This window comes from Eubalaena glacialis, chromosome X, assembly GCF_028564815.1.
Source record: "Eubalaena glacialis isolate mEubGla1 chromosome X, mEubGla1.1.hap2.+ XY, whole genome shotgun sequence".
NCBI lineage: Eukaryota > Metazoa > Chordata > Mammalia > Artiodactyla > Balaenidae > Eubalaena > Eubalaena glacialis.
Window position 1 is genome coordinate 129,715,125 of NC_083736.1, and position 144,179 is coordinate 129,859,303.

Sequence of the window (144,179 nt, forward strand, 5' to 3'; positions counted from 1 at the left end):
AGATAAAACTTAAATAGTACATCTTTCTTCCAAATCATTACAAGCATGTGAACTACTTCTGAAGACAAATTCAGCTCTATTAAAAAGCTATACACAAGGAAACGAATGTTTGCTTTAGATGCTAAGGAAAGGTTCCCATGTTTCCCTGGAAAATTCTGGAATATATCTTGATTATTAGTATTGGAGTCATGGAACACCTAGCAGTAAAGCATTACATCCTAGCTGACAATTTCATCCCCTTGTGGCTTGCCTCTCATACAGGAGGTTTTCATTTAGGTGTTATTGTTCAGCCACCAGGGGTTGAAACTGTACCTCATTCAACTCAACTCTATATCTCCAGTGTCCAACACGGAAGCTGACAGCAAAGAGGCACCTGATAAATGTTTAATGCAGTGCTTCTTAAACTTTAATGAGCATTAAGAATTCCCTTGGAGAGACGGTTAAAACAGTTTCTTGGATCCCATCACAAGAAATTTGGATTCAGTGGTTCAGGTTGGGGAGCGTGAATTTGTATTTCTAATATGCTCCCAAGTGAAGCCTATGCTGCTGGTCTGAGGACCACACTATGAGTAATACTGGTTTAATGAATGAAAAATGTATGTGAAGATATGTTGCTTGGGGAAAACATTGAAATTTACTCATGGTATTATCTGATTCTTTTTTTGAGTGATTTATATAACGAGTATTTTGCTTTTCCTTCTTATGGAGAGGCCCTTAAGGTGATGAAGCCCTCACAATCTTGCTCATAACTGACTTTTCAAGCCACACCAACCTACTCTACTTTCACCTAACTCACATGCACCTCCACACCCAAGTGCCATCATCTATGCTTTTTATCCTCTGTCTTGAAAGTCCTACTTTCAATCAAACCTTCATCCTTCAAGGCTTAGCTCAAACATTTCAAGTCTTTCATAATCCTCCCTCCTCCATCCCAAATTTGAATCACAATTTTTCACCTCTGCTATACCCCCAGAGAACTCATATCTTTCCTACCATCCAAATTATAGTAGGAGTGCTCACTGATGTCCCTGTCCGTCTAGTTTTGTGCTTATCCTCCAGTACTGAACCCATCCTCCAATACTGTACACAACATACATCACAGAACCTAGCACATGGTAGATGGTTAATAAATGCTGGTTGAATTAGAACAAAGAGAAATGGCAATTTCTAGTACATGTTAATTTAGCATTAAAATTCTGACATAGCAAACAGTATTTTCATGGTGATGTCCATGAGACAGTGTGATCCTACGTTCAGGTTCATGCCTGCTATCCCAGCATCATTATTAAGACATACCGCTTTCACTCTCAAAAGGATCTAGGAGGGTAAATTATATGGTTACTTTATCATTAGCCCAGGTATACTTCTTAAGGTTCATTTATAGCAGGATCTGGCAAAATGTTGCCTCTGGTTTTCATTTTACCCCACTGGTCTCATCATATAGCCAGTCAGATGTCATTTGATACACATCAGATTCAAATGGACAAATTACAAAGTTCATTTTCCTATTTTAAAAACCATTTCTCACTTACCTTCTTAATATGAAAAAGATGGAGCTTATGAGGAAGAGGTTTCACAAGATCAAGCCAAGCAACTATGTGCCACACATCCTTGAACAACTTAGCAGACTTGCAAAATAAAAAGTGCTATTCATGAGAGGGAAAAAATGGTACCTGACATCCAGAAAGGGATTAAGCCAACCATTCATTTTTAATACAGATTTCTAAAAGCAGACATGAGAATTACTATTTATTTTATCAGCTAAAAAGAGCACCATATGGAAAAATATTAACAAAATATGTGACAAGTGATGGTGTTTGACAACGTTGAAATAATCTATAGTTACGTAATTTTAAATGATAAGCATATTAGCTTGGCTACTAATTGAGACTTTTTTTGCACAACATAATAATGAATAAAGTGGCATAATATAATGTGGCATAATAAAAATAATACATCCTTAGAGTCAAGCAGATTTAGGTTTAAATTTCAGTTTTGCCACTTACTAGCTGTGTGGCCTCTGAGCCCCACTTTCCTCATCTATAAATATAGAATAACAGTACCTAACAAACAGGGTGGCTGAAAAGAATAAATGAGATTATATTTACTTAGAATATAGCACGTAGGAAGTATTCAGTGAATACCTATTATTTTATTGATTTTCAAAAACACAGAGTATTGTACAGATGCACAGAATTAAAACAAAGTTTTAAAATTCATACCAATTTTTTTTAATATGGTAACTTATGGTGTTTTCAATGGTCTCCTAGGTGTTCTTGGTGGGAGACAATGATAATGGAATAATTAAGCTTATTATAATTTCTAGTTTTATTTCACAACAGCCACAACCACCCAGTAAAAATGCAACTTGAAATGTTGATGAATTGTGTTGACCTGAAACAAACAGACTGCCAGACATTTCTCTAACAAAGATAAGTTTATTCGGGATCAGCAGAGAATGACAATTTGGGGTCTGCAATCATGATAAGCCACATGCAAGACCCCACATAGCAAGGGAAGGAGAATACGTTTTTTACTATTATTGAAGTGCAGTTGATTTTCAATGTTGTGTTAATTTCTGCTGTGCAGCAAAGTGATTCAGTTGTAAATATATATACATTCTTTTTTATATTCTTTTCCGTCATGGTTTATCACAGGATATTGAATATAGTTCCCTGTGCTATACAGTAGAACCTTGTTGTTTATCCATTCTATATATAAGTTTGCATCTGCTAACCCCCAAACTCCCAATCCATCCCCCCCCCCCTTGGCAACCACAAGTCTACTCTCTATGTCAGTGAGTCTGTTTCTGTTTCGTAGATACGTTCATTTGTGCCATATTTTAGATTCCGCATGTAAGTGATATCATATGGTATTTGTCTTTCTCTTTCTGACTTACTTCACCTAGTATGATAATCTCTACGTCCAGCCATGTTTCTGCAAATGGCATTGTTTCATTCTTTTTCTTGCTGAGTGAGAATACTTTGGTAGAGAGGAAAAGGAAGTTAGCAAGGCTATAGTAAACAAGGAATCTATGGCTTTTCCTTGGCTGGGTCATTGCCAGGAAAGAAGAGGAGTCTTTCTTCTTCTTGTCGGGCTTTGCTGTCATTGCAGGGCAAGAGACCTCCCTCTTCTGGTCTCCCAGTTCTATTTAATTGAGGTTTCTGTTTATTAAATTTTTACATTTTCCCCTTTTGATCAAGATCTTTCTTTGAAACCATCACTGATCTAGTCAGGTTTTCTAGTTGCAGAGTCTTTTTATCCCTCAATGTCAGAGGTCTTTCCTTTCCTGGGTGCAGTATCTCACGTCATAGGGAAAGTGCACAGATTGGAAACCTATCAAGGTCACATTTGAGTAACAAGGAGGGGTAGGATGGAGAATTTTTAGGCACTTTTTATCTAAAGTCCATATGTTGTCAAGATCATAGACATTGGAAATCATGTGAAGAGTTATGTCATCATCAAAGGTTTGGCAACAAACTTCCACAGGTCTGGTCCAAATATCTTAGGAAAGCTGTCTCATCAGATGACATCAGCTTCAATTCCAGGAAATCTTTACTTTCAAGTCACCAGGTGATGTGCAGGCCCAGTCAGAGTTTAGCACTTTCTTTAGGTGTGTCACATGAATCCAAGATCTATTTCTTGGAGTTTGACAGCTCAAAGGTTGATTAGCAGTACTTGTTGGGGGCCTTTCCAGCTGAGGTGAAGAGAGTTCTTCTGGAGGTGTCTTTTCCAATAGATGAAATCACCAGGTTGTAAGGTGTGATGCTTAAGGTCTTTGTCTCCCAAGGGCACACTGTGAAGACTGCTCTACCAAAACATGATTATTATTATTATTTTTTTTAAATTTATTTATTTATTTATTTATTTATTTATGGCTGTGTTGGGTCTTCGTTTCTGTGCGAGGGCTTTCTCCAGTTGCGGCAAGCGGGGGCCACTCTTCATCGCGGTGCGCGGGCCTCTCACTATCGTGGCCTCTCTTGCTGCGGAGCACAGGCTCCAGACGCGCAGGCTCAGTAGTTGTGGCTCACGGGCCTAGTTGCTCCGTGGCATGTGGGATCCTCCCAGACCAGGGCTCGAACCCGTGTCCCCTGCATTGGCAGGCAGACTCTCAACCACTGCGCCACCAGGGAAACCCCCATGATTATTTTTAATGGAAGCAATTAGGCCTTTGCAATATTGTAGTATATCTCCTTTTATCAGTTGTAGGTCAAAAGAAGCAGAACCCAAGTGCATTGGGCATCCTGTCACTACCTCAAAGGGTGAGAGTCTATAAGTTCCAGAAGGGGTGGATCTGAGATTTAGAAAGACCAATGGCAATGGTTTTCACCAAGGTATTTGGAGAGCGTCTACAAATTTTGCCAATTGAGTCTTAATATTGCTGTTAGTACATTCGACTAAACAGAGGACTGGGGATGGTAAGCACAGTGAAAGTGTTGTAAAACCAGTCAAACAGCACAGACTTGTCGAAGAACCTAACCAGTAAAATGGGTTGCCCAATAACTATGACGTTCAAGAGGAGTTCCCCAGGTAGGGATAATCTTTTCCAAAAGAACTTTAACCAGCATTGGTAGTATAGTGGTGAGCATAGCTGCCTTCCAAAAGAACTTTAACCACAGAAGAGGCAGTAGCCTGTCTGTAAGGGAGGGCTTCAGTCCAGTGTGAAAACATAAAGACCATGACTAAAAAATATTTATATCAGTTAGACAGAGGAAGTTGTATGGAATGCATTTGCCAGACCTCAGATGGTCCATTAGGCAGTTTAAAATGTCCAGGAGCAGTACAAACAGGCTTCCCTGGACTGTACTCGGGACAAGTAGGACAAGTGAGATTGGCACTTTTTTAAGTCTTATTAATGTTTCCCCACCAATATTGATCCACGAAGGCTATCATTTTGTCAGGAGCCCAATGTTTTGATGCATATACAGTGGTGAGGAGTGGGAATTTTGGAGTCTCTGGTAGGACAGAGTTGTTATTTGGTCCAAACCAGAGCTTTCTCTTTTTATAAAACCAACAATTGCTGAATTTCCAATCTTGGTTTTCCTTTTCTAAGGCCAATTGTTGGGCCTCTCTAGACAGTTTTTCTATATTATCATTTGGAGAAATATTCCTTTGGACCATAACAGAGGTTTGGCTACTGTTGGTCCCTTTAAGGGCGGCATTCCTTGCAGTAATATCAGTTAGGTGATTTCCCCTCGCTTCCAGAGAATCAAGTTTAGAATGCCCCAGAATCTTAATAATAGTTAAAGTGGCCGATAAAAGTATTGTATTCAATAATTCCTGTACATAGGAGCCAATTTTAATTTCATTTCCACTGGAAGTACAGAAGCCACGTGGCTTTCACAATATTCCAAAATCATGAGCTACTCCAAAAGCATATCTACTATCAGTACAAATATTGGCAGTTTTGTCTTTAGCTAAACCACAAGCCCATGTAAGAGCATATAATTCAGCCTGTTGGGCCAAAGTACCCATAGGTAAACATGCTGCCTCAACATCAAAAGGAGTTGATGAGAATTCAGGAGAGCTTCTACTGCATGAGGTACCAAAGTGGTTAAAAGGAGATCCCACAAAAACTTTCCCAGGGGTTCTAATGGAAGGGCAGTGACCATGATGGCTCTAAGGCAAGGCGCATTTCCCCACACCACAGGGTCAAGTTGCTGGCTATAATACCTTATGCATTGATATTGGTCCCTGTGTTTCTGGGTGAGTACCCCAAGAACATGCCCTTCCTTTTCATATACAAAAGGAAAAAAGGGAATCTGATAACTGGGATGTCCAAGGGCAGGTAGGTTCATCAAACTCTCCCTCAGTTCTTGAAAGCTAGGTTGTCCAGATCTTTCCATAAAACTGGGTCCAAGTTGTTATTGTTTAGTAAAACATACAGAGATTTGGCCGTAAGAGACAAATTTGGAATCCTATTTCAGCAATAACAAATTAGCCTGAGAAAACCTCACAGTTAGCACTTAGTTTTGGGTTTTGGGAAACTTAGGACACCATGAAGTATATCTGGATCTATGTTCTGATATCAGATGCCCTAAATATCGAACCTGAATTTGGGCAAACTGCAATTTTTCTTTGGTGACCTTTTGTCCCTTTAAGGCTAAAAGCTTTAGCAAGTGGATGCTGTCTTCCTGTGAGGAGGCTTGAGGAGAGCAAAGAAGCAAATCATCCACATAGTGCAACAAAGTCATACCTCTAGGGAACTTTATGTCATCCAGATCAGCCTTCAGGGTTTGAGAGAAATAAGAAGGACTCTTAGAAAACCCTGAGGTATTGCTGTCCAGGTGAATCGTTTTTCTTCCCAAGTGAAGGCAAAAAAGTATTGGCTAGCTTCATCAACTGGAATGCACTACATATGTCAATTACAGTAAAGAATTTGCTTCCAGTAGAAATGGATGTTAGTAAAGTATGAGGATTAGGAACAACGGGATGTTGAGGGATAACAATGTTGTTTATTGATTGGAGGCCCTCGACAAACCTCCACCCTTGGCCCTTAGCTTTTTCACCAGTAAAGGGGGAGTGTTACAGGGGCTACTACACGGGATAATGAGGCCTTGAGCCTTGTAATCTACTATGGGCTTTATGCCTTGAAGGGCTTCTTTACTTACAGGATATTGATTAATTCTGGGAAGAGGTTTCGAGGGAGCTACTGGGTTGGGCAAAAAGTTCATTTGGGTTTTTCTGTAACCGCTGGAAAAACCCAAAGGAACTTTTTGGCCAACCCAATATTTGAATCCTGATGGGAGGTGCACTGTGAATTTTGCCAGTATCAGTTGAAGATCTTGGCCATAAGGAAAGTGGTGGCTGATTCAATAGGAACAAATGACCAGTGTTTCCAGAATTAGCTCTAGTGCCGTCAGAGATGGAACAAATAAGAGATGTCAAAGGGTCACTTAATTTACCTGCTTGGTTACTTTGATGACTACTGTCAAATTCTAGGATTATCTCCCCCTTTTGGGAGAAAAAAATTCTGGCATGATATTTCTCTGAGAAGTCTCAGCCTACGAGATGGATAGGGTCAGAGGAATAAGAAGAAAAGAGTGTGTATCCCTCAAAGGGTCTAAAAAAAAGGAAACAGGTTCAGAGACATGAACCTCTTGAGACACATTAGAGATGCCCACTATTTCAACTGTTTTAGTACTGTGAGGTGGCTGCTGCTTCACAGTAGTAAGGTTGAGTACCAAGGGTATGGTTCTGGTGTGAATTAGGACTGGGAGAGATTCACCCCCAATTTGGGGAAATGTTTCACCAAGCCAATTAAGAGGGAGGATTGGGAAAGAGCCCTTGTATTTCCTCAGAACCTTGTCATTGAGAATTGAGAGGACATCAGAGAGGCAATTAGAAGGCTGAAGATGCCTAAAATGCTTAAATTTGTAACAATCTATTTCCCAATGTCTTAGCTCTTTGCAATAATAGCAGAAACTAGGAGGGGTTTGGTTTCATTTAGGAGCCTTCAATTGCTGGAGTTGAATGTTGAGAATTTTGATGGTCTTCCATGGAAGAGACTCATCTAAAGTGTAAGACAACCTAAATGTAAGACCGGATACTATAAAACTCTTAGAGGAAAACATAGGCAGAACACTCTTTGACGTAAATCACAGCAAGATCTTTTTTGACCCACCTCCTAGAGTAATAAAAATAAAAAGAAAAATAAACAAATGGGACCTAATTAAACTTAAAAGCTTTTGCACAGCAAAGGATACCATAGACAAGATGAAAAGACAACCCTCAGAATGGGAGAAAGTATTTGCAAACGAAGCAATGGACAAAGGATTAATCTCCAAAATATACAAACATCTCATGCAGCTCAATATCAAAAAAACAAACAACCCAATCAAAAAATGGGCAGAAGACCTAAATAGACATTTCTCCAAAGAAGATATACAGATGGCCAACAAACACATGAAAAGATGCTCAACATTACTAATTATGAGAGAAATGCAAATCAAGACTACAATGAGGTATCACCTCACACGGGTCAGAATGGCCATCATCAGAAAATCTACAAACAGTAAGTGCTGCAGAGGGTGTGGAGAAAAGGGAACCCTCCTGCACTGTTGGTGGGAATGTAAATTGATACAGCCACTATGGAGAACAGTATGGAGGTTCCTTAAAAATCTAAAAATACCATGTGACTGGGCATATACCACTACTAGGCAATTTACCAAGAGAAAACCATACTGGGCATATACCAAGCAATCCCACTACTGGGCATATACCTAGAGAAAACCATAATTCAAAAAGACACATGCACCCCAATGTTCATTGCAGCACTATTTACAATAGCCAGGACATGGAAACAACCTAAATGTCCATCAACAGAGGAATGGATAAAGAAGATGTGGTACATATATACAATGGAATAATACTCAGCCATAAAAGGGAATGAAATTGGGTCATTTGTAGAGATGTGGGTGGACCTAGAGACTGTCATCCAGAGTGAAGTAAGTCAGAAAGAGAAAAACATATCGTATATTAACACATATATGTGGAATCTGAAAAAACTGGTATAGATGATCTTATTTACAAAGCAGAAATAGAGACACAGATGTAGAGAACAAACGTATGGATACCAAGGGGGGAAGGGAAGGGTGGGATGAATTGGGAGATTGGGATTGACATATATACACTACTATATATAAAATAGATATCTAATGAGAACCTACTGTATAGCACAGGGAAGTCTACTCAATGCTCTATGGTGACCTAAATGGGAAGGAAATCCAAAATAGAGTGGATATATTTATACGTATAGCTGATTCACTTTGCTGTACAGTAAAAACTAACACAACATTGTAAAGCAACTATACTCAATAAAAAATCTTTTAAAAAAAGTGTAAGAGCGCTGGTTTGCCAGATTAATTAAATCTGGAGTGGACATAGTTTCCCATTCCATCCTGGGCCTTTTTATTAGAAGGGAAAGGTCCTGGCTCATCCCATTAATAAACACCGTTAAAAGCTACCTGGGTGAAATCAACATCTGAAGGAAGACCAGAACTTTCCTTTCCTTAAAAACAACCTGAAGTCAACTGCAATAGTCAGGAACAGGTTCACCAGATTTTTTTTTTTTTTTTTGAGCAGAGAAAGGTTTATTGCAAGGGCCAAGCATGGAGAATGGGTGGCTCATGCTCAAAAGACCCAAACTCTGGTTCATCAGATTTTCTCTTCGTGTGCAAAGATAAATTTTCTTCAAATCAACAGGCTTTGGAAAAGTCCTAAGAATTGCTCAATGAAGTCACCCAGCAACTGCCTAAGCCAGTTGATATAGTAAGTTAGCGGGCTGGTCTTTCAGTTGTAATTCTAAAAACCCTTTAGGATTTTACCAGTCAGTGGTTTTCATCCAATGCTGGGCCTGGCCTTCACCAACAAGTATATGAATTAGCTGATATAAGTCAGACAAACCAGGTTGATAAGTTTGAATGACTATATTAAATTCCTCAGTAAATCTGTGAGGCTCTTTAGTTACTTTGGGAAAATCTTCAACTATGGTTCACAGTTCAGCTTTAGTCCAGGGAATGTAAGAAGTTAAGGGTTTAGCCTCTGGATCCTCAGAAGGCTTAATTTTAAAGGGACAGGTTCTGACAATTTCAGAGGAAAAGGCAGTGGGTAAATTTCAGAGAAAAGAGGAAGTTCGGTGAGAGAATTAGTATGCGGAGATTGAGAGTATAGAGGAGGTACAGGCAGTGGAGAAGGGAAAGAGGAAGATGGCGCTGGGGGTGGAGTCTGACCACGTGGAGCTGAGGGAGGGAGACAAGATGGCACTGGAGGCAGAGCCCAAGACAAAGAAGGAAGCAGAGCCTGAGACTTCAGGAGCCATTTGATCTTTCTTTCTTTGCTTGCCTCAGTTAATCTTAAATTCTTATTTTGAAAAGAGGCAATTACAGGGTCCTGACAGTGTTTGGAAGCCTCAAAATACCAATCTACCAATCAAAACAGGCATTCCACTCAGTTTTGGAAACTTTTGAGCTATTATAACCCAATTTTGTTTTAAGGAAATTAAGTTAATGACCATTGATACTCTAAATTTCCTTTGGTAAGGTCAGTCCATTCAGTTAGAAATGGGAGTGAGGAAGAACCATGGTTTTTAAACATAAAATCGGCCGGAGTCCCTGTGTGGGAGGAGCACCCTCAAAATATTTAGGTAACTGGGATCCCGGTTCTCAGATATTTTTCTCTAGAGTAAAGGAACAATTTTCAAACAGCTCAAAGCAAACAGCTTGCAAACTGATATCAGCCAATTCTACGGAAACAGCTTGGTCCCAGAGGAACTAAGCCAGAGACTTGTTCAGCCAGTTTCCAGAGAACAGCCCCTATTCCAAAGGAATGGGCCTATGGCTTCTCAGCCAGCTTTGGTCGAAATGGTCTGATCTCAAAATCAGATAAAAGAGCCAAATGAGTACTCACATACAGAACAAGACCTTAACCAGAAAGAACAAAACCTTAAAATAGGTCCTGAATAAAGCCTGGAGAGCTTTCAATGCAAAGAGACTGTGAGCTTGGATTCAGGAGAAAGACATAACTTCAAACTCCAGGATTGGTGAGAAAAGCCGCGAGCATAGTGGGCTCAGTTTGTGGGTAACACACCTGTTTGCTCACCAGCCCTGGAGCCACAGGGAGTCTTCTCTGTTCTCCATACGGGCCAGCAAAATGTTGACCTGAAATAAGTAGACTGCCAGATATTTCTCCAGCAAAGATGGGTTTATTAGGGGTCAGCAGAGAATTGCAATTCAGGTCTGCAACCCTGGAGAGCAACATGGAAGTCCCTGCAGGGCAAGGGAAGAACGGGTTTACAGAGGAAAAGGATGCTGGGGGGGCTACAGTAAACAGAGAGTCCATAGCTTTTCACTGGCTCAGTAATTGCCAGGAAAGAAAAGGATTCTTTCTTCTACTTGTTGGGCTCTGCTATGGTCACAGGGCATGAGAGCGCCCCCTTCTGGTCTCCCAACTCTATTTAATTGAGGTTTCTCTTTATTAATTCTTTACAATTGACCTAAAGGTTAACCTTTAGGATACTAAGGACCTAGGTATGCTTCCTCTTTGAATCTCCATTGAATCACTGAATCAATTAGTTTTTTGGGAAAGTTGTACCACAGCCTATATTTATTATGTGAAATATCCAGATTTGGCAATATTTCCAAATTCCAATGAATTGCCACAAATGTACTGATTTTTTGGCTAAAGTGAACAGATTTCCTGAACTTGTGTTAATTCCATCAGCATCAAAGTATGCTTGAACTAAGGTACTGTATTGATTATAGGCTTATATTCATAACATACCTATCATGAAATTTACCCAAAGAATAAAAGAGGATTAGAATATACATGTTGATGATTTGAGCATGAATATTAGTGACACCTTTGGGTACCAAAATGTTCTGTATTAATTCAAACACTGGAATACCTGTTACATACAAGACATGATGTTCAGAACTATGAAGCAGTCTCTTTTCTTGACTGCAAACACAGTTATCTTACTCACTTCTGAATCCTCAACATCTAACTCAGTGCCTGGTACTTCATCCTGACAAGTAAGAATGGATTAACTACATAAGTATGTAAGAGAAGTGAAAACAAAATGCTGTGAGAGTTCAGAGCGGGGACTATTCCCTTGAATACTCAAGAGTGTCTGTGTAGGCCCACAGAGAATGTTGTAATGGTTAGTGTGATGTGCCCAGTTACCTAATCTAACACTAATCTAAGTGTTGCTATGGAGGTATTTTGTAGCTGTGGTTAACATCTACAATGAGTAGACTTAAATAAAGGAGTCTATTCTCAATAATATAGGTGGGCCTCACCTAATAAGTTGAAAGGTCTTAAGAGTAAAACTGAGGCTTCCATTAAGAAGAAATTCTGCCTCAAGATTCCAGCCTGAGTTTCAGATTTCAGGTTTGCCAGCCCCCACAATTGTATAAGCTAATTCCTTGAAATACACCAAAGTGAATCAGCCATATGCATAACTATGTCCCCATATCTCCTCCCTCTTGAGCCTCCCTCCCACCCTCCCTATCCCACCCCTCTAGGTGGTCACAAAGCACCAAGCTCCGTGTGCTATGCGGCTGCTTCCCACTAGCTCTCTATTTTACATTTGGTAGTGTATATATGTCCGTGCCACTCTCTCACTTCGTCCCAGCTTACCCTTCCCTCTCCCCATGTCCTCAAGTCCATTCTCTACGTCTGCGTCTTTATTCCTGTCCTGCCCCTAGGTTCTTCAGAACCTTTTTTTTTTTTTTTTTTAGATTCCATATATATGTGTTAGCATACGGTATTTGTTTTTCTCTTTCTGACTTACTTCACTCTGTATGACAGACTCTAGGTCCATCCACCTCACTACAAATAACTCAATTTTGTTTCTTTTTATGGCTGAGTAATATTCCATTGTATACATGTGCCACATATGATGTCTTCTATCATGGTATGTCCCCTCTTCTCAAAGGCACTGCACTCTTCAGAAGGCCTCCTTGGTACCTCCTGATGGAATTTGTTCTCAACTTATAGGAAGTGACAAGGGCTCAATACTCTTTATTAACTAGGAGCTCGGTGAACACAATGTTTATAATGTAAAACCAACAATGATATTGACACAGTTGTCCTCCTTCTCTGGCTTTCCTGAAGCCAATGTTAAGGTAACTTTCCATCTCAGAAGTCGGTCCATCAAGTGTATGGGGAAGAGACTAAGTGGGGAGGTCAGGCAGCCCCAAAACACAAGCAGGCCATTGTGAGTCACAATGACAATAATCCACGTCACGCTGAATCCCATGTAATTCAGTAGAGTTGACCTGAATGCTGAAAACAACAATTCTTCTCCTTTAGGTCTTGACCTACCCTTAAGAACGACAGTAAAACTATGGTACCATAACTGTGATACACAAAGAAATATTTCTTTTCTAAAACTCACAAATACCATAAGATTCAGTGATAAGTTGTGATTCCAACCATAGTTTCATGGAAATTGTGTTGAGTTTATGAAGGGTGAGAAACAGATCTCTTCCTCCTTAAATCAACAGAATATGTCTTCTATGTTTTTACATAGAAGTCAATGTATGAAACATCAGCAGCAACACAGAACATTCCAGCCCTTGTTAAGCAACGTACAATGAGAAGACTTAAAACCGCAAATGGCAACTTGGACCTGAGAAGGACTGTAGTTTTTCTGTAAATTGAGAGACACAGACACCAGTGGGCTATGAAGCCCTTTTGAAGAAATACACAGAAGATGTGACTACAAGTAGTAAACTCTCTTGTAGTACACAGATGAGTAGGGCACAGTGTTTATACAAGTTTACAGACACAATATTTGCTCATAAGTGGTCATTGTTATTAAAGTGGTGAGACTGTGATATGGTAATACAACCTCTTCCTTACTACCAAAGTTAAGTGTTTAAATATTTTATAAGTGCTAATTCCCAAACTAGTCACCAGACACAAACTGCAGGTGTGAAAATATGTGATGAAGTTCATAACCCACAAGATGTAGAAGCATTAATATTAAAATGTTGAATAAACTTACAAATATTTATCATTAAGTTTTGAATCTGTCCTTTTTCAAACATACACACTGATGCTGCAAACTAAGCATGAAATATTGAAACTGCATAAATGACTGTGGAGACCAGGAAAGTCTCTCCAAAGAATGACTGTTAGCCCACTTCCCTGATACTAACCCGAGGCTCGGCTGTGCTGGGGAAGCCCCAGCGGCCAGATCCCACTGCGGAGTGAAGCCCACTTACACTCACACTCAGCTCTGGGTACATTCGAGGCAGTTTAACAGTTCCTGGCACTTTTCAAGAACCTTCCTTTTATCTTCTTGACTGAAATGGAGTCTCCCAGTAGGATTTCCAACCATCCGCACGCCACTGAAGGCGCAGAATTCTGCGGTGCTTCTGGCTGCTTCCCGATCTTTACTGACTTCACCTTCTACTCCATCATTGTCTGCTTCTTTTACAGTCTGGTCAATATCATCTTTACTGAAACAGCCTTCGTCATTAGTAATGTGGATTTTGTTCTTCCTGCCAGCATTTTTGTCTGCAGCAGGTACCCTGAGGATGGTATTGGTGACCCTGTCAAAGGTCACCTGGATGTCAGGAACACCACAGTAAGCTAGAGGATCCCAGAAAGTACGAACTTGCCAAGCAGTTTCTTTTCATTAAAGCCCTTTCTCCCTCATACACTTTTGCTAAGACAGTGGTCTTGTTGTCAAAGCTGGGAACATCTGGGTCTGCTTTGGAGGCACTGAGGTGTTTCTCTTGATAAGGGATGTCACATCCTCCCTGCTGTCTCAGTGCCTGTTGGGAAAGGGGTAACATCAACGGGCTTCTCTGCACATGCTCTGATTTGTCGCCTGTGAGAAGAGCTGCCTGTGCAGCTGCGCCACACGCCGTGGCCTCATCATGGTGGGTGGTCTTGTTGAGCTCCTCTCCATTCAAGACATCTTTCAGCAATTTCTGGAACTTTGGGATACAAGTGGAATCACCCACTAGCACAATTCCATTAACCTGGCTCTTGTCAAGTTGGGCATCCTTCAGAGATTTCTGTACGTGCTTCAAGGTACCACGGGGGAGATAAGCACTGAGCTGCTCAAAGTGGGCTCAGGAAATGGAAGGGTAGAAATCCACACCCTTATAGAACCAGTCAATTTCAAGCCCGGGGTGAGCAAAGAAGTTCAAAATACATTTTGCCCTCTTACATGCAGCCTCGGTGCGGCACATTGCCTGCTTGTTGGAGGCCGTATGCTTCTTGCGCTTGCATTTGAAGTCGTCAACCAGGTGATTCACCATACAGTTATCAAAAATTTCCCCAGCCAGATGTGTGTCACCAGCTGTGGATTTTCCTTCAAAGATGCCATCCTGGATGTTTAAGATAGATACATCAAAGGTGCCACTACCTAAGTCAAATATCAGCATGTTTCTCTTTTTTAAAGCTTCAGATGTTTTGGGATTTATTTTTTTAAATCCAAGCTATGGAGTATGGTGCTGCAATAAGCTCATTAATGATTCCCAGGATATTAAGATCAGTGATGATCCCTGCAGCCTTGGTGGCCCGACACTGTGAATCATTTAAGTAGGTTGGAACAGTAATTACTGCATTTCTACTTTTTTTCCCCTAAATAGGCTTCAGCAAACTCTTTCATCTTGCTTAGAACCATGAAAGAGATTTCCTCTAGGGGAAAAAATATTATTTCCTTTATAATCTACAATTACTTTGGGCTTTCCCTTTCCACAAATCACTTGGAAAGGCCAGTGCTTCCTTCTGACTGAACTGTGGCATCATCAAACTTGCACCCAATCAGCTTCTTGGCATCAAAGATGGTACTGGTGAGGTTCATTGCCTCTTGGTTCTTAGCAACCCCATCGATGAGGTGTTCACTTTGTGAGAGCGACTTGGACTGGTACAGTTGCCGTGGTGATTGGCAATGATCTCTACTTTTCCATGCTGGAAGACCCCTAATCGCGAATAAGCGGTACCCAGTTCAATACCAAAGGGAGACGTCTTGAGTAAAGAAAGAGAAGGGGGTAAGTGAGGCTGAAATAGTTTAAAAGAAATCAGTGTCAACTACAGCCTCTTGCAATGAACCTCTACATGAGACCTATATCCTCTATTTTCTCCAGCACCTCCTGTTTGCTGTATTGCGGTCCTTATGTGGGTCAAACTCAAATATAAATGCATTCAGTTTTACAATTCATTCAGATGGTAATGTGTTCCACTTGTCTTCTATTGTTTGCAGCCTTCCCCTGCATTTGTGAATAGATGCCTGATTACAAGATGACCACCAGAATTCTGAGGATGATATCAAGCCATCAGTGGCAACCAACAAGGCTTCAAAAGCCCTTGGAGCCATTTTGGTGTCTCTCGTGCCCACATTTAATTTGTTTCTAGGTCCAGTCAATTTTTCCTCTTTGCATGTGTCCTGTCCCACTGCCACCACTCTGGTTCAAATTTTTATTACTTCATATCTAGATTATCACAGTAGCACTACCACTAGTATTTCTCCTTTCTCTGATTTCATGACTTATGCATCACCATCATTCATCCATCCATCTCTCCATTCAATAAACATCAATTATGTAACTGCCATTTGCTAAACACTGTGTTAGATACTGAAAGTAAAGGGAGAAATTAAATACGGCTGCTATCCTCTAGGAACACCATCACGCTGACCTTTTAAAATTATGCCTTTAATCACACTAACCCTTGCTTAAAAACTTGTTCCCTATCATCTACCAAATACAATAAATAAAATAAAACACATCCAACTAACCTTTCCAGCCAGTATGGCTTATGGAATCAGACAGACACAGATTCAAGTCCTGACTCTGCCATCTGCAGCTTGGTTAGTTTATTAATGATTAGGCATGCTTTTTAACCACTCTGCTCCTCACTTTCCTTACCTTTAAAGTATACCTACCATCTTGGCATACAGTATGTGCTCATTAAAAGTTCTCCTGACTTTTCTTGTCTTTAAATAACTGGCAACCCTAAAACACAGATTCATAAAGAATCAGAATATAATGGATTCTAGATATAATCAAATAAAGGTCCCTAATTAGACATCTGGGGAAACTGAGGTGCAAGTTGGGAAGCGACTGGCCCTTGGTGACACAGGGATTTGGTGGCAGATGGAGATCTGGTAGCTGGTCCTCATGACTCCCCATCAAAGCACTAAATGGAAGTAGCCAGGAAACTTGAGGGCAGGAAGGCAAGGGCCACTCCCAACCAGAAGAATATTTCACTTGATGATCCAGATCGCAAATATGTAGCAACATTCTCAGTTTACAGGGAAAAGCTATTTTTATTTTTCTCCAAATGGCAATGTAGAAGTTGGTGATAAATCTGAAAAATGGCAAGCACAGCAAATACTTAACTCTAGGACACTAAGGTAAGTCATAGAGCAGTGTCTTCAGTGGAGGGAAAGATGGATCTGAGATAGTAGGCAGGATGAGAGGGGAGGGACATGGAACTAGAGAAGGTTAATCCTGGGCTGGTCTTCAGAAACCACTGGGTCTAAGCCATTTGGATGACGGGTAAGAAAACTGAGACCCAGAGAGGTCAAGGGATGGCCCTAGATTGCACAGATACTTATAGACAGAACTGGGATACCTGACTTTTTAAAATCTTGCAATTACTTCATTTGATTACACTGGCTGCTCAAACAGAAAAAGTTGCATCACTTAGCATTTGCTGACTACCTCCTATGTGCAGATCACTGATCAGTTGATGAGAAAAGTTGCTAAGTTATACCGGGGCTGAACACAGGTAGAGAGTAGAGGGAAGGAAAGCCATTGAGTTGTCCATGTATGCAGCCCCTCTAGCTGCACAGGCAGAATATGTGAATGTCTGCAGACACAGCCAGCCTAAGCAGGATGACTCCCAAAGAGGTTATTACAGCGTCATTTAAAATTAAAATTTAATAAGTTATATTGAACACGAGTTGAAAACATTCATAAATTTAATGAATCATCTAATTAAATACTGTATATGCAACAGTATGGAGCAGGCTGAAAGAAAACCATAAGAGTTATTTTTATGCTTAAATGCAATTAGTAAGTAATGTTTTAAAAACAAAACCCTCTTGAATTTCATAAAGCTTTTTTTCTAAAGCAGAAAATGTTTATTTCATAAACCATCCCTTGTTTTCAGGAATTACATGTTTATTTTTTACTTTCAGTGCTAAGTAGTCAGCTAAACTACAGTTTATACCAGCCACCATGTTGTCAGTCCAGACTCAGCCAAGCCCGATTTCCTGCAGAATGATTACATGGCAATGTTGTCAAGTATTCTGTTGGGTTATGGCGCCAAAATAATCCCATGTTACTGGGCCGGGGGTGGGTGGGGGGAGGGACTACATTTTCTTAATCAGGACATGACACCTAGTTTCATTTATAATCTTTCCTTAATTTGCTTTCCTTATCCTATATTGTGTGGTAAATATATTAGTCTATATTTATTAGTTTATATTTATATTATAAAAATATAAGTGTGGTAAATATTTAGTCTCTTTGGGCAGCTGTTAGTGAAATATCTTCTAAGTTAATATGTCAGCTAGCTTTTAGCCCAATATTCAACCTAAAGTGGAAAGCTCAATTTGAAATCTGACAAGTAAGTTGCTAGACAAGTTTGGAAGTCTCTAGGCCACAGCAGCCTGGGTTGGGAATACTGCTCCCCAGTCCTCTTTCTTGAGAGCCTTCTACTTCCTCTGGAACTTGGGAGATCCCTAGAGGATTAAACCCCACCTTCCCAAGCGGCATGCTAACTGTGGAACAAATCATCTCCTTCATAGCCCCCACTGCCTGAGAGCGTTTAGTTCAAATGGAAGATTTTCAGACTTCCGAAGGGCAGAAATGGTGAGTGAAAGCCATGAACTATAAGGAATGTTTTATTTCTTCAGCTGGCTGACATGCACACAGGTAGTCACTGTATTATTCCTTTCGCCAGTTGGGTATTTCTTAACTAACAGATCCATCTCTTTGAGGTTCATGGGTATATCCGGTTCTCTAAAAAATCATAATTACCATAAGTATTGCATTTGGTAATGTAAGAAATCCATGCAACAAAAACAGATTATTTGTATGCCTTCATCCGGGACCTGTCATTACTCCCTACACTGCCAAGAGTGAATTCTCTCGTGAGACCCACAGGAATTTGCTAATAAATAAGGTTGGATCTCCCCCCTCCAGGGGCTAGTCTGGGGCTACAACCCTATAGCATTCATTTTCTGACATTACTTAGTATATACCAGCTGGTCAAGGGTTAACTTTGCTTTTCTTCCAGTTTGACTATTCCTCAGTCCTTTATGCAATCCCCCAGCAGCTGTGTTATCCCTAATATAAAAATGATGATTTAGCCTTAGGGATAAAAATCAGGTTAAAGGTAATAAATTGCTTCGGAAGATGAGAATAACAGCCTGAAATATATTATAGAAAATTACTACACCCATTCTGAGTCTGAGGAAGAAAATCAGTTGACTCTTCTCTCCCCTTCCCAGAGCAAAATGTGGCTCTGGAAAACTAAGGAATGAAACAGAGGGAGATAATTCATCCAGCTTGATCTAACCAGAAATAGGAAAGGAACCATAGGAGAAAATCTGATTTGTGAGAACTGTCAGTAAAGAATGTCGAGAGGTTCCAAGAAACCTGCAGGTGTTGCTCCTAAGTCAAATATATGTCAACTTTTTATGTCTATAATAACGTCATGAATTAACATGTATTTATGCATATAGATGGTGCATTTGATTACAACTCAAAAGTGGAATACTACCCCATCGCTTCACATTAATGACTACTCAGAACTGAGAATTCTGAAGCATTATTCTCTAGCATTTGCATAAGGGTTAGGATATGGGAATATCTAAAGCGGTTATGTTGCACTACCCAGCCTCACACATGTATATCTATCCGACTTTCAGAGACTTTGCAGGTTCCAAAGACTAAGGCACACATGTCAATTAATAAAAGTAAAATGCGATGAAATATTTCAAAGTACTTTGGAAATGTAAATTGCTATGGAAATGCAATATATTATTATTGATCTTAATTATAATTTCAGAAGCATCAAGCATACATTTATATACATATATGCACTTATATACATATATGCACATACATACATATATATGAATATACATATACGTGCGATTAGTCTTAGACACAAACTAAACTGTTAATATATAAAAGAGTGGTCATTTAAAAATTATACGAAAAGTGCAGTATAGCCTATAAGGGCAGAGAAGAAAATGGGATCAGGCAGGGCACATCAAAGGCTTTAACTGTAATGTTTTATTTCTTCAGCTGGGTGGTATGTACACAGGTCAGCACTGTATTATTCCTTTCCCTTAAGTTTGGTATTCGTAAGTAATAGATAATATTATTTTAAAGACAAAGAATGCTCTATTCTAAACTTGCATGGGTATTTGCAAGAGAGAAAAACATTAAAAGGAAAATATCTGTAACTGCTGTTCAGCTACAGAAGAGGATATAAACACACACTTTCACACAAGCACACCTACACGTGCGTGTGTGCACGCACACACACACACACACAGCCACACACACACACACACCACCACCCCCGCCACGTGGTGTAATGGGATCAGAAAAATTGAAATTCTGGCTTTGGCTCCACCACATCTGAGAGGCCTGAGCTTATACAAGTCACTTAACTTTGCTGAGGTCCAGCTGACTTGCCCGAAGATGGGATTTTTACTCTGTAGACAGGGCCACTGTGAAAATTATTAATATCATAATGAATATAATTATTAATATACAGACAAGAGCACTCTGCCAAGTGAAACACCATTACATCAGAGCACGTGCTGAAGTGGGGATGCAGGCCCTTTGTGCCCATCCAGTCACTGCACGGAACGCTCACCTGGAGCCTGAAATCAAAGGAGAAGCTGCCTATGTACACACAGAAGGGAAAGGAAAGTCATATCTGATGTGGACTTGAGGCAGGAGATAGATGGGCCCCAGGCTGAGCGGCTGGAGTCTGTCCCCTGTGGACAGATCCTCCCAGACGAAGATAATAGCGGGGGCAGAGAGGAGCTGAGCCCTGCCCAGATAATAGCGGGGGCAGAGAGGGAAGCCTGACGTGGGGCTCAGAACCTTCACTCCAGTGGGTGGACTTCTTCCGTGGTATAAGTGTTCTCCAGTCTGCGAGTCACCCACCCAGCAGTTATGGGATTTGATTTTACTGTGATTGCACCCCTCCTACCGTCTCATTGTGGCTTCTCCTTTGTCTTTGGCTGTGAGGTATCTTTTTTGGTGAGTTCCAGTGTCTTCCTGTCGATGATTGTTCAGCAGTTAGTTGTGATTCTGGTGTTCTTGCAAGAGGGGGTGAAAGCACGTCCTTCTACTCTGCCATCTTGAACCCATCTCCTCTACTGGATTTAAATGAACATTGAAGAACACTCATACTGGAAAGATTGGAAGGAAATATAACAAAATGTTAACCATGGTTAACTCTGAATTACAATATTATATATTATACGGAAGAAAAACTAATTTTCCTTCTACCATTCTAGGTTCTTGGCTGAGACAACCCCTGTAATAAAAGACAGATTAACAAGAGAAAAAGAAACAGAAGTTAAATAACATGTATCCCTCCTTACACATGGGAGAGACCCAGGAAAAGTTCAAGCCTTCTCCATTGATAAGACTTTCTAGAATTTCAGAGTCACCCTCTTCTTCCTAGTAGAGAGGGACACACCCTTACAAATGGAGATTTCCCTTATAAATGGAAGAGTCCCTTACCAAAGGGTAACTGCTACTACTGATTTTCAGACCTTTTCCTAAATCTGCTGGTTCTTAAAAAATAATCTGCTCAAAATAATCCTTATGCCAAAGAGGCATATTTGGGATTGGGGGTGACATATTCTGCTCCCCTTCAAGGTAATTTTTTGATTTTGCTTCCTTCATATGTTTCTGTCCTCCAAATTTTCTACTGTGAAAATATATTACTATCAAAATCATAAAAATTAAGTATCATTTAAAATACCAATGAAAAATGCTACCAATTACAAAAGCCTTTAAAATTACAAATTACATATCATTAATATGAAGACATCTTAAAATTTGTCACATAAAACTTACAAAATAAGAAAGAAACACTTTTGGTATGCCAACATTGGCTTTTATCCTGAAACAACCACTGTTTGTGTGTGTGTGTGTGTGTGTGTGTTTAACTAAAAAAAGAGCCTAAAAAATATTAACTAAAAAGTTAATTTTAAAAACTTTGAAAACTGAGAAAATTGAGGATGTTAACATCATAGATTTCCAAGGTAAGTCCAACATGCAAGCAGTATCAGAAAGGGCATCTTAAAATCTGTCTTCTTAAAACTTAAAAAAATAAACACTGACTTGATGTATCAACTTTAGCTTTTATCCTGAACCAATCAGTATTGTCAAAATCCTAAAGTTAGATGAAGAATTGCTGAAATTGACCAGTATGGATTTTGTAGGTTGTGATACACTTAAAAATTGTTAAAACTCTGGAAGCTGGGAGAAATGTGGGCACGTTAATAACTTCATAGTTTGCAAGGTTAGCCCAATTTGCAATTTCATGACCAAGTTTTCTCACAACTAGACATGAACTCACTGAAGGAACACATTAGAGAACTCTCTAATTACTGATCACTAATAAACAAACTTTTAGGTCAACAAGTCTTCTTCTAAAGGCATTACAAAGTACTCTTCTCTATTACCTATATTCTCTCTCATGCTCTTGATGTTGATATCTTTAAGAATCTCCAAAAGATCTCAACATTTATGAGGAAGCTAAGGTTTTCAGGATAATAAGAAATTCTTATCATTTCACATAAATGTCAAGTTGGATAAGGACCCAACTTGTTGGTTTACACCGTTTATCATAATAAATTTAATATCACTTCCAGCAGTGAGGCACAGCACTGCATCCACAATACGATAGGTAACTGGAATTCCTCTGCTCCTTAAATTAGTAAGCAAGTTACAGTGCATATCAATCACGCATAATGAGTCTGAAGCATGGCTTGATTATATTTCATTTGCATAAGAATTTTCTGTAATTTTTTTAAACTGATCATTTTTAATTCAGAATAGATTTAAATGCCACACAACTGCCGCTCTCCTCCTGAAATGCTAAGCCATCTTCTTACATAATACAAAAATGCTAATCAATTATTTTTAATGCAGATCCTAGCTTGTTAATGAGTTTTCACCTTTCTACATGCTGTCAAATCTCATTACACTGTCACCTTTCTAGGGTTCACAATTGGAGTACACATTTATATGGTTCATTTCTAATTGCTACATTATTCCATTGCATTTACAAGGGAAACATCTTTTAAATAATCCTTGGATTGTCCAATTTTAAGGATAATTTGCTCTCTTTGCATTCTGTAGTTTGTAAAACTCCTACCATTAACTTATGGAAATACTGATTCAAACATTCTCTGATAAGCCAAAAAAGTCTGAAGACTAAAAATGAAACAAACGGGAACCAACAGATAAATGTAGATCCAAAAGTTAATTACAATGAGATAAATTGTACAAATAAAAATAGCTTATTAAATATAATAATTTAGAAACATGAAATTCATTTGGGAATTATTATTTTAAAATAACTATTCATAAGATATTCAGAGGCTAAGCATTTTCTTGAATTTCATATATATTTCTTACAGTAGTCAAAGATCTTGAAAGATTTTGCTGGGGAGGAAGAAACTTCCCTCTACTCTTCTAGGTTCTTTTGGCTGGTCTAAGAATTAAATTGACATGAGACAGATTAATAAGAAAATCAAAGTTTAACAACATGTATACTTGGGAGAGACCCAGGAGAACTGAGTAACTCGCCAAAATGGCCCAAGCCACCACCTTAAATACCATCTCCAGCTAAAGACAAAAGAAGAAGTTGGGGGTGAGGGAGCCAGTTATGAGAGGTGACCAGGAAAAGCACAGTAAACAAGGGTAAGGTTGTTATGCAGATTTAAGTCCATGCCTTCTCCACTGATAAATTTCCAGAGATTTAGTCATTTTCTTCTTGGTATAGAGAGGAAAACACCCTTATGAACAGAGATTTCCCTTGTAAATGTAAATGTTTCTTTCAAAAGGGTGACCCCCTACTTGGTTTTCAGAGTTTTTCCCTTGTCTGCTGTTTCTTAGAAGTTAACCAGGTTAAAATAATTAATATCCCAAAGAGACATATTTTGGGGTGGCAAATTCTGCTCCCCTACAATCTCCATGTGAATTGCACTGAAATCTTTTAATAGAACACTTTGAAGAGTGCATCTTAGAAACCAAGACAAGGGGTGAGACAAGTGACTCGTTTTTAAAACACACTACATACTGGCAATAAGTTTTTAAAAATGTTTAAGAGGAAAGAAAAAAAGAATAGGTTATATGGGAGAAGCAAGCACTTGGTAGGAAAAAAATGAATTTAACTTGCTAAGTCAACTCTTATATGCAAGTCCCTAAGCAATGCCAAGCATCAACCCACTGGCTAGAGGTAACGGTTCCTGATAGATCTCATTACTACACCTTGAATGTTCTATTCTTTGCAAGGAATATATATATATATTCTCCACCAAGGTAAATTTCTTTCCCTCTAAAGAAACTGTGAAATTTCCATGGAGAAAAATCTGCATGGTAAAAGGATTTACGGAATCATCCTGAGGCATTTTTCCCATCCGTAAATTCCTAGTTTAGTTGGCACCAAGAATACACATTTGTTTAGGGAAAAAAAAAAATTCTCTTTTGTTCACTTCAAGTGCACAACTAATTCCTAAAACCTATTGATTCACTTTTATTCATTCATCATATACAGCTTCTAAAAACAGAATATGTAATATTCTTTGAAAAGGAGCTTATATAAAATTTTAATAAGCTGTTCCACATTTCAAAAATCACAAGATTACTGTCATTTCCTAGACAAGACATTTATCCTTAGTTCAAGATTCAAAATCACTTGTTTAATTTAGCACATGCAGCAAAGACAAACCAGCTCTCTTGCCTTCCCTATAAAGCAATATTGCTTGCCATTAAAATAGAATTTAAATAAATGACCATTGAGGCATTCGTTTGATAGTGGGGTTATAGGTGATTTTCAACAATAAGCCTGTTGAAAATCTGGAAAACAAACTAAACAGGAAATTTTTAAAAGCAATGACAAATAAAGACTTCACCAAACAGTAAACTAGCGCAAAGCACGGGGAAGGCAACAGACCAGACAACGAATATGGAGTTTCCGGAGCCCTTAGGTGCTCAAGGGAAGGGCCCTCCCCTAATGACAGTAGACCTGTGGCGTCCAAAGTAACCCTGTCTATGTCAGAAGAGTGCTTCCCATTTCAGGACAGCAAGTGATGAGGCCATACGGACCGTTACAAAGTAAAAGCCTCTTCTCCTCCAGATTAGCCAAAATAGCACAAACAAAATCCAACCTCGAGGTAAAGGTAAAGAAAAGACAAGGGGCTCTGAAAGCCCAAATTGTGAGATCTAGAGGTTAGCCAAATAAATTATAACAAATTCAATTTCAGAGTAGAGGAAACAAATGGTTAAACAGTCCCCTGTATCGCAAAGGTAAAATCACTAAACTCCAGGGCAGTGGTCAATTTCACCCCCTCTGCCTTGCCTCTCCCATTCCATTCTGAATGTTCTAGAGCCTCTGCAGCGTCCTGCCCCACTGCCTCTCTGACCTGACTCTGGGAGGTTTGACATCTGGCCCCGCTCTTGGCTCCAGGCTCTGGGGGTCCTGGCTCCGGGGTCCCAGCTCTCGGCCTTGGACCCCTACTCATGTCACCACGTGGCAGGTGCACACCAGCCGCTTGTAGATTCCTGTGTTCTGCCAGTGCCAGTATCTGTGCCTGCGCTGTTTCCCAAATCTGCCTCAGTCCTGCCTTCCATTCTCCCACGTGGCTCATACGCTCACAATTCAGCCAACTCTAAAAAATGTTATGATTTGTGTATTTTCTCATTCTCATTTTTCATGTTTCATTTCCTCGAACTTCTCATTCTTTTATGTTTGTCCCATTTTTCTTCCATTGTAGTTTCTCATTCTTGCTCCTATTCTTTTATTATCTGGCACTATTTTCTCATTGCCAGGCTTCTTACTTTACTTCATGTTCTACTCATTTCCTCATTTTTACCCCCATAAATGTCCTTGTACTTTATTTCACTTTCCTCTCATGTTTAATCTCATATTTTCAGCATATTCTCTACATTTGTATTATTCTCTCACATTTTTTTCATTCTCAAATTTCATTTTAGTGTCTCATCTTTTCCATATTAAACTTCTCCTATTCTTTCATTTTCACATATTTTTTGCCCTTTCTCATGTTTATAAATTTCTATTTTCTCAAAGTCTTGTCTTTTCACTCCCTCTTACTTTCTACAGTATCACAGGTTATACTTTATTCCTTTATTTATTTTCTATTTTCTCCTTCCCTGTTTTATGTTCCTTTACTAACTTTCATTCTCTCCCTATTTTTACTCACATTCTCTCCCATATTCTTTTCCATCACTTTTCCCTCACATACATTTTCACAGTTTCTCTGCCACACTTCTCCCTCTCATTTTTAAAAATCATTATTAAGTCTAACAGAGTTAAGTAAGGAAAGGTTTCCTCTAGTGCTCAGATGCCTGCTGGTAGGTGAACTTACCAGTTAGTGATCCATGCAGGTGAATGGTGAAACCGAGGCTGTGCAAGTCCAGATGAAATGAGGGTGAAGACCAGCCCATCTAGGGACAGTAACTATGTTTTATAATAGGCTGTGGCCTAGCAAGAGCCGCTCATTAGTTGTCCACAATCACACCACTCAGTTACAGAAATTTCTGGAAACACCGAGGGGCCAAGGAAGTCTCACTTCAAAGTTCTCAACCAATCCTTCTTTAGGCACATTGTTTCCTCACAGGACAGACTAATCTCACTGAGGCTTGTCATTGTCCGATTATAGGACAATTATTAGCCCCAACTAGCCCCAACTCTTTCCCTGTACATCCAGTTGAAAAATCCAGACAGATGGGAAAACAGAAATATACTGTTTGGGGATGGGAAATAATTTCAAACATCCTTTAAGCCACGGGAGTAACTAAATGTAGAAAGAAAAGTTTAAAACAGAGCCCTTAGATACATATAATTCAAATTACAAGAACCAGGTGAGGGGAAAAGAATGAGCAAACAGATCCTGAAAAAATAAGCTGAAGGATCTCATGAGAAGAATGTTTCAGAAGTATCACCGTTTTAGATATAATAAAGAGAACATAGGGTTTAGACTCAATTCTATGTTTGACCACAAGGAAGACAAAATATTCAAAGCAGGGTTTGAGTGAGGTCAAAGAATAGAGGCCACAAAAAGCGAAATTCAAATAGAGGGATAGACCCGGCACAGCTTCATCTTTATGCTTAATTGTATGAATCGGCAAAGTGCAACTGGGAAGATCAGTCTGCCTGCCCAGTGTCAAATGGGAACAAACCTGGACTTAGCTAAGGAGAAACTCTATTCAAAAAGACTGTTACAATACGGAGAAGACTCCAACCTCAGGATCTGCAAGTGCCTCAAACTCAAACAGAGCAAGGCTTTTCTTATATATGAAGGGGGAAGCAGGGCTAGCAGGAACTCTGTGGGAGAGAGGGGCAAGTGGTGGGAGTGAGCAGCTTGGGAAAATCAGAGCTCTTCAACAGGAAGTGTTTCTCTGTGTGGTCAACCGGTTCTCCATTCTTGGAATGAACTGTTAAGCTTCAGGTGACCCAAATGTCAGGGGCCTGTGGGGAGGACAGAAGCCTGACTAAAGTTCTGTCAAGCCAAGTCAGAGGGTAAATAATAGACAGTGGGGGGGGACTTGGTCACCAGTAAGTTAACAGTCCTACCTGGAAGTCTCTACTGGCAAACCAGTTGTGAGCAGAGTACTTAGGCGAACCACTCCATTTTCAACATTTACTTCTGTTTCAGTCAACAAATATTTTTGGAACCTATTCTCTATCAAAGCTGTGTCTTATTTGTTTTTCTGTTCTAGTCACCTATGGAAATTGAGATTAAGGTACCAAATAAAATACACAAATGGAAACAGCATTAATGATTAGAAAGGCCAAATTTGTTACATTGCAGATGACAAAAAGGAGGCCTAGAACTGAACTGTAGGTAATCGTAATCCTCAAACACACACACACACATACACTCACACTCCCATACACATTTGATTATACCTCTGAAAAACTATCTTGGTAACTGAGAATGGATCTCCATTTGATGAAGAAAAGCATTTTGGCTTGGCTGTATAGTTATATTTAATTTAACTTTGCTTATACATTTTATTTGAATTATTTCCGAAAATGTAAAGTCAATCTTTCTATCTTGGGACATATATACCCACAAGAAAAAATATATTACTCTTTTTTCCCAGTACAGAAAATTACATTAGAGAAAGTCCAGGGAAATAGCAGGAGAACAGTAAATCATGCTGAGGTCAGAGTTATGTTTTGGGTTTTAATTAGTCATAATATAACACAATCAAAGAATAATTTGCTGTTACTATCATTTTAACAAGATAGTTTTTCATGATGAATAGTGCTCAATAATAACCTAAGGTGAATCTGCTCAGATGAATTTGTTTTGCTATTAATATTTATCCAAGGATACTGCAGAATTCACACTTTCCACATCTGCAATCTGAAGTGAAGAGAAAGCAGTAGCAGGCAAGATAAGATGATGAATTAGGTAGAAAACAATCAAATCTAAAAGGAGACATTAGCTGTGATTAAACATATTATTTGCTATGCCTATTTCAGTGAAAAACAAGAATTCAAGAAACTGTAACATCTATTTATAACATGAAATATGGGAAAAGGTATGATAAAAGCAATATGTCATTGAAACCTGCCACTAGTATGGTCTCTTGCCTGTTTATCTTTTATTTGGTTTACATTTTCATACTCTTAGAAACCATTTATTTCTAGAGCTTCTAATGATATTATACTACATTATACATATGGTGATCTAGATGTCAAGATTGAATGAATATAAAATAGCTATTCCAAAGGGGTATGAATATGGCAAAAAGCAAACTCATCTCCTTATAGCAAAGAGCAATTGCCTAGAGATAAGATAACATTGCTAACTACGGACAATAAATAATAAGATAGAAATCACAATGGAATAATAAAATGCACCATTTTAACCATCAAACATGTATTACCCTTAATGGGTGTCATATGTTGTGGATTTAAAACTATTCTTTTCATAACTACATTTTAAAAATAAGGAATGTGTTTCAGACTGGTAAGGGAGATGTCGTGTTGTATTTTCACTCTAATGCCCCCTCCTACCACCACTACTATAACTTAACAAGGTTAAACCAGAAAAGTATACACTTTCCCTTTGATTAAAGACCTTTTGGCAAATAGATATATACATACATATATTTGTACACACACGCACACATATATATACATACACACACATAGATTTAGTTTAAAAAGGCAAACAGCAATTTTATGTACACAAATCAATTTAATATTTTCAAGTGATTTAACCATTTAAATAATTCAGAATAAGGTTAAAAATCTTTTTTTTTTTTAAATATAGCTACCACCGTGTGTATATTAAAGGCGAAGGAAGAAGTGAGCACCAGACAGTAAGAACACATGTCTTTTAGAGCCAGAAGATTTGAGTTTGAGTCCTGGCTTCTAAATGACTCTCCGCAAAGCAGTGAATCCCTCTTGAGCCTCATTTCATCCAACTGGAAAATGGAACTTATACCTGCCAGTATAATAAGAATCCAATGAGATAACATGTGAAAAAATGCTTCTGAAACTAAAGATCAATATAAATGGGAAATCATTTAGCTTCTCTAGCTACCTTCTCCACATGCCCCTCAGTGGACTGATTGGATGGTCAGGCCTACAAGGAAGAATGTGGGGTTCTAGGTGTGAAACTGTGATTCTATAATTTTTTTTTACAGTTCCAAATGTTCTCAGTTTCCTTAGGTCTCAATGTAGCCTACAACATGATGTAGATCAAAGTGCCTAGTTTTTGGATCCAGACCCCTGGGTTGGAATCCCAGCTACACCTCTTTTCACGTGAATGTGATCATGTGTCACTTCAGCTTTCTGAGCTTCAAGTTACTTATTAATATGGTGATACAAATGGTACCTACTTCCCAGACTTGTTTGATGATTGCATGAGATAAGGCTGCTTAATTCCTAGCACCATATTTGGCATATAGTGGGCACTCAGCAAAAAGTAGCAATGTTATCAATATTGATATTTATTGCCCTCATTTGACAATTATGCTTCCTGCTCTAAATGGCAAGATTCAAGCCCCAGGCATTTTTGCCTGAGATGTTTTTACAACGAATACTGCTCAATACAAGCTAAGGTGCATGTGCTCAGGAGAATCTGTTTTGATATTAATATTTATCAGAGGATACTGCAGGATTCACACTTTCTACATCTGGTGGGGATTTCTCTGCTTCAGATCCTTTTTTCTTCGACTGCCACTTATAATAAGGAATTTTTTCATATCTCAGTGACCAGTATTACAGATAGGTGTCACACCAGTGGACAAACAAAACACTATGTTTAAGGGGGAAGTTTCCAAGCAACACCTAAATGAAACCGATATTTGAATAACAACGTAGTAGCATCCTCAACTAATGTTAACTTGTCCTTTACTAGATGACCCAGCATTCTAACCCTAGTGATGAAAGTCCTCACCAGGGATTAGTGATTACCTATGGCCTTGAATCAGCCAACTTGCAGTAGTGGAAATTTGCATTTTCAGACTCCCTGTTCTCTAAGCAACTGCTTGCTTCCCCAAAATGGACTAGAGAAGAAAGAAGAACTTGTCACATTCATTTTTGGGGGAGCAGTGATTTGGAAGCCACTTGATTTGAGGACTGTATTTATTCACTCCACTGTCTCCACTTACTGCTAGCAAAGGCTTTATCCCACAAATCATCTCAGATAATTTCTAGGGCTTTTAGTATCTATTTCACAAACTTAATAATTATGGGGGAACAACATAAATTTTGAATAGATGTTGATGAGTAAAAATACCATGAAAACAAAATTAAAAGAAGAAAGTGAGATAGCAGATGCTGAGATGGGACTAATTGAAATTGGGTGGTCAGGGAAGGCCACACTAATACAGCAACACATGATCAGAAACCTGAAAGAGGTGAGGATGTGGTCCATGCAGTTATCTACAGGAAGGGCACTCCAGGAAGAGGAGCCAGCAAGGGCCAACGTCCGGGGGTAGGGGTGTGCTTGAGGAGCAGCAAGGAGAGCGGTATAGTGATGATAGTGTAGACAAGGGGATGAGGGAAGTGGCTAATAGGGCTTGTAGACAGCTTTTTACATGAACAATGTATGTGCAAGACTTTCATGGAAAAAAATGGTAAAGCACACTTAAACACACACACAAAAGAAGAACAAAGTAAATGAAAGAGGTACCATGTTTTCTACCTCAAGAAACTATCAGAAAGATAAAACAATAACACATTTTCCCAAAGTGATATATAGTTTCGATGTAATGTCAATCAAATTTCTACAGGCTTTTCTAGGAATTTGGTAAGTTAATTTAAAAATTTTTTAGAGAAACAGTGATACAAGGATAATTAAGTTGCCAAGATACTCCTATAGGAAAATAGGTAGATTTGATCTACAAAATACCAAGACTTTTCATAAAACTTTAGTAATTAAAAGTGTGGTATAATAATTGTTCTTGCCTACTGTAATCTTTCTGACTTTGTCTCCCCTTTGTTCATTCCACTCCTGGCTACACTGGTCTCCTTGCATGATTGTCCCCTTTGGACTTTTGTACTTGCTGTTCCATCTGCCTGGTATGTGCTACCTTCAGATATCTGTGTGACTCACCCCGTGATGTCCATCAGGCCTCTGCTAAGATCAGTGAGGCCTTCCCTGTCTATCTTATTTAAACAGCAATCCTCAACCCATCTGGTATGCCCTATCCTCCATCTCTGCTTTATTTTTCTTCATAGAACTTCTCAACATTTGATATTTTACATATTTTAATTATTTATAACTTTATTGCTGCTTCCTCCCACTAGACTATAAACTCTAGAAGGGCAGGTGTTTTTCTCTTTTGTTCATTGATGGATTCTAATAAGCTAGAAAAGTGCTTGGCACATAGCAGATGCTCAATGTTCGTTGAAGGGATGATAAGTGAATGAATGATATTGGTACAATGATAATATTTAACTGAAACATAAAAGACAAGTCCAGACATAGACCCAAAGATATATAAAAATTTGGTAGATGACAAAGGTGACATTGCAGTTCAATGGGAAAAGAACAAAAATAAATATAATAAAAATCCATGTAAGATATATGAAATGCCTAAATATGAAATGCAAAACTCTAAATATCTTTGAATTAAATCCAATTAATTTTATAACATGGGTAGGGAAATTTTTCTAAAACCAGACCCCCCCAAAAAAAACCCCACAATATTCATAAAGAAAGTTTGCTAAATTAAATTACATTAAAATTAAGAATCTATGTTTTCCAAATAAAACCATAAAATAACTGAAAGGAGAAATCACAAACTGGAATAATATATTTGCTACACATACAACAGGCAAAAAGTTAGTTTCCAGAATATTTTTTTAAAAATCTTAAAAATAAAAATAGCAACCAAGTTAAAAATGAGCAAAAATATGAATAGACACTTTATATAAGACAACATTCAAATTGCTTGTGACATATTCATCTATACTAAACATAATTAAGAATTATGGACATGCAAATATAAATTCACAACAAGACACCATTTTATATTCACTAGATTGAGAAAAAGTTAAGAAATCTGACAGTTCCAAGTTCTAGGGAGGACTGTGAATCTACTTTCCTACACTGCTGGTGCAAGAAATTGGTATAAGCACACTGAAAAGCAACCTGGCGTTATCTTTAAAATTATATTGGTTAATACCTAACAATCCAGTAATTTTGCTCATAGGATATAGCCTAGAGAAAGTCTTGCACATGTAAAACGGAAGATAAAGTTGTCCCTTGGTATTCAAACATATTGCTCAAGGCCATTATACAAAATGGCATGGTATTTGCATATAACGAATGCACATCCTCCCATATACTTTAAATCATCTCTAGATTACTTATAATACCTAATACAATGTAAATACCATGTAAATAGTTATCAATACAATGTAAATGCTATGTAAGTACTGGCTGGCGAGGCAAATTCAAGTTTTGCTTCTGGGGACTTTCCGGAATTTTTTCCCGAATACTTTCTATTTGCAGTTAGTTGAATTTGCAGATGCAGGACACACAGATATGGAGCAAAGACTGTATGTTCATAGGAGCATCATACATTATTCCTTACCTTCCTCCCACAATAACAATAAAAACTAGAAGTAACCAAATACCCATTGACAGGAGAATACAGAAATAAATTGTGGTAAATTTTCAGAATGAAATACCACACAACAGGGACTTCCCTGGTGGCACAGTGGTTAAGAATCCGCCGGCCAATGCAGGGGACATGGGTTTGATCCCTGGTCCGGGAAGATCCCACATGCCACGGAGCAACTAAGCCCATGTGCCACAACTACTGAGCCTGCGCTCTAGAGCCCGCAAGCCACAACTACTGAGCCCACGTGCTACAACTACAGAAGCCTTCACGCCTAGAGCCCATGCTCTGCAACAAGAGAAGCCATCGCAATGAGAAGCTTGCGCGCCGCAATGAAGAGTAGCCCCCACTCGCCACAACTAGAGAAAGCCCACGTGCAGCAATGAAGACCTAATGCAGCCAAAATAAAAAAAAAAATACCACACAACAGTGAAAATGAATGAGCTGCAGCTTCACACACTGACATGGATGAATCTTAGAAACATGAGGTCAAATGAAAAAACAAAGTCAGAAGAATATATACAGACTGATACCATTTCATTAAGTTTTAAAACAGGAAAAAATTAACAATACATTGTTTAGGGATGCATACAAAAACTGGTTAAAATTGAGCATGCAAGAGAATACAAAAAAAATTTTAAATGATGGTTACCTCTCGTAGGTATGGGGCAGAGGTAACTATGGGGCAGAATTGGTGTGGAGGACAAAGATATATTAAACACTATTGGTAATTTCTTGTTCTTAAATTGTGTGGTGGATTCACGTGTGGTACATTTTTCATCATGTTTCATGGTTTACATAAGCATAACAAATTATTCTGTGTGTTTCGAATAGTTCCTAGTGATGCATTTGTTTGACAAAAATGGCTCAAAACAAAGATTTCTGTTCAGCAAAAGACACACAAAGTTAACAAAAGGGTGACAGATTGGAAGATGAAATGTTCAATGTTAAAATCTGATAAGGGATTAATATCTAGACTCCACAAGTTAGATTACCAGCAACAGAAAATCAGAGATATTGATAGGAAAAATGGACAAAAATATGAATAGTCAAGTCACAGAAATGGAAAACTGAATATGTAACACTAGTAATCAAAGAAATGCAAATTAAACCATGAACTAACACTTGTCCTCCATACTATTGTCAAAAATGTGAAAATCTGATAGCAAATGTTGGTGAGAACCATGTATTCTCATGTACACCAAAGTGTAATATAGTAGAGCCATTTTGGAGAGCAGTCTGGCAGGACTTAGTGAAATTAATTAAGTATATAGATACTGTATGATCCAGCAAACCCTACTCCTGGAATATTATTCTAAAGAAACTCATTTCAGGACTGTAATAGGGTATGTACAAAAATATTCACCACAGAGTTGTTTGTGGTAGCTGAAGTTGGATGCAACCAAGGTGTTCATCACCAAAAGAGTGGATAAAGAAAATGTGGATACATACTATGGACTAGTCTGCAGCAGTAGAAGCAATAAACTAGATTTCCTTATAGTCATCTGGGTAGATCTTGGAAACAGCACTGGGTGAAAACATCAGAAACCATGATACCTATGGCACAATACAATTTATATAAATTTTTAAAAATACAAAAATACTACATTCTTGACAAAGACACAGGGTCTTGAAAAGTAAAACAATGAAATCTTGCCTCTTCTTTCTCTTTCTCAGCAATAGTTACTCTTATGAGTTTTGGTTTCAGAATCATGTTTGTTTCTGCTTTAAGCCCAAGGATATTCTACCTATGAAATCCACCTCTTTGCAAGAAATGGACTGATCTCTGACATTGGCTTAGTCAATAAAGGACAATGTGTAAATCACTCTACGGTTGGCACTTGGCCAAGGGAGAAGGCAGAAAAGAGGTTGATGTAAGTTTGTGTTCGAAGGTTACTGGTCTCAGAAGAGTGAAGAAATACTTAGTTTCTGACATTTTCCATAAATAGATTTTTGTACCAATTTGGTTAAAAGAAAAAAAGAGTAAAACAACTTCTTTGAAGTTGCAAAGAAACAGTTCATAAAATACCATTGATGTGGCTGATGTTGGATTTAGTAAGCTTAAAAAAATAAGATGCTGCATATGAAAGTGATCTGTGAACTTTACTAATTGGCCAATATATTAATAATAACAATCATATCGTAAATTCAAAGCTCTATTGCACTTTATCTAACAGTTTTACAAGTACTGTCACCTGCATGGATTGTGAGGCCCCTAAAAATTCACTCTAAGTTAGGCAGCTATTATCAGTCCCAACTTAACAGAATTAAAAACTGTGTCCCAGAGAAGTTGCCATTTCATTAGTAAATTACAGAAGAGGTACTGAAAACGTCTATCTTCTGACTGGACCATGAAATAATTCAAGAAAGTACTGAATCAGAGAGCAGGTTTTTGTTTCTTTGCATAATGTATTTTCAAGACAAAAGAAGTAGCAGAAACTGAACATATGTGTTACACTAAGCGCAGAATTCCCCTAATGTTAAATTCTAAATTCACTGCTACATATTAGGGAATTAAAGTGACTGAATTAAGTACTTGAAAACTCAGTAAAGTTACCAACTAGTAAAGGTAATTAGCAAAAATGATCTGCTATTTTAATATTACCATCATATATCCTGAGTAGGTTCTGAAATATTAAATTAAGAATGATGATATTCTTCAAGAAGATATTGAAAACAGAAAAAAAGTTCTATTTTGTGTGGTAAAATTTCCACTTAGTTCATGTTTTATTAATGAAAATTAGCTAACTATGGCACTCAAATACTTCTAAAAATATCATTCTAGAAAGACTTGACAAAGCAATGCCGCACATACTCAGTAAGTGACTATTTACCATAGATGAAAAGATAGCACTTACATTTCCTTTAGTAAGTTTAGGATAATTAGCTATTGAAATGGGTTATATATTTTTTCAGAACCATTCCAACATGTAATTCAGATGCTCTCGTTTTTAAATTCTTCCTCACAAATAAACCCAGATGGCTTTTTAAAATATTTATTTAAAGTTCTAAATTTACATGTAAATTCATTTTTAACAATTTTTTGTCAAGTTTGGTTACATGCAAGTTTTGGCAGGTACCTATTTTCTCAAAGGCTGCCACAACAAAAGATGTTTCTTTTAAGCTGGAACACAATTCCAAGTTGCGTTATCATCAGTACATTATTCAACAAGAATCAGTATGCAATAGATAGTTGTTTTTATTTTAATTTTTCATTTTAGTTGGCAGAAAGTGGCCTGCCTTATCACTTCACAATATTGCTATGATAGTCCACTACATGTAGGCTGCTTAATTTCTGTGTAAGACTGACTTGCTTCTTGAAATATATGCTAGATTCATTTGAATTTTATCAACCTGCAATCCCAAGTGTTTTGTCATACCATTTATTTGGTTATAGTATGAATTAGAAGGAAGACCACATGGTGTTCACAGCTAGGGAATTGCATTCAATGATATTACCAACTCTAGCTGATAATGGTGTCTTTAATATGGATAAATCAAGATATTAGAAAAGAAGTGATTGCATCATGTTCACTTGATTTCCTCGTGCAGAGGGTGAGCACTCTACATAGGCCCTAAAATATCACCCTGAACTGCCTTCTCAATCTGCCTTCATGATAAAGCTCTGAAGAGTAAGGGGCTAGGTAGCCTAATTGTCTTTTATTGACCCTAAACCTTGGAAAGTTTGTATTTCATTCAAGCCATGAATGTGACTATGTCGGGCTGCATGTTTATTGCATAATTTTAAATACACTTCTCCCAAGATATTCCTTTTTGGTGGAGATGCTTGAATTTTACATAAAATATCCATGATTACAGTTCCTATCCAAAACAAGCTAAAGTCTGGTGGCAACAAGGGAGTAGAGCAAAATCCAATTACCTAAGGCGAATAGACTACCTCCAGGACTGCATAATTCAAAGGGGTGTCATTCCCATAGTTTATGATGTGAATGATGCTCCCTGTGTTTGTGCAAGTAAATGAAAATATATCTGCAGAAATATAAATGGACTGATTGATAATAAAATAGTAGCTTACAGCTGTAACTCAATTTTCTCCAGACCTCAACAGATTGTCAAGACCAGCTGAGTTGGATTAATAATACTAACCCATATTTCTTGTTTTCTCACCCTACTCACATACTTCAGAAGACCCTCAGCCTCTGGTCCAGATGCCCATACTTTCAAGTATTTCTGGGAATTCCTAAAAAGGCTCTCACATTTTCTCATGAACAAGTCCAGGCAGCTATGGATCCAACCAGCATTTGCTCTTAGCTGTTGCCATGTTCACTGCATTGCTGCCTCATACAGGCCCTGCCGCTCTACCCTGCTGGACTTGCTCATGAGAAAATGCGAGATCTCACTAAGACTAAGAGCTCTTGTGCCAGGCACTAGTCTCTCACAAACACTCTCTCTATCTTCTGCTGGGCTCTGCCATGGGTGCACTAAGCCCTTAAATGATCAAAACTGTCTGAGGTGAATGGGAGAGAATGTTTGACTTCTCTTTGTATTACACTCTGTTAGAGAGGACACGCATCTGAAGAGTGAAACAGCCCTTTCCATTTATATCTACTGTCCTCTCTCTACTTAGGACTCTGACATCAACCCCAAAGGAACTGGACCAGTGAAATGGTGACTAACAGCTTCCAAAGTGTCCTTAAAACAACTCCTCTGCTCTGGACAGACAGCAGAAGCAAGAAGAACTACAATCCTGCAGCCTGTGGAACAAAAACCACATTCACAGAAAGATAGGCAAAATGAAAAGGCAGAGGACTGTGTACCAGATGAAGGAACAAGATAAAAGCCCAGAAAAACAACTAACTTAAGTGGAGATAGGCAACCTCCCAGAAAAAGAATTCAGAATAATGATAGTGAAGATGATCCAGTACCTCAGAAAAAGAATGGAGGCAAAGATCGAGAAGATGCAAGAAATGTTTAACAAAGACATAGAAGAATTAAAGAACAAACACCTAGAAGAATTAAAGAACAAACAAACAGAGATGAACAATACAATAACTGAAATGAAAAATACACTAGAAAGAATCAATAGCAGAATAACTGAGGCAGAAGAACGGATAAGTGACCTGGAAGACAGAATGGTGGAATTCACGGCCGCAGAACACAATAAAGAAAAAAGAATGAAAAGAAATGAAGACAGACTAAGAGACCTCTGGGACAACATTAAACACAACAACATTTGTGTTATAGGGGTCCCAGAAGGAGAAGAGAGAGAGAAAGGACCCGAGAAAATATTTGAAGAGATTATAGTCGAAAACTTCCCTAACATGGGAAAGGAAACAGCCACCCAAGTCCAGGAGCACAGAGAGTCCCAGGCAGGATAAACCCAAGGAGAAACATGCTGAGACACATAGTAATCAAATTGACAAAAATTAAAGACAAAGAAAAATTATTGAAAGCAACAAGGGAAAAATGACAAATAACATATAAGGGAACTCCCATAAGGTTAACAGCTGATTTCTCACCAGAAACTCTGCAAGTCAGAAGGGAGTGGCATGGTATATTTAAAGTGATGAAAGGGAAGAACCTACAACCAAGATTACTCTACCCGGCAAGGATCTCATTCAGATTCAACAGAGAAATCAAAAGCTTTACACACAAACAAAAGCTGAGAGAATTCAGCATCACCAAACCAGCTCTACAACAAATGTTAAAGGAACTTCTCTAAGTGGGAAACACAAGAGAAGGACCTACAAAAACAAACCCAAAACAATTAAGAAAATGGTAATAGGAACATACATATCGATAATTGTCTTAAACGTGAATGGATTAAATGCTCCAACCAAAAGACACAGGCTCGCTGAATGGATACAAAAACAAGACCCATATATATGCTGTCTACAAGAGACCCACTTCAGACCTAGGGACACATACAGACTGAAAGTGAGGGGATGGAAAAAGATATTCCATGTAAATGGAAATCAAAAGAAAGCTGGAGTAGCAATACTCATATCAGATAAAATAGACCTTAAAATAAAGAATGTTACAAGAGACAAAGAAGGACACTACATAATGATCAAGGGATCAATCCAAGAAGAAGATATAACAATTAGAAATATATATGCACCCAGCATAGGAACACCTCAATACATAAGGCAACTGCTAACAGCTATAAAGGAGGAAATTGACAGTACCTCAGTAATAGTGGGGGACTTTAACACCTCACTTACACCAATGGACAGATCATCCAAACAGAAAATTAATAAGGAAACACAAGCTTTAAATGACACAATAGACCAGATAGATTTAATTGATATTTATAGGACATTCCATCCAAAAACAGCAGATTACACTTTCTTCTCAAGTGCACATGGAATATTCTCCAGGAGAGATCACATCTTGGGTCACAAATCAAACCTCAGTAAATTTAAGAAAATTGAAATCATATCAAGCATCTTTTCTGACCACAACGCTATGAGATTAGAAATCAATGACAGGGAACAAAATGTAAAAAACACAGACACATGTAGGCTAAACAATACGTTATTAAGTAACCAAGAGATCACTGAAGAAGCCAAAGAGGAAATCAAAAAATATATAGAGACAAATGATAATGAAAACACGATGATCCAAAACCTATGGGATGCAGCAAAAGCAGTTCTAAGAGGGAAGTTTATAGCAATAGAAGCCTACCTCAAGAAACAAGAAAAATCTCAAAAGAACAATCTAACATTACACTTAAAGGAACACGAGAAAGAAGAACAAACAAAACCCAAAGTTAGTAGAAGGAAAGAAATCATAAAGATTAGAACAGAAATAAATGAAATAGAAACAAAGAAAACAGTAGCAAAGATCAATAAAACTAAAAGCTGGTTCTTTGAGAAGATAAACAAAATTGATAAACCATTAGCCAGACTGATCAACAAAAAGGGGGAGAGGACTCTAATCAATAAACTAGACATGAAAAAGGAGAAGTTACAACAGACACCACAGAAATACAAAGCATCCTAAGAGACTACTACAAGCAACTCTATGCCAATAAAATGGACACCCTGGAAGAAATGGACAAATTCTTAGAAACGTATAACATTCCAAGACTGAACTGGGAAGGAATCGAAAATATGAACAGACCAATCACAAGTAATGAAATTGAAACTGTGATTAAAAATCTTCCAACAAACAAAAGTCCAGGACCAGATGGCTTCACAGGGGAATTCTATCAAACACTTAGAGAAGAGCTAACACCCATCCTTCTCAAACTCTTCCAAAAAATTGCAGAGGAAGGAACACTCCCAAACTCATTCTATGAGGCCACCATCACCCTGATACTAAAACCAGACAAAGATACTACAAAACAAGAAAATTACAGACCAATATCACTGATGAATATAGATGCAAAAATCCTCAACAAAATACTAGCAAACAGAATCCAACAGCACATTAAAAGGATCATACACCATGATCAAGTGGGATTATCCCAGGGATACAAGGATTCTTCACTATACGCAAATCAATCAATGTGATACACCATATTAACATATTGAAGGATAAAAACCATATAATCAACTCAATAGATGCAGAAAAAGCTTTTGACAAAATTCAAAACCTATTTATGATAAAAACTCTCCAGAAAGTGGGCATAGAGGGAATCTACCTTAACATAATAAAGGCCATATACAACAAACCCACAGCAAATATCATTCTCAATGGTGAAAAACTGAAAGCATTTCCTCTAAGATCAGGAACAAGACACGGATGTCCACTCTCACCACTCTTATTCAACATAGTTTTGGAAGTCCTAGCCATGGCAATCAGAGAAGAAAAAGAAATAAAAGGAATACAAATTGGAAAAGAAGAAGTAAAACTGTCACTGTTTTCAGATGACATGATACTATACATAGAGAATCCTAAAGATGCCACCAGAAAACTACTAGAGCTAATCAATGAATTTGGTAAAGTTGCAGGATACAAAATTAATGCACAGAAATCTCTTGCATTCCTATACACTAACAATGAAAGATCAGAAAGAGAAATTCAGGAAACAATCCCATTCAACATTGCAACAAAAAGAATAAAATACCTAGGAGTAAACCTACCTAAGGAGGTAAAAGACCTGTACTCAGAAAACTATAAGGCACTGATGAAAGACATTAAAGATGATACCAACAGATGGAGAGATATACCATGTTCTTGGATTGGAAGAATCAATATTGTGAAAATGACTATACTACCCAAAGCAATCTACAGATTCAATGCAATCCCTATCAAATTTCCAATGGCATTTTTTACAAAACTAGAACAAAAAGTCTTAAAATTTGTATGGAGACACAAAAGACCCCCCAATAGCCAAAGCAGTCTTGAGGGAAAAAACGGAGCTGGAGGAATCAGACTCCCTGGCTTCAGACTATACTACAAAGCTACAGTAATCAAGACAGTATGGTACTGGCACAAAAACAGAAATATAGATCAGTGGAACAGGATAGAAAGCCCAGAGATAAACCCACACACCTATGGTCAACTAATCTATGACAAAAGAGGCAAGGATATACAATGGAGAAAAGACAGTCTCTTCAATAAGTGGTGCTGGGAAAACTGGACAGGTACGTGTAAAAGAATGAAATTAGAATACTCCCTACACCATACACAAAAATAAACTCAAAATGTATTAGAGACTTAAATGTAAGACCGGACACTATAAAACTCTTAGAGGAAAACATAGGAAGAACACCCTTTGACATAAATCACAGCAAGATCTTTTTTGATCCACCTCCTAGAATAATGGAAATAAAAACAAAAATAAACAAATGGGACCTAATGTAACTTAAAAGCTTTTGCAAAGCAAAGGAAACTACAAAAAGATGAAAAGTCAACCCTCAGAATGGGAGAAAATATTTGTAAACGAATCAACGGACAAAGGATTAATCTCCAAAATATATAAACAGCTCATGCAGCTTAATATCAACAAAACGAATAACCCAATCAAAAAATGGGCAGAAGACCTAAATAGACATTTCTCCAAAGAAGACATACAGATGGCCAAGAAGCACATGAAATGCTGCCCAACATCTTTAATTATTAGAGAAAGGCTCATCAAAACTACAATGAGGTGTCACCTCACACCAGTTAGAATGGGCTTCATCAGAAAATCTACAAACAACAAATGCTGGAGAGGGTGTGGAAAAAAGGGAACCCTCTTGCACTGTTGGTGGGAATGTAAATTGATACAGCCACTATGGAGAACAGTATGGAGGTTCCTTAAAAAACTAAAAATAGAATTTCCATATGACCCAGCAATCCCACTACTGGGCATATACCCTGAGAAAACCATAATTCAAAAAGACACATGCACCCCAATGTTCATTGCAGCACTATTTACAGTAGTCGGGTCATGGAAGCAACCTAAACGTCCATGGACAGACAAATGGATAAGGAAGATGTGGTACATATATACAATGGAATATTAGTCAGCCATAAAAAGGAACGAAATTGGGTCATTTGTAGAGATGTGGATGGATCTAGAGACTGTCATACAGAGTGAAGTAAGTCAGAAAGAGAAAAACAAATATCGTATATTAACACCTATATGTGGAACCTAGAAAAATGATACAGATGAACTGGTTTGTAGGGCAGAAATAGATACACAGATGTAGAGAACAAACGTATGGAGAGCAAGGGGGGAAAGTGGCGGGGGGGTGGGGGGGGTGGTGTGATGAATTGGGCGATTGGGACTGACATGTATACACTGATGTGGATAAAACGGATGACTAATAACAACCTGCCGTATAAAAAAATAAATAAAATAAAATTCAAAAAAAAACCCAAAACAACTCCTTTCCTCTAACAACTAAGGCTAAGCCACTGGGTCAAGCTTGTTTATACCTGTGTCTTTCTTCCATTTCCATGTGTTTTTGCTCAGGAATCTCCTCAGTTTAACCATGCAAAGAGTCATTATGACAGTGCATCATACAAGTGTAGCTAACTACTCAAACCATGGGTGGGCACTGCTTCAGACTACACGGACCGGGAGTCCAAGCACAAGTATATGCCACACCTTAGAGGTTACAGTATGTTTTCACACACATTCTGTCATTCAATCTTCACAGCAACCCCGTGAATTAGACTACATTTCCCTGTGAAGGACATCAAAATTCAGAGAGGAAATGTTATTTGCTCAAGGTCACTTAAAACAGCTTGATAACATTATTTTCTTGATTCTGCCTAGTCAGAGTGCTTATTTCATTTCATTTAGAAAAGTTCCTGCTTTTTCAGGGCACCAAAATAAGAGACACTAAAATAATGCAATGTGTAGACCCTATCAACCAACTCACTGTATCATCTACATGGACAAGTCATAAGAGCAGTAATGATCACATAGCCTGATGCAATAGACCATACTTAACGCAGGTAAAGAGACTAACCTCACAGAGAGTGGTTTCAGTAGATTGGTGGGGAAAGAAACCAGTTTGCAAAGATTTGAGGAGAAAAGAGGGACAAAAGCTGAGAAAACAGGACTAGATTATTTTGATAAACTTGAGCTATTTATTTCAAGTAGCTTAGACTATTTGAAGAATAAAGGACATATACGAGGATGCATATAGGGCAAGAAATCTTTCCTGCTTGGGAAAGGAAATGTCTGACCATACTTGATGGCAGAGAAGAAGTAGTTAATGGAGAAAAATTGAAAGTACAATAGAGAAAGAAGACATTCTTAATGGAATGAGGGCCCAAAGAAGGCAGAAGGGAATGGATCAAATATATATTGTCCTGGGGTTAGCCTAGGAGTAAAGATATCATAGAACAGAAGGAAAGGAGAAATGAAAAGGCAAAAGAAAATTTTGACTTTAATAGTTGATGAAGTTTTCAATAGTCTGCTAAACCTGTTTTCACTTTAATTAATTTAATGACTATTCATAAGGAAAAATGTGAAGTGGGCTTTTTTTTCCCCATCTTGGGCGTCATTAATGGAAAAGTAGAAATCGCCACAAGAGTGGATTTAAAGTTCAAGTCCAAATTTTGATGCATGTTTTAACCGCAACAACATGATGCTATATTGAGGTCCAAATGAGATAAGGGACATGTATATGCTTTGTAAATTACAGTGGTAAATATTAGTTATTTTTATTAACCACACTTTTTTTCCTGAAGCTTTTTAAAACTGCATAAATGCCTTTAAGCAGGAAGAAGTCTTATAAAGATAAGGAAAGAAGGAATAAAAGACAGAAACTGACATAGGATGAGACAGAGAGAGAGCGAGGGGCTGAGAGAGACTGAGAGAAACAGCCAAGAGAACCAATATCAATGCCAAGCAGACAGGATTCCAACTGCCATAAATTATCAGAGGAATGGACACTTCTCCGAACTGACATACAAAATACTAGACAGGGTTTCTCCCAAAATGCAGTAATGCCGCAATGGAACACATTTGATTAAACACTCAGTACACAAGATATATGCAAGTTTCTTCAATTAGTTAAGAATATGATGCCAAAATCACCAAAGTGTGATTCTTGAACGAGATATTTCATATCTGTTTCTGGTAGAATGTTCGGTTGTTCATCATTAAATCTACCCCAGGGACTAGCACAGAATAGGTACTCATAGAATATTTGTTTAGAGAAAGAATTTGTTGCCTACAGCAAGCAGCCTTACCACCACTCGCAGCCAAGCAGTGTTTGGAGAAGATCACAGGAACAGCAAAAGAAAGAAGAGCCATAAATATTTATAATCAGAGTCTACTTTGCATTACGTTCATCACCCGGTGTATCTGTCAGTGTCCCTGGACTAAGACAAAGATCCAGACTACGGCTGTTTCCTGTTACTTACTTGCTCCGCACCCCACCCCACCCCGGACTCCAGTCCCTAGCACTGTACTGAGGCCGTAGTAGGTGTACCATAAGAGCACATCATGTTGAATTAAGGGGAACTTCCCTTTTATTGGGCTCAAATATTTTATTTGCTGTTTTGATAACTGTTTAAAACACATAATAAATGTAACAAAGCAGGCCAGTCTACTGCTGGCACTTTTCTGGGTATTACAGAATAATCTCTGCTAACAAGAGCAGCAACAGAAATAATATCACCCCCCATTCCTTGATGGCCAAACACTGTATAAGCATTATCCCTGATCCTCCTAATTCAACAAAATAGGTCTCATTAGCCCTATATTACAGATGAAACAATGAGATGCAGAAAGGTTAAGTGCCTTTCCCCTGGCCACACCTGTATAAATGGCAGAGCTGTGCTCTAACCTAGGTGTGTGTATACGGTTCTGAAGTCCATTCTCTTTCCACTCTGCCATGCTTTCTACCCAAAACAGTTGAACCTTAAAAGAACTGATGGCAGCTTCATATTTACATTTTTATTTAAATTAGTCGACAAGCTGTGTCTGCACTGAGGCATTGATTTGAGTGTCCCCCAAGTGGCATGGTAGCAGAGGCAACTAGGGCAACACAATTGAAAGAGAACATACTGGCAAGACTCAGGTCCCAAATTCCTCAGAGACTCCCCACATCCCTGTTAGTGGAATCTCAAATGAAAAGAGTAGCATTAATCGTATTTTTCAATTCATGAAACATTGTAATTATTAGTCTTTGTAAATCCTTTCTCGATTTTACATATATTCATTCCTTCTTATCCCCAGTTTGCCCTCCTGTTCTCCTCCCACCATAGATAACCATTGTAATGGGGTTAACATACATCCCTTTATTCATATGCCTGTAAACTGTGTATCTTTCTGTGTACGTCATGTATTTTTAAATTTATGTAAGTGGTATTGGTTTAATAGATCTCATCCTCTTTCTTACATTTTTCACTCAACATTTTGCTCTATGTAGACTTAGTCCATTCTGTCTCTCTGGCACACCCACCATAATGAACAAGATTGCAGCCAAATCCCTCCCACAGCAAAAAAATAAAATGAAAATTGCAACAAATAACTTTGTATACATCCATGCATGGACCTGTGTGTATCTCTATTGTACTTTGACTAAATGCCAACAGTTTGCCTTCCAGAATGACTGCACCAGTCTAGACACCCACCAGCAGGACATGGGGGTTCCCATCTCCCCACATTCCCACAAACACTTGGTATGATCATGCTTTATACCTTTCATCAGTCTAATAGAAGAAAAATATGTCATTGTTTTTAGTTTTCATTTCTCTGATTCATAGTCTTGGTAGCCGTTGTGTTTCCACTTCTGTAGAAAGGCAGTTCATATCCTTTGCCAATCTTTCAATCAAGGTTACTGTTTTATACTCTTGTTGGTTTGGAATAGTTCTTTGAATAATCTATATATTCATCTTTGTTTTAGACATTGCAAGTATTGACTCATTCTGTCACCTTTTTGTTAATATTGTCCATTGTGTCTTTTGTTAAAGAGAAATCCTTCATTTTAATATAATTATATTCATCAGGTTTTTGCCTTGTACTTGGTGCTTTTGAAGTTTTGTTTAAAAACTCTGTCTTAGTCAGTTTGGACTGCTATAACAAAATACCATAGGCCTCGTGGTTTATAAACAACAGAAATGTATTTCTTACAGTTCTGGAGGCTGCAAGTCTGAGATCAGGTTCTGCTTAGGGCCCTCTTCCACAGTCAGACTGCTGACTTCCTTTTGTAGCCTCGCACAGTGGAAACAGAGCTAGAGCTCTCTGGGTTTTCTTATATAAGGGCAATAATTCCATTCATGAGGGTTTCATTCTCATGACCTAATCACCTCCCAAAGAACCCACATCCAAATATCATCACTTTGGGGATTAGACTTCAACACATGGAATTTTGAGGGGACACAGACATGCAGCCCATAGCAAATTCCTCCTCCACCCCTAGATAATAAGAATAATCTATAAATTCTTCTATTAACTTTGTAGTATTACCTTTCATGTTTAGGTCATTAATTCATCCAGAGTCCCACATTATATATGGCAGTGGATAAGAAATCAGCTCTATTTTTCTCCATATAAAAAGCTTATTTCCCTAATATTTACTAAACCATCCTCCTTTACCCATGATTAATGGTTTCCCCTTTATAACATATTGAGCTCACATTTAGATTCCATTTCATTCCATTTAGAAGCATGATAACAGTTTTCTTGTAAGTATTTACAATACTTACAATATATTAAGAATTAAACGTTTTACAACTGTGTAAACTCATAAAGATAAATTTAAAATATCAACTTATAATACATGAGAGGGTATATCATAATTCAAAATTCAGTTAGCAGACATTTGGTCCTGTCCAAAACGTCCATGAGGTTTTGGATAGGACCAGATATCAAGGACCTTTTGGGGCTTCCCTGGTGGTGCAGTGATTGAGAATCTGCCTGCTAATGCGGCGGACACGGGTTCGAGCCCTGGTCTGGGAGGATCCCACATGCCGCGGAGCGGCTGAGCCCGTGGGCCACAACTACTGAGCCTGCATGTCTGGAGCCTGTGCTCCGCAACAGGAGAGGCCGCGATAGTGAGAGGCCCGCGCACGGCGATGAAGAGTGGCCCCCGCTCGCCGCAACTAGAGAAAGCCCTCGCACAGAAACGAAGACCCAACACAGCCAAATATAAATAAATAAATAAATAAATAAATAAATAAATAAAATAAAAAAAAAAAGGACCTTTTGGTGTGCACCAAATGTCTCCATGGACATTTTGTACAGGACCAAATATGACCACATATCAAAGATCTTTTGGCTTGGACCAAATCAAATGTCTTACGGACCAAATGTCTTGTGGACCAAATGTAACATGGTCATTTTAGATAGGACCAAAAGTCTTGCAAGGAAAAATTGTATCAGTGGGTTTGAGAAAAAAAAGTTCATATTGATCATGGTTGAAACACCTGCTTCCCCTCCCTTCCATGGATTCTCTGAGGTACAGTTTGTGGGAGTGAGCCAGAAGCCTTTGCTAGTTATCTCATCTTGTCAAGTTTCCTGGCTTTTATAACTGCATTTTCATCCTCCTGACTACTAAGTTCCTAGAGAAGTGAGCAGTAGGTGGTTAATAATATGCCCAAGGAGGCCTCACCAACAAACTAACCAAATGATGGGGTGTTAAAAGAAAAAAAATAGAAAGAACCTCACTTCACATGCTCTGCACCCTCAGTGCCTGGAAGAAAGATGTTGGCTGCGTGCATCTATTGTGTTCTAATTCACACGTCAAGTATGTTCACAGGGGAACCATCCAAAAGCACTTTACTGCCTTTGTTTACATCTCTCTATCATGGTTTCAACGACGCAAAGCCTTTTAAAAGTGTCCATGAAGGGGAATTTCACGTGATGATATTAATGATTTCATGTATATTTAGGCTACATCTATACAAGCCACCATTAATCACTTCCTTCATCTACTGTGGCTTCAATTGTCAATATAATAGGGGTTTGAAGGATATGTCCTAATTAAAAATCAAGTTTCAACTCGAAGAGATTTTCCTATCAGTTTGGAGGAGGCATGACCAAGTTTTCGTTTTGCGTTCTATTTTGGATACTCCCTGTAGGTTATACGGGTGCTAGCAGAAGTGTGCTCCTGTTACTCTCTGCTATTCCTATACTTTCAGGCCATAAAATTGCACGGTGCCTGATATGAGAAGCATTTATGTATAGCTCCTCGCTAGCATAAACCAAGACTCAGGGGTCTTCCATAAACCAAGACTCAGGGGTTGAATTTCCCTATTAGGGAGTGTTGCTTATTCCATAAGGATGTAACTCCTTAAGAGTCATGTACACTATTATATACCAGTGCTTCAAATTCTGAGTAAGTAGTATTGAATGAATTATTTTTCATTCAGCCTAACTAATGGAAAATCCTCCATAAACAATAGGCACCCTTCCAAAGGCATGGGGGTTTTGCACAATGAAGTCTTAAGCAAGACAAATTCAGGCTAGAAGATAGCAGATTCTGGACTGATAGTCTGATCTGATTCCAGCCCCTTCACCCATATCTCAGTGCTCCCCAGTAGAACAAATAGAAATGGAATAAGATTACAGTTCCAAAAATCTGGTGTTTTTGACTCAAATGTCTTTATATGTTCCCCAAAGCCTAACTAAAAAACTTCTGTTCTGCTTTATCTTACTCCTTTCTCCCCTTTGCAATACCTATATTTTGTTCTAAAACTCAAATAATCCTAATTATTAGGAGAAATAATTATATGTGAAAGAAGAAATGAAAAAAATTTACTGAAGAAGACATGAAAAGGGATTTAAAAGAGCAGGGGGAAAAAAGCTTAGAGAAATCTTGTCCATTTAAATCATTGTACATAGTACTTGGCCCAATACCACATGATGACACTTCTTATTTTTAGCAGAAAAGAAGATTGCATCGGGTAGATGAGTATAAACAAATACACACACACACACACACACACACATATATGTATTTACATCCACATACTTTTTTTAATCAAATAAAGCCACATGCCACACCCAAGTATATCTAAGTGTATCTAAGGAGAAGAAGAATGGGTTGTGGGACTTCCCTGGTGGTCCAGTGGGTAAGACTCTGCACTCCCAATGCAGGGGGCCCGGGTTCGACCTCTGGTCAGGCAACTAGATCCCACATGCATGCTGCAACTAAGAGTCCACATGCTGCAACTAAAAAGTCTGCAGGCCACAATTAAGAAACCCTCGTGCTGCAACTAAGAAGTCCTCATGCTGAAACTAAAAGATCCCATATGCCGCAACTAAGACCTGGTGCAGCCAAGATAAATAAATATTAAAAAAAAGAATGTGTTGGGCTTCCCTGGTGGCGCAGTGGTTGAGAATCTGCTTGCTAATGCAGGGGACACGGGTTCGAGCCCTGGTCTGGGAAGATCCCACATGCCGCGGAGCAACTAGGCCCGTGAGCCACAACTACTGAGCCTGCGCGTCTGGAGCCTGTGCTCCGCAACAAGAGAGGCCGCGATAGTGAGAGGCCTGCGCACCGCGATGAAGAGTGGCCCCCGCTTGCCGCAACTAGAGAAAGCCCTCGCACAGAAATGAAGACCCAACACAGTCAAAAATAAATAAATTAATAAATTAATTAAAAGAAACAATACCTTGTGCCTATGTATTAAAAAAAAAAAAAAGAATGTGTTGTAATAACAGTATTACTTTTGTGATCTCAGTTTCCCCATCTGTGAAATTAAAACATTTTGTAATTTCCAAGGATACTTACAATTTCTGGTTCTCAGTCTTTTTGCTGACATTAATGCTGTATATAAAAATATAAATTTCGGGCTTCCCTGGTGGCGCAGTGGTTAAGAATCTGCCTGCCAATGCAGGGGACACGGGTTCGAGCCCTGGTCTGGGAAGAGCCCACATGCCGCGGAGCAGCTGGGCCCGTGAGCCACAACTACTGAGCCTGCGCGTCTGGAGCCTGTGCTCCGCAACAAGAGAGGCCGAGATAGTGAGAGGCCCGCGCACCGCGATGAAGAGTGGCCCCCGCTTGCCGCAACTAGAGAAAGCCCTCGCACAGAAACGAAGACCCAACACAGCCATAAATAAATAAATAAACCCAAAGTTAAAAAAAAAAAAAATTAAAAAAAAAAAAAATATAAATTTCTGGTTATGCTTAAAGTTCCAGAAAAGCAAACTACAATCTGTATCTGATTCAAATAAAAAAGTACTTGAAGATTAAACATTAGCTGCTATGACATTTCCCAGCATTATTAGAGTTAGGTTATAAGCTGTGTAAGAAAAATCACAGGACGCTGATGATTAATAAGCTGGAGTGGAAAGCTCTGTGGGAGCTTGTACTGTGTGAACTATTATTATATTTCAAAGGCACTGGGGAAATTCACCTGAGAATTTAGACCGATGCCCTTGAATTCATGTGCTTAATATTAATTTTCATTCCTAAGTAGCTAGATACTGTGCTGTAGAGCAGAGGTCATTGAAAAGGTCCACCATCATGTGCCACAGTCTTTAGAGATTAAAAATGTGCCTTACCTAATACCACTGAATGCATGTGAATCAAGAAAACAAAAAGTAGGGATGGGTAATAAATTCCTTATAAGGAATTAATCTTTTAAGCAAAATACATGTCTTACAGACGACTATACCAAAAGTAGAAATTATTTTACTTCCTTATAGTCAGTCCCCTTCCTCCTCAGGAATTACAAAGTTCTCACAAATATAACCATCCCTTAGCTCCCACTATCTGCTGAAACACACTCTGGATTTCACAAATGAAGCAGTCTACCAATTTGAACTGTTTGGGTATCTCAGTAAAGTTAATATGGCAACCAGAGACCCATGATGAGACATAGTTCATCAAGAGATACTCATGAGTAAAAGTATACATTGAATACACTGATCTTGAGAAACCGTGCAGAGATGTTATCAGGCCTGAGTGTGACTTAGTCACCTGGTTTTGAAGGTCCAGGGGTGAGGCAGACAAAAGAGTGTAAGCCTTAGTATGTCTATGCTATAAACCAAGAAAGGCCAGGGTTAGTGTAAGGTGAGGGAGGCACTCCCCTTAAATGCAAAATTAAGGGAGGATGCCTCAAAACTCAGTAAGCAAGATAAACAATATTTTAATGTAATATTTTAAAAAATCAAAATTAATCATAAACATGATTTTTTTAAAATGCTAAGCTTTTAAATATAGGTACAACTCCTGCACCATTTAAAATTCTGCATCTTAGGTAAATGCCTCCCTTGCCTCACCCAGCTTCCAGCCCCAAAATCATGCCTGACGTGAGTGTCTAATGCAAACTGAAGTCTGAGACTCAAGTCCTTCCCCTCATCTGACACTAATCTATATAGATATGGCACTTGCATAAAATATTCATCAAAAATGCCTCTTGATAAAATGAGTCTACATACTCTATGGGAATTAATTTAATCCTAATTTCACTGAAATTGTTACAGAGTTAGTATGCGACATTCAGGAGCATCGATGAGGAAAGAAGGATGATCAATTCCAGCATTGCTTGATCCTAGGTGTGATAGCTTCTACATGACCAATCAGAAGAAAGAGATGTGGAATAACCATCAAACGGACAAGGCTTAATGTGCCTGCATATTGGCATCACTCATGGATTTGATTACACTTTCACAAAAGACATCAATTGTGGTATCTTTGCATGTCTGGAAAGAGCCCATGCTTTCAGATTCCATACTGTTGTTCTTTATTGTCAGAATTTGACTTGAAGTAAAAAAAAAAAAAATAAGGAGTAACACGCATGAACTGAACTCTGCAATTTAATTAACACTTACATTTTAGGAGTAATGGAATGAACAAAATGCTATAGCGGCACCAGGGCGGGTGAAAATTTTTCTATGGTGGGAAAAAGGAAATCAGGAAAGACGATGGAGACATAATAAATGAAATAGGCTTTAAAAGGTGTACAGGGCTTCTCCAGATGAAAGAGAAGGATTCCAGGCAGAGGCAACCACATAAAAAATAGAGTTTACGATGATAAGATCCCCTTTCCTCTCTGTCAATGAGCTTAGATGAGGGATCACGACACACAACACAAGGTAGAAAATTTAAGGAATATAAGACAGGCATAGACAAAATAGCATGAAGAGGGTGGAGGAAGGAGAGAAGACATCCAGCTTGAATTTTACCCGGTGGATCAAGAAAAGCATCACGGGGGAGCAAACACCCGAGCTGGGCCCTGAGAGATGACAGAAGGTGAATGTGCGCACATGACAAGGACATTCCTGACAACCGTGGTCAGCAGCACACAGGATGTTAAAGCAGCAAAGAATTGTTTAGTTTGGATGTAACATGTATGAAAAGGAATAATGAGAGATAATGTGAGAACCTTAGCTGGGAATCAGACAGGTGAGGACGGGAAAATCCAGATTTGTATTTTTAGGCGGTGGTTAAATGGTGATGTGAGTCAACGGTGGTTTTGTAACAAGGGCATGATCACAGTTGTGCTTTGATAGATAAATCAGATCACAGAGTGTAAATGGAATTAAGGGAAGAAAGACCAAAGGCAAGGAGATAAGGAAAGAGACTTTAAAAAGTCCTACTAGGGAACTTCACCTTAATTCAGGACATGATCCTTTAAGACAAATAGAATCTGTCTTCAGGCAACTCTGAATTGCAAGAAGTGCTGGCACAAAAACCTTAACCAGAAGAAATCCCGGCCCTTAAATCTACCCTCAACTCCCTGCCTTAAGTCACAGCCATTGCTCTAGCCCTTAGTTTATACAATTGCTTGATGTGTACTTTTATTATTTCCCTTATCAATTATACTGATACTTTAGTAAGCTTTGTAAGACGCCTAGCACTATCTACACGTGGAATTCAAAATGGTTTCCTACTCCGTGGGCATCCCTCCAGCTATTGGTCCATCTGACTCAAATGTCAGCATTACTTTCGAAGGTTCTCCGTTGGCTTACAGGTTGAAATCCAAGCTTCTTGGCTAGAAACACAAAAGGCTCTGTGACCTGGTGGACTCTCCAGCTTCAACTTTCACCAGTCTCTGCCCCACAGTTTATGTTCCAGCAACAGGAAAACAGGTGTAGTTCTCTCCTCACAAGCTGCTCCTCACCTGGCCTGTCTTATCATCGTCTTTGCCTGATAGCTCACATTGTGCAACACCCAATTCTCCCTTCCCCTGACGAAGTGAGGTGCTGCTTGGAGTATTTCCTCGGGGAAGTCTTCCCCTACAGGTGACTTCAGATTCATGTGCCGATATGTGCACTGGATGCAATGTCATCGATGGTCTGATAGAAGAAGACTGGTCATAATGCCAATGAAGAAAACAGACTGTGAGCTTGCTTCCTCCTGAGATTAGTAGAGAAGAGAAATTGGATATATCCTCTGAATTTCCTTCTGCCTGCCTGCTCCTTTGAGACACTGAGTCAATCCTGCCAATGATCTGTAGTGCTATCATGAGCAAAGGTTGCTTCATCTCACCTGCTACCCTAGGGGACAGTCTTAGCCTTCTTATTAAGGCTTCAGCAAAGAATCACAGCAAGTTTTTTTTTAGGAAGCTGGGTTGATTAAACCATTCCAGCCTCTGCACCTTACACTCCATCACTGTGACATGAAGAGCAAAAAACATTTTTCACCCAGTGCTAACCTTTTTTGCTCTCATTTATCTTCCCTCCCCTGGATCCCAATTCAGTGTCTATAGTTCTAGTATTTAAATGTGGACCAGGAGTCTATTTGAATTTAACATAAACATTTTAATCCTAGAAAATTTGGCCAACACAATACTATGCAATGAATGCCTATGTCTTCTGAGCGTCTGAGTGTTGCATAAATGTGCAAATGCTTACATGGAGTTACAGTCACATAAATCCATTCTCAGAGCAATACACTCTGTACTTTATTTTAAATTTGTAATTTGAATTTTTATGAACACTTATCTCAGTCTTATAAATACTTGAAATTTACTAGTCCATATATACTAGTTCTCAATTTTCACTTCTACAGTGTTGTCAAAACATAGACTTAAGGAAATTTAGAATGGCAAGAGATCCTTAGACATCTAGTCCAAACTTTGCATTTTATATATATGGAAATTGAGGCACAGATCAAAGACGCGACTAGCCCAAAGTCACAGTTAGTTGTTTAGCAACGACAAAACACATTATCTCCTGCTATGTAGCCTCCTCATTGTGTCCAAACCACTACTGCCACCAATTAAGCACCGTGCTACCCAAATGGGACTGAAACCGCAAATCATCTCCCTCAAAGGGCTGGTTCTCCTATCCCATAAAATTGGTTTGCAAATCCTGTTACTTTTATGTACTAATTTTCCAAGACATAGCTCCAATATCACCTCTCCTCTAGGATGACTTTCTCAGACCTCACAGGGCCAGTTAGTCACCTTTAGCAACATACTATAATTTTCTCTGTTTATACCTTACCCTAACCTCCTAGCCTATGAAATCTTTATAGCCAGGGGCCATGTTTCATGCATGTCACTAAGACCATGTATTCAATTCCTCTGGATGTTGTAACAAATTATCACAAACTAGTAGCTTAAAACAACAGAATTTTATTCTCTCACAGTTCTGGAGGTCAGAAGTCTGAACTCAGTCTCATTGGACCAAAATCAAAGTGTTGGCCAGGCCCTACTCCTTCCAGAGGCTCTTCCGCTCCTTGCTGCTGCCAGCATCACTTGGCTTGTGTTCATGTCACTCCAGTCTCTGCCCCTGTGGTCACACTGTCGTCTCCTCTTCTGTTTGTGTCTAATCTCCGTCCAATTCCCACTTACAAGGATATGTATGATTGCAATTAGGACCCTATCTCAATATACTTGACTTAATCTCATCTACACAGTAGGTTTTTTTTGGTTTTTTGGTTTGGTCACATAAAGTGATACAGCTTCCAGAGATTAGGACATGGAAAATATCTTTGGGGAGGGGTCATTATTCAGCTTACTGAAACCCCCACTTCAAGACCAGTTTGGCTACTTAGCGTATTTTTTTTAATATAACTTTATTTATTTATTTTTGGCTGTGTTGGGTCTTCGCTGCTGCGCGCGGGCTTTCTCTAGTTGTGGCGAGCAGGGGCTACTCTTCGTTGTGGTGCGCGGGCTTCTCACTGCAGTGGCTTCCCTTGTTGCAGAAAACGGTCTCTAGGTGCACAGGCTTCAATAGTTGTGGCTCGCGGGCTCTAGAGCGCAGGCTCGGTAGTTGTGGCGCACGGGCTTAGTTGCTCTGCGGCATGTGGGATCTTTCCGGACCAGGGCTCGAATCCATGTCCCCTGCATTGGCAGGCGGATTCTTAACCACTGTGCCACCAGGGAAGCCCCTACTTAGCATATTTTTAAACCACATTTTACAGAATCAAGCTTCTCCATTTGGCCTTACCAGTCTAAGGAAACCATTTGTACTCAAGATGAAATGCAGTCAGAGATTCAGATCTCAACTACCTAGGTAATGAACTGATTTCACAGCTCAAACACAATTAACTTTGGTTATGGTAACTATTTGGAATAAAGAATGCTTATTTTCTACTGATTATAAAACCACTGCTTGCATATTGTAGAACATAAAGGGGAAAAAGAAAAATATTTATAAACTAAAAAAAAAAATCACCTGTAATTCCTTTACCTATAGATAATCACTGTTAACATCATGTTTATTTCCAATACATTATATATATTTATACACATATATGCATGCTTAAACAAATACATTTTACATTTGGTATACGTGCCCCTAATATTGTAAATTATACTATTTTATATATATTAACAGACATATCTATCATATTTTCTTAGATGGTTTTATACCATATTATGTGGAATTTTTCTGTAGCCTATTTTCACTAGGCATTATATCATTAGCACTTTCCCATGTCATTAAAAACTCTTTGTAAACATCATTTTAATAGCTGCACAATGGTCCATCATGTGGGTATACCGTAATTTACTTTACCATCCCCTTGATGTTATGCAACTGGGCTGTTTGCAAATGACTTTTTATAGCACTGAATTATAATACAAAGAGAGACATCTATCAGGGTCAATTCAGTATTGGTGGAAGTTGATGAATCTATTTTCACAGACTGGGAAATGTGTGTTTCCATATCACCACACTTAACAGAGAGTATTGAAGTACTGATGTTTAGACTGTGTGCCAAGATGGCTTTGCCCCCCTATCTAATAGCTCAGTACCTATGACCCAGTGTAGCACACGTTTATCAAGAGGCAGAGAGTATGGGATGGGCAAGTAGGGAAGGGTTTAGAGAGGGACAACCCAAAATACTTACCTGGAGGATAAAGCCCAATCCAGGTCCTGATGTGAGCCAGAAAAGGCATGGGACATCCAGGAGGCAAGTGAAGTTAGATGAGGAGGTTGCCACTGAGTGGCTTAGTTGCCTCCAGCAGGCCTGGGAAGATGCAGGAATATTGAGAGCTGGAGGGAGAGTAGGAAGAATGATTGGGGTTCCGATTTTTATACCTGGAGAGCCAGAGTATAGTAGTCCCCCCCTTATCCGTGATTTCGCTTTCCATGGTTTCAGTTTCAAGTGTGGCCGGAAAATATTAAATGGAAAACTCCAGAAATAACCATTCATAAGTTTTAAATTGCACGCCATTCTGAGTAGCTTCATGAAATCTCATGCCAACTGGCTCCATCCACCTGGGACATGAATCTTCCCTTTGTCCAGCGGTTGCTGCCCGTTAATCACTTAGTAGCTGTCTCAGGTATCAGACTGACTGGAACAGCATCAGCAGTGCTGTGTCCAAGTAACCCTTATTCTACTTAATAATTGTCCCAAAGCACAAAGGTAGTGATGCGTGCAATTCAGATATTCTCTTACTGTGCCTAATTTATAAATTAAACTTTGTCATAGGTATGTATTTATAGGAAAAATTATAGTCTATGAGTATGGGGTTTGGTACTCTCCATGGTTTCAGGCATCCACTGAGGGCGGGGTCTTGGAAGGTGTCCCCCACCGACAAGGGGAGACCACTGTAATTCTGCCAGGCAGGGAGATATGGTTTGTGCTTTCTTTTATGCACAAGACCTCCTATCCCGTCCCGTTTCCCAAGTCTTAAAAGGACTGACCTGACTTCTCACAATTCAAATATTTAAGAGCTTACTATGTGCGAGGCTCCATGCAAATGCTTCTTTATACATCGTGTCTTAGCATCCTCCATCAGCCCTATGGCAGCATTATTATCCTCATGTTACAGATAAAGATAACCGATGCTCAGCAAGGTTAAGCACATACTCAAGATTGTTCAGTCAAGATGTGCATATCCGGGACTTCCCTGGTGGTCCAGTGGTTAGGACTCGGCGTTTTCACTGCCGAGGGCCTGGGTTGGATCCCTGGTCTGTGAGGGAGATGTGCAGATCCCCAAAACCGTGCTCTTATCTTAGGTCCTCTACCTTCATTCCTAGCCTAGGTCTCTGGGTTCATTTCAAGACATTCTGGTTCTGTGATTCCAGCTGGTACCTAAACAAAGCACTTCATCAATGTGTGTCTTTGGGTACACAGAAAGAGCTAGGGCTGGAAAAACAACACAAAGCCTATGCCTCCCTCCCAGTGAATTAATTTTCTCACAGGCACTCAGGGGGTCATTTTCTTTCAATCTCCTCAGTACTTACTTAGGATATTTAAAATACACAGAACAGTCACTGTGAGTGTTATTGCTAACAGAACTCTGTAATTATTTGAAAGGAAAATGAAATTTAAGAGATATAAAATTAGAGATGAAGGTGTCTTTAAATAATATAACTCAACATTGAAGTATTGGGAAAGAACTCAATTTCAGAGCATTAACAAACACACTTGCTCATATTAAGCCAGGAAAGATATTTTGCTTTAAAGTTTAAATGATTTTTATTGTTGGGGCCCAGGACAGGCTGCCCCAAAATATGCCTCAATGGCGTATTGATTATTTTAAATTAATGTTACCTAAGAAAAGACCTATGCAAGAGGGACATTCTGACCCTCCTCGCTGTCTCCCTGAAAGCAGGAGATAAACCTTCCATGTGAAAGGTGCGCTCCCTGTATCTGGAAGCAGAAGGACACCCTTAGCACCAGAGACATCCTTCTACAAGCGTGTAGAAACAAACTTTGTCACTTCTTTAATTGACTACCCCAAGCCCAAACTCTGTTTAGAGTCTTCACTAATTTAGCACCCCAAATCTACGTTTCTTTGTCCTGTCAATTCCTCTCAAATTTATTGTTTCTTTGTCTAAAAAGTATAAAAACTGCCTGCTTTGGCCACTTTGTAGGACCAATTTCTATTAGACCTCTGTGTACCCAAATTAAAAATTGTTTCTTTTTCTCCTATTAATCTGTCTTGTGTCAATTTTCTTGTTAGTCCAGCCACAAGCACTCAAGAGGGGGGGAGGGGGAAAGTTCCTCTCCCCGACACTATCTTTTTCACAACCATTGGCCACCCACACATAACATTATATTTAATACCAACTACAATGACATTGATTATTCATTTTATTAAAATTATATACATTGGGATTGACATATATACACTACTATGTATAAAATACATAACTAATGAGAACCTAAAAAAAACAAACAAAACTGAGTAGGAGGAATCTGAATTAATTTCCTTTGGTCCTGAACCAGTTTTGCCTAGACATCCCAAAACTTAGCTAAATTTTTATATTTTCTTCATACTTAAACTTGCTTTCCCATAATTCTTACTTTGTAGGCATGTGATTTCAATTCTGTTCTATACGATACCCCATCATAGTTTAACAAAGACCTTCTATTTTTGCCTGGTCAAAATTGTAAAGTCATTAAAAACTAGGGTCAAGTTGACACCAATTTTTCTGCCTTTCTGATGCATTCATGCTCTCTGATTACAGTGCTGGGATTGTAAAATATCAGATTTTAAAAAGTGCTTCAATGTTCATTCAATGCATTTAGTCTTTTACTACCAGGAATGCCTTCTAACAGTGCCACAAAATTGTTCACAAACATTCTCTTGAACATTTCCATTGACAGGAAACTCATTAAATCTTGATATGGTCTATTCCATCTTTGGGCACTTAGAATGTTTGGAAAAGCCCTTCTTTTCCTTATTGTGATAAAAATTCATCTCTTCAAAGCTTCCTTTGTTTAGTTGTAGTCTTATCAATGAGGCCACAGAGAAAAGTCTAATTCTTCTTCCACAAGTTTTAAAACACTATGATTGTAATATTACAACACTCTGATACTGATACAAAGTAATTAATAATGATAACTAATCATTAGATAGTGCTTATTGTATGCCAGGAACTGTTCTAAGTTTTTTACATGTATTAACACATTATAATACTCACAACAACCTTACCTAATAGATTCTATTATTATCCTCATTTTACAGAGAAGAAATTGACACAAAGAGAGAATAGGTAACTTGCCAAAGGTCATGTGATTAGTGAGTGGCAGAGCCAAGATTCAAACACAGGCTCTATGTCTGAGGCCACTAGACTATATATATATGGAAACTGATTTATATTAGGTTAGATTAGATTAGATTATGTTATGATATGTATGATACGTTATATTATATTATCATACAGTCTAAATGGATTAAAGAGTTATACATAAAGCATCAAGTCATTAAGGAACATAAGAAAACACAGGTAAATATATATTTCTGATCTCCCTCCACCAGCACAGTTCTCAGATTCTAGGCTAGATCCCAAGGGGGAAGATTAGAATATCCATTTCTGGATAAATGACTTACAGGTCCTGACATGTGGGCATCTACCACACTGAAGTCCACCAGTGAACAGCACAATGTATTTGCTCAGAATTTCCAAATATATTTTTATCGCCTGACTCTCAAATATGCAGACGGCCAAAGGACAACAGACATTTGAGAAAATTCTCCAAAGGAAAGATAGATACCTTAATAAGTTAACATAAGAAAAAACAAAGAAGAAAGAGAAATAATTTAAGGAGCAAAACTCATCATTAACAATCTCAGATAAATAAGATAAAATATTAAATCTAAAAATTAGGCAAGATAATATTAAAAAAGAAATATTGCCCCCCAAAAGAAAATGGTCTTAGAAAATAAAAATATGATTCCAAATTTTTTAAAACCTTGGTAGAAACTGGGCAATAAGGATCAGTATATTGGGACTTCCCTGGTGGTCCAGTGGTAAAGAATCCACCTTCCAATGCAGGGCACGAGGGTTCCATCCCTGGTCGGGGAACTAAGATCCCACATGCCGTGGGGCAACTAAGCCCGTGTGCCACAACTACTGAGCCTGCACTCTAGACCCTGTGAGCCACAATTACTGAAGCCCGCAGCTCTAGGGCCCGTGCTCCACAACAAGAGAAGCCATCACAATGAGAAGTCGGAGCACCGGAACGAAGAGTAGCCCCCGCTCGCCGCAACTAGAGAAAGCCCGCGTGCAGCAACGAAGACCCAACGCAGCCATAAATAAATAAATAAATAAATAAATTAAGAAAAAAGAAACAAATACTGAGGCAAAGCAAGAACTCTTAGCAAACTATGGCAAAGGTGGTGAGGTTTTTACAGTGGAAACTGTCATTCTTCATTCTAAAAGTCAAACTGAATCAGGAATCTTAAGCTATGGTGGCAAAAGGCACAGTGAGACTGCATATCCTGAATGCTTTGTATATAACGCCCATCCATTTGATTTCACCTATTCTGGGGACAGATGATAAATTTGAAATATATTTATAATTCTTTATAATAATTATATTATTGAAATATATTTATATAATTCTCTCTCTCTCTCTCTCTCTCTCTCTCTCTTTCCTCTCCTCTCAGTGTAGAATCAGTATGCTACCCAGAGATAGGCACCTACCCACCATCATCACTACCAAATGCCCCCATGCTGGAAGCTGATTCTCAACCAGCTCTCTCAAGCCTATGGATGAGGTACAGATAATCAACAAACTTGCCTGATCAAGAGTTGACATTAAATTTACCATAGTCTTTACCATTATTCTTTAGCTTGTTTCCATAAATATGGAAACTTTACTGGAGAGTTTCAGGTTCACTTTTGAGGGGTTGGAAAAATAAATTTCCCACTACCCTTCCAGGTTCTTGGTTGAGACACTCCCTATAATAAAAAGACAGATAAACAGGAAAAAAAAACCCAGAAGTTTAATAACATGGATACCTCCTGTATACAAGAGAGATACCCAAGAAAGCTGAAAAACTCCCCAAAATGGCCCAAGCCACCACCTTAAATACCATCTTCAGCTAAAGACAAAAGAAAGACATTGGGGGTTGGGGAAGCCAGTTATAGGTGGTGACCAGGAAAAGCACAGTAAACTAAGGGTATGGTTGTTATGCAGATTTAGGTGGTTGCCTTCTCCATTGATAAATTTCTAGAGATTTAGAGCCATTCTTCTCTTCCTGGTACATTGAGGGAGACATTCTTACAAATGGAGATTTCCCCTGTAAATGTCCCTTACAGAAGGGTAATTTCTACTCAGTTTTCAGAGCTTTTCTTATGTCTGCTGTTTCTTAAAAATAATCAGCCTAAGATAATCCTTATGCTGAAGAAGTATATCTTGGGGTGGTATATTCAGCTCCCCTTCACTTTTAAATCTGCACTATTTACATTCCATAATGGTTTATATTAATTAACTCTATGCTTACATCCCAGACTTTTACTGAGCACCTATCATGTGCAGAGTACAGCTTTAGTGGACTTGAGGGATATCAAGAAGAAACCCCCAGATTCTACTCTAAAATAATAGAGTTCATGAAAATGCCAGGATCCATCACTACAATTGTCTCTGAGAGGATGAACAGCCTCTTTTATGCCCAGCCACCACCACTGCAATCACAGTCACCACTATTTCCAATTCTGTCTAGGTTGGCATGGGAGGTAGAGGTGGGAATTTGAGATATAACTGCATGTCAGACAACTACAAAGCAAAAGAACATGCCCAACTCGAGAAAAAAATTGGAATATCTCCCACCTCTACCTCCGTGCTTCCTGGAGACAAGATTTTTCTATGGGCTCCAGAAAGGTATATCAACAGGTCTAGTGATGCTGTGGTGTTTGTTCCAAAGGGAATACTATTGTGACTTTAGTAATCAAAGATATTATGATTATACTTTTTAACTTAAACTGAACCATAAATTAATGACGGAAGATGACTTTCTGAGAATTTTATAAAAACCGATTTTGGGCGAAAACACTATTCATAATCATTATCCTAATGAATGAACAGAAAACACATATGAGTAATTGTACACCACATGGTCTTTGTTCACAAATACCTCAACAGTTTGGGTGAGTTAGTGTTATTCATTTGGCAAAAGTAGTCAAGCTAAAAGCAAAGTCTTGAGAATAGTATTATGAGTAAATTTGCATTGCATAGAGAACAGTGGAGGAATAATGATAAATTAAACATAAGGTGAGCTCAGATTTTGATACCCACCTACTCTGCAGTGAGAAATATTTTTGTGTGTGAAATTATAGTATGGTTTCTGAAAATATACCAACCACCAGACATTCCCACCAGTACCATTTTCCCAGAAGTACTTTCCCTAGGAAACTGTAATGTTTGGCATTTCTAAGTATGGACTAGAGCTTTGCTACTTCTTTTGGCCAAATGCACAAGTCTATAAAATCGAAGAGCAAAGGATTAATATCCTAAATATATATAGAGAGATTATCAAAACCATTAAAGACCCAAGTGGATAAGTGATAGAGAGGCGGAAAACCCCTCTAGGTTCTTTGGCTGATCTAATAATTAAATTGACATAAGACAAATTAACAGGAGAAAAACAAATTTCACTTCATATGTATGGGATTCCCAAAGACATGAGACCTGAAGACAGGCAGTTGAGGCTTAGATGCTATTCTGAGCTACGGAGAAGGGGGTAGGTATCTGGAGCTTCGAAGGGGAGGAAGATGTTTCTCTCTACAATCACCCCTATTTCTATCAAAGATAACCACAATAAGACTAATTTGTTTGCAAATTAAGTCTAGTTTTAATAAAGTTGTCCTGATTATTTACATAAGTACAGCAACAATATTGTTTAACCTTATAGACTCTTTTAAATCTGCTTCGCTAGAACTTTTCTTTTTTTTTTTTTAAACATCTTTATTGAAGTATAATTGCTTTACAATGGTGTGTTAGCTTCTGCTTTATAACAAAGTGAATCAGTTATACATATACATATGTTCCCATATCTCTTCCCTCTTGCATCTCCCTCCCTCCCACCCTCCCTATCCCACCCCTCTAGGTGGTCACAAAGCACCGAGCTGATCTCCCTGTGCTATGCGGCTGCTTCCCACTAGCTATCTATTTTACATTTGGTAGTGTATATATGTCCATGACACTCTCTCACCCTGTCACATCTCACCCCTCCCCCTCCCCATATCCTCAAGTCCATTCTCTAGTAGGTCTGTGTCTTTATTCCCATCTTGCCACTAGGTTCTTCATGACCTTTTTTTTTTTTCCTTAGATTCCATATATATGTGTTAGCATACTGTATTTCTTTTTCTCTTTCTGACTTACTTCACTCTGTATGACGGACTCTAACTCCATCCACCTCATTACAAACACCTCCATTTCATTTCTTTTTATGGCTGAGTAATATTCCATTGTATATATGTGCCACATCTTCTTTATCCATTCATCTGATGATGGACACCTAGGTTGCTTCCATGTCCTGGCTATTGTAAACAGAGCTGCAATGAATATTTTGGTACATGACTCTTTCTGAATTATGGTTTTCTCAGGGTATATGCCCAGTAGTGGGATTGCTGGGTCGTATGGTAGTTCTATTTTTAGTTTTTTAAGGAACCTCCATACTGTTCTCCATAGTGGCTGTATCAATTTACATTCCCACCAACAGTGCAAGAGTGTTCCCTTTTCTCCACACCCTCTCCAGCATTTATTGTTTCTAGATTTTTTGATGATGGCCATTCTGACCGGTGTGAGATGATACCTCATTGTAGTTTTGCTAGAACTTTTCATAAGGAATCTCATATTGAACTCTTAAAATCATCTCAGGCTAGGAAGCCAAACCAAGCACTCACCATCACACTTAAGGCCTGAAATACCTATAAGTTTGGGTTAATTCCTCTCTTCACAAGGTCCCCCAAATATCCTGAGGTTCCTGGGCTTGCAGGAAGTGACCTTACTTACTAACCTGGTAAGGCTGCTGGGAACCCTGTAGCAAGTTCCCAGGCCTGATTTTTCCAAAAGGCTTTATTGGCTCCATAAAGTCAATCTTAGTTCCTTAAAGCTGTCAGGTCATATGTGAGTCTACGCATATCCCTCTCAAATACGATATTCCAGTCAAAACCTTGGTAATATAACCAATGTTTCCAATTGTATCCTGTCATAAGGAGAACAGATTCTTATTGAACTTATGCAAATAACTGTATTGCCATGAAAATAAGAATACTCATTATGAGTTTCCAAATTCTGGAGGGATCAGGTAGGGAGAAAAGATAAATATTTTGTCTTTGTTCACAAAGATACATTTCACTAAATTGCTGTAAGTTACAGATAGCTTAAGAGGAAATATTTCCTTTATCTGGAAAACAAAAAACAAAACAAAACATTAAAGAACCAACGATGTTTTAAATAAAAAGTCATAAAAATTATAATCAGTTTATTCAGTTCCTATAATTACTCTTATTGATCTTGATCTTTTGTTAGCAGTTTTATGAAGCCATCATTTTTTTTTTCATTAGAGTTCTGTAATTTCTTACCAAATTCAGTGGTATGATCAGAAAGTCATCAGAATACTGTATTTCAGAGTACTTGTCAGAGTCCTTTCCATGAATTTGTCTGAAAATGAAACTCTTTTGCAGGAATACTTTTGCAAAAGCACCAGTGTAAAATAATAACTGTCTGTAAATGACATAAGATTTTTAAATGGCAATGGTTAAAGATCAGATGAGAGTTCATTATAATGCAATTGACAAGGAAATTTGGTTATTTCTATGATACAAAACCTTTTAAGATAATAACTAGAATTACAAGTGATAACATACCAGGACATATCAGATTTTTAGGAATTTCATACAATTTTGAGAACAGTTGTATTAACAACATTCACTCATACAATATAACTTAAGAAGATTTATCATCACTTGTTTGACAATGATTCCCACGTAATTTAATACACCAAATAAGCCTAATTAGCATAACGTCTCTATTTTTTAATAAAGAGAGAGAACAAATCTTTTGAGATGTTCCAGGGGTCCTCTGCAAAATCCCAAAGTCACTTCAAGGTAAAAAAGACTTCATTTAGAATTTGAGTTTTGGGAAGTTTGTCAAAAATATCAAAAAGGTTTTAAAACACTTGATTAGACAGGATCATAGTTACTGTGAAACAGTATGTAGTTATCCAGTTAACCAAAGTGAAAATTAAAGATTTTGCAGGCAAATACAGAAAGTTACATAGTCATATATATATATATATATAACAACTTTAGCTCTTAATAGAGAAGGCTCAGTTTTCTTAGGTAATCAAAGATCTGAAAAGGGCAACATGAAACACAGAAAAGTATTTTGATAAAACACAGAATCTCTGTTTTCTAGGTAGATTACTTAAAACGTAAAAACAATCTTTTATAATCAAAAGCAGACCAATAGTCAAAAAAAACCCTTGTCCTTTTAGTAGATGAAGGAAAATTACATAAGCACACTATTGATATTAAAGCTTATTTTAAAAACCCTTATAATAGCAATTCAGTTTTAGCCAACTTGACTACACAAGGTAAAATTCTCTCTTTTTCTCTCTCTTCCCAACTTTCTATACAATTTTGTCCTTTATTATCCTCTTTCCCATTCTGAAATTACCAGTTTTACGTTAGGACAAATTAACTTTATTTTCCCTTAACAAAAATACATCGCCATACCTCACACCTTCTTAGTCAAAAATACATCCTACCTTCCTCATATACAAACTTGTTTCCATTATTATTTCTAGTCGTTTTAATTATACACATTAATTAAATTTTGGATTAGAATTTTTAAACCTTAGAAACCTTAATTTCTGGTGAAAAGTAAGAAGTAAGCAATTGTGAACTACCTGTTATACCAGCATTCTTTATATTGGCAAGTTCTGTGACTATGTTTCATAATTTCTAGAAGCATACACTTCCTCATAGTACAAATTTTCAATGTGGCATAACACATGTTTACTATGAGACCCAAATATATTTAGTTTCTCTGTGATAATGTAATAAGAAACCAAAAGTAGATAAACCTATGTTCAGTAATTAATGTTTCTGCATTTTATCTTATTAGGAAGTGATCTAAATTCAACGAATTTCCATCATTTAGCTTAACTTAGAAAAACTCTAAGGGTGTAAGTTACCAAAGAGATTTGAGAAACTAAGTAAACGTATCAGAAAACATAATTATTGTTGAAAAGTTCACCTAAAAACTCTCATCCCACTTACATCTATCAAAATCACTTCCTCCCTACATTTATGTTTAGACTACCCATGAAAACTTTATTAGACACTAGTCAAAGTCAGCCATCATCCCAAGCTGCTTTTCTTGCAGACAAATTTTATAATACAGATAACATAAACTTATTTCACTAGCAAACTCAGGTAGAATAAAAGTTGTTTATCATCTGCATATTTAATGAAGGCATACCTATGTTAATTAAACCAAACTTAAACTAGCTTTTATTTACCAAAGATTATGCTACATGAAGTTGAAAAATATTTGGGTTAGTTTCTATATTTCTGAGTTTTAGGAATACTTAATTCATAAGTGCTTATCGTTAAGCCAATTAAGTAGCAATCTCTTACCAATTAATTTTGAGAATACCTTCCACAGGTAGTAAAATATCACATATATGTAACATACATCCGTAGACATATGTAAACACACAGATAGACACAGAGACCCTATAGCTTCCATTCCAAAATTTTAGCCATGAATCAGGTACAATAATACAAAACACTAGCTTATAAACCACAATTAGATCCAAATTATGTTTCTGGCAGTTGGAATAGGTTAAGTTTACCAGCTCAAATTTCTAAAGCGTTTTACAATTTGTAGAGAAGACTTTTAGGATTTGTATTTGCCTTTGACAAGTAATCTTAAGGAGTCTGTGGACTAGATTTGGGCAAGGGAGCCTTTATAGCAGTTCGTATTTTAAAAAGCTTCTCTTTCTTGTTTTTTCAGTCTCAGGCAAGTGTGGGCAGTGTTTTAGATACCGCCTGGGGTGTTTATATTTCAAAGACATGGTAAGATTTACACTTTCAAGGGACAAAGAAAGAATACAAGTTTTCTCCTAGGCGTTTTTGGGGTATATTGGCCCACTATCAGAAGTCTAGGGTAATTACTGTTTAAATTTTTCTTTCTTTTTCTTATATGCAGAACAATTGCACTTCCAATGTCCTGATTTTTTACAACATCTGCAAATGTCTGGAGGCAAATAGGAAAGGATCTGAGGGGTCTTTGAGTTCCTCTCAGAGTTATGCTTTTGTTCCTCTATAGATTCAAACTGCAAACCAAGAATTGTTGATTTTAACTCCTTTTTTCCTCCATTTCTGCAAGCTACCTTCAAAGAGCTGGGCAGCTGCTTCCATTATAATACTTAGAGGTTGACTAGCCCACCCAACTATACTATTTTGAATTTGCCTTTTTATTTCAGGGAGAAAATTTCCTACTAAGGCAGAAATGGAAAGATTTCTATGTTCTGGAACTTTGGGGTTTAATGCAGTATGCGTTGAAAAGTCTATATAAGCATTCAACAAAGGCCTTTGGATGCTGTCTTTCTTTCTGAGTGTACAATTTAACCTTAGACCAATCCACCTTAGATGAGGGGAAGCATTTACTATTGCTCCTATAAACCCCTGAATATTGGTTTCCAGCTGATCCCTTTCCTGAACATTTGTAGGAGGGCCTCGGAGAATTTCTGGTCATCGGTTTCCTCTGTGAGAGATGTTTTTCCCCAGGAAGCCATCTGGCTTGTCTGTTAACTATAGTGTAATTATGGTTGGGAAAAATATCCTTCAGCAGCCAATTAAGGTCCTTATGAGTGGGGTTGTGAATGGCCACGAATATTTCTAATTCCTCTCTAAATTTGGTAGGATCTTCTAAAAGTGGAGGTAAAAGGGCTTTACAATTTAAAAGATCTGTTGCTGTCCAGAGGATGTGAATTATTTGTCGTAGGGAATCCAGGATACATCCACAAAGAACATTGCATAGGAAGGCCTGAAGCTGGCAGAGAAAGTGAGTCTTACTGTCCATCCCCATGTTTTTGCTAAATTTACTTGCTGGCTTTCACCCTTTACATGAATAAACTGTATACCCTGGGCCTAGAGATTAGGCTGGAGTGCTCTCTGTAAATCTTGTAGGGAAAGGGAAGCTAAAACAGGCATCTGGGTTTTTAAGGGATTTTCTGGGGAAGGTGGAGGAGTTTGGGAGCTAAGGAAATTTGCTGAGGAGATGGGGCTGGATTTTAAGAAGGGCGATATGCATTGGACGTGGACTTTAGTTTTTATTCTAATTTCTGTTCTTTCATCTTATTAAGAGAGTCCCTAAGAATAGCCATTATATTCCTCTGTGTCCACTTTTTAATTCAGCCTTTCCATAGGTACAAATAAGATACTTATTTAGGATGAGAGCTCTCTAAAAACTTTTTTCTTTCAAATATAGTCAATTCAAGGCATCCATAGTCTGGCCATTGAACAAGTAGGATCTTATATTAATCTCAATAGTGACTCAAATCAATAAGCCTCTACATGGCTTAACATGGACCCAAGAGGCATCTCAAAGGAGAGCACAAAAGATACAGCCCTCACAAGATCCAGAAAGTTCACTCCCAGGTTAGCCTAAGAAAGCAAAGACTTTTGTTACGTGCTAAGAATGGTGTAGTGCAAATAGTGTCTGCAGCTGCCCATGAGAATGTGAGGCACCTCCAATCACAGACCCACTAATCTGTGACATTCGGTGGGTGCTACTGGAATGGGACTTTTCCAGCACTACCAGGCAATGAAGGTTGAGACAACAAAGGTCCCCTGTGGGGCTTCCCTGGTGGCGCAGTGGCTGAGAATCTGCCTGCCAATGCAGGGGACACGGGTTCGAGCTCTGGTCTGGGAGGATCCCACATGCCGCGGAGCGACTGGGCCCGTGAGCCACAATTGCTGAGCCTGCGCGTCTGGAGCCTGTGCTCCGCAACAAGTAGAGGCCGCGATAGTGAGAGGCCCGCGCACCGCGATGAAGAGTGGCCCCCACTTGCTGCAACTAGAGAAAGCCCTCGCACAGAAACCAAGACCCAACACAGCCAAAAATAAATAAATAAATAAAATTTAAAAAAAAAAAAAAAAAGCCATGGCTTTAAAAAAAAAAAAAAGTCCCCTGTGGACCAGGACCCCTTATGACAATTTCTCCTGACAGTTGGCACAGCCGAACAAAGAGAATGCTGCTGTGACTTCGCGTCTCAGAATCCCAGTGTATTCGACTGGCCACCAAAATGAAAGTTGGTACTTGCATCTTCTGGCTGGTGGAAACCAGAGACAATATTCTTACTCGTCATAAGGCCAAGCTCTCAGGACATAGAACAAGGCGAAAGGAAAATCTCATCTGGTTTTACACAGGGGACCTACTCCAAAGTCGTCTAAACAGATGTCGATCTGGTGGGAAGCATGAACTTACCAATTTCTGAGGCCAGCTTGAACAACAGGCTTATAGGACCTATGCCTGTGTTCTACCCTACGGTATGACAAATGACAGAAAAGACAGAGACAAAGGAAAACAAAGACTTTCTCTGGGAGGAAAGGGAACAATAGAAAACAAGAGGACTCATAACAAATCTTTACCAGAGTTGCTATACCTAAGAAACTAGCTCACACAAATATTTTCTCCTGCTTATCTAAATTTAGAGAGAGAAAAGGACTCTTACCAGTCTCGCTTCCTCCAGACCATGCAGGCAGAGATCCAAGAGACTGTCATGGTAAGAATTCTTACCTTCTGTTGGTTCCTGTCAGCAGTCCCAGGATCTCTCAGCTGCAGCAGCCCCAAAGCGAGCAGCGTCCAGCCAGTGGAGAGCCCCACACTGGGCGCCAAAACTGTAGGAGAGGAAAAGTTTTCCATTCTTCCATTATAGGATCTTTGGCTGTTCTAATAATCAAATTGACATAAAACAGATTAACTAGAGAAAAACAAATTTTGTACTTATGGGATCCCCAAAGACAGGAGACCCAAAGAGTCAGGCAACTGAGGCTTACATGCCATGCAGAGTTAAGGAGAAGGGGTAGGGGTCTGGGGTAGGAGAAGGGGAGGAAAACAATTCACAGGAAGATGAGAAGAGCAAATGTTTGGTAAACAGATGTTTCCATTCCATGCAGATAAGTCTTTCTGATATTAAATGTTATCATTGATACTTGCTATCTTCCTGGTATGGGCCCTCTATCTAAATTCTTTTAGGCAATTAAGGGAGAGGTAAAGAGCTTTTACAGTGGAATATTACTCAGCCATAAAAAGGAATGAAATTAGGTCATTTGTAGAGACGTGGATGGGCCTAGAGACTGTCATACAGAGTGAAGTAAGTCAGAAAGAGAAGAACAAATATCTTATATTAATGCATATATGTGGAACCTGAAAAAATTGGTATAGACGATCTTATTTACAAGGCAGAAATAAAGACACAGACATAGAGAACAAACGTATGGACACCATGGGGGAAGCAGGCGGTGGGATTAATTGGGAGATGGGGATTGACATATATACACTATTGATACTATGTATAAAATAGATAACTAACAAGAACCTACTGTATAGCACAGGGAAGTCTACTCAGTGCTCTGTGGTGACCTAAATGGGAAGGAAATCCAAAAAAGAGGGGATATATGTATATGGATAGCTGATTCACTTTGCTGTACAGTAGAAACTAACACAACATTGTAAAGCAACTATACTCCAATAAAAATTTAAAAAAAACAGAAAACAAATTTTAAAAAATTAAAAAAAAAAAAAAGAGTTGTTCCTGAGTCTGCTGGGTCTTAATTGTCTTCAACTCAAAACAATCCACATGCCAAAGTGGCACACTTTGGGTCACACATTTTACTCTGCCTCATGGGCAAAGGAAATTAAACAACTTCTAAAAAGCAAAAAACAAATACCAAACAAACATATATTATGACCCAAAGAATCAGAAAAACACTAAAACAAAGATGAGATACAAGCTATGACCTGTTATTGTTATTATTTTTTGGCTGGCCGTATGGCTTGCAGGATCTTAGTTCCCCGCCCAGGGATTGAACCCAGGCCCTTGGCAGTGAAAGCGTGGAGTCCTAACCACTGGACCACCAGGGAAGTCCTTACGGTCTGTCAATTTATATGCTAATCCACAGTACTAGTAAGAACTTTGAGAAGGGTAAGGGGCAGAGAAGCCAGTACTCTTTTACATTACTTTTGGAAAGCAATTTGGAAATAAGTATGAATAATCACAAAGTTCTTTATTGCTTTTGACCTAGTAATTGCATTTCTGGAAATTTATCCTAAAGAAATTAAATATATATATATATATATATATATATATACACACACACACACACACGTGAAGATAATTTAAAACCTCTCTAAATTGTAAAGACCTAAATGTTCAACAGTAGAGGATGGTCAATGAAATATTATAGAGCCATTGAAAATAATGGTTTTGAAAAGTATAGCAACATGGGGGAGTTCTTGTGATAAAACGCAACTAAGAATTTCCGCGTGGCTGGTAAGGTAAAGAGAAAAGGAAGGTTAGGGTTTGTGTGCGTGTGTGTGTGTGTGTGTGTGTGTGTTGGGGGGACAGGAGAAAAGCTGGTGAAGAATCTTAGAACCAATGAAAGAGTCTTGAATGCAATGAGATACAAAAGGAAGACAGTGCAGTGGTATATTTGAAGCTCATGTGCAAATTTGATGTATCTTGCAGAAATATCAATTTTATACGAAGAGTATAAGGAAAATGCTTATATTCAATTGACATATAAAGTAGAGTGCAGAATCTACATGCATCACAAAGATAAATCTTGAAACTTCAAAGATAATTCACACTTAGATAAGCAGGCCTTTCCAACCACTGAACTCATGGGAGTATGTGTCCATACTCTTTCATTGGGAGAAATGTCTCAGTTACACCATTTAAGAAGGGCAACAGTCAGGAGAGTAGGAAGCCAGTGACAAATTTTAAGAAATCAAATAACATGCTCAAACTTACGCTTTAAAAATATACTGTAGGCAGCATAGATTAGCTAGAAGCCATAGCATATGTAGGCATGCCAGTGAGGAGACGGTTGCCACTGTCCATTTAGAGAACAGGGACTTCAGCCAAGAGGGTGTGATAGTAGTCATGAACAAGAGAGGATGAATTTGGGAGAAATGTCAGAGACACAATCGTGATTTTTTTTTAGATTTTTAAAAATAAATTTATTTATTTATGTATTTTTATTTTTGGCTGTGTTGGGTCTTTGTTGCTGTATGCGGGCTTTCTCTAGTCGTGGCGAGCGGGGGCTACTCTTCCTTGCGGTGCGAGGGCTTCTCATTGCCGGGGCTTCTCTTGTTGCGGAGCACGGGCTCTAGGCGCACGGGCTTCAGTAGTTGTGGCGCACGGGCTTAGTTGCTCCACGGCATGTGGGATCTTCCCGGACCAGGGCTCGAACCCGTGTCCCCTGCATTGGCAGGCGGATTCTTAACCACTGCGCCACCAGGGAAGTCCGCAATTGTGATTTTTAATAAGCAATTGGATGTGGGGGAGATAGTTGGCAGGAAATAGTCAGCTTCCATAGTGTCTTCCTGCTCAAACCGCTTTTTTTTTTTAGCTTGTAGTAAAAACTTTAAAACACTGAGCCTGGCACTTAAGACCTACAAAGATATAGTCCCAACGCACCTGTCTTCTTGTATCGGACTTACAGTGTTACTAGCCATGAGTCCTTGCCATTCTGCAAATATTCCCACATTGTTCATGCTGTTTCATATGCTTGGAATTTCTCTCACGTGTCTACTTTGCCAGGCTTCAAAATCTACTTCACAGCCTACTCCTCTATGAAGACACCCTAACCAGCCCTGAGCGGCGAGCTCTCATTTCTGTGAATGCTCAGAGCACTTTGTCTACATCTCTTTTGCATCACACATCTTATCCTCTTCTCAGCAGGGAAACCAGTTACTCTATCATCCCGTGAGTCAGATCACGCCACTCCATTGCTCCAAACTCTGTCGTGGTTCCCATCTCACTCAGCTAAATGCTGAAGTCCCTAGAAATCTCTATCTCGGTGTTTCTCAGTCAACCCCAGCTACACATTCGACTCCTGTCAGAAACTAATTTTTAAAAATCCATATCCAGGCTTGACTCCAGACCAAGTGAATCCAATCCTTAGGGGCGCTATTTTCTAAACCTCCCTAAGTGATTCCACAGTGAAGTCAGGGTTGATTGAGAACCATAGAGCTAGTCTGAGGTGAAGCTGCAGGAAGCCTGGATGAACCGCTCCCTGTTCACGTCGTGGACTAAAGGCCCATTCTGGACCGCGGGCTGCCTCTTTCTGAGCCAGTAACGTGTTTCTCCGGTACTTGCCTCAAGCTCGAGTTTCTCCACACAAGTAAGTGAATCAGAACACAAGAGCCTACTTACAACACAGTCCCCCTCAGAAGCTGTCACTTTCTGTGACTTAGAAACACATTTTCTCCTCTGAAGAAAATTATGAACATAGCTTTGTCTACAGAAAAATGAAACCTTTTCAAAAATAAATATTTGATCCAAGTTTACCAAAATTGCAGTTGACAGAAAGCCAAATTTGTGAGTGTTAGCAAGTATGTTGTAGAACAGACTCCGAATCCTCTGGGTGCGGTGCTCTGCCAGCCCGGGGAGGGCTACGCAGCGCACATGTAGCCGCCCCTCTTACCCTCCTAATGCCATCTGTCTGGTCTGTGTGGTACAGGGGGTTGCTTCAGCCTCACCCCTGTATTCTAGAATTCTCTCAGTGGTGTCTTGTCCATGATTAGTTGTTCTTCTTGTGAGGGGAGCAGGGTCAGAAAGAACCTATGTCGCCATTCGGTGATGTCACTCCTAGAATCAGAATCCAACAAGCATTTGACAAAATGAGGCAGTGGAATGAATCTAATGAAATGCAGTAGAATTGGGCAAACATAAGCCAAATATGTCAGCGGTCTGACATAGAAGCAGCACATGGAAGAGATATTTAGGGGGTTGACTCTCAGTCAAGAGTACAGCAGCTTCCGAACTTGAGCATGCATCAGAATCACCAGGAGGGCTTGTGAAAACAGTTTGCTGGGCTTCCCCCTCACAGTCTCTGATTCAATACGTCTGGGGTCCAGTCTGAGAATTCGTATTCTAACAAGTTCCCGGGCGAAGCTGGTATCGATGCTGCTGGTCCAGGGATGACCCTTTGAGAATCACTAGTGTAATATCAATTTCAAACAAGGTTACTGCAAGTTTAGGTGGTGGAAGCAAAATTTGTGCAATGAAGAGGTAATAGTACAAGTATTCTCCATTAGCTCTAGTAGGCATCTGTGCAATGCGTGCCATAACCAGCAACATGACCAGAGAAGAGAATCAGTGATGGTGAAGGGACTTGTGACTGTGTCATATGAGGAACTTGGGAAGGAATAGGACCATGTAATTTGGAGAAGGTAAGATTTAGGTAGGACACAATGACACTGTTCTCTTCAACCCTCCAAAGGGCTATTACGTGGACAGGAGAGATTTGTTCTGGGTAGAGCTAGCATCCACGAGCTGTCCATCTTAGGAGACAGACGTCGTTCAGAAGTAAGGCAGATATTTCTAACAGATGGAGCTGTCCTGTGTTACACTAAGCTGCTTCCCAAAGTGTTGAGCTCCTATGAGTCGAGATATTCAAGCACAGACCAAAAGGTATTCAAGCACCATATATGGAATTGGGAATAAATGGCCTCTGAGGCACTTTCAAAACTGAGAAATCTTATGAGTATGTGACTACAGCTACCTTTAGTTATATAGTCTGCCAACATAAAACTACTACATTTGGAAAAATAAGGGCAAATTGAAGGATGGTATCCAAAACATGGTATCTCCAAATTGTGGTTGAAAATATGAGACTAGGGTTATTTAAGAAAAGGCTATAACCAAAGCAATTTGATACTGAAGGGAGGAAATGGATTTAATAAGAGGTATCGAAGCAAAACCCAGACAGACTGCAAGGCAAGAAGGAAAGGTAAAGAAAGGTACAATTGAGTATGGCAAAGTACATGTAGAAGTTGGACTAAAAGCAGGCAAGAGAGCAAGACAGACAAAAATTCACTCTTTCCATGGAAATTTACTATCCACAGTAAATATTTTATCTCCATTCTGACATCTAATATTACCTGCAGTTATGTACGAGCCCAAATTTGATGTGAATGATCTGGGAATTGATTAGAGTTAAGAGAACTCATGAGGACTGTAGGTCAGATAAATGTCTGTGTCGTCAGTGCTGAGGTAGTAAATCAGTCTGAGGTGGAAAAAAGCAAAAAAAAAATAAGGAGCATGAGATAGAAGGTTGTCACTGTAAAAATACTACTTGACTAACCTAGGCACCCAGCTCTGAGAGGATCACAAGGATCTGGGGACACATGGTCCCTAAGGATATCTTGGGCAAAATGGTGGTTTGATACCACAGCCTTTTCGATTCAAAGGTAAGCTCTTTGCACCTTTCCCATTCCTGGCCTTTTAGTCCTCTGTCTTCTTGTTCTCCCCTGATCTATGCTGAGAAAAAATTGTAATATCAGGCACTTATACTCTATTTTGAATGAGGGAATGTGAATGTGTTATGATACATAGAGATGGATTTCCTTTATACACTTTATACCATTATTAACAGACTTTAAGGCACCAAGGACAAATATGTGAAGATTTGGGGCAAAAAGAAGTCTTTCCTCAGAGTCACTAAAATAACAGCCTACTCTCCACTTCCCTAATCAGCCTAAGGGCAACAAGGACCACATGAAAAGCACTGGGGAAATCCTACTGGAGTCAGCTCCAACATAAATCACTTGAATTTGGAAAATAACATGAATATTGGGTACTATGTGTTCTGGAATAAAATTTAAAAACACACGTAGGTGCCATTTCTCAGTGGCAAGAGATGTTATTTCAATTATTAAATTAAGTGTTTGGATTCAGTTGGCTAGCTAGCTCAGTTGTTGTTGAGGTCACTGTGGTAGATCAGCATAATGGCTTCAATTCCTATGTATGGCAATAAGAACTAGACTGTTAGAGCTGGAAGAACCATTAGAAACCAGCTAGCCCCAATCTTTATTCCCTAGATGTTTAAAATAGAGGCCTCATGGTACGAAAGGAATAGCCAAATTCATAAGATGAATGAGTAGAAGAGCTGGAATATGAAGGCCACATTGTGCTAATTTGGTAACATTTTCATTCTCAAATGGCACCCATACCCATGACCAGAGGGTGACCAACCCTCCTGAGCTGCCCAAAACTTTCTCAGTTTTAGCACTGAAAGTCCCGTGCCCTGGGACTCAGTCCAGGGAAACTGGAATGATTTGCCACCCTACCTGGACAGCTATTCCAAAAACACATGACAACAGACCAAAGAGGATCGGCCCCGACTGTACAGATGTGCCTCACAAAGTGTATTATCAGTGCCAACTTCTACTGGGTCAGGAGCTCATAACATCATCCTCCTAGTCTTCTTCCTCTTAGATGTTCTCCTCTCCTCCTCTTCTTCTTCTTGCTTAAAATCTATGTGTTTAACAATTTAATTTTTTTTAAGAATAAAAGTTTACAGTATCTGCCAGGCATTGTACTAAATGTTCAGAATTCAGCAGTGAACAACAGAAAATCCCTGACCTCATGGAGCTTGCATTCTGGTTGAAGAGAGAAACAAAAAAACCCAAATACCTTAGTGAAATAGATAATATGTCAGCTGGTGATAAGTGATATGGAGAAAAATGAAGCACGAAAGCAAGGGAGAGAGTGGTGTTTGTGGGATGCTGCTTTTTAAGATATTGTTGTTAGGGAAGGTCTCTTTGATGAGATGTGGCTTTTTAATTTACAAAGTCATTTCCTACATTATTTCAATTATACGGGCATTTTCAAAGAACAGTATTATCAGATTAAACTTCAGTTTATACCCCTATTTAGTTTGCAACAGTCTTTCACTGCAGCGGCCAAATGTTTCAATTCCTCCCCTGAGTTCCTGTAACTGCTCTTCCAGTAGTGGCATTTGTTCTGTGGGATCATTCCATAAGGATATGTGAGAGCTTTCGAACATCCCAAAGGGCCATGACAGTTGCAATGCAAACATTACCAAGGTCTTTTGAAAATATAATTTGCATTGTTTATGCTTCCAGATGTTATGGAAAAATAAAAATAAAGCTCTACTGAACGACAGTACCTAACAAAGTGTCTGGGGACACAGAATACATTTAACAAATATCTGTGGAATGAATGGATTTATAGAAATTCAAAATCAAAGCCTTTGATCTTTATTCAAATGTCACTTTCTCAGTGAAGCCTGCTGTGATTTCCATATTTAGAACTGCAACCCCTCTCCTACACTATCCTCCTTCTCAGCTACAGTTTTTCTCCATAGAACTTATCACTGTCTTAACTGCCTCATACGTTACTTGTTTATTTTATTGTCTTTCTCCTCTCATTACAATGTAAGTTTCATGAGGGCAAAATTATTATGTTTTATTCACTGGCATATCATCAAGCCCCAAGAATGATGCCTAGAAAACAGGTGCTCAAAAATATTTAACGTATGAAAGAATCCATGACTTTCTCTCAAATTCATCCCTTTTTCTCTAAATCAACTGCCAGCACTTCCACCATCTCTCCTACGGACTATTATGTCCTCCTAATTGACCCCTCTACCACCTCTCCAAAAGAGTTTCTACATGACAGTCAAAATAATCCTTCTGAAATCAAGGATTTATTATGCTATTTTGAGACTTAAAATCCTTAGGATAATGTCCATACTCCTTCTCCTAATCTATAAGACCCAACTTGAGATAGTTTCCACCTATTTTTTTCAGCCACATTTCCCATCCTTTACTTACACACATTTTAAACTCTATTTCTCATGACCTAAGCCAGCCCCCCCTTGGGGCATAATGTGTACAAGACTTTCCCAGAGTAAATGGCAACTCCATTCTTCCATTTTCTCGGGCCATCCATAAACCTTAGAAGCATCCTTTTGCACACCCCATATCTAATCCAGCAACAAATAATGTTGCCTCTGCCTTCAGCATATACCCAAATCTAACCACATCTCAATGCCTCCACCGTGACCTCTCTAGACAACGTCACTACCACCATCTCTTGTCTACTTCCACTCCTCTTGCCCTTCTACAGCCTGTTATCCACAGCGGGGCCAAGGTCACCTTTCACAATACAACCTAGAAATGGTCTTCCCTTGCTCTTAACTCTCTAATAGCAACCATCTCACTTTGAATGAAGCCCAAGTCCTTACCATGGCCTGTAAGGCCCGTCATGGCCTGATCCCTGTCTAATCTCTAATGTCACTGCCTGCCACCCTCTCCCTTCCTAACTGAGCTCCACTCACACTGACATCCATATTGTCTTAGATCTTAATGCTATTCCTGCCTCAGGACCTTGAACTTGCTGGCTGTTCACTCTACATTGTTTGCTCTCTTACTTCATTCATGTTTCTGCTCAAATGTCACCACCTCAGAAATCGCATTTTAAAAGCCTCCTCCCCCATTCTCTACCCTCTAACCTTGCTTTATTTTTCTTCATAGTACTTACTATCATCTGATGTTGTAAGTTTATTCACTTTTTTTTACTGTCCAGTTCCCATACTAAAATGCAAGCTCTATCAAGGAAGAAACTTTATTTTGTTCACTGCTCTATCCCCAAGTACCTGGAATAGTGCGTGGAACACAGCAGGCAGCAGGCAATCAATAAATATTTGTTCAGTGAATGAATACTTTCTTTGCATATGTTATTTTCTCAGACTAAAATGCCTTTTTTCACCTTTGGTGAAATAGGCAAAGCATTTTTTAAGGCCTAACTCAATTGTTTCTTCTTCGGTGAGGTACCTCAGTACTCTCTTCTCCATCCCACCCCACCTCAGGAAAAATGAACTGATCTTTTCTCTGACTTGCCTTGATATTTCATCCATATATTTACAGCATTCAATCTGTTGTATTATATTATTTTCTTTCTTTCTTAATCTGAGCCACTTACTTCCATCCCAGTCTGGTAGCCCCTTCAGGATGCAGAATATGTAGATTTTTTTGTAGTCCCCTATTTCCTCTGCAGGACTGACTACATAATTTTCAACACCCCATGTAAAACGAAAATGTGAAAATAAGAAATTCAAGATGGCAACAGCAGAACTTAAGCCAAGCATGGGATCCCTCTATGCATGGGGCCATGTGTGACTACACAGGTGACATACCCATAAAGCTGGCCCTGCTCCTCTGGCAATCAGAGGTGCTTCTTTCAGTCTCTTATTCACAAGCCAGTGCTTCTCTGAAGGCTTCCCTGCCCCCATTCCAAACACTCCAGGCAGAGGTAGTTGTGTCTCCCACAATATTTTCACAACTCTCAGTGCTTACCTTTATGAACATTTATACTACATTGTAACTGTTTGTTTAGTTGTCATTCCTAATCTATTGTGAGTTCTACCAGACATCAACTTTGACTGATTCACCACTGAGCCTGACACATGGGTACTCAGTAAATGCTTATTCACCAAATGAGGGTCTACTGAAAATCCTAGCCTTCCATTGTAATTCATATGAAAAGAAGTTTTGCAAATTTATATGCAAACAACTCAAAACAACTCCCCTAATACTGCTGAGCCCAGGGTGCTTGATGTAAAGGGACACATTTTCAAAAGACAATTTTTTTGCTCTATTCATCAGAGCATTCTGAAGATAATATGAAGCCTTTGAACTTTGTGGATTCCAGATGAACTGGGTCTGTGCCATACGTATGTACTTTGATGAATTTTAAAATGGAACCCACTAAAATATTGACGTGCAACATTTGGGATGGGAATTGAAAAGTAATTTAGAAAGAAAACAAGTCAAGTCTGTTCTCCGCTGATATTTAATGCTGTTTTGACTCCCTTGGCAGCCTCTAACACATTAACTTCTATCTTTTTTCATTTTCCCTTTAGTATATGTTCTCATCCTTGTTTTCTGTGAATTACAAGAGAGAATTTTTTAGTCTCCTATAGTTTTATTGTCTGGTAAAATAACTGCTCTGAACACAATTGCATTATTTTCTTAAAGGTAAACAGTTGTTAAAATACAGAATCTAATTGGATAATTAAAATTTCAAGAAAGCATGATAGCAATTTCCTTTGTATAAACTTGTCTTTAAAATGATGCTCCCCAATCTTATTTTTACTGTGCATGGCATTTAGTTCCAGGCAGAGCCACTATTATGAGTTTTTAGTTTACGCAGAAATGTAGCGAAATGCCTGGTCACCAGAGAACATTATGAATTCATAACACAGCCTCACTGAGTACCTCCAAGTGCATTCTCACAGTTAAACACTGCACAGGAGCCTTGCTAAAAGCTGCGATGTAATGAGAACCTTCCGCTCTCTCCACTAACTGAACCTCCTTGTCCAGGTCTAAAAATTGCGTTACTTTGGTTTTGTTATTTTGAAGCTCTAGGGTTTAACTAGCTATTATAACGGCTAGATTAATAATTCAGAAATTACATAAACAATTCACACCACACTTCATGAAAACACTGAATAACAGATTCTTTTTTTTTTCTGGCCGTGCTGCGCAGCTTGCAGGATCTTAGTTCCCTGACCAGGGGTTGAACCTGGGCTCTCGGCAATGAAAGCACCGAGTCTTAACCACTGGACCTCCAGGGAATTCCCTAAATAACAAATTCTTGAGGTTGAACTGGCCTATTCTATTCCAATTTTCCATGAAGAGAAGGGCTGGGTCTTCCAAAGCATCCAGACAGATAGAAAAGAACAGACCTAATCTGAAAAAAGGTTATCTATTAAAAATCTATACTAAACATTATTATTAATGATGTAACATCTGAAACATTTTCCTTAAAATCTAGAAAGAGACAAAGAGGTTCACTATCAGCACTTTTATTCTAACTTGTACTGCAGGATCCAGCCTGTACAGTTAGACATGGGAAGACAATAATCACAGGTATAAGAATTAAAGAGAAAGAAATAAAACGGTCATTATTTGCAAATGATATGGTTTACCATCTACAGAGAAAAGCAAAAATTACCTCAAATTATGAGAAATAATGAGAATTTAGTATGGTGACACTGTAAAATCAATACATAATATTAACAAGAAGTATATGCATTTACATAGTGTTTATTCTGAGTCAGGTGATATCATAAGTACTCTATTTATATTAACTAACTTTAATAATCACAACAACCCAACAAGATATTCCTATTTTAAACTTTATGAAACTGAACACAGAGAATTGTAGTAATTCAAACAAATTTACACGATAATAGTGGTAGAGCCAGGATTCAAACCTAGGTAAGCTAATTCCAGTAACAAAGCTCATAGTTACTATGTTATATTCAATTACACTGCTATATACTTGAAGCAGAATTAGAAAATATATTTTTAAAGGATGTGTTCCATAATATCAACAAAATAGAACTTCCTCAGAATAAATCTATCAAAAGATAACCAAGACTTGTATAGAGAGAATTGTAAAATGGCACTGAAATACATTAATAAGAAGAACTAAATAATTACAGATGTGTACCATGTTCATGGAAAAGATTCAATATCATAAAGGTTTTCTCCCCAAATTGACCTATAGATTTTATTAAATACCAATTAAAATCCCAACAAGGCTTTTCAAGAAAATTGGCAATCTGATTCTAAAATTTGTATGAAAAAACAAAAGACAAACAATATTTAAGAACCTACTGAAGAAGCAAAATAAGGTGGGTAGGCACACACTTTACTATTAAGCTATAGCTATTAAGGCAATGTGGTATGGGCAGAGAGGGAGACAGAGAGAAACAGAGAGACAGAGACAGAGACAGAGACACAGAGAGATTGGCTCATGGAACAAAAAAGTAAAAGCCCAGAAGAAGACCTACGCCCTACTCACCTCAAAGCTTTTACATGTGTACTCTTCCCTCTGCCTGGAAGGCTCTCTCCACTTTGATATCTTCACAGCTTATTCTCATATCATCTTCAGGTCTTCACTCACACGTCACTTTCTCAGCGAGGCGTTTCTTGACTGCCTTATACAAAATTCACCTTTCCCTAGTGTCTCTTTCCCTTCTCTGCTTCACTTTGCCCATAGCACTTATCACAATCTGCCATACTATGTGTTTAACTAATTTGTTTTATTTGCTTTCATCCTCAAAAATAATGTGAGCTCCATGAGGGCAAGGATCTGTATCTCGCTTATTCACTTCTGTCTCGTCAGTACCTAGAACAGTGCTTGGCACAGAGTAGCAAATATTTACTGAGGCACTGTATTGAGTGAATTTCCTGACTAGTTTATAAAGTTTCCAGTCTGTCTCAAACCACATTACCCCAATCCTGCTCTTGAATATGATACTGAACTTTCTTCAAAGCAACTGTGCTTAGATAACTTATTAGGATTTTGCTTTGTTGATGAAGTACTTTTGAAAGAGTGGGGTGTAGTGGTGGAAACGTTCCCCTTCTTCCCTTTCAGGTTCTTTGGCTGGTCTAATAATCAAATTGACAGATTAACAGGAGCAAAATAAATTTAATTACATGTATACAGGACACCCACAAAAACATGAAGACTCAAGGCAGTCAGGCAATTAAGACTTATATTCCATTTGGAACTAAGGGGAAGGGGATGGGGTCTGGGGTTTCAAAGGTGAGGAATATAATTCACAAGTAGTTGAGAAGACCAAAAGTTTGGTAAACAAATGTTGGCAATGAGGTGCAGGTAAATCTTTCTGATATAGAAAGTTATCTCTGGTAATAGGTCTCTTCCTGGTACAGGCCCTCTAATCTAAACTCTTTTAGGCAGTTAGGGGAGAGGTAAAGCTTTCCCTGAGTCTGCTGCATCTTAATTGCCTTCAGCTCAAAACAATCCACATGCCAAAGTAGCAAACTTTGGGGTGTAATATTCTGCTCCATATCAGGGGAAAATATATACTTTCCTCCCCCAACACAAGAAGGCAATCAAACTCTTTGTGTTTTGGGTGTTTGCTTTAAAGGGGAGCAGAATTTGACACCCCAAAGTATGCCTCTTTGGTATAAGGATTACTTTGGGCAGGATATTTTGAGAAACTACAGGCACAGGAGAAGCTCTGAAAACCAAGTAGAAGTTACCCTTTTGTAAGGGACATTTATATTTGTAAGAGAAATCTCCATTTGTAAGGTCTCTCTGTCTATACCAGAAAGAGGAGGAAGATTCTAATCTCTAGAAATTTATCAATGGAGAAGGCAGTCACCTAAATCTGTACAACAACTTTCCCTTGTTCACTGTGCTCTTCCTGGTCACCTCGCGTAACTGGCTCCCCTGACCCCCAACATCTTTCTTTTGTCTTTAGCTGAAGATGAGATTTAAGGTGGTGGCTTGGGCCATGAAAGAGCTTTTAAGCTTTCCTGGGTCATGTATACAGGAGGTGTCCATATTATTAAACTTCTGTTTGTTTTTCTTCTGTTAAGCTGTCTTTTTATTACAAGGGGGTCTCAACAAAGAACTTAGATGGTAGAGGGAAAATTAGTTTTCCTTCTCCACAGCTTCTTTTGCTAAGGACAATCTTTTCCCTGTGTCCACTAGATTCAAAACCCAAAGTTACAGAATACCTGGAAGACACTCACATACACAGACTTTCCTTTTGGAGTTTGTGTCCACTGAGAGAGACTGGCATTGAGGAGATCAAAGCCCTTTGACCTGGGAGAGAGAGCGTGAGCCTTTTGGAGAGAACAAGGAGACCAGCACACTATTCTTTCAATTTCCTCTTGTATAGCATACTCCACAGTACATTATACAGGGTATTAAATAAGGTACAGTTCATATACATGGAGCTCTAAAACCAACCACATGTGAAATTATCTCTTTCTGGAAACTTTAGAGTTGGTTTTTCAATAGATTTTGAACTCTGTAGGTCTATCGTTGCCTATAACACTTTCTTCAGTATTAATTAGTGAAGCACAATTTGATATTATGAGCATAATAAAAAAACAAGGGGAAAACAATCACCCTGAATTCACCCTGAAACAGTAGCTGAACAACTTAAATAAAAAACAGATGAAGAATCTATGCAAGTTAGAAAAAAGAGTGAGAATTCCTAAAACATGAGCAATATTAGAATCTTGCCATCCTGGTAAGGGGGAGGGGGTGCTCAAAGCCAGATTTAATTTAATTCTATTTGAAACTGAATTTTGTGCCATTTCTTGCAATAAGAGTTGCGGAGCACATTTATACTTTCTTCACAAACCTGACCACACTACTCCTCTTCTCAAAACACTCTAATGAGTCTCCAGTGCCCTCAAGATAAAGCCTCAGCTTGTTAGTACACCAAAGTTTCCTCTTCATGACCAGGCACCTGTAAGTCTTAGCCCTTACAATGCCCCTCGTATTCGGTTTCTAGTCATACCTGCAGTTTTCCACACAAGCCATCTTCTCTCTCACCTCTTGCCTTTGTTCCTGTTGCTTCAGTTGCTGGGATAGAGCACCCTTCCCCTGTTCTTTGCAAGGAGAACTTACTCATCCTTCAAGTCTCTGCTCTAGGGAGCCTTTTCTCCCCATCCAACCCCCATGGGAGGCCATACTTATGCCCTTATCTGCATTTGCACAGCCCTCATGCCTGCCCATCACAATACTCATCACACTTGTGTAACTATCCATTTATATGTCATCCTCATAAAGCTGTGAGCTCCAGAAGAGCAAAGGTTGTCTGTCTTACCTTTTTATCCATAATGCCTGGCATATAGTAGATGCTTAATAAATATTTGTTGAATGATGAATGAAGTAGGAATTGCTTCTAAGAGGAGCTATTAAACAATGGAGTGGAATGCCTCAGAGGGCAGTGGCTTCCTCATAACCGGGGTGTCCTAGCACATCACAGTCTACCACCAGTCTGGGAGGCTGTTGCCAGAACACGTATTTCAATTAAGGGTTAAGCAAGGTGACTTCTGAGGTCTCTTCCAACTCTGACTTGAAGCAAACAAATCTCTGCAATGCCAAAAAAAAAAAAAAATTCTGTCACTTCAATTAAATTCATTATGTTTGAATTCAAATTTATGTTCAATTTATATGTAATATAACCCCCTGCCATTGGCTGGATACCCTCACATACATTATCTCATTTTGTCCTCACTATTATGTGAAGCACATTTTGCCATCTCCATCTTACACATCAGGAAACTGAAGCTCAGCAAGGTAGCATTCACAGAGCCAAGATTCAGATTTTGATGGGTTTGACTCAGAGTTCAGGGACCTCTCCATTACATCCTACTTAAATGATCTTGCACGGTGCTAAGATTCCCGAGGAAGTTGCGTGAACATAACATAGACAGTCAGACACACTTGGAAAGAAAGGTGGTCTAAGGGAAAGTTTGATAAGTGAGCCTAAATGTTGGATACCCTCCCCTTGTCCTGCTTTCTGGTGACCCCTTTATGCTTTTCTCTTACCCTCAGGATTGTACTTTAATAACTGAAATTAAGTCATCCACTACTGAAACACAAATGAACTCATTACTATTAATATTAATTTGTGCCAATGTTCAAAGAATTTTAAGCCTGCTTTGGAATTTGAGAAACTGCTTTAGGAATCACTGAAAAATAAAACATGGAAAGGTACGAATGGAAAATAGTAGTCCTGTTTGATGAATCTCGCTCTATTTTGGGTTTTCTCTGTGGGGTTTTGGGGAAACTTCTTTAGGCAAAATGTATCACAAATTATGCATGCTCTTCTTCAGAAATTAATGATCAGAACTATGAATACAGCAATGTTGAGAATTCCAACTCTCCAAGCAATATTTCATCTTTACTCACAAATATATGCAGAAAACAAGTTGATATTAAATTTTTCTTTTTTTATCTTATGACAGTGGAATACTACTTTATTAATATTTTTTCAAAGGAGGAAGAGTCTTAATTTTTATTTAACTTTTTCTTTAACATCAGCCATGAAAATAAATTATAAGGGAAATATACTTGTTGATCATTCTTCCTTTTTCACCTCTCTTTCCCTTTTGACAGAAAATGAAATGTAGAGTAAAAATGGAGAAAATGCAAACATGTCTGTCCATCCAGAGCATGTGGGTTTTAGTAGAATATAGATCATCTTTATCAAAAATGAAAAGCTCAATGTCCTACTTGAAACATTTATCCCAAACTTAAACCTTTACAATATTAATTTTCATATCCCTCAAAGAATAGCTATAACATGGCTATTAATTTCTATGAAAAGAGAAAAAAATATGTGAAGGACAAATCATAAAATGATGCATTGAGTGACAAAAATGTTACTTTAATGTTAAAACTTTGTTTTCGTCTTTCTACAATACTAGCAGAATTGTACTGGATGAAGGGGGTTAAAGGAGAACCTTTACACTTAAAACATGAACTCAACGTACCTCTTCAATTTTAAAAGAAATATCTAAACAAACAGTATAATAAATAATTGCATTAGGATAGTACTCTAGGCATAAATCTCTGATTCTATACTCTTGCAAGGAGAATTTTAACAAGGAAGATTTTGTTCATTATGTCAAGTCAAAAATATTAATATTACCTTTGTGTTCCTGATTGTTTCCATGAGTTCCTGAAAATGTCACTCAGTTAGAATTTATTACTCTAAAATTTAAGAGTCTTAGACTTTTTGAGTCTTTCATCACATAGGCAGGTTGAAAAGCAACATTGATCACTTCACCTAGACATGTTTGTAGCAGACAAATACCTAGAAAAATCAGTCATTCTTCATCATTAAGAAAATGAAAAGACAAGCTATAGACAGGGAAAAAATATTTACAATACATATATCTAATAAAGATAGTTATCCAGAATATATAAACTACATCTCCAACTGAATATAAAAGGGTAATCAACTCAATTAAAAACCACAAAAATCTGTGCACTGTTAACAAAAAATATATATCAATGGCCAGTAAGAATATGAAATGATACTCAACGTCATTAGTCAACAGGGAACGCCAATTAAAACCACAAAAGACACTACTATATTCACACTAGAATGGTTAAGATGAACAAGAATGATGACAGGAAGTATTGATGAGAATATGGAACAACTTGGAATTCTCATGATTGCTGGTGGAATTGAAAAATGGTACATCCACTTTGGAAAACAATTTGACAGTTTCTCACAAAGTTAAACATATACTTACCATATGATCCAAAATTCCACTCCTAGGCATGTACCCAAGAGAAGTAAAAACACATCTACACAAAAACCTGCATATGAATGTTCATAGCAGCATTATTCACAGTAGCCCAAATCTGGAAACATCCCAAATGTCCTTCAGCTGGTGAATGAATAAACAAATTGTGGTCCATCCATAGAGTGGAATACTACTCAGCAATAAAAAGGAATGAACTTTCAATTCACACACAACATAGATTAATCTCAAAGCCATTATGCTGAAAGAAAGAAACCACACACAAATAGCCCATACTGTCTGATTTCATTTATGTGACATTCTGGAAAAGTTAAATCTAATCTATGGTGACAAAAAGCAGGTAGGTCTTGAACACTGTGGGAGAAGAAAAACTGATTTCAAAGGGGCAGGATAAAACATTTTGGGTCATGGAAATATTTTATATCTTGACTCTGGTGATGGTTATATGACTATATATGTTTGTCAAAACTCATTAAACTGCACCCTTGAAATGGGTACATTTTATTATATAAATTATAATGCAATAAACTTGTTTTAGAAATTACAATAAGAAAATGCTCACTTAAAAATAAGAAAGAATGTGAGATTATAACGATAGTTAGTCCAAGGTATATTCTACCAGCAGCAAACGATGGGTCAACATATCTTCATTTGCGGACAGAAATGGACTATATATATTATAGGGGCTGAATGTGCCAGAGCAGCAGACAAATCTGTCTGTTTATACTGCTGCCTCAGTCTGTACCTCTAAGTCATGCTCCCAAATTGCCCCAACAAGTCGTACACACTCTGATCAGCATGAGATCAGTGTCCAGCAATCCTGGTCCCTACTCCAGATCCCTGGCCTGGCACACAGTACACATTCATCAAATGGTCCAGAATTCCTCACTTGCCAATTAACTCGAAATGAATTTCTGAAGAATCATGAGATAGGCTGTGTATCCTTTGAGATACTAGAAAATAAAGTGTTAGGTAAATGACCAATTTCAGCTCAGGAGGAGTTGCAGACATGTGTTTAACAACCCAATTAATAAACTGCAGTGGGAGAAAATAGAACAACTGAAATAGTTATATATTTCAATGTTTTTCAACTTTGTTTGGTTTGTTGACCACTTGTACTAATTCCTATTTGACTCTACATGCTAGCACTTTTTATGTAGAATAGAATCTATAAAAAGTACTTGCTGAATGTTCCAAGAGTCTTCTCATGGCATTTTCTTTCATAGTGCAGCAACGCACAAAGTTGAGGCTGCTTCCTACACAATGAACAAAAATTATTTTCATGAAATTAGTTAGAGTGGTAGTAAACTTTGACCTTTGCTACAGTGTGGGGTAGAAGCCTAGAGCTATGGAAACATTTTTATTTTGTTTCCTTACAGAGTAATGAGGGCAGTCAGAGTTGAAAATGCCCCCAGGCTACACTGAAAAAAGGAGTTTGATTCTAACTGCTAGAAACAGCCACCTATGCTTCCTAATCAGCGCTTCTGTTCCCTCCGTGGGGTCTGGTCCTTTTGTTCAGTAAGCGGGTGAGTTCCTAAATGGCACTGATTCATATGAGATCCCCATCTCATTCCGATTTGCTCGGTTGTTAGGAATTCCACTGCCAGAGGCAAGCATCAAATCTAGAGGCAAACCTAGGCAAGTCTTTCTGTACACAGGGGTTAAGACTTCCTCACGAAGGAGAAACACAAGAAACAAACACACATTCACAACAGCCACCACCAGCAATACCCCAGTGACCCCTGAAGGTCTGAAACAGTCAACCCACATTCTCGGCTTAAAAATCCAGAATCTCACAGTTTTCTACGCTGTCTAGGCAACATTTGTTGCTTTATCTGGGGTATTTTAACGTTTTCTGTATTAGAAAAATGTGGCAAAGAACAATGTAAGTATATAAAACGTATTAGGTGGATTTTCACAATGGGAAAGGAGTCTGTTTTAAAAAATTGGATCCATTCTTGACCTTCCTTGAAATAGTGAATTTCCCCAGCACGCTTAAAAACTATCAATTAACCTTCAAAACTTAAATTTCCATGAGCTTCTCAGGAACACATTATGAAACACATTGTATTAGATTCCAATTGCTGCTGTAATAAATTATCACAAACAGAGGGGCTTAAAACACACAAATGTATTCTCTTACAGTTCTGGAGGTCAGAAGTCTGAAGTGTGTCTCACTGGGCTAAAATCAGCTTGTCAGCCAGGCTGCATTCCTTCTGGAGACTCTAGGCAGAAATCCATTTCCTTGCCTTATTCAGTTTCTCGAAGCCACCTACCTTCCTTTTCTCATAACCCCTTCTTCCGTCTTCAAAGCCAACGATGTAGCATCTTCAAATCTCTCTCCTCTGACTATGCTTGTATCCTTGCATCTCCTTCTAAGACCTTCTTGCCTTCGTTTTATAAGGACTTTTGTGTACATTCAGCCTACCCAAAATACCAGAATAGTCTCCCCATCTCAGGATCCTTAAGTTAATCACATCTGCAAAGTCCCTTGTGCCATGTAAGGTAACACAGGTACAGGTTCCTTAGATTAGAATGTGGACATCTTTCTAAGGTCATTATTCTGCCTACCATACACAGTGGTATGTTATTTTCTACGTAGTTTTGGGGAGGAAAATTTTTCTTCTTTCCTTCTAGGTTCTTCTGGCTGGTCTAATAATTAAGTTGACATGAGAAAGATTAGTAGGAGAAAATCAAATTTAATTATGAATTCTAATGGGACCCCATAAGAATATGAGACCCATAGGCAGTCAGACAACTGAGGTTTACATGCTACCCTGAACTAAGGAGGAGGGGTAGGGGTTTGAGACTTCAAAGGGGAGGAAGACAATTCACAAGGAGAAGATGGGAAGAAGTAATGTTTGGTAAACAAATGTTTGCCATGCCAAGGGAGAAGTCTTTCTTATGTAAAACAAAGTTATCTTTGGTGATGCTGTCTTCCAGGTACAGGCTCCCTATCTAAATTCTTCTAGGCAGTTAAGGAGAAGGTATAAAGAAAAAAAATTCCTGAGTTTTCTGTTTCTTAACAATAATCAGCTTAAAATAATCCTCATGTCAAAGAGACACATTTTGGGGTGGCATACTTTGCTCCCTTACAGCAGTTAGAAAAAAAGTAAACTAATAAACTAATTTGTAAGTTCTCTGTCCTTGTGCATGGAGTTGCAGTGTAGGAACAATTGATAATATTTGTATATGAACTAGGTTTAGAATAATGCCAATGTAAGAAGATAGAAGGTTGAAAACATTAAGTTCCATTGGACTAAACTTGAATGGTCTTGAGGCAGGAGATGGATGGGGCCCAGGCTGAGCAGCTGGAGTCTGTCCCCTGTGGACAGATCCTCCCAGACGAAGATAATAGCGGGAGCAGAGAGGAGCTGAGCCCTGCCCAGATAATAGCGGGAGCAGAGAGGAGCTGAGCCCTGCCCAGAGAAAAGATAAAGAGACCACATATTCCTCATTCTCGGGGTCAAGAAGACCTTCCTGACTACACAGGAAGGCTCCTCGGAGGTCAAAAGGGAGGGGGCGCCACCCCATAGTAGGTGATGTCAACCTACCCATAGGCCTCTGTGCTGGAATCCATCTTGGCTAAGAGATGCACGCACACACATGGGAGGACCCTGAGATAAACCAAATATGGACGGACTCAGAACCAGGCAAAGCAATGGGACTTCCCTGGCTGTCCAGTGGTTAAGATTCCACACTTCCACTGCAGGGGGCATGGGTTCAATCCCTGGTTGGTGAACTGAGATCCTGCATGCCATGCAGTGTGGCCAAATAAATAAATAAAACAAATTCATTAAAAAAAAAAAAAAAAAAAGAACCAGGCAAAGCAAGATGATTGGCCAAAGGAAACCCGGAAGAAATGCCCCATTTAATCATTCAAACTACCATGAAGACTGACTCTCTCTCTGAGCCCACCCATGTGTGTATTCACACATACTCTTTTTTTCCTCCTAAGAAGCACTTTACTTGTTTCACTACTTTCCGTCTCTTTGCTGAAATTCATTTCTACAAAGCACACAAGCCAGGGCCTTGTCACTAGCCACTTGTCACTGGCCCTCGTGGTCTAGTGGTTAGGGTTCAGTGCTCTCACTGCCATGGCCTGGCTTCAATCTCTGTTCGGGGAACTGAGATCCTCCTTCAAGCCGCTGCCGGACAAGGCCACCCGAGATTAAGCTGAATTCAGTTAGAATTTTGTGACAGAAGCAATATGTATTCTAATTAATCACATACATATTTTGTCAAACTCATGTAAGGTATTTAGCTCCCATTCCATCTATGTGATATAGAACAATGAATAACATGTAGATAATCCTCTTTTACATGTTTTAGTTGCCTAAATAAATTCCCCTCCTGAAAGAATGGGTTGGATTATTTATTCTTTAATAGCAGAGAATCTAAACATATTTTTTAGTTATTTGGAGGTCACGTAGGCTTTAAGAAGCCGCTCTGTCATTATTGAGTCATAAAACTTAACAGCCCGTGAATGCTGCCCGAGTTCAACACCAAAGGCTAAATAGGATAAAACACTGCATTAATTACAGTCTATTATCATCAGCTGTTGGTTAGGGGAAATGTGGTTCTATTGAAACTTCAAAATACGTTAAAAAATTAAACACTTTCATAACAGTAACAGCGAAAACATTTTTAAGGTAAAAATTTCCTATTCCACACCTCAAACAGCTTACCTGTGTTCACTATGCCTTGCTATTTTCCAGTTCTCGTGTAGGTACATACATACATTTATACATACATACATACCTTGTTTTCACATACCTGTAATCATAATATAGATACAAATTTATGTTTGGCTTTTTACACCCTAATATGTTTATTTTTTTCAGGTAATTATGTAATGGTCATAATTTTTATTTTAATGGCTACAGTGTATTCCACAGCGTGGATGTAACATGATTTTCTTGATTCTATGATTAGACGTTTATGTTGAATCCATTTTTTGACCATGATAAACACTGCTGTACATAACATTTTGGGGTGTGTTTTTCTTGGGGCTTGGGGAGATTATTTTCTCGGGACAATTTTTAAAAGTGTTATAATAGTCATATGGAATTTTAAAACAAATAATGACAGGTTTTGCTCCATGTTTGTACATAGTAAAAGTATCACTAGAGACAGGGAAAGTACTTTTAAAAGATGCCAATAATATCTTTATACCAACATTCATACCTTGCCTGAAATCATTTTCCTGAGGACAGAAATCAGAGTGAAGAATATGCCGAATGAGTACAACGGTTAAATTATACACAGATTATTGTTGATTATGTAGAAAAGGTTATATAGAAAAATTGTGGAGGAATAAAAGGAACAGTGAATTTAAAAAGACTATTGCTATATGCCAGTGGAGCAAATTATGAAATTCTGTACGTAACTCATGTATATGGTTTATATTCAATTCCATGCTAAATATTTAATAATCATTGCTCCTCTCGTGAGAACTAAATTCTTAAAGAATAGGGATTTGAAGTTCTATTTATGTTACATAGGCTACAAAATTTTAGAGGTAATAGACATGTTAGAATTTTCAAAGTACATATATTTTAATGTCAGTAATAGAGTGTAAGGCAAGAAGTAGATTTGGTTTTATCAGATGATGGAATGATGGAATGACGGCAATTTCTATCACATTCTTCATGCTGCTTGTCACTTTACTCTTAATTCAAATGTACAAGGAGGAAAGGCATTTTGTTAAAACTGTCAGTAAAATACTTAACAAAAGAAGTGAGCCATGTGTTAAAGGTTCCAAGAGGTGGGGGAAACACTGCAATAAATCGAGACCTTCTCCAGCTTTAATTTCATTATGTAGCTGCACAGTGTTTATCTAAAGAATTCACAATCATATGTAATTTGACTTTTAAGTAGGAAATATGACCAATATAGACTGAAGCATTAAAAGTTGTAAGTGCCTGTTCAATAATGTGAGAGAAGTCAGAATTCACACTCATGGGAAAGCTGGTTGGCTACCTTTACAGAGGAGAATATCTTTCAGTGGAATAGTTGTCCCTGACCACAATGAGTTGATCCACTAGAGAATTCCTGATGCTTAATATAAGAGAATACTGATACACTCAAAATTTTAAATGGGCTGAAGATTCCATTGCATAGTACTGCGAATAAAATTGGCAAACCTGAATCTCTGCGAGGTGCTATTGACACGATAATAATGATCAATTTTCTGAAAGGAGAATCTTTAGGATAAGAGGAGCTACCTCTAATTTGTAAACAATAGAGAACTTATACAAAGTAGCATGATTAGCTTGAGAGACTAATTTTGTAAAGTAACTTTATTTCTATATGATGTCATTTTATTCATATTTTAAACATATAACTTTTAATTAATTAATTCTCTCATTCTTTCATTCAGAGTATTAAGTGCCAGATAGTGTGGCTATCTAAGTGAGCAGGACAAACACAAAAGCCATGCTCTATGGAGCTTACATTCTAATAGATATCTGTTTATGGCACATATTTTTCCCCAGTACAAAACATCAAAAGGACCCATCATTATTGGTAAAAGAGGGGAAAACAACATAGCAGTATAACTATCAAATGGAGTTGCAGAGACATTCTAGAAAAGAGTATAACAAGCAGCAATATATTTCAGTGAATACTGGATAGGAAAGAGATAATGCAAGCTCACGGAGGTGTTAGAATTTACACCAAGTTTGGTTTTTCAGATGTCTGAGAGAGGTTTGATATGCACCTCACCTTTCTGTTTTGGGTGGACTCAACCTGAAGAAAAAGACTGTGTCTTTCCTTTGCCCCCAGGTCCTTTTCAATCTGTGGTCCCTCATAACAATAGCACTGGTTGTCACACAGAGAAAGGCAGTAGCCAATAGGTAGTTTCGCTCACATCTGTTTTATTTCCATATCCCTTAGATCCCCAAGCTACGTGTGGCTATGTTGCTTGGAGGAAGAATGGAGAATGAATGGCGGGCTACACTACTGACTGTATCTTGTATCAGGTTTCCTTTGAGAAAGAGAAATTTGGATAATCTTGGGATCACAGAAATGTTTAATGGAACTCCAACTAGCTGAGGAGTCAATACCAGTGGGAAAACTCCCTTCAGAGACAAAAATCTGTAGTCAGACCAAATGAGCTCCATGAAGTGACTAAATCTACCTTGGCAGAGGCAGGGGGCCTCATTTTGGGTGCTTTTAAAGCAATGAATACTTTACATGTGGGCTACAAAGGAAGCTAATCACTTTCCATATATTTTAAACACACTCTTAGAGCCAATACAACCCAGATAGTTCAAGTACCCTCACTGTCCATGTGCCAAAGAGGAAATGCAACACTAGCCATAACTGCATCATCTTTAAAGAAACCCTTTGCGATAATTAAGCTCATTACATTTGAATATTTAATTTCTGCCAGTACACAACTAAATAATTATTCAAAATATTGTAGTGAAATCTACCAAGACTATTAAAAGTTTACCCAACTATCATCTAGAAAACATTACAAAGTTTCTAGTCAGGAGCATCAGAGCCTTTAGAGGATTTTCCAGTATCACCTTAGACGCCTTCTCAGTATGGTAGAAAACGATCACAGCTTACCAATAACCAAGACAAATTCCATTCACCTTCTGCTATTTGAAGTTGAAAATTCACCTGTCAACACTGTCCTTTCCTAACCTACATAGATAATCATTAAAATCATTAGGTATTGGCAAAATTCTCATAATTTATAAGATGAGGCTTTGACTTTTAGCCCTTAAACTTTTAAGTTATTTATTTTTTTGGTTTTGTTTTTCAAAAACAGAGGAAAATCCCAAATTATACCTGTTTGGCAAAGGAAGCGATGTCCGTTATTCGTGGCCTAAATATCCAATGCAATGTGCTCTGGAAACATTTCTCTATATCTCTTTAGTCAATAAATAATGGCTAATATATTGCCTATGATATCTTTAAATGATATATGGTCCATATCATGCTTACTGGTCCCTGGAGACTTAAAAGCAATTAGTACATAGCTTCTTTTCAGATATAATGATCATCTGAAAACAGGTTTCACAGACCTCCTAAAAGATTCAAAAATTTTGATTTAATGTATCTTATGACTATAGCAGAGATAGATAAACACTTTGGTTTACATATCTGTATGTTATTTAAAGCAGTATATGTTTGTTTCCTCTGCTGGAACTTCTTGATTCCTTTGTTACAATGAACCAGAGTTGTTTTTTTCCTCCTATAAAGTTCCAAAATGCAATGTGAACAATGTTAGCTATTTATAAATCAACCAACTTCAACCTCTCCATTTTTCACTATTACCTATTTCCTCAGAGTCTGCTCCTGCCCTTGGAAATTCTGAACACTTGCAAGTCCTTGATGTGGCAGAGGTTTTTATTCGGTCAGCCATTTGGGAGAGTACCTGAACTACCTTCTGCACCAAAATAAAATCCACGCAATGTCAGCCCAAACGCCTCCTCTAAAAGCATCACCCCGGTCCTTAAACGAACACCAACACTGACATTTTAATACACAATTTTAGAGGAAACTAAGAAAATTACACAGTATCTGCTCTGCTATAAATATAAATAATACAATTTAAAGATAAGTATATAGATTAAGATCATTCATGATGTGTAAACAATAATTTGTTCTTACTAAACCCAATAGGGGAAATACAGTTTGCATTCAGGTCACCATTATTAGGACCTGGAGGTCTACATTTTTCTTAGTCTGTAGTCAGTATCTCTATTTGCCAGCAGGAGACTTCTACTTGAATTTTCCTCCTCTCAATTCAGATCAAGTTTGTCCAAATGTCTATTCTTCATCTTCCCTGGACATCTGTTGTCTTTCAGCACCTTCCTATATCAATCAGTGTCATCTTCAATCTCTCATAAGTCCTAGTACCAAACCTTAGAGCCCTTTCTGAATCTTATTTTGCCCTTATCCTCCGCAACCCTTTGGTCCCTTGCTAATCCTTCCAGTGCATGCCTTTTATATCTGTTCACTGCTTCACCTAGTCTGAATCCTTGTCACCTCACATGTAGACAATCACAGCAGATGCTTCCTAGCTTTAGAAACTCTCAAGTTCCTTTTGCTCCAATTCATCTCAGACTTTGCTGTCAGAATAACTTGCCTAGGGCTTCCCTGGTGGCACAGTGGTTAAGAATCTGCCTGCCAATGCAGGGGACACGGGTTCAAGCCCTGGTCCGGGAAGATCCCACATGCCTTGGAGCAACTAGGCCCGTGAGCCACGGCTACTGAGCCTGCGCTCTAGAGCCCGCGAGCCACAACTACTGAAGCCCGCGCGCCTAGAGCCCGTGCTCGGCAACAAGAGAAGCCACTGCAATGAGAAGCCCGCGCACCGCAACGAAGAGTAGCCCCTGCTCGCCGCAACTAGAGAAAGCTCGCGCACAGCAACGAAGACCCAACGCAGCCAAAAATAAATAATACATAAAAATAAATAAATTTTAAAAAAAAAGAATAACTTGCCTAAAACATAAATCTCACTAAAATGTCTTTCTATTCAAAACATCCAGTGGTTCTTCAATGACCTTTTGGATGTAGCTCAAACTCTGTGACATCTAGAATTAATTCAGCCTTTTTAGGCTGGTATTCTAGGTTCTGGCCTGACCTTGCCTGTGTACTCTCATCCCACTATTCCATGACAGTGACCCAGTTCTCCAGTCAAGGCACCTCTTCACTGTTCACTAATATTATAATCATTCCCAACTACAAGTTTTTCTTCTTGCTTTATCTGGCTGTGTCTACTACTAGGCAGGGTTCCTTAAAGTGTCATCCACAGGTCACCTATAACAGAATCATCTGAGATGCTTATAAATCATGCAGATCCCTGAATCCACAACTCAGACCTACTGCATTTGGAGACTTAGAATTTACAAGCTTCCCAGGTGATTCTGGTATAGGCTAAATTGTGAGCTCCTTCATGTTATGGGTACGTGGAATTCCACTCTTAGTCTCTCTGTCTGAGACATAGTGCCTGGCACACATTAGAAGGTGAATATTTTTTAATGGGTAAAAGTTATTATGGTATAGAATATCTTAAACAGGAGAATGAATTCTAAATTTCTTTGAATTCTAAATTTCAGGTATGAGGATGAAATTGTCTCTCCTTCCTTTGGTCTCCAATGGTGCCCTAGCTTTTGGCTAAGATCAGGTATGTCCCCTTTAGTCTAGTTTCCATCTGCAAAACTTGGAAAACTTTATAGCAGGCGCCAGGTGGACTCAAACGTAGGCAGGGTATCTGTCCAGCAAGCATGCAAGGTATAGGTCCTGTTGCAAGCTCTTTCAAGTCATTATTAGAAAGAAGTTAGGAAGTGAAGGCCAGTGGCAGGCTCACAACTAAGTAAATATGTTTTTCTGAGTGACAACAAAATGAAGCCCAGAAAGTTGTCAAATTCACAGCCAGAGTTAATGAAAAACTTGATAGGATGCTGAAGAAACATGGCACACAGAGTTTCTGGTCAGAAAGAATAAACAATCACCACTGAACCAAATTGTCTTCCTCTGACAGCTGCTCACTCAACAATGGAAATGCTCTGGTTAATTTCAAAGCCTGGATGAAACACCACAGAAAGAGAAAATCAAAACAAAGAAAAGAAAGAATATATCCTTATGGAGATTCCCTCCAGAGAAAACACTGAAGGTTAAGATCCTTTTTGAAAAAGGCACTATCTTTTTAAAAAGTAATATATGCACATGATAAAAATAAATTCATTCATAGTAAGGTTATATGGTTAAAGTAATTCTCCCTCCCATGCCCTTTTCATTTTGTATGAAGGTTTAGATTCTTAAAAAATTGGTTCTTATACATTTATTACGTAGTTTGACCCTTTACTCTGTGGGAGGTGAAAAATAATTCTCCTTCTATCCTCCTGGGTTTTTGGCTGAGACGTCCTGTAATAAAAGACAGATTAACAGGAGGAAAACAACAGAATTTTAATAACATGTATACCTCTGTATACATGGGAGAGACCCAGGAAATCTGAGTTAACTCCCCAAAATGGCCCAAGCCACCACCTTAAATACCATTTCCAGCTAAAGACAAAAGAAGATGTTGGAGGGGGGAGAGCCAGGTTTTTAGGCAAAGCACAATAAACAAGGGTAAGGTTATGACGCAGGGTTAAGTCCATGCCTTCTTCATTGATAAGGGTTTCATTGATTTTGTTACTTGTATACCTAGCTAAAATACTTCAGGGAAGAAGAAATCTCATAAAATGAAATTTATATAAGCAAGTTCTAAATAGTTTCATGAAAGATTTGGAGGTGAGATTTATTGTCTTGAGTCTTGAAAATTGTTGGAACAACAACTTGGAAAATAATTATTTTTCTCTCCATATACTTTCCATGTATGTTCATGACTATAAATTGTTAAATTATCTCATTTCCTAAGGCCCAACTTGTTCAGGTAAGTATTTTGCTCTTGGAAATATTCACTTTGCCTTTGGTTTACCAAATACTAACCTGAGTTTTGAAATAAATAAAAGTGGAGTGGTCATTCAGAATATTTGATTTCATTGTTTTTCATTCAGAAAGCAAGAATCAGTACTAAAACCCATATGCTCCCCAACAGTAATTTTTTGTTTGTTTGTTTGTTTGTTTTTTAATGTTTTGGTTTTTTTGTTTGTTTGTTTTTTTTGTTTTTTAATTTTTATTTATTTATTTATTTATTTATGGCTGTGTTGGGTCTTCGTTTCTGTGCAAGGGCTTTCTCTAGCTGCGGCAAGTGGGGGCCACTCTTCATTGCGGTGCGCAGGCCTCTCACCATCGCGGCCTCTCTTGTTGCGGGGCACAGGCTCCAGACGTGCAGGCTCAGCAATTGTGGCTCACGGGCCTAGTCGTTCCGTGGCATGTGGGATCTTCCCAGACCAGGGCTCGAACCCGTGTCCCCTGCATTGGCAGGCAGATTCTCAACCACTGTGCCACGAGGGAAGCCCTGTTTGTTTGTTTTTATAAATTTATTTATTTATTTATTTTTGGCTGCGTTGGGTCTTTGTTGCTGCACGCGTGCTTTCTCTAGTTGTGGTGAGCGGGGGCTACTCTTCGTTGCGGTGAGTGGGCTTCTCATTGTGGTGGCTTCTCTTGTTGCGGAGCACAGGCTCTAGGTGCGTGGGCTTCAGTAGTTGTGGCATGTGGGCTCAGTAGTTGTGGCTCGTGGGCTCAGCAGTTGTGGCTCATGGGCTCTAGAGCGCAGGCTCAGTAGTTGTGGTGCACAGGCTTAGTTGCTCCACGGCATGTGGGATCTTCCTGGACCAGGAACCGAACCCATGTCCCCTGCATTGGCAGGCGGATTCTTAACCACTGCACAGCCAGGTAAGTCCCCAGTAATTGTTATTTATAGAATTTAACAAATTTTAAGGTGTTATTAGAAAGGTAAATGCCACTATTTTGTCTTTACATAATATATAATTCTGAGAATACTTAAAACTTTTATTTTCAAAATATTTTTTCAACTGTATCAAGCACCCTTCAACAAATGATTCCTCAATTCTCTCTCACTAGTGAAAAATCAAATGAAAATGCTGTCCAAATGATTGAGGAACACTGATTGTCTTACAAGCTGATAAGCTAAACAACATAAACAAACACAACTCAAAAAGTTCAATTTCTTTTATGCAGCAGCTAAAACTCTATATAGAGCATGCTCTACTCATCTCCAGCCCTAGCACACCTTTCCAATCTTTTGATCACACAATACCTTGCCTAACTTGTTGGTTCTTTCCATAGATCAAAAAAGTAGAAATGAAGAATTAAGCAATTAACAGATCACTAGATCGCTTACCTAGCTTCCCTTCAGTAATCGCTCGAACAAATTGTGTGAACGAGATAGCACCTAAAGAAAAATCACGAGTCGACAAGCCTGCACACAGTAGGGGGTGGCGATGACTCTGACTCCCTATCTCAATGATTAACTGAGATTACTTCCCTTTTCCCCGTTAAAAACCTTGGTGGCTGTGCAGAATCTTCGGACATGATTTTCGGGGGACACTGAGTCTACCATTTCCCCAGATGGCTGACATTCTGATTAAAAGCAACTTTCCTTTCTACCAAGAAATGCTTCTTGGTATTGATTTTTGAGCAGCGAGCAGTTGGACCTGATTCAGTAACAATGTGAGTAAAACTACATATTTCAAGTGAATATGATCTCAGGGGGCCTCGGCCTGCAGCAGTTTGAAGCTTGAAGCAGGGTTTCCGTTCCCAGAGATTGAGGTCGGGCAGCAGCAGTGAGAGTGCTGAATTCTAGCCACTAGACCACAAGGTCCTGGCCCGTCAGCTGTGTAGAAATGAATTTCCACATAGAGATGGAAAGTAGTGAAGCAAGTAAAGTGTTTATTACGAGGAAAAAGAGTACAGGATGCGTGGATAGACACACCGGATGGCTCAGAGTCGCACCCTTGTGGTAGTTTGAATCACTTTTATGGGGCATGTGTTCTGGGTTTCCTTTGACCAATCATCTTGCTTTGCCTGGTTCTGAGTCCGTATTTGGTATAACTCAGGGTCCTCCCCTGTGTGTGTGCACATCTCTTAGCCAAGATGGACTAGTATGGGGTGGCGCCCCCTCCCTTTTTGACCTCCAAGGAGCCTTTCTGCACATGTGTAGTCGGGGAGGTCTCCTTGACCTCGAGAATGAGGAATTTGCGGTCTTTTATCTTTTATCTGGGCAGGGCCCAGCCTCCTCCATCATCCTGCTTTTATGGAGTTTCTGCTATTAGGAGTTTCTGTCCACAGGGGAGAAACTGTTCAGCCTGGGGCCCATCTATCTCCTGCCTCAGTTAAAAGTAACATCTTAATTTACAAAATTTAAGTGAAATATACACTGTAAATTTATTGATGTAATAATGACACAACTATGACTTTTATATACATTTCAATATATTACGTATATTTCAGTTGTGATGTAATTGGATTTTTTTTTTTTTTTGGCCGCGCCACATGGCTTGCGGGATCTTAGTTCCCCGACCAGGGATTGAACCCGTGCCCCTTGCAGTGGAAGCACGGAGTCTTAACCACTGGACCTCCAGAGAATTCCCATCAATATATTACATATATTTCAAATTTTCTTAAATTTTTCTCCTCATGCACAAGCCTTCATTAAAAACACACTTTTCCATGTTGCATTCCTCAAGATACCCATAAAGTATATGTTTCTAAGGTGAGAGTAAGCTTTATGTAGAACCTGCAGAAGAATAAAGTCCTATATCAACCTGCTGTAGTCTATATCAGGGCTTCTCAGCATTGGCATTATTGATGTGTGAGGACAGATGATTCTGTAGGGGAGCAAAATTTGCCACCCCAGAATGTCTCTTTGGCATGTAGATTATTTGAGCTGAAAATAATCAAGGCCCGAAAGACTCAGGAAGAACCTTTGACCTTTCCCCTAACTACCTAAAGAATGTAGATAAAGGACCTGATCCAGGAAGGGAGCCATCTCCATAGATAACTATAGTTTGAACTAAGTGTATAGAGGGGGAGGAGCCTAGCGAAGTCTGCTTGTTAAAATTCCTGTCTGTGTCCCATTGTCTCTGCCTGGCCCAGCAAACCAAACACGTGCTTTTCCATCTCCATGTGAATTGCTTTCCTCCTCTTTGAAGTCCCAAATTACTACCCCCAACATCCTCTCTTGTCTGTAGCTGAAGATGGCATTTAAGGTGAGGGCTTTGACCATTTTGTCGTTACTCCTCGGTCTCTCCTGGGTCTCTCCCATGTATACATGTTATTAAACTTTGATTTTCTCCTGTTAATCTGTCTCATGTCAATTTAATTCCTAGACCAGCCAGAAGAACCTAGAAGGGTAGAGGAAAATTTCTTTCTCCCCAAGAATTCCTTGTTGTGGGGCTTGCCCTGTTGGATGTTTAGCAGAATCTGTGGTGTCTACCCAGCATTTACCCACTAGATGCCAGTAGCAACTTTCCCCAGGTTGTGACAACCAAAAATGTCCCTGGACATTGCCAAATATCCCCTAGGGGGCACAACTGTCCCTGGCTTGAGAACTCCGTATTGATGCTTGAGTTGAGACCTGAGTATTATTCTACATCTCTAACTAGTGGAGAAGGAAAATTAACAGTTTCATATTTTATACAGACCACCAAAAACTAAGGTGGAAACTGAGAAAGAATGATCAATGTAACTCAAATGGTAGATTTTTTTTTTTCTGATTTGATCTAAGAAAAGCAAACAAAAATAGGATCTTTTCAGAACTAAGCAGATTTTTAAAAATCACTTTTCTGTGAAGACTTTAAAATACAATTAATCACAGCCCATAAGGTCATTCGCAGATAGGTGTGTACATGTATCATAGTAACTGGGCCAGTGTATGGGCTGTGCAGTGTGTATCAAGAGGGCAAGGGGACTAGGAGAAAAGCTGGAACTCGGAAATCAGACTGCAAATAAAATACGAGTCAGGACAGTGCGGGGGGTAGAAAGTCAGGAAAGCAAACAGAAATCAAGTGCAATAAATCGTTTGCAAACACAGAAAAGAGTCATCACACAGGACGTTGCCAGAAACTGAGAGAATAAATCAGGGCAGGGGGCAAATTATATGCATGGCCGCAGCAGAAGAGAGGTACCCACACTGACAACGTCTCAGATTGCTCTCCTCACCTAAACTGGCTTATTTCCCTCCCTGTAGAGAGACTCATCCCCAGTAAACCTGGCCTAGAAACCTGTATGTGGTGATCACTGACAGCAGCAATCTGGGTCAGTAGTGTAGGATCAGACTTGCTTGCTTGGCAAAAGCATTTCTGTGACTCTGTGTCCAGCAACAAAGCGCAAGTGAACAGACCGTGTCTACCCTGACATGACTGGTTTCCACCTCATTGTTGAACTGATGGCTGCTGGTTTTCAATAGGAACTGTGAACATACACTTAGACTGGGAATGTGATTGATTGTGTTTCTATCTGCTTTCTCGTTTTCCAAGTGAATTACCCCAGAACACCTCTTCAAGGTGCTAAAAGGCCCTGATGAGTAAATTTAAACAATGTCAGAAGTCACACTTTTTCCATTTGTGTATTTCTCATCTGTTTTGTTGTCTTTATAGCATTTATAGCCATCTGAAATTCTTTTTGCCTAGTTTTCTGTATCTCCTGCACAGAAATATGAGTTCTAGGAATGCTGGGACCTTACTGTCTTACTAGCTTCTCTCATCTGTGTCCCCAGCACCTAGAACAACACTTGGCTTATAATAGGCATTCAATAAATATTTGTTGAATGAGTAAATGAATGAATGAATGGGCAATAAGCAATTGCAGGAAACGTTTCTCCTATTTGGTCCTCCAAGTAATGAGTCCTTTTAAACATTTCAATCTCAAATTATGCTACGTACGCAGTAATACCATGGATATTGTCAGTCACCCTCCTCTGTGCTTTGGAGGTGTCAGTGACAGTGTCAACAGAGGCTCTGAGGATTTCTCTGTGAACCACAGATGAGCAAATCACTCTGATCTCCTCCATCTTGACATGAGCCACTAAAGACCGCATGCCAGCCTGAGAACTAGAAGTAGCATTAGTGGCTTTGGGGTAAAAGACAGACCACGACGCAAAGCAAGTAATGAGGAGTTATGTTTTTACCTGCCCTCCATACAATTAAATCTTGACCTCCAGCTGTATCTAAATAGGAAATAGAAACGTTTGAATTTAGATAACCCAGTGAAGTGCTACCTATGCCAGATACAATGCATGGGATTAACACCTCTTACAGAAGAAATCATTGCACTAATTAGATCCCAGGAGCCATCACCTGCAACAATGAGCAGAGAATAGTAAATGTGGTACCATATGCATGACTAGCTCAGTGGCTGAATAAATACTAGCTGTTCAGAATCCATTCCCAGCCCAGCCTCTGCACAGTGAATACTCTAGATCTGAGAAGCTGTGGTATGCCACTCAACTCAAATCTGGTGAAAGCAAAGTGAATGGGTTGTATAAGGGGAAAATTGAATCAAAAACATTGGTATTTTGAAGGAGGAATTCACAGCTGGACAAGGCAAGCTGTGAAAATTCTGCTTCCTTGCTACAGAGCTGGCACAGCCTTTGGAATGGGCCCTCATGCTAAGGAGCTCAAAGGATGCAAAAGATTTAACAGAATTCTTTGGAAATTATGCTATTTGAGGGGCGCACTACTCTAGTTTGCTCAGTTTTGCTTTTATGCATAGGCTTTACTTTTAATGAATCTATACAATAGTTATTTTCCTTAACGGAGAAGAATTTTAGGAAAGTTCTTTGGATTCTTAGAATCTCCATACAACTTTACACTATTTCTGAATATAAACAATAAGCTGTATTTAGTTTTAAAATATAAGAGATGACGGGGGTATAACAATTCAAGACCTCTTTGGAATTTAAGATGCCTTCAGTAATTCCAGAGTGGAAGAGTAACAATAAAAAAAAAAAGATCATTCTCATTCTTGGAAAGAACAATGATTTTAACACAGCTGCTAATACAGAGAGAACAAGGTATGGAGGAAGACAATTTCAAAAAGAAAAATCTGCATCCAAATGTAATGTCATTTATTTACAGCTCACTAGCTACTCTGTTTCTTATAAGAGCATGATTCTAAGTGGTCTAGATATCCTTTCTTGACTAACAAAAATGGATATGGCTACACATGAGTAGGCTTTGAAACTGGCTTCACTATTTGCTACTGTACAAGTTCAAGCTTTCTGAGACTCCAACATGGATTCTTCATTAATATCGTAGCAATTTGGTACCTGTCTATGCATCAGCACATTGTTAAAATCTCCAAAAATGTGGCACAATGCCTTAGTCATAAATAGTAAAGTAAAATAACCCTTTTCCAAGGAAGAGGAACAACTTAGGTACTCCAATGCAGCGCTCAAGTGTTTCAGAATAAGTTATGTTTAAACCATTGTTTCCTTCATTTGTAAGTAGTCACTTCTCATTTATACATCATAAGAATGAGCAGTGGCAAAAAGGGAACAGATTGGATTATAAAGCCATGACTCAACAAAGGAGCTCACAAACTACAGACTCAGAAACTATCTAGTCTCCATTTCTTTTTCACTCATGTTTAACTGTATTACATTCAGTAATGTTTACATCACTGAATGTAATGTAAACATTACATTCAGTTAATACACTAACTGAATCATCAGTTAATTCAAGGGCAGAGAAATGTCAGGTTATTACCACAAGTGTCAAATGCTCATGAATGTGGAAATCATTATGTTTTACTATCAGAGTGAGATTTTTAAAAAAAATTTCAGAGGTAGGTGTACAAACCCACTGGTCTGAAATAAGCCTGATGTGGAAAAAGGACTTCAGAGGAAGGCATGATGAGCGCCTTACTCCCAGCTGTTCTTTGGACATTTTTTCCTTGATTTCTCTTCTCACCTTTCTCAAGTTCCTTTATTAATAATGTAGTAAAGACTGCTAGTTACTGACCCAATATGCTTGTTTTTTCCTTCTTCAGTAATAGAACCCCAAACTTGTCTCTTGTGTCAATATGCTTGACTAAATGACTGCATTTCTGAACCTCCTTGGCAGAGAAAACAAGTGAGAGAACTGAATTTTGGCCAATGTAATATAAGTGAAAATGTTGTGTGGGACATTCAGGAAGGCTCCTTAAAGGTAACTGACTCCATTGCCTAACCTCCCTCCTTCTTACTAATGCATAGAACACAGATGCAATGGCTAGAGCTTCAGCAGCCATATTAGACCACATTAGGAGGGTGGAACAGAAAAAGAGAAGGAATTTCAATTCCTGGTGACTTTACAATTGCACTACCAGCCCTGGATGTCCAGTCCTGAAATTACTTTAGATGAGAGGAAAATAAACTTCTCTATTGCTTGTCAGTAGTAATTTGGAATTTTTGTGTTAGACAATTGAATCAAATTCTAATTGATGTAAAACACCAATAAGAATTGCCCAAAGTTAAAACAATGAAGGAGACAGGGAAAAGCAGATGCAAGGGTATTAAAAAAAATGAGGTGGAGCACAATTTGTCACTGCAAAATATGTCTCTTTGGCATAAGGATTATTTTAGGCTGTTTGCTTTTAAAAAAAAAACAGACAACAAACAGACATGAGAGAAACTCTGAAAGCCAAGTAGAAGTTAGTTACCTTTTTATAAGAGCAATTTATGTTTATAAGGGAAATCTCCATTTGTAGGAGTGTCTTCCTCTCTGTACCAGGAAGAGGAGGAACTACTAAACCTGGAACTCTTATCCATGGAGAAGGCATGGACTTAAATCTGCATAACAACCATACACTTGTTTACTGTGCTTTGTCTGAATACCTGGCTCCACCCACCCCAACATCTTCATTTGCCTTCATTTATTTATTTATTTTTAAAATTTATTTTATTTATTTTTGGCTGCTTTGGGTCTTCGTTGCTGCGTGTGGGCTTTCTCTAGTTGCAGCGAGTAGGGGCTACTCTTCGTTGTGGTGCGTGGGCTTCTCATTGCGGTGGCTTCTCTTGTTGCGGAGCATGGGCTCTAGGTGTGTGGGCTTCAGCAGTTGTGGTGCGTGGGCTCAGTAGTTGCAGCACATGGGCCCTAGAGCACGTGGGCTTCAGTAGTTGTGGCTTGCGGGCTCTAGAGCGCAGGCTCAGTAGTTGTGGCGCACGGGCTTAGTTGCTCCGCGGCATGTGGGATCTTCCTGGACCAGGGCTGGAACCCGTGTCCCCTGCATTGGTAGGTGTATTCTTAACCACTGCACCACTAGGGAAGCCCTTCATTTGTCTTTAGCTCAAGACAGTTTTTAAGGTGGTGACTTGGGCCATTTCAGGGAGTTACTCAGTTTTCCCAAGTCTCTCCCATGTGTACAGGAGGGATACATATTATTAAACTTCTGTTTGTATGGTTTCTCTGTCAGAGTCTCCAGAAAAGAACCAACACTGCTGACACCTTGATTTCAGGCTTTTGGCCTCCTGAACTATGAGAGAAAAAATTTCTGTTATTTTAAGCCACCACATTTGTGATAATTTATTATAGCAGCCCTGGGAAACCAATACAGGAATCTAACATACATTTTCTCATTTAATCTTCACAACAGCACTGTCAGATGTAAGTCATTATACATGTATTTTTAGATAAAGATTGTGAATCAGAAAGAAAAGCTAACTTACTTCATTCCTCTGACATGTATGCGGTGCCTATTCTATGCTAGACTCTGCTTATATACTGGGAAGCATAAAGGTAAAGAATTGTGCAAGGAGGGACTTCCCTGGTGGTCCAATGGTTACGACTCTGTGCTCTCACTGCTGGGGCCAGGGTTCAATCCCTGGTCGGGGAACTGAGATCCCACAAGCCCTGCGGCATGCCCCTCCCCACCCCAAAAAAATAAAAACCAATGCAAACAATAAAAAATTGTGCTAGGAAGCACAAATTACAAAAGGTCAGCCCAGAATTTGGATCCACATTGCCTGCCTCCAAAGGCATTATGTCCTCATCACACTGCTCAGCAGTGATCCTACAATTCTCCTCAACCGTGTGGTGCTAATGCAGTCCCAATGCTGTCTACAAAGTCTTCATATGTGGAAATTACACTTCACTGATGGTCCCATCTGTGTCTCAGTGCTTTTTTCCCAATAAGACCAAGCAGGGCAACAGACCACATGATTTACTTTCTACAAACAAAATGCTAAGGGTGAAATTTCTCTCTTCAGAAAAGGAACTGAAATAATGGCCTCTCTCCTTTGAAAGGGGAAATGTTGTCTTCTGTAATCCATTGCAAAGAGGGTTTTGTTCCATCTGCTCATCACATCTGGGTCAAGGGCAGTATGTCTGAAGATGATTGTTTGATTTCACTGAAAACAAAAAAGGGTAAAAAAAAAAAAAAAAAAAAAACCCAAAAAAACGAAAAAGGGTTTGTTGGTTCCAAATTCTGAAATCATATGGGGCCAAGCTTGACTTAAGAGCCTTCAGGTGCAAGTCTCAGCAGAACCTCATTTTGACTTATTCCCCCAATAAAATAAGGACTGTCCTGCTCTAGGCACAAAGATGCAAAGGGCAGAGTGAACTGTAGTGGGTTTGAGGTCAAACAGAACTGGAGTCAAGCCTTGACTACGTTACAGTGACAAAGCTGTAGAATCATAACATGAGAGGATTAGAAAGTCATTCATTTTCACTTCTCTAGTTTACAGATGACGAAATTGAAACCAATATTAGGGAAGGGATTTGGCCAAGGTTATGCAGAAAGGCTAGAAGGCAGAGTCAGAAATAGCACAATTCACTCCTTTAGGACTGATGCCATTTCCACAAGTCATGTTCATTTTTTGAACCTCAAAATCCTTGTCTGTAAATTAAGACTAAAGAGACCAGCTTGGCATACCTAATAGGGTTACTGTGATCATCAAATGAGAGAATCTATATGAAACAACTTGGGTCAAACACTTCCTATCTCTGGGCCTCAAGTTCAACTAACTTTCAAATGAGGAGCTTCCACTAGATGATACCTCAGTTATAATGTCTGTTGTTCCTATGTGTTTTATCAGTGCAAAGTGGTATATGTATGTATTCTACCTCCATATTTCCATAGTTCCTGAACTGAACAATTTGTCTCTTCTTGATTCAGTTTATTTTAGCAACAGTGAACAAAGTTTTTGAGCTCAGGTAGAAACAAAACTGGCATCTCTATACCAAGAATACTATACATTCCATAAAAGAATATAATTAGGAGGGACCTTCAAGATGGCAGAGGACCAAGACGTGGAGATCACCTTCCTCCCCACAAATACATCAGAAATACATCTACATGAGGAACAACTCCTACAGAACACCTACTGGATGCTGGCAGAAGACCTCAGACTTCCCAAAAGGCAAGAAACTCCCCATGTACCTGGGTAGGGCAAAAGAAAAAAGAAAAAACAGAGACAAAAGAATAGGGACGGGACCTGCACCTCGGGGAGGGAGCTGTGAAGGAGAAAAAGTTTCCACAGACTAGGAAGCCCCTTCACTGGCAGAGACGGGGGGTGGCGGGGGGGAAGCTTCAGAGCCACGGAGGACAGCGCAGCAACAGGGGTGCAGAGGGCAAAGCGGAGAGATTCCCACACAGAGGATCAGTGCCAACCAGCACTCACCAGCCTGAGAGGCTTGTCTACTCACCCGCCGGGGCGGGCGGGGGCTGGGAGCTGAGGCTCGGGCTTCGGAGGTCGGATCCCAGGGAGAGGACTGGGGTTGGCTGTGTGAACACAGCCTGAAGGGGGCTACTGCACCACAGCTAGCGGGGAGGGAGTCCGGGAAAAAGTCTGGACCTGCCGAAGAGGCAAGAGACCATTGTTTCAGGGTGTGCGAGAAGAGGGGATTAAGAGCGCTGCCTAAACGAGCTCCAGAGACGGGCGCGAGCCGCGGCTATCAGCGCGGACCCCAGAGACGGGCATGGGACGCTAAGGCTGCTGCTGCAGCCACCAAGAAGCCTGTGTGCAAGCACAGGTCACTATCCACCTCCCCTCCCGGGAGCCTGTGCAGCCCGCCACTGCCAGGGTCCCGTGATCCAGGGACAACTTCTCTGGGAGAACAAACGGCACCTCAGGCTGTTGCAACATCATGCTGGTCTCTGCCGCTGCAGGCTCGCCCCGCATCCTGTACCCCTCCCTCCCCCGGCCTGAGTGAGCCAGAGCCCCCTAATCAGCTGCTACTTTAATCCCGTCCTGTCTGAGGGAAGAACAGATGCCCTCAGGCGACCTACACGCAGAGGCAGGTCCAAATCCAAAGCTGAACCCCAGGAGCTGTGCGGACAAAGAAGAGAAAGGGAAATTTCTCCCAGCAGCCTCAGGAGCAGCGGATTAAATCTCCACAATCAACTTGATGTGCCCTGCATCTGTGGAATACCTGAATAGACAACGAATCATCCCAGAATTGAGGCGGTGGACTTTGGGAGCAACTGTAGACTTGGAGTTTGCTTTCTGCATCTAATTTGTTTCTGGTTTTATGTTTATCTTAGTTTAGTATTTAGAGTTTATTATCACTGGTAGATTTTTTTATTGATTTGGTTGCTCTCTTCCTTTTTTTTTTATATATAGATACATACTTTTTTCCTTATTCTCTTTCTGTGAGTGTGTACGTGCATGCTTCTTTGTGTGATTTTGTCTGTATACCTTTGCTTTTACCATTTGTCCTAGGGTTCTGTCTGTCCTTATTTATTTATTTATTTTTTAGTATAGATTTTAGTGCTTGTTATCATTGGTGGATTTGTTTTTTCGTTTGGTTGCTCTCTTCTTTCTTTCTTTTTTTTCTTTTTTTATTATTTTTTAATTTTTTTATTTGTAATAATTTTCTTCATTTTAATAACTTTATTTTATTTTATTGTTTTCTTTCTTTCTTTCTTTCTTTCTCCCTTTTCTTCTGAGCAGTGTGGCTGAGAGGGTCTTGGTGCTCCAGCCTGGTGTCAGGCCTGTACCTCTGAGTTGGGAGAGCTGAGTTCAGGACATTGGTCCACCAAAGACCTCCCGGCACCATGTAATATCAAACGGTGAAAGTTCTTCCAGATCTCCATCTCAATGCTAAGACCCAGCTCCATTCAACAACCAACAAGCTACACTGAGCCCTATGCCAAACAACTAGCAAGACAGGAACACAAACCCACCCATTAGTAGACAGGCTGCCTAAAATCATAATAAGGTCACAGACACCCCAAAACACACCACCTGACGCGGTCCTGCCGAACAGAAAGACAAGATCCAGCCTCATCCACCAGAACACAGGCACTAGTCCCCTCCACCAGGAAGCCTACACAACCCACTGAACCAAACTTAGCCACTGGGGGCAGACACCAAAAACAATGGGAACTATGAACCTGCATCCTGTGAAAAGGAGACCCCAAACACAGTAAATTAAGCAAAATGAGAAGACAGAGGAAACACACAGCAGATGAAGGAACAAGGTAAAAAACCCACCAGACCAAACAAATGAAGAGGAAATAGGCAGTCTACCTGATAAAGAATTCAGAATAATGATAGTAAAGATGATCCAAAATCTTGGAAATGGAATGGAGAAAATACAAGAAAGGTTTAACAAGGACCTAGAAAAAGTAAAGAGCAAACAAACAATGATGAACAACACAATAAATGATATTAAACATTCTCTACAAGGGATCAATAGCAGAATAACTGAGGCAGAGGAACGGATAAGTGACCTGGAAGATAAAATAGTGGAAATAACTACTGCAGAGCAGAATAAAGAAAAAAGAATGAAAAGAATTGAGGGCAGTCTCAGAGATCTCTAGGACAACATTAAACACACCAACATTTGAATGATAGGGGTCCCAGGAGAAGAAGAGAAAAAGAAAGGGACTGAGAAAATATTTGAAGAGATTATAGTTGAAAACTTCCCTATTATGGGAAAGGAAAGAGTTAATCAAGTCCAGGAAGTGCAGAGAGTCCCATACAGGATAAATCCAAGGAGAAACACACCAAGACACATATTAATCAAACTAGCAAAAATTAAATACAAAGAAAACATATTAAAAGCAGCAATGGAAAAACAACAAATAACATACAAGGGAATCCCCATAAGGTTAACAGCTGATCTTTCAGTAGAAACTCTGCAAGTCAGACGGGAGTGGGAGGACATATTTAAAGTGATGAAAGGGAAAAACCTACAACCAAGATTACTCTACCCAGCAAGGATCTCATTCAGATACAACGGAGAAATTAAAACCTTTACAGACAAGCAAAAGCTAAGAGAATTCAGCACCACCAAACCAGCTTTACAACAAATGCTAAAGGAACTTCTCTTGGCAGGAAACACAGAGAGGAAATGACCTACAGTAACAAACCCAAAACAATTAAGAAAATGGTAATAGGAACATACATATGGATAACTACCTTAAATGGAAATGGATTTAATGCTCCAACCAAAAGACACAGACTGGTTGAACGGATACAAAAATGAGACCCACATACATGCTGTCTACAAGAGACCCACTTCAGACCTAGGGGCACATACAGACTGAAAGCAAGGGGATGGAAAAAGATATTCCATGCAAATGGAAATCAAAAGAAAGCTGGAGTAGCAATTATCATAAAAGACAAAATAGGCTTTAAAATAAAGACTATTCCAAGAGACAAAGAAGGACACTACATAATGATCAAGGGATCAATCCAAGAAGAAGATATAACAATTGTAAATATTTATGCACCCAACATAGGAGCACCACAATATATAAGGCAAATGCTAACAGCCGTAAAAGGGGAAATCGACAGTAACACAATCATAGTAGGGGACTTTAACACTCCACTTTCACCAATGGACAGATCATCCAAAATGAAAATAAGTAAGGAAACACAAGCTTTAAATGATACATTAAACAAGATGGACTTAATTGATATTTATAGGACATTCCATCCAAAAACAACAGAATAAACTTTCTTCTCAAGTGCTCATGGAACATTCTCCAGGGTAGATCATATTTTGGGTCAAAATTCAAGCCTTGGTAAATTTAAGAAAATTGAAATCATATCAAGTATCTTTTCCAACCACAATGCAATGAGACGAGATATCAATTAAAGGAAAAAATCTGTAAAAAATACAAACACATGGAGGCTAAACAATACACTACTAAATAACCAAGAGATCACTGAAGAAATCAAAGAGGAAATCAAAAAATACCTAGAAACAAATGACAATGAAAACGCGACGACCCAAAACCTATGGGATACAGCAAAAGCAGTTCTAAGAGGGAAGTTTATAGCAATATAATCCTACCTCAAGAAACAGGAAACATCTCAATAAACAATCTAACCTTACACTTAAAGCAATTAGAGAAGGAAGAACAAAAAGACCCCAAAGTTAGTAGAAGGAAAGAAATCATAAAGATCAGATCAGAAATAGAAGATAAAGAAATTAAGGAAACAATAGCAAAGATCAAAAAAACTAAAAGCTGGTTCTTTGAGAAGATAGACAAAATTGATAAACCATTAGCCAGACTCATCAAGAAAAAAAGGGAGAAGACCTCAAATCAATAGAATTAGAAATGAAAAAGAAGTAGCAACTGACACTGCAGAAATACAAAGGATCATGAGAGATTACTACAATCAACTCTATGCCAATAAAATGGACAACCTGGAAGAAATGGAAAAATTCTTAGAAAAGCACAACCTTTCGAGACTGAACCAGGAAGGAATAGAAAATATGAACAGACCAATCACAAGCACTGAAATTGAGACTGTGATGAAAAATCTTCCAACAAACAAAAGCCCAGGACCAGATGGCTTCACAGGTGAATTCTATCAAACATTCAGAGAAGAGCTAACACCAATCCTTCACAAACTCTTTGAAAACATAGCAGAGGGAGAAACATGACCAAACTCATTCTAGGAGGCCACAGTCACCCTGATACCAAAACCAGACAAAGATGTCACAAAGAAAGGAAACTACAGGCCAATATCACTGCTGAACATAGATGCAAAAATCCTCAACAAAATACTAGCAAACAGAATCCAACAGCACATTAAAAGGATCATACACCATGATCAAGTGGGGTTTATCCCAGGAATGCAAGGATTCTTCAGTATACGCAAATCAATCAATGTGATACACCATATTAACAAACTGAAGGAGAAAAACCATATGATCATCTCAATGGATGCAGAAAAAGCTTCTGACAAAATTCTACACCCATTTATGATAAAAACCCTCTGGAAAGTAGGCATAGAGGAAACTTACTTCAACATAATAAAGCCATATATGACAAACCCACAGTCAACATCATTCCTAATGGTGAAAAACTGAGACCATTTCCTTTAAGATCAGGAACAAGACAAGGTTGTCCACTCTCACCACTATTATCCAACATACTTTTGGCAGTTTTAGCCACAGCAATCAGAGGAGAAAAAGAAATAAAAGGAATCCAAATTGGAAAAGAAGAAGTAAAGCTGTCACTGTTTGCAGATGACATGATAGTATACATAGAGTATCTTAAAGGTGCTACCAGAAAACTACTAGAGCTAATCAGTGAATTTGGTAAAGTAGCAGGATACAAAATTAATGCACAGAAATCTCTTGCATTCCTATACACTAATGATGAAAAATCTGAAAGAGAAATTAAGGAAACACTCCCATTTACCATTGCATCAAAAAGAATAAAATACCTAGGAATAAACCTACCTAAGGAGACAAAAGACCTGTATGCAGAAAACTATAAGACACTGATGAAAGAAATTAAAGATGATACAAATAGATGGAGAGATATACCATGTTCCTGGATTTGAAGAATCAACCTTGTGAAAATGACTATACTACCCAAAGTAATCTACAGATTCAATGCAATCCCTATCAAACTACCACTGGCATTTTTCACAGAACTAGAACAAAAATTTCACAATTCGTATGGAAACACAAAAGACCCCGCATAGCCAAAGCAATCTTGAGAAAGAAAAACGGAGCTGGAGGAATCTGGCTCCCAGTCTGCAGACTATACTACAAAGCTACATTAATCAAGACAGTATGGTACTGGCACAAAAACAGAAATATAGATCAATGGAACAGGATAGAAAGCCCAGAGATAAACCCACACACATATGGTCACCTTATCTTTGATAAAGGAGGCCAGAATATACAATGGAGAAAAGACAGCCTCTTCAATAAGTGGTGCTGGGAAAACTGGATAGCTACATGTAAAAGAATGAAATTAGAACACTCCCTAATGACATACACAAAAATCAACTCAAAATGGATTAAAGACCTAAATGTAAGGACAGACACTCTAAAACTCTTAGAGGAAAACATAGGCAGAACACTCTATGACAAATCATAGCAAGATCCTTTTTGATGCACCTCCTAGAGAAAGGGAAATAAAAACAAAAATAAACAAATGGGACCTAATGAAACTTACTTTTGCACAGCAAAGGAAACCATAAACAAGATGAAAAGACAACCCTCAGAATGGGAGAATATATTTGCAAATGAAGCAACTGACAGAGAATTAATCTCAAAATTTACAAGCAGCTCATGCAGCTCAATATCAAAAAAACAAACAACCCAATCCAAAAATGGGCAGAAGACCTAAATAGACATTTCTCCAAAGAAGATACACAGATTGCCAACAAACACACGAAAGGATGCTCAACATCACTAATCATTAGAGACATGCAAATCAAAACTACAATGAGGTATCACCTCACACCAGTCAGAATGGCCATCATCAAAAAATCTACAAACAATAAATGCTGCAGAGGGTGTGGAGAAAAGGGAACCCTCTTGCACTGTTGGTGGGAACATAAATTGATACAGGCACTATGGAGAACAGTATGGAGGTTCCTTAAAAAACTAAAAATAGAACTACCATATGACCCAGCAATCCCACTACTGGGCATATACCCTGAGAAAACCATAATTCAAAAAGAGTCATGTACCACAATGTTCATTGCACCTCTATTTACAATAGCCAGGACATGGAAGCAACCTAAGTGTCCATCGACAGATGGATGGATAAAGAAGATGTGGCATATATATACAATGGAATATTACTCAGCCATAAAGAGAAACAAAACTGAGTTATTTGTAGTGAGGTGGATGGACCTAGAGACTGTCATACAGAGTGAAGTAAGTCAGAAAGAGAAAAACAAATACCGTATGCTAACGCATGTATATGGTATCTTAAAAAAAAAAAAGTGGTTCTGAAGAACCTAGGGGCAGGACAGGAGTAAAGATGCAGACATAGAGAATGTACTTGAGGACACAGCGATTGGGAAGGGTAAGCTGGGATGAAGTGAGAGAGTGCCATGGACATATATACACTACCAAACGTAAAATAGCTAGCTAGTGGGAAGCAGCCACATAGCACAGGGAGATCAGCTCGGTGCTTTGTAATCACCCAGAGGGGTGGGATAGAGAGGGTGGGAGGGAGATGCAAGAGGGAGGAGATATGGCGATATATGTATATGTATAGCTGATTCACTTTGTTATAAAGCAGAAACTAACCATTGTAAAGCAATTATACTTCAATAAAGATGTCAAAGAAAAAAGCCATATGGCTGAGTAAACAGGTCATAGAGTGTACAGATACTAGGGTTAAAAAAAAAAAAGAATATAATTAAATGAACACATGCAAAAAAGTTCTCTTATATAATCAAAAACAAGGGCTTTGCTACAATCAAGAAGTAGTGTTCCTGGGCTTCCCTGGTGGCGCAGTGGTTGAGAATCTGCCTGCCAATGCAGGGGACACGGGTTTGAGTCCTGGTCTGGGAAGATCCCACATGCCGCGGAGCAACGAGGCCCGTGAGCCACGATTACTGAGCCTGCGCGTCTGGAGCCTGTGCTCTGCAACAAGAGAGGCCGCGATAGTGAGAGGCCCGCGCACCGCGATGAAGAGTGGCCCCCATTTGCCGCAACTAGAGAAAGCCCTCGCACAGAAACGAAGACCCAACACAGCCATAAATAAATAAATAAAATTAAAAAAAAAAAAAAAAAGAAGTAGTGTTCCCTTAAATTGTGTTTTTGTGCTATTTTCTTACACTTCTAATTTTGGTTGAAATAATACTTGGTTCTATTTTAAATTCCACTATTTTTCTCAGGAAATTCAATTACGAACATGATTAATTTGCTCTCTAAATGATAGTTGATTAAACATTCTCTCTGTGAGGGTTAGAATGTACAATAGAAATAGAGATCCACGTAACTGCAATTGTTAGGTTCAAGGTTTTGTTGGAGTTGGCAAGTATGGTTAGAGGAAGATCTAGGAGGGGATCCTTTTCCAGTAGACATGTGATGTATTTATTTTCTAATAATAAAAAGGGAGTGAGGTGAGAGTATTTTTATGGGTCAGATTGAGGGGAAACTCCAAATTGTAACTAAGACCTCTGATGTGGACTTTTAACAGTTTTTAGAAAGACAATTGAGAGGCATGTATACAATGTTCTATTGGTCATATCCTGAAAGGCAAAATCCTGGTATGTCTAATACTAACCATTCACCCATCACTCCATCCATCCATTCAATTGTCCAGTCATTCAACAAGTAATCTTGAGTACATACCAGGCATCATTCTAGGCTTTGGGGATAAAGCAGTGAACAAACAGACAAAAATTCCTACCTTTGTGGAGTTTCCTTCTTTCTTTGGCGGGGGGCGGGGGGTTTGCTGAAGTGAGAAGGAGTTAGACAAACAAATAAATAAGAAAACTATATAACATGTTAATTGGTGAAAAGGTTATGGAAAATAATGAAGTAAGGGAAAGTGATAGGAAGACTGGTGGTAGGGGTAAGAGTTGCAATTTCTGCAGAGACCTGCAGATGAGGGAGTTCGCCATGAAACTACACAAGGGAAGAGCACCTGGGGAGAGGGATCAGCAATTGCAAAGGACCTGAGGCAGGGGCAGGCATAGCGTGTTCAAGGAAGCCAGAATGACTGCAGTGAGGCAGACAAAGAGCAGTAGGGGGTGAGACCAGAGAGGTAAGGCAGTGTGGGAGATTTCCTGGAGACACATAGGCCCCCAGGTAAATGTTGACTTTTACTCAGAGTGAGATGAGAAACCATCAAAGTTTTTTGAAGAGAGAAGAATATGATGTGATGTACACTTTAATAGGATCAATGCAGCTGCTCTACTGAGAACAAACTGAAGAGAAACAAGGATGGAAGCAGGGAGGTCAGTTAGCAGGCGGTAGAGGTCATCCAGGGAAGAAGTGATGGTGACTCAGATCAGGGTGGGAGGATGGTAGCAGTGGTGATTACAAGAAGTGGTCAGATTATGGCTGTATTTTGAAGATCGAACAAATACAGGACATTATTTCAGGCATATCAGGTAAAACACTAACACTACAAGCATCTCTCATGCTCAGGCTAAAGGAACTGCAAACTTTAGATTGCCATCTTATATTCTCCGATGGGGGGCAGGGGGGCGGGAATAGCAAACCGATTGCCTGGCTTTTACCCAAAGGGACCCACTCACTCTTAAATCTTAGAAAAGGAATTTGGGGAAAACATTCTATTCTACAAATATCCTAATGTACCTTAAAGTTTCTAAGAGGAGTTATACCCCTAGCATTTTTTTCCCCACCTTTTATACTCTTAGTTCAAGTTTGTATTTTTATTGGCCAGATATTGAAATATGTGCCCTGGGACCATACAGGGTAACTGAAGGGAAAACAACTGAGAAGGGCTTGAAAAGTAAAGATTGCAAGAACATAATGCAAATGAGAAAACATGTGCAGCGATATTAATATGTGGGTGTTTTTTTCCTGCTAAAATCAGATGCAGTGCCAAAAAGTCATAGGTGTACGTGACAGGTGAAAATGAGAGAATACCAAGTGAAGAGATTTACATTCAATACACTTTCATTCATTTGAGTGGCTGGGCACCATTTTAATATAGATTTGGAAATACTGGCATATTTAAGAAAGGGAATATCAGTAACTCCAAAATATAAACAGGGAAGTAGGGAAAGGATGGATTAACAAGGGTCACAAAATACCGGAAAGCTTCTGCTAACCAGGTTTTGTTCTTTGTTCCTTTATGAGGTTTGACCATATTCTAATGTGACTGGGTTCAAATATATATTTAGCCATCTGGCAATGAAATGTAAATAGAAATAGCCATTGACTCATCAATTTCATTGTTAACATGAATGCTGAATATATATATATAAAGGATTCCTCCCCCAAAATATTTTCATTGATTTTGCTATGTACAGAGACACCTGACCCAGGGGAAAATTGATGGCTGAAATCCCATTCTTCTTCCACTTCTTCCAAGTCCTGACTCTGGTTATAGGAAAGAAGGGCATATATTTATAATTCTTTCATGTAGAGAGGTCTTTTTGTACCTTATGTGCTGACCTTGGCTCCTCACCCCATTCCCGTTGTAAGTAGTCACCTTTTAGAGTAGATATAGATCAGGCTTCTCCAGCCTCAGTCAGCACAGAGAGCACTGGGGCAGATGCTCTAATTCATATTCCTGGGCCCACTCACAGACCTCTTAAGCTGGTATCTCAGTTGGATGGGGCCCAGAATTTGCAACTTAAACAAGTGTCCTAGCAGATTCTGATGCTGGTGGTCTGTGAACAATAGTTGAAGAAACACTGTATTTCAGGGGTGAGAAAAATATCTCAAATATCTCAAAATGCAGATGAGTTTTAATCCTACTTTTCCTATTTATTACTTGTATGACCTTGATTCAATTTGTAGAATGAGGATAAGATTCACAGGGTTATTATAAAATCAAACAAGAAAATATATATCAGTGGTTCCTAAATCAGGCTTTGCATCAGAATCACCTAGTGCTTATTAAAAATAAAATGGTGTGGGCCTCACTCCCAATCCACTGGATCATAATTCTGGAGAATGGGTCTTGGTATTCCTTTTACCTCTCTCCTCTGTTGGAGCCTGTTTTCTGGATATTGCATTTCCTATTTTCTTGTTTTATGCCCTTGTTTTAATGGAATACATCAGTTAGCAGGTTCCTGAGAAAGAGTGCAGGAGAAGAATTTAAAATATTTGAACCTGAGGTTATTCAAACCAAGAATAATCAGTTCTGGGTTTGGCTAAATATATAATATTATGTAGGAAATTATCTCCCTTCAGAATTTTTAAAGCATAATTCTAATGCCTCTTTCTTTTTTTGTATGAGATTTAGTTTTTTTCCCCAATATTTTTCTCTTTCAAGGAATTTTCGCCTTTCTCCATTAGTTAACTATTTCTCATGTTCTACATTCCTTACTGTCGATCTGAGCTTCTACCAGGCATCATTTCCACTGTCTGAAGAAATCATTTAGCATTTCTTTGAGTGCAGGTCTGCTGGTAACAGAGTCTTTCAGCTTTTGTTTATGCAAAAATGTCTTTATTTCACTCTTTTGTGAAGGATACCATAATCTAATATAGAATTCTGGGTTGACTGTTTTTCTTTTGGCTCTTTGAAGATGACATTCAATTGTCTTATGGTCTCAATTGTTGCTAAAGGGAAGTCAGCTCATTTGTATCTTTGTTCCTCTGTATTTAATGTCTTTTTTTCCCCTCCCACTGACTAAAGATTTCTCTGTCTTTGGTATTTAGTAGTTTGGCTAGATAAAATTAGGGGTGCATGCATATATGTGAACCTGTGTGTTAATTTATCCTGTGCAGGATTCACTGAGCTTTTATATATAATCTTTAAATTGGCTACTTTGATCAAATTTGGGAAAATTTCAGGCATTAATTCTTCAAATGTTGTGCAATTCATTCTCACTCTTCTCCTTCTGGAACTCCAAATAGATGTTTATTGAATTTTCTTATTGTGGCACAAGACTGAAGCTCTATTCATTTTTTTTCAATCTCATATTTTCTTGGTTCTTCAGGTTAGATTGTTACTATTGATCCTTATTTAAATTCATTGAGTCTTTCTTCTTCTTTTTTTTTAAAAATTTTTACTGGAGTATAGTTGATGAGTCTTTCTTCTGCCATCTCCAAACTGCTGTCAAACACATCCAGTGGATTTTACAATACAGTATTGTACTATTCAGTTTTAGTTTTTCCATTTGATCCTTTTCATAGATTTCCATTTTCTTCTTCAGAGATCCCCTATTTAAGGCATTTTCCTTCAATTATTCTGACATATTTTTCCTCTGAAACTTTGAAAATATTTAATATATCTACTTTAAAGACTTTGCTAAATCTACCACCTGGGTCATTTGGAGTTTGGTTTCTATTGACTGCTTTTTTTCACGAACATGGACTGCATTTTCCCATTTCTCTTCATATCTAGTATTATTAAATGAACTTTGAAGTGTAAAATTAGATTACTTTTTACAAATATATGCATCCATGCAACCACCATCACAATCAAGATGTAGGACATTTTAATGTCCTACACCATAAAATGTATCTTTATGCTTCTTCCCAGTTAGTCTTCATTCATTCCCCTGTCCTCAGGCAACTACTAATCTATTAATACATTCTGTTTCTACAGAGTAGATTTCATTTTCCTAGAGTTTTACATAAATAAAGCTATACAGTATGTTCTCTTTACGTCTGGCTTGTTTTATTCAACGTAATGTTTTTGTGATTCACGCACATTGTTGTGTGTATCCGCAGTTCTTTTTTTGTTTTGTTTTGTTACTGAGTAGGGTTCTATTATATGGATATACCACATTTTATTTATCCATTCACCTACTGATGGAAATTTAAGTTATTTCCAGTTTTTGGTTATTATGACAAAAGTGTGCTATAAACATTTGTGTACAAGTCTTTATGTACACAAGAGTTTTTATTCTTCTTGTGTAAATACCTAGAGGTGGGCTGGCTAAGTCATTTTGTAAGTGTATATTTAATTTTATAAGAATGCTTACCAAAGATGTTGAATGATTTGACATTCTTACCTGCAATGTATGAGAGGTCTAGATATTCCATATCCTCGATGGCACTTGGTATTGACTTCTTTTTAATATTAGCCAATTTAGAGTGTTATGGAAGTGATGATGTGGTCTTTCTGGCCTGGCTGGACTGGAGCTCTTATGTCCCCTAGCACTATTGAACCTTTAGTATCTCTGTTCTGGTTTTAACCCCATTGAAGCTGCTCTTTGGTAAATTTTGGATAGTCTCATTCTGCATATGTTAAATCCAAACCTCAGCAACTAACTCACGGGGGACCCCTAACAGACTTCTAGAGCCACTTCTCTGCTCAGGTTTCTCCTCTCTGTTGTCTACTACCCCTGGGTTCTGACCACTTCAGCTGCTATGCCTGGTGGATCTCACCTCATCAGCTCAGGGTGACTGTCTTGGCCTCCAGCATGCTGCGCTGTGGTCTGCAATGTATCCACAGGCACAGAGCTATAGTAATCATGGGCTCACCTCAGGAATTTTGCCTCCCTCAGAGATTGCAGTTTGTGTTGCCTGTTGTCAAAAGCCTGAAAGCAGTAGCCTCATATAATTTGTCCACTTTTATTACTGTTATGGTGAGAGAGCTACTCTCAGACTTTTTACCATCACAGCCAGAAGTAGCTTGGGAAGCTTTTCATTTTTCTCTTCATCCCTGGTGTTAAAAATTTCATGATATCATGAGCTTCTTTTCATTCTTCATTGTGCTGGGCACTTTCAATCTGGAAAATCATACTCTTTAGTTTTATGAATTTATTTACTTCAAAAATTCCCTCTATCTTTTCTTTATTATTTCTCTTTGGAACTCTTGTTATTCAGATGTTAGACGTGCTAAAATGATCTTCTAGGTTTTTTTCTTAAAAAAATCCTTTTCTATCTTATATTTCTTCTCTTTTTGTTTTAATTTCTGGGAAATTTCCTCAATTTTATATCCCACATTATGTATTGATTTTTAAAAAATTTATGCTCTCATATATTTAATTTCTAAGATTTATTTATTATTCTCTGAATATTCCCTTTTTACAGAAGACTTTTATTTTAGTTGGTATGGACAGTATATCTTTTCTTATCTCTGAATATATAAAGGGTATTTTTGCATTAAGTGAACGTTTTCTAGTGTAACATTTTAATTCCTTAAATGATTTTCTTCCCACATGTTTACTATTTTCCTAGTGATTGCTCGGGTTTACTACATTCATTTTAACTTATAATCTACTTCAAATTTATGCTAACTTAATTCTAGTGAAAAATGTTAAAACTGTATAACTCTAATCTCTATAGAATTATAAAGGTCTATTCTATTCCCCACTTTTTGTGCTATTATGATAGCTATTAATAGATCTATACATGCTACAAACCTAAGAATATATTATTTTAATTATTACTTTATAATATTTTATGTAATATAAAAAAGCTTAGAGAAGAAAAGAGAAAAAGTATACTTATATTTACAGGTCATATTATTAACCTTATTTACCATTTCTGGTTTTTTCATTTTTTCCTATGGATCTGAGGTCTCATCTGGTCTCAATTCCTTACTCCAATACAACTTTGCACCTACCGCCTCCTTTGTGCTGTTGTTGTCAAATGTATTACACTTATATATGTTATAGGAACAATAATACACTTATATACATAAGATTTTATACAATTAAAAAATCACTTAACAGAAGAAGAGGAAATATGCATTTATGATATCTTTTACAATTATACAATTACCTTCACCAGTGTTCTCTGATATTTTGTGTGATTCAAATTTCTGTCTGATGTCACCTGCTTTCAACCTTGAAGAAATTCCTTTAATATTTTTTGTAAGCTAGATCTGCTGGCAAAATCTTCCCTCAGTTTTTGTTTGTAAATGTTATTTCTCTCCCTCATTTTTGAAAGGTCTTTTTTCCCCGATATAAGATACTTGGTTGAAAGTATCTCTTGGCCTCTGCTGTAACATGGGTCCTATAGAGCAGCGGCAAGCCACACAGGATTTTTTGTTCTCAGAGGGCCCCAGGCATCGAGAGCACGCCAGTTCTCATCAGTACTCGAGACAGGTGACACAGGCGCGTCAGAAACCAGTCCCTCAGGAAGGCCCCCAGAAAAGCTGCAATGTCGGATGCGTGCTCCACTCCTTACCCCCTGAAGGAGAGGCTGCCAAGCTGTATCAGCCTCTGTCAGTGGCAGCACAGGTCCTTTGGAGCAGCAGCACACTGCCTTGCTCTTTTTTGTTCTCAGTGGCCGCCAGGCATCTAGAGGATGCCATACCCCATCAGCATGCTGAGACAGGAGACACAGAAGCCAGTCCATAAGGCAGCTCCCCTGAGAAGTCAGAATGTTGGACTATGGTCTAATCTTTTTTCCTCCCCAGAGAGAATCTGGGAGCTGGGAGTTTCCTCCCAATTGTGTGGCAGAGTCCAGAGGGAGGGACTATGAAGAGAGGGTGCCAGTAATTTTCCTACTGGCTCTAATGTGGCTGGTTTTACACTTACCTTGGGTGCAAGGGCCTCTTAAATGGTTTCTGGATTTCTCACAAAGGGAATTGGTCCATATATTGTTGTTAAATTGGTGCCTCCATGGGAAGACAGAGGGTCTCGGGCTTCCTATTCTGCCATCTTGCTGTTGTTGCACCAGGATCTCTCTGGCTTCTGTGTGGAAAATAGTTGAGGCAGGGAAGAAGCAGTTAGGTCAGTTAGGAGGCTATTTTCAGGTGTGATGTGATAGTGATTTGGACCAACATGGTAGCACTGGAGGGTGAGGTACGGTGGGACTCTAGAATTGTGAAGAAGATATGACAATGATGACCCAATGATTTTGTTCTGAGCAACTGAATGGTTGGAATTGTTTTTATTTAAAATGGGGGGAGATTTCAAATGGAACAGATTGGGTAGGTGGGAGGGGAAAGATCAAGAGCTTGTTTTGGAGATGTTAATTTAGAGTTGCCTAAATGCAGTCAATTGGAGATGTCAAGCAGGCAGTTAAATATGAGTCAGGAGTTCAGGAGAGAGGGACTACTTGGGTTTTTACTTAAACAAAAACAGAAACAAAAAACAAACAAAAAACTCCACCAGAATGAAAGCATCATGATGGTAAGTATTTTTGCCTATTTGTTCAATTCTGTTTTGTTCACTTTCTAGAATAATCCCTGGCTCATATAATAACTATAAATATTTATTAAATAGTATTTTCATAGTTTCTATAAGGCTAAATAGATGAAAGAAACATACGTTCAGTCGACCATTGGATGACCCATTGGCTGAATCAGAAGTTCATAGTGACAAGTCTCTATCTTCAATTGTGTATTTGGCTTCCAGGGAGTAAAATAGATATTTGAGCCACGTATGTTGAAAAGCGGTGATTATATTGTCTTAGGTTCAATTTATTATGAGGTTATAAAGTCCACTGGGTAATTTTATTATCATTGAAACTTGGCTGTAAAAAACCTCCAGAAATGTCACTCTGAATATGTTTATTTATTTATTTTTACTCTATTTCCTTCTTTATTGTTTAGATATTTGACAGTGAATGTGGATTGTTATATTTAACTAAAATGAGCAATAATACATAAGAACAAAGAAAGACCTCCAGAGTGTAACTGCCATAAAGAGTATTGACTGCACTGAGAGGCTGTGTCCATATCCCAATCAGTCTGCTCAGAGTGTTTGCATTCTCCTGGGAACGGCATTCGGTGGCAGCTAACAGCATAAGAAATTTGTTCTTATTCTTGTCTTCATCCTTTTTTTTTTTATTGGAGTATAATTGCTCCACAATGTTGTGTTAGTTTCTGCTGTACAACGAAGGGAATCAGCTATATGTATACATATATCCCCTTCCTCTTGGACCTCCCCCACCGCATCCCCACTCCCACCCATCTAGGTTGCCACAGAGCACCGAGCTGCACTTCCTGTGTGCATGTTCCCACTAGCTACCTATTTTATGCATGGTAGTGTATATATGTCAATCCTAATCTTCCAGTTCTTCCCACCCTCCCCTTCCCCCTCTGTGTTCACATGTCCGTTCTCTACATCTACGTCTCTATTCCTGCCCTGCAAATAGGTTCATCTGTACCATTTTTCTAGATTCTACATATATGCGTTAATATATGATATTTGTTTTTCTCTTTCTGGCTTACTTCACTCTGCATGACAGACACTAGGTCCATCCACATCTCTACAAATGACCCAATTTCGTTCCTTTTTATGGCTGAGTAATATTCCATTGTATATATGTACCACATCTTCTTTATCCATTCATCTGTCATTGGACATTTAGGTTGTTTCCATGTCCTGGCTATTGTAAATAGTGCTGCAATGAACACTGGGGTACATGTGTCCTTTTGAATTATGGCTTCCTCAGGGTATATGCCCAGTAGTGGGATTGCTGGGTCATATGGTAGTTCTAGTTTTAGTTTTTTAAGGAACCTCCACACTGTTCTCCATGGTGGCTGTATCAATATACATTCCCACCAACAGGGCAAGTGGGTTCCGTTTTCTCCACACCCTCTCCAGCATTTACTGTTTGTAGATTTTTTTGATGATGGCCATTCTGACTGGTGTGAGGTGATACCTCATTGTAGTTTTGATTTGCATTTCTCTAATGATTAGTGATGTTGAGCATCCTTTCGTGTGTTTGTTGGCAATCTGTATATCTTCTTTGGAGAAATGTCTATTTAGGTCTTCTGCCCGTTTTTAGATTGGGTTGTTCGTTTTTTGATATTGAGCTGCATGAGATTTTGAATCTATATTCGTATGACAGATTGGCTTATAATATTTTTCTCTTTTTAGAATTTATCAAATTTTCCTGTTGAGGTTATGACTGCATCATCAAAAGGACAGCATCCTTAGTATAGTTATAAGGCATCAAAGGTTACCAGTTTTAAAAGGCTCCTGAAACATACGAGTGTTAGTAAGATATTTTTGAATGAGACTCTGCTCATTTAGAAACTATTCATTATATTATTTATAATTATTTTAAATAATTAGAGAAAGAGAGAGATACATTGGCATATATATATGCTTGTGAATGTATAATTAGTATATCAATTAATTTGTTATTTCATGTATTAGCTAATTGGTTAGTATTAACCTAATTAGTTAAATTAGTTAGTTAACAATTGAAGTTATTGAACCAATCCAGGGCTGGTCCCTCATATTGAAAACACTAAGATCAAAAGCTCCACTACAATCCTTCAACCTTTTCCATATCAAATCTGTAATAGAGGGTGTGCTAATCAGCATAATGAATTTTAGACATGAGTTTTCTTCAGTGAAATAAATAACATTCCAGATATATGAAATGCCTGGAAATATTTTATAGGCCTCACTGCCTTTGCATAAATAGGGTAAAAGAAAAAAGTAGGCCCAGTAGCTTATGTTCTTTGCAGTGGCTCCATCAGCCGAAGACTCCATCCCATTTTCATGAGATTCTGTTGCTTGATGCCACTAGAAGTATAGTTGAATTCTATACTACTTTGTGCCACATGTGGTCTGAAGCTGGTTTGAATGAACCTCTCATGTAAGACGCTTGTGGAGTATCCAAAGGGACACAGAGCTGGGGTTTCATCCAGCTTACAGAACAGGTTGAATGACTGTTGGGGGAATTGGCTCCTAAAAATGTATATGGTAAAATGCAGATGAAATTTTGCTTGCATTGTAACATACTACTCTGTAGTAAGGTTGTGGGGGAGGAGACCTATGACCCTCGCTTGGCAAAAGAACCTACTAGTAGTGAAAAACCAATTTGGTTTAGGTCTATTTGCAATTCTCTGTTTTCCGCACTTCTCATGGCACTTATTCCTCATCTCCTGGGACAAGTTTGAAAAATTTAATTGTCTACTCTGCACTAGCCTGTGAACTCCTTAGGGGCAGGGAGAGTGTTTTATTTGTTCATTTTTATGCTGCCCTAGCCTTAGCCCCTGTCTTGCATATAATAAACACTCGGTGAATCCTGATTGGGCAAAGTGAACTTGTGAGACTATTTGCCAAGCTAAACTGAATTTGACCCTACACCTTGAATCTAAGAAAAGTAAATTCATAACTGTGATTAAAGCTGTCTGTATAATCTGTTCAAGAAAAATAAGCACCTTTCTCTTTAAAAGGTCTTACCTTTTCATTTTTAACATCTTTGTCACATTAATGAAAAATAAAAACTCACTTTTAAATAGTACCAATCTGCATCTAAATAATTGAAGAAGAACCCTAAGGAAAAAATAACTTAAGATTCAATTGGTATTATGTGTATTGTAAAGTCTTATGAGATAATTTATTCCAAAGTGGTACATAATTCATAATTTTCAACGGTTTTAAAACTAATCTTCTCCTATACTTTCTATTAGCTTCACTGGACCCCATGCTATTTCTTTCTGAATGTTTAGAACATGAACAAGGCATGTGTTGAACCTTGCCCAGTATCTCATATATTTTATCACACCATCCTATATATTGGGTTGGCCAAAAAGTTCGTTCGGTTTTACGTAAAACTAAAAGACACATTTTTCATTTTCACCAAAAACTTTATTGAACAATGTATTCACTAACCAAACGAACTCTGAACGAACTTTTTGGCCAACCCAATATATATTTTTAATTTGGATACAGATTTATTTTCTAGAAATCAAAACAAAAAGATAAATTTTCCACTACAAAGTCAAAACAGTCCTTCTAAACAGTGGATCTAAGCAGATACAGGTATAACAGATAGCTGTAGCACTCTTTTTTTGGCAGTAGAAACCTCAAATTAAGAATACTAGATGAGCATATATTTATGGGAGGCTTTGTAATTTGCTTTTGCAAATGCACTTCAGACTAAAATTGTTACTTATATTGCTCCTTAGGAAAGCAAACAAACAATACTATACAACACCTTAGATAATTTTCTCTTTGAAATGTAAAATCAGTATCTCCAAATTTTATATCCTATACAGCTTATTTCAAGCAATATTTTCCTTCCTTCTAAAGAAAACATCTATAGGTAATGTTTTCCTGTATTTTTATTTTATAATGTGTACATGACAAACAAAATTTGACTGGTTTAACAAAGCCATAAAATGAATCTTATCCATAGGTTTTATCAAGTATGTTCTTGCCAACGCAGTGATGTAGAAGCACCTACACATGAAAAACTGGGTCCAGAGCCAGACTGAAGTTTCTATGCTATCCCAAAATGCCATGAGTTGGCTGTGAAAAAGGTCAGCTGGGTAATCCTATGTAATCTTTGCAGGATGCTTACTGAGAAGAGAAGAATAGTTCTGAAATCGAAAATGATGTTTAAGTGGGAACTTTCAGTGGTATTTTCATACAGCCTAGGCAAAGCATAGTTCAAAAGACATAATAGAGTGATCAGAGAGAGTCCATAGCTATCCACAAAAGAATGAACTAGATTAAAGAAATGGAAATAGGATAAATTAGGCTAGAAATATTAAAAAAATTTTTTTCAAGCACTCATTAATTCATTCAAAAATTAGTGTTCACTTCCTCACAGCCATTAGGATGACTACTCTCAAAAAAAAGAAAAGAAAAGAAAAGAAGAAGTGGTTGGTGAGGATGTGGAGACATTAGAACCCTTGTACACTGCTGATGGGGTGTAAAATGGTGTACCCACTGTGGAAAACAGTATTGTGGTTCCTCAGAAAATGGAAAATATGATTACCAAATAATCCAGCAATCTACTTCTGGGTATATACCCAAAATAATTGAAAGGAGGGTCTTAAAAATCTCTTTATACACCCATGTTCATAGCTATTATTCACAGTAGTTAAAAGGTAGAAGCCACCCAAGTGTCTATCCATGGATGAATGTATAAACAAAATGTGGCATATACATAAAATGGAATATTACTCAGCTTTAAAAAGGAAGGTATCTAAAATAGTCAAGAAAGCAGAAAGTAGAAGAGTGTTTTCCAGGGGCTGGGGGGCTGGTGGTGGTGGAGGGAGAAATGGGGTGTTGCTATTAAGTTTCAGTTATGCATGATGAATAAGTTCTAGAGATGTACTGCGCAACATCATGCCTAAAGTTAACAATACTGTATTGTACACTTAAAGACTTATTAAGACGGTAGATCTCATGTTAATTTTTTTTTTAAAGGAAGGAAATTCTGACATGCTGCATGTGTCATGAACCTTTCTCTTGAACCTTGAGGACAATATGAAATAAGCCAGTCATAAGAAGAAACACTGGATGATTCCACTTATATAGGGTACCTAGAGTGGTCAAATCCATAGAGACATAAAGTAGAATGGTGGCTGTCAAGGGCTGAGCGAATAGCAAATGGGGAGCTGTTTAATGAATAAGGAGTTTTAGTTTTGCAAGATGAAAAGAGTTCTGGTAATCTGTTGCAGGATAATGTGAATATATTAGTTAACACTACTGAACTGTACACTTAAAAATAGTTAAGATAGCAAATTTTATGTTATGTGCATTTTACCACAATAAAAAATTAAAAATAATTTAGAAAATTATTGTTGAGTGTCCAATGTGAAAATGCATTAGATGTTGGGAATATTAAGATACAATGATAATGATTCCTTCCCTCAAGATGTTTAGAGAGTAGACAGGGAAAGAAACATTAATATTTGTGTATGCATGTGGAAAGTTCACAGGGGAAGGAACACGTAAATTTACATGGGCCAGTTACTGAGCTTCTGCATAAATAAGACTGGAGAATAACCAAGAAATACCATAACATTTGAGAATTTTTTCAGTACTTGTTGTGTGAACATAAGTAAATTTCTTAGCCTGTCTGAGTCTCAATTTCCTCATCAGTAAACATAGGAATGACCAATGTCAGAGCGTAATTGTAAGGATTAAATGAAATAATATATGTAAAGTTCCTAGCACAGTTTCTGGCACACAGCAAGTACCACACAGTAAGTTGTATCTATTACTATTAGTACTGTTGTTGAAACTGTGCAGAACCCTGTGGGGCCCTCCTAAGTACAAAGGCCTTTCTGTGTCCCCATTTCCCGTTTGTAGGAGAAACGTTTTAGCCTCCTAGACCTTCTCTGAGTTCCAAAGGACAGATTCAAACAGTAATTAGAGGAGTGAAGGAATGCAGAAAGAAACAATAGTGTGGGGATGGGGCAGGGTTCTGGTTCCTCCTGGGGGGGACGTACGTAACAATCTGATTATGATCTCTCAGTTCTTCTACAGGAACTAGGGCCCACACCCAGTGGAGGATGGTAACTTCAGGCTGAGCACAAGCACGTGGACCCCAGACTGGTTGGAACCAGAAGGCTAATGATTGAGATTCCTGGAACATCACCCTGTTACCTCACCACCAACCAATCAGAGGAGGGTTACACACACTGCAGCCCACCTCCCAAATTTTGGCTATACAAACTTCTTCTCTGAAACCCATTGGGGAGTTTGGGTCTTTTGAGCACGAGCCACCTGTTCTCCTTGCTTGGCCTTTGCAATAAATCTTTCTCTACTCTAAACTCCAACTTTTAGGTTTGTTTGGCCTCATTGCGCGTCGGGCACACAAACTTGTGTTTGACAACATTGTTTCACTATTTTTACTATTGTTGTTTTATTCCAGCATCAACTTTTCCTCTTGTATTGTTAAATATTGCTGCTTTCAACTTGGCTTCTTCTTTGGTATCTACTCCTTTCTTACCCCACTCCTTCTAGCCAGTGCCTCATCATTTCTCACCTGGGCAATCACAATGGAATTCTCCCTATTCTTATTGTTATCTTCCAAACCATCCTTTAAATTGTAGCTAGAGTTGTTTGGGTATTTGGTTTCCAAAAGAGCAGTTCAGATCATGTGACCCTGTTCTTTAAGAATCTTCAAAGCTTCCTTTGCTCACAAAACAACATCCAAATCCTTTGACATGCTGTTCTGAGCTCTCCTAAGTTGACCTCCCCACCCCCATCTTTTCAATTTTTTCTGTCCCTATAGCATGTGATGCTCTCCTTTATCCAGCCATAGTGGACTGCTCTCCATTTCCCAAATATGTAGTGCATTTTAACCATTTGCGCTTTTATACACAGCATTTCCTTTGGTTGAAATGCCATGCTTCACCTTTCAAATTTTTACTTCTTATCCTAGTTCAAATATCACCTCCTGCATTCATTGTTGAATAGCAACTTGTCAGTGTTATGGTTTATTGTCCTTAGTATTGACTTCTCCTTGCCCAGAAGAATATTATCTAAATTCCTGAACTTGGTATTCTGTATCACCCATGATCTGATTCCTTCCAAGTCAGCCTCTAACTGTTCCCTTACAAATATCACTGGCTCCAACAAGCTGCCAAGTCTCTCCATCCTCCTATTTAAAACCATTTATGTATTCAAGGCCTACCATGAACCCTCAATGAGACTTCTCCTAAAACCCTGAACCCTGAGACCACCCCTGATGTGAAATTCTATAATATCCTCTGTTGATATCCCTCACTACTCCTTGGACTCTGTGCTCTGTGTATTAACATTTGACTTATATTAAACTTCTAACTAAGGTGCTTCTCAAGAACAGAAAGAATCTTAAGTTTCTTTGTATTCCCAGCATCTTCCACTGTCCCCTAGATAATAGGTGCTTGTTCAGAGGCTTGGTTTTAGAGAAGGAAGGGCTGAAAGGGATCTTAGGATTCATCTAAACTTGTCTCCTGAGTTTACAGAGGAAGAAGGAAATTGGAGCACAGAACAGGGTAAGGTGTTATCTATTTGGGGCTGTTTCTGATGCTATTTTAAATTTTATGAGATAGATTTTGGAATATTTGTTGAAAGTCTTTTTTTTTTTTTTTTTTTTTTTTTTTTTTTTTGGCCACACAGCTTGTGGGATCTTAGTTCCCCGACCAGGGATTGAACCCATGACCTCGGCAGTGAAAGCATGGAGTCCTAACCACTGGACCGTCAGGGAATTCCCTGTTGAAAGTATTTTTTCAAAATATTCCTTGCTTTGTTTGGAAGCCAATTTAGTTTTAGATCAAAAAGTTTATTATATACAACGTGATAACATTTATGCAGAAGTAAAAAAGATCTGTATACTATTTTTTAAATTAAAAAAGCAATTTTAAAATAAATAAGCATGGACTTTAAAAAAAGGGGGATAAAGGGCTACAGGTTGCACAACATCATGAACGTGAATAATGCCACTGAATTATACACTTTAAAATAGTTAAAATGTCAAATTTTATGTTATATATTTTTACCATAATTTAAAAAAAACGAATGTTGTAATATAACAAACCCACTGAACGGTACACTTTAAATGGGTGAATTGTATGATATGTGAATTATATCTCAATAAAGCTGGGGTTTTTTAAGGAAAAAGAGAGATTTTCAGACTTAGTATTACTGCTATTATTGAAAATAAATGAGAAATTCTGGTGTTATTCTATAGTTTTCAACCAACTAGCTATATTTGCTACATTTTCCTCTGTAGAAAAAGTCTGTTTTGTGTTTATGCCATCAAAAGAGGATATACTTTTACATTTAACCTCTTGAATATTTTGATTTGAAGATACAGTGCTACCTATTGACCTATGACAATCTGGCTGGTCCACAATTATTATGTTCTTTAGGTAAGTATCTTAGCTTTCCACAGTAAGAGGGAGGTAAGGGCTATGCTTCCTCTACCCCATGATCTTGCTAAAAGTAAGACGTTACTGTGTTAAAATAAAACAAGGTAGATCAATTTTTGTCAAATCTATATTAATGAAAAAACAGATACAAAACCAGTTACACAATAAATCTTTGTAGCTCATGGGAATCTCACCCTCTGTCCTCAGGCAGTCCCAGGAGACCTCTGAGGTGAAAGCAGTGATATTCTGGTGGTTGTACTGGCCAGTCTTCTTCTGGGGTCAGAGGTCAGAGTCCTTCTAAAACGCAAGACACCAATCACACAGATACAACACACAGAAGTACTTTAGAGTGACTCATTTTAGCAATCAAATCTTGTTCACAATTTAGGTGATTTAGTGGTATGTGGCAGACTAGTTAAAAATAACTACATAGCTTGCCCTTGATCTTAAAGCTAGGAAGTAACACTGCTAATAATAGACTATCATTTAGTGAGTACCTACTATGGGTCAGGTACAATCTTGATCTGGATTTCCACTAAAGTAGGCGTGAGATGAGACTTTGGTAGGTTATTCCAGGAAGCAGAAGTACGGCAGTGAGTGGGGACAATGAGACAGGGAAAACAAAAAGAGAATAAAGGGTGCATTAGGAGGAACCGTGTAGCAAAGCAGTTCTCAAAACAGTAGGTCTCAGGGACCCTTGTACATTTAAAACTTTGAGAGCCCAAAAGGTTTTGTTTGTGTGGGTTATATCTATCCAGGTGGCACTGGAATTGAGTCTTGTAGGGTGAGTAGGGCTTGAAATGAAAAGTCCTTAAAAGAGACATGCCTAGATGGGGCATAAAATGTATAAAGTCATGTCAGAGTACGACCTACTTAGGAGACATCAACAGGAACAAAAACAATGTTTGCAACTGTGCAAAAGATGAGAGACACATTAAATGTGCACAAATGAGAAAATGGTTAAACAACAGTGCCCTCATGTTTTGTAATAATATGCAATGATTAAAAGCAATATTCTAGATCAGAAATTTTCAAACGTTTTGGCATTAGGACCCCTTTGCATTTTTAATAATTATTAAAGGCCCTAAAGACTCTAAAGAGTTTTTGTTTAAGAGTTTTTTCAATTGCTATTCTCTACATTAGAAATTAAACTGAAAGAATTATAAAATAAATATCTATTAATTCACTTAAATATAACAATAATAACCTATTACCTGTTAACATATATAATTCACTTTATACAAAAAAGCCCTATATTTTTCAAAATGAAATATAATATAGCACAAAAAGTATCATTGTTTTACATTTTACAAACCTCTTTAATATCTAATGTAATAGAGGACAACGGGATTCTCAAATCTGTGTTTCCATTTAATCTGTAATGATATGCTGTTTTGGTTGAAGCATATGAAGAATATTCAGCCTTACTTAAATAGCTAGTTGGAAAAGGAAGAATTTCTTAAAGATAATTGCAATGCGAAATCTGAAACCATATCAAGGACCACTTTGCACGCTGAATGAATTTTCACAAGGATGACTTTGTAATGTCTGCATGGCCATTTGAAAAGTACTACTTCACATTTCTTAATATCACCACCCATCTCATCAGAAAAGTCTTTCAGTATTGGGAAGCTATGAAACTCATGGTGGTTGATACAAAATTTCCAAAAGTCTAATTTTCATTTGAATTGTCAAATATTATCACTGGAAGAACTACTGTCATTTGTTTTCTTTGAAGTATAGGCTCATTTCATTTAATTTTGAAGAAATGTCTGCAAAATAATCAAGTCTGAATAATCACAGTTTTTTTCTCTCAGTCGTTCTTTCATGTAAAAAACGGTGTTCCATGAAATATAGTAGCTAGTTCAAGACAACAATCTGACTTCGGTATGTGCTTTCAGAAGTGCTTTATGTGTACTTCCCATTTTGTCACGCAGCATATTAACACATGTGTTCAAGGGTGTGTAGGGGAGCAAGATTCCACCCCAAAATATGTCTCTTTGGCATGCGGATTATTTTGAGCTGAAAACAATGAAGGCCCAAAAGAGGAAGAAACTTTGACTTTCCCGAGCTGCCTAAAGAATTTAGATAAAGGGCCTGTCCCAGAATAGAGCCATCTCCAGAGACACCTGCAAAGAATACAGGCTGCGGGCGGCGGGGGAACAGGGCCTAGAGATCAAAGTCCACCCTGTGTCCCATTGTCTCTGCCTGGCCCAGCCAACATTTGCTTACCAGACACTTCCTTTCCCATCTCCCTGTCAACTGCCTTCCTCCCCTTGGAGGTCCCAAACCATTACCCCCAACATCCTCTTTTGTCTTTAGCTGGAGATGATATTTAAGGTGAGGATTTCAGCCATTTTGGCAAGTTACTCAGTTCTCCTGGGTCTCTCCCATGTATACGTGTTACTGAACTTTGTTTGATTTTCTCCTGTTAGTCTGTTCCATGTGAATTTAATTCTTAGACCAGCCAGAAGAACCTAAAAGGGTAGAAGAACAGGTAGAGGATTAATTAAATTAATATCGTTACTGTTTAATCAAGAACTTTCCTAAGTGAAACTGGATTTTTTTAAACTGATAGTGCATAGCAGTGAAATATACAATGACCACTTGTACAATTTGATGCCACTTCCTTGATCTGTGCTAAGGCACCAGCAGTTTACCCACTACTGACTTTATACCATTAGTACAAATGTCAACACAGTACAAAAAAATAGTTTTTTACCTCACAGACCCTCTGAAAGTTTCATGGAGAACCCTATGTGTCTATGGATCATACTTGGGGCACCACTGATGTATATATTTCAAAACTGTCCCTCCAAAATATGGGAAGATAAGAGTCTTGTTCTTCTTACTTCAACCCCATTTTTTTAAAAGCTGCCCTTGAGGTTGTTCATGTTCCTATATTTACAATCTTCCCTGCCACATTAGTTTGGTGTACTGAGAACCAAGTCCTAAGACAAAATTAGATATGTAAAAGGATTATTTGGTGAGGGAGGAGGAGGTGAGGAGAGCCTTTAAACTATGATTCCGATCTGACACCTCTGGAAGGAGAGAGCGAAGGAGGCTCGAAAGAGGGTAGAAAGAGGCTTAGATTTCTACCAAGTACAAGGGTGATTTGGCCAGCTCCATGGAGGGACCTCAAGCCAAAGTCTCCCACTGTAGGAGTTCTGTGTACCGCCACAATGGGTCTGCCTTAGTACCTCCACCATGCTCAGCCATGGGTGAAGCCCATGGGCAATAGGACTTTGGCAGGTGTGTAGTGGTAGATCCAGAAGGGCAATGGCTGAAGCCATCAATCTATCATTCTCCCTGAAGCATAAGATCTGAGTGGCACATTTTCATAACACCAACCCCCCAACCGGTCCACCCTTCGCACCAAACAGATGCACTTCTCCAAGCAAGTTTTGGGAGCATTCTCCATGGTTTCTGTGGTTCTTTCTTCCTTAGGGGAAACTGAGAAGCAAGAGTTTAGTGAACAAGCTATAATCACTGTCAGAGTAGTTGATTTTGGGGCTGCAACTGGTATTCATCTTCTCCCCTCTTCTCTGCTATTCATTCTAGATTCCCCTCACCCTCAGCTATCATTGCGGTAGAAAAGTAAAGAGAGCCAGCAGCTGCAAAAAAATTCACAAGTGGATGAGGTGATATGGAGATATGGATCAGGACATGTTATTTGCTATATCCATCATGTTAGGTGATATATATGAAAAATAATTTTCCCTCTACCCTTCTAGGTTCTTGGCTGAGACACCCCCTGTAATAAAAGATAGGTTAACAGGAGAAAAACAAACAGAAGCTTAATAACATGTATCCCTCCTGTATACATGGGAGAGACCAAGGAAAACAGTAACTCCCTGAAATGGCCCAAGTCACCACCTTAAATCCTATCTCCAGTTAAAGACAAAAGAAGAAGTTGGGGGGTAGGGGAGCCAGTTATGGGAGGTTATCAGGCAAATCACAGTGAACAAGGGTAAGGTTGTTATGCAGATTTAGGTCACTGCCTTCTCCATTGATAAGAGTTTCTAGAATTTCAGAGTCACCCTTCTCTTCCTGGTACAGAGAGGGACACACCCTTACAAATGGAGATTTCCCTTATAAATGTAAATCTCTCTTACAAAAGAGTAACTTCTACTCAGTTTTTAGAGCTTTTCGTATGTCTGCTGTTTCTTAAAAATAACAAGCCTAAAATAATCCTTATGCCAAAAAGACATATTTTGGAGTGGCAAATTCTGCTCCCCTTCAGTATACATATACATAAAAATTTCACGAGTATGGTAGGTTCATGTTATTTTCATTTTACAAATAAGGATATTAAAGCTCAGTGAAATTAAATTTTCTTGTTCGAGTTTATACAGCTGGTAATTGGGGTAGCTAATATTTGCATCCAATTTTTTTTTTTTTTTAATGCCTGAGCCACTCGAGTTTAGAAAAAGATCTTCTTTGGGCAACCTGATACTTGCTTATTCTACATATCACTCTGCAAGGTCTCTCCATGGAGATAAAATAAAAGAAGCAAGAGGTACTGGCACGAAGCAGTTAAAACCTCTGGAGGTGGTTCTTGCTCTTCCGGTATAATATTGTGAGGCATTTCTATACACTTTGATAATAGTAGAGCTGATATCTTCTGTTAGGTAATTCCATAGGCATGGTATCTTATTAAGCCGTAACCTTTCCTTTACAAAGAAATATGAAAACTTAACAGCTAAGGCCTCATTAATAACAGTTGTTAGCTGGCATTTGGTATATGCGAAATGATTCCTGCTGTTTCCTGAGAAGTAAATATAATCCTACAGCACTTAATTTTCTTCTGAGCCTATCATCAGGCCTCATCTACAGATCCTCAAGGATATTTAGCTCTTAACTACTTCCTTTGGTTTTCTTTTCAGTACCTTTATTTTATAAAAGAATCATTGCTTCCTTTAAAAATTTGCTCAAAAGTAGTAGCACTCTCCTAACTACTAGGGAAAAATACAGCTGAATCATTTTTAACAAGAGGTTGAGAATATCACCTAGTCCAGTCCCCCTCCCCGTTTTTTTACAAATCAGGAAATCCAGACCAAGCAAGAAAAATATGAGAGATTTTCAAAGTAATAAAGCAATCTAATGGCAGAGTTGATAGTAAATGGGTTTACCCTCAAAGAACTTTCAGGTAGACAAGAAAAACATATAATTTGGGACACAAAAAGTAGTGTTATCTGGCCAGGCAAGAACTAAAGGAGAAAGTTGGCAGTCACGGACAATGACAGCACTTGTAGAATCAGTGTAAATTTCCCTCTAATTTGATTTGACTTTAACAAGTCAAAAAATTCTAAGTAATCTTATCTTGGGGGTACAGATATCTCAGGAGACCCTGACCTCAATTCCTCTGGAAATATACCCAGAAGTGGGATTGCTGGATTATATGGTAGTTCTATTTTTTGAGGAACTTCCACACTGTTTCCCATAGTGGCTGCACCAATTCCTGAACTTCCATCTTTCATCTGGGGCTGGAGCTGTGGGTCATGGGGTAGGGAACTACAGAGTTGGAAAACTGAGAGTGAAAAATGTTATTTGTACCAGATGTATAAAAAATGTTCATTATTTCAATTCCTCTTAGGGTCTGCTAACTCATCTCCTATATGTTAGACCCAAGCTTGTGCAAGTCAGTAAAGATATTTGGAATTCAATATGGTCATATCCATCAAAATAGACGAGGTTATGCTGCACTAACAAACAACCCTCAAATTCCAGTGACTTAAAATAAGTTTATTTCTTACTCAGATAATACATCCATCACTGTTCCACAGGGGGGCTCTGTTATTGCAATTACTCATTCTGCCAAGTTGTCAAGAACAGCCATTATCTTGTAACATTGCTTGTCACTGTGCCAGAGGGAAGAAAGGACTCTGTAAAGGTCTTGCATTATTAACTGAATGATCCACTGAGGAAGTGACACAGTCACCTTTCTTCACACGCATCAGACAGAACTAGTCATGCAGCCTGCACAATCACAATTCTACCACGTGCTCAGAAGAAAAACTCAACATATATGGCAAACAGAATTAATGGCTATCACAATAGCACAAAAAGGTTTCTTTTGTTCCCTTGGCTAATAACTCTCAAGAATATATTAAAGCATAACCATCCTAGGTTCTTAGTGTTATACATGTGACTCTTATGATCACGTAACTTCACTCAAGATGGGAATATCCTCTGAATTATCCTGGCAGTAAGTCTGTCTTCTGCCTGGGCTCTTTCAATGGTAGTGACCTTGCTACCTAACTAGGCAGTATATCCTATATTGACACACCTATCATTGATATTCAAGAATATTCATGCTGGGGGGACCTTCAAGATGGCGGAAGATCACCTTCCTCCCCACAAATACATCAAAAATACATCTACATGTGGAACAACTCCTACAGAACACCTACTGAATGCTGGCAGAAGACCTCAGACTTCTCAAAAGGCAAGAAACTCCCCATGTACCTGGGTAGGGCAAAAGAAAAAAGAAAAAACAGAGGCAAAAGAATACGGACGGGACCTGCACCAGTGGGAGGGAGCTGTGAAGGAGGAAAGGTTTCCACACACTAGGAAGCCCCTCACTGACAGGGACTGTGGGGAGCTTCAGAGCCTCAGAGAAAAGGGCAGCAACAGGAGTGCGGAGGGAAAGTGGAGAGATTCCCACACAGAGGATTGGTGCCAAACAGCACTCACCAGCCTGAGAGGCTTCTCTGCTCACCCACTGGGGCAAGCAGGTCTGGGAGCTGAAGTTCAGGCTTTGGAGGTCAGATGCTAGGGAGAGGACTGCGGTTGGCTGCGTGAAGACAGCCTGAGGGGGCTAGGGCACCACAGCTAGCCAGGAGGGAGTCCAGGAAAAAACCTGGGCCTGCTGGAGAGGCAAGAGACCATTGTCTCAAGGTGCACGAGGAGGGGGGCGGGCCCACCATAGGAGCTTCCTGCTCCGTGCGCCCACAGACGGCAGGGCGCCACCTATGCAAGCTCCAGAGGCAGGTATCTCATTCAGATTCGACAGAGAAATTAAAACCTTTACAGATAAGCAAAAGCTAAGAGAATTCAGCACCACCAAACCAGCTTTACAACAAATGCTAAAGGAACTTCTCTAGGCAGGAAACACAAGAGAAGGAAAAGACCTACAATAACAAGCCCAAAACAATTAAGAAAATGGTAATAGGAACATACATATCGATAACTACCTTAAATGGAAATGGATTAAATGCTCCAACCAAAAGACATAGACTGGCTGAATGGACACAAAAACAAGACCCATATATATGCCGTCTACAAGAGACCCACTTCAGACCTAGGGACACATATAGACTGAAAGTGAGGGGATGGAAAAAGATATTCCATGCAAATGGAAATCAAAAGAAAGCTGGAGTAGCAATTATCATAAAAGACAAAATAGGCTTTAAAATAAAGACTATTCCAAGAGACAAAGAAGGACACTACATAATGATCAAGGGATCAATCCAAGAAGAAGATATAACAATTGAAAATATTTATGCCCCCAACATAGGAGCACCTCAATACATAAGGCAAATGCTAACAGCCATAAAAGGGGAAATCGACAGTAACACAATCATAGTAGGGGACTTTAACACCCCACTTTCACCAATGGACAGATCATCCAAAATGAAAATAAATAAGGAAACACCAGCTTTAAACCATACATTAAACAAGATGAACTTAATTGATATTTATAGGACATTCCATCCAAAAACAACAGAATACACTTTCTTTTCAAGTGCTCATGGAACATTCTCCAGGATAGATCATATCTTGGGTCACAAATCAAGCTTTGGTAAATTTAAGAAAATTGAAATCATATCAAGTATCTTTTCTGACCGTAACACTATGAGACTAGATATCAATTACAGGAAAATATCTGTAAAAAATACAAACACATGGAGGCTAAACAATACACTACTAAATAACCAAGAGACCACTGAAGAAATCAAAGAAGAAATAAAAAAATACCTAGAAACAAATGATAATGAAAACATGATGACCCAAAACCTATGGGATGCAGCAAAATTAGTTCTAAGAGGGAAGTTTATAGCAATACAATCCTACATCAAGAAACAAGAAACATCTCAAATAAACAACCTAACCTTACACCGAAAGCAATTAGAGAAAGAAGAACAAAAAAATCCCAAAGTTAGCAGAAGGAAAGAAATCATAAAGATCAGATCAGAAATAAATGAAAAAGAAATGAAGGAAACGATAGCAAAGATCAATAAAACTAAAAGCTGGTTCTCTGAGAAGATAAATAAAATTGATAAACCATTAGCCAGACTCATCAAGAAAAAAAGGGAGAAGACTGAAATCAACAGAATTAGAAATGAAAAAGAAGTAACAACTGACACTGCAGAAATACAAAGGATCATGAGAGATTACTACAAGTAACTCTATGCCAATATAATGGACAACCTGGAAGAAATGGACAAATTCTTAGAAAAGCACAACCTTCCGAGACCGAACCAGGAAGAAATAGAAAATATAAACAGACCAATCACAAGCACTGAAATTGAAACTGTGATTAAAAATCTTCCAATGAACAAAAGCCCAGGAACAGATGACTTCACAGGCAAATTCTATCAAACATTTAGAGAAGAGCTAACACCTATCCTTCTCAAACTCTTTTAAAATATAGCCGAGGGAGGAACACTCCCAAATTCATTCTATGAGGCCACCATCACCCTGAAACCAAAACCAAACAAAGATGTCACAAAAAAGAAAACTAAAAAAAAAAAACAAAAACTAAATGAACCATGGATAAGGCAGCTAAATTTCTGAAAGAAAGCCAGAATAAGCGGGCAGCCCCTGTAAGCTCTGAATCATTAATGAGATAGCTGTTCCTCATAGAACAATCACAGAATCTCGAGGGGGAGGGAGGTATTTTGGTCTCAAGTTAGAAAAGGTGAAGCCATGTGCACATTGCCTTTGACAGGAACAGTGCCTGTCCTATAAGCAATTTCAGTGGGTCTTGGGATGTCACTCCCTTCTCCACCACACTCCATATAGATCACTCTGACTCTGACAATGTTTCTGTAAAACTTTTGCAGAGGAATTTAGCCATGAAATAGAGCTAACCACCTTCTATTGCAAGTTTTGCAAAGTGAAGAGGGGTTCATGTTTCTCATGATTGGTACTTAGCACAATTGTAAGAGACAGTTAATACTGTTTATACATTGGTTTTTCCATTAAGCATTTCTAGAGAAGACGAAAGCTTAAACTTGTGGTGTGGCTAAGTTAGATTGTGTCTGAGAAGCAGTGCAATATGAAGCCATGCAATAAAGGCCATGTTGGTGAAATGACTCGCTGGAAGGTTGGACAGTTTGGGTGAACTTCCTGCATCGATTGCCCGCAGGGTGGTCTGCCCTTGGGCCGGGAATGCAGAGTCTCTAAAGAAACCCTTTGCTCTTACGAGGTAATTTACATATTTGCTTTCTGTTGAACTAACGGAAAATGTTAAATCTAATAGCTGTTCATGTCTTGTATAGAGAGTGTCATATGTATTTAAGCTGTGTATTTTTATAAAGTAAAGGCAAATGCCAAAAAAAAAAAAAATTTTTTTTTTTTTATGGGTGTCCAGCATGATCCCAACATGAAGTATGAGCTGCAGTTGGCAAACCCCAAAGAGTTCTATCACGAGGTGCACAGACTCTCCCATTCCTCAACTTTGCTCTCCTGCAGGAGGGCAAGGCCTACTCTGCAGACCGAGAGGACCTCTATGCCTAGTTGCCTCCTCACCTCCTGCTTCAGATTCCCCAGAGACCACAGCCTTTTACTCCCACAGACAAGCTGATGACATTCAGCAGCTTGGCCCCTTTTTCCTCTTTTGTGCTTACGTTGTTGACCTTTGGGTGATTTGTAATCCTGAACAAACTATAATAATAAATTTTGTATAAATAGGAAAAAAAAATATCGCTGATGAACACAGAGGCAAAAGTCCTCAACAGAGTACTAGCAAACAGAATCCAACAGCACATTAAAAGGATCATACACTATGATCAAGTGAGGTTTATCCCAGGAATGTAAGGATTCTACAGTATATGCAAATCAAGCAATGTGATAAACCATATTAACAAATTGAAGGATAAAAACCATGTGATCATCTCAATAAATGCAGAAAAAGCTTTCCACAAAATTCAACAGCCATTTATGATAAAAACCCTCCAGAAAGTATGCATAGAGGGAACTTACCTCAACATAATAAAGGCCAAATATGACAAACCCCCAGCCAACATCATTCTCAATGGTGAAAAAATGAAACCATTTCCACTAAGATCAGGAAAAAGACAAGGTTGCCCACTCTCACCACTATTATTCAACATAGTTTTAGAAGTTTTAGCCATGGCAATCAGAGAAGAAAAAGAAATAAAAGGAATCCAAATCGGAAAAGAAGAAGTAAAGCTGTCACTGTTTGCAGATGACATGATAGTATACATAGAGACTCTTAAAGATGCTACCAGAAAACTATGAGAGCTAATCAATGAATCTGGTAAAGTAGCAGGATACAAAATTAATGCACAGAAATCTCTTACATTCCTATACACTAATGATGAACAATCTGAAAGATAAATTCAGGAAACACTCCCATTTACCATTGCAACAAAAAGAATAAAATACCTAGGAATAAACCTACCTAAGGAGACAAAAGATCTGTATGCAGAAAACTATAAGACACTGATGAAAGAAATTAAAGATGATACCAACAGATGGAGAGATATACCATGTTCTTGGATTGGAAGAATCAACACTGTGAAAATGACTATACTACCCAAAGCAATCTACAGATTCAATGCAATCCCTATCAAACTACCACTGGCATTTTTCACAGAACTAGAACAAAAAATTGCACAATTTATATGGAAACACAAAAGACCCCAAATAGCCAAAGCAATCTTGAGAAAGAAAAACGGAGCTGGAGGAATCAGGCTCCCTGACTTCAGACTATACTACAAAG

At 38.6% G+C, this 144,179-nt stretch overlaps 1 pseudogene; it reads right to left on the reverse strand.

Annotated features, from left to right (window-relative positions):
• Nucleotides 1-13,738: 13,738 nt before the first annotated feature.
• On the reverse strand, nt 13,739-74,672 carry LOC133081923 (heat shock-related 70 kDa protein 2-like; annotated as a pseudogene).
• Nucleotides 74,673-144,179: the final 69,507 nt, after the last annotated feature.